The sequence below is a fragment of the Microtus oregoni genome, unplaced genomic scaffold (assembly GCF_018167655.1).
Source record: "Microtus oregoni isolate MIOR12 unplaced genomic scaffold, Mior012 000013F_ref0000133, whole genome shotgun sequence".
NCBI lineage: Eukaryota > Metazoa > Chordata > Mammalia > Rodentia > Cricetidae > Microtus > Microtus oregoni.
In genome coordinates this window covers 17,205,222-17,347,720 of record NW_024543072.1, presented here as the reverse complement: position 1 = coordinate 17,347,720, position 142,499 = coordinate 17,205,222, and the positions used below count along the sequence as shown (strand labels likewise).

At 46.5% G+C, this 142,499-nt stretch overlaps 2 protein-coding genes and 1 long non-coding RNA gene across 5 annotated transcripts; 2 read left to right on the top strand and 1 right to left on the bottom strand.

Moving 5' to 3' along the window:
- The first annotated feature begins 7,718 nt into the window (after positions 1-7,718).
- Tspan14 (tetraspanin 14) lies at positions 7,719-64,279 on the top strand. Its single transcript, XM_041663041.1, has 9 exons — positions 7,719-7,909; positions 34,828-34,925; positions 51,934-51,984; positions 53,697-53,843; positions 55,105-55,275; positions 56,966-57,091; positions 58,651-58,695; positions 60,813-60,932; positions 62,227-64,279. The coding sequence occupies exons 2-9, from the start codon at positions 34,845-34,847 to the stop codon at positions 62,296-62,298; spliced, it is 813 nt and encodes a 270-aa protein (XP_041518975.1). The 5' UTR covers positions 7,719-7,909; positions 34,828-34,844; the 3' UTR covers positions 62,299-64,279.
- Positions 64,280-75,677: 11,398 nt separating this feature from the next.
- LOC121454883 lies at positions 75,678-77,963 on the bottom strand. Its single transcript, XR_005975371.1, has 3 exons — positions 77,831-77,963; positions 77,299-77,413; positions 75,678-76,524 (listed from the first exon to the last, which is right to left on the bottom strand). It is a non-coding gene; the product is annotated as an uncharacterized LOC121454883 (long non-coding RNA).
- A 1,053-nt stretch (positions 77,964-79,016) lies between these two features.
- Positions 79,017-140,244, top strand: Sh2d4b (SH2 domain containing 4B). 3 transcript variants are annotated; one of them, XM_041663028.1, is made up of 8 exons: positions 79,017-79,200; positions 98,182-98,341; positions 99,703-99,850; positions 109,178-109,325; positions 120,231-120,447; positions 122,472-122,596; positions 135,117-135,337; positions 140,152-140,244. In XM_041663028.1, the coding sequence occupies exons 1-8, from the start codon at positions 79,017-79,019 to the stop codon at positions 140,242-140,244; spliced, it is 1,296 nt and encodes a 431-aa protein (XP_041518962.1). The 3 variants fall into 3 exon arrangements, with proteins under 3 accessions (XP_041518962.1, XP_041518961.1, XP_041518963.1); XM_041663027.1 differs by having other exon boundaries at positions 79,017-79,214; positions 98,178-98,341; XM_041663029.1 differs by lacking the exon at positions 135,117-135,337 and having other exon boundaries at positions 79,017-79,214; positions 98,178-98,341; positions 120,231-120,435; positions 122,460-122,596; positions 140,152-140,213.
- Positions 140,245-142,499: the final 2,255 nt, after the last annotated feature.

The following is a 142,499-nucleotide window of genomic DNA, read 5'->3' as shown; positions in this document are numbered from 1 at the left end:
AAATCACCCAAATACCTGATTTCACAGAGAGAGCCTTTATTAAGGGGAGGAGAGAAATGTTAAAGCGGCTGCTCTCTGACTCAGGCAAATAAACAGCAGCAAATGACCCTGCAGGTGTCATCTTAAGAAGAGAAAAAGGTGAGATCTGTTGACCGAGGTTTCTGTCCTGCCCAGTTTTGCAGCTGTTAAGTCCCAAACAATCACACAGAGGTCTACATCAGTTATACACTGTTTGGCCCATTAGCTCAGGCTATTTATTAACTTTTATAACTTATATTAGCCCATCATTCTTGTCCATGTTAGCCACATGGCTTGGTACTGTTTTTGGTGAGTCATTCACATCTTGCCTCCTCTGAGGCTGGGTCACAGCTGCAGACTGCAGAATCCTCTTCCCAGAATTCTTCTGTTCTCATTGTCCCGCCTCTACTTCTTGTATGGTCGCCCCGCCTATACTTTCTGCCTGGCTACTGGTCAATCAGCATTTATTTAAAATATAAGTGACAGGGTACAGACCATTGTCCCATAGCAGAGGTCTGTGTTATAATAGGCTAGGGTGCAGTGGTAAAGGAGATAGGGGACAAGGGAAAGGGGCAGAGATATTTGTCCCAGAGAGATAAAGGACTATCTTTGGATAGAGAGGAGACAGATGTGGCACCCAGGCAAATGGTGGTTTATAAAGGTAAAGGGGTAAACCCCGTGATAGGATGAGGTGTTTGATTATAAGTGGGCATGATAATTAGGTGAACCAAAGGGGGCTTCTGATTGCTGGACCTTGGTAGTCAACCTCAGGAGGAAGAAGTGGTCAAATAAGAGAATAGACCTTGATGGATAGCTTTAGGAATAGAGTGTAACAAGTGCTTTTTTTTTTGTTTTTTTTTTTTGTTTGTTTGTTTGTTTTGTTTTTTTGGCAAGGCAGAGGGATTGGGGTGAAGGGCAGGGCCTGCCAATGCCACATGTTCAAATGGGCTAGTGTCCCTTCATTTTTCAAGACATATTTTCCCTTCATCATTTTCCAGCTAATGTCTCATGTATTGCCCACTGTCAACTGGCTTTGGATCACTGACTCCATTGAAACAGATCTCTCACCCACCATGCCCTTTTCAGCCTGTCTTACTGGTTCCTCTGGACTCAATCTCACCTCCCCCAAACCTCATTTCCTCTTGCCTTTCATACAGACCATTTTCCTGGCTCTTTTCCTACCTCATTAGCCACTCTTCCTTTTTCTTTGGGCTGATCTTATTTCTCTGTGTCATCTAGATTTTGTCATTGAGCCTTCTTCCTTTTTCATGGCCGTCTGTTGTGTTTTGAGACAGGCTCTTGCCACATAAGCAGTCTTGGTCAGTGACCCACAAGTCTGTAGGGCTTTCTGTGGGAAGTACTGCTTTCCTGAGACAGAGTGGAGCAGCCCTCTCTTTTCTCTTCCTCTTGTTAGTTGAGGAACTGGAGCCAGCATAACCAGTTTATCATCACAAGTCAACTATGAGGATGAAGTCTGCCTATCGTCCAGGACCAGAATAGAGCAGCCCAGCTGATCTGTAACCAGAGTAACATTGCAGAGATGTCAAACAGCTCCGTTCTGTTTACCTTTAGATGTCTCCCTGTGTCATGAAAGAGTCACTTTTAACAACTGCAGTGACCACCAGCAACAAAAACCATTTAATTAGTTGCTGAGTCATTGTTACAAAAAGGAAGCATAATTCTGGGGCTCGGGAGAGGGCTCAGTCTGGAAGTCTGAGTCCCCCCCCCCCCCCCGCCCCCCGAATCCATGATTTAAAAATAAAAAAGCTAGACACGGTGGCATGAGTTTATAATCCCACTGCGAGGGAGACAGAGACAAGTTAATATCTGGGGCTTGCCTAATCAGAGAGCCAAAGTCAATGAAAGAAATCCCTGTCAAAAAAAAAGGTGGAGGACATCTGAATAAAAACAATACACAGTGTTGTCTTCTGGCATCAACATAACACATGGACATACATGTGTGTACCTGCACACATGCATATAAACACATGGTGTGGTGATTTGAAAGAAAATGGCCCCTAAAGAGAGTGGAAGGTATTAGGAAATGTGGCCTTGTTGGAAGAAGTGTGTCACTGTGGGGGCAGGTTTTGAGGTCTCTTTTGTTCAAGCTTCTTTCAGTGTGACAGTCAGTTGACTTCTTGTCATCTCTGAGTCAAGATGTAAGGACTGTGAGCTCCAGCACCATGTCTGCTTGCATGCCTCCATGCTCCCTGCCATGATGATAATGGACTGAACCTCTGAAACTGTAAGCAAGCCATCCCGAGTAAACGTTTTCTCTAAAAGCGTTGCCATGGTCATGGTGTCTCTTCACAGCAATGAAAACCCTAAGATACAACTACACAAAAAAGGGAGCATAATTCCCCAACTGATACAAAATTCTCAAAGTTAGAGATTCTGTTGAGGTATCAATTCTAAACTCTATAGCGCGACAGACTACTCCTCTGTTCAAGGAGCACTTCAAACGGAAAAGGTCTAAGTTACCGCTTCTCATCTTGCACACGCGCGCACACATACACACACAGAGAGGGGAGGCATACACAGCCACTTAGTGACTAATGCCACTGTCATGAAGCAGAATATGGTATCTCCTTATTCCTCATTTTGCTATCCAAATGGTCCCGACCAGTTCTGTCTCCTAAATGTATTCTGTGTCTGCCCACTTTTTTCCACTTCCTCCCCATCTTCTTCCTAAACCACTGCAGTAGTTTCCTTCAGAACCAACAGCATGTAGTTTTGCTTGTGAGCCACTCTTCCTACTTCAGCCATAGAGAGCTTCTGAAAACACAAATGTGTCACTCTGCCATCTAAAACTTTTCAGCCAGTGCCCAGGACCTCAGGACATCTGGTAGACCAGACTCTATCAGGAATTACGATGTGAGTCCTGTATACACTATTCCTTCTCATGGCATAGCCCTGTGCCAGGAACCATTGGCTTGGACACAGGACAAGGACATATGAAAATACGGCAGCCTATCCTTCACAGTGATTGGTTCGAGAGTGGGCATGTGACCAGAGCTGGACCAATTATAATCCTCCCTTGGATTTATTCACACCAGCCCCAAATCTGGCTTCAAGCTTTCAGCGCTGTCAGTGATCTGAATGTAGCATCTTCCATCTGTATTTGTCTAAAGCAGTTTAAGTGGGGTCCCTGTGTTTGCCACCAAAATGTCCTCAGTATTGTGAAGAGAGCTGGGAGTTTGGTCCTAAGAAGACATAATTTATAGTCAAAGGATTTCTTTATAGCTTTTCCAATGTTTTTCAAAGCTTTGTAAACTTCATTTGTGGTAGTTAGTGCTGGGGATTGAACTCAAGGCTTCATGCATGGTAGACAAGTATTCTACCATTGAACTATTCCTTCAGCTGTGGTCACTTTGTATTATGAGATTATAAGATAGACATGTCTATGGTCTTGATCTTATCAGAAAGAACGCTAGTGCTCAGAGATGTGACACAGTTTGCTTAAGGTTAAGAAGTAATGGCCCGGTAGTGCTGGTGCACGCCTTTAATCCCAGCACTCAGGAGGCAGAGGCAGGTGGATCTCTGTGAGTTCGAGGCCAGCCTGGTCTGCAAGAGCTAGTTCCAGGACAAGCTCCAAAGCTACAGAGAAACCCAATGTCAAAAACCAAAACAAAACAAAAAGTTATGAATGAGGAGAGCTAGTCACCAAATGTCTCTTCAACCCAAGGCACCACCAGCCCATCCCTGCTTGTGCACACAGAGATTCTGTAAAGTAAGCCCAGGATGGCCACAGCAACCTCAGGACAGGCCACTGCAGACGAGAACAGAGAAAGACAAAGACTGAGTTCTACCCAAAGCTTTATTTATAGCAAAGACAAGAGAGGAAACCTCTCAGCTTGCTTTCTTCTTTCCACTCCTATTTCCTGTTCCTGTAATCCATGTCAAGCTTGTAGGCTACACTATAATTCAGCCATATTCTAGGCAATTACAGATTGGAGGGCTAGCTTGCGAAGTAAATCACTATATAACTCTTTTACCAGACGCATAGTCAACCACTGATTATTGTACAACCCTTTTACAACATAGGGTTAGGGCCGCCTTCATTATAATTCCTTTTATTTTTTTAATAAGTGAAAACAAAATAGATATATACCCCTGTGCTCTGGGAAGCTATGCTATGCTGCTGTAAGAATCTCATGAGGTACCCGAGGCTAGCAGGTACGTGTTAGTTACCCCTGTCCATTGAGGCCTACGGAGGGTGGGCTGAGCCATGTTGGCTTTGTGAACAGCCCACCTTCTTTACATCTAGCAGCACTGTGGCTCACTGGCCTAGAGAGAAATGTCCCCAGAGGCTGCTCAGTCTGCAGGACCTAACTTTACCGGTCCTTGGTTCACAGTGCTGGTTTTACTTTCTTCCCATCTTGTCCTACATTCACAACCTTGTTTACTACCAGGAAATCAATAGGTGAGAATATCTCCCCTCCCTGGAAACATCTTTGTGGCCTCCCACCCTCTCCTTCCAGTGGTGGAGATAACTTCATTCCTCCAACAGAGGGGCCGCTAGCCCACCTCTGATCATCCGCTGCTTGGAATCTTCACTCAGCCCTCCTCTCCATCATTCCCATCATTGTACAAACCTGTGGCTTTTCCCATAGTCTAACCTGTCCCCCATAGGCTAACACAAAGGAAAGTTAGAAAGAGTGGGCTGCATGTGTCTTTAACCCTAGCACTGGGTGAGCCAAGACAGGCAAATCTCTGTTGAGTTTGAGGCCAGTCTGATCTACATATCAAGTTTAAGGTCTGCCAGGGCTACAGAGATGCTGCGTCTAAATTAATTAATTAAAATGGATATAGTTACAAGCAGTAGAAAGTTGAAAGTAAGTGGAAACAATATAATTTTCTTCCTTTCATGTTCCTAGTAAACAGGTAGATGGCTTAGAATGGGTGACTCCCCAGACCTTTTGTTTCATCAACATTCTGCACACAGGACTTCCTACAGACACACATGGCTACTGCAGCCATAGCCTTCACCAGCACATTCCTGAAAAGAATGCTGGCCAAGGAAAAGCACATTGCTTCCCTATAAAGCCAGTTTAGAATTGCACACTTTCACTTCTTACCGGCTGGGACTGAGTCACATGATCGTATGTAGTAGGCCACCGAAGCCTCCAGTGTGTCACATCCTTAGTGCGGTCGGTCACTCGTGGTTCTCTGTTCCCTATTGGGTTACTTGTGTGCAATAGGTCTAATGCCATCTGTCTTCCAGCGCACTGTCCCAGGAACATGTTTAGCATGTTTAGCAACTGTTTCATGCTGCTAAATGCAAGGGACACTTCTCTGTCCTTATCTTACCTGAGCCCCAAGCAGCATCTAACACAGCTAACAGGTTTCTCAGTCTTGGGCACAGGTATGTAGACGCCTTTGTTCTCCTCTGGACTCCAGCCTGTCTCTCAATGTTCTTTCCTGCCTGCTATCCGGTCTCATTCCCTGGGTTCCCACTGAACCTTCTCTTCTGCATCTGCCTATCTTCCCTTTAGGTGTTCTCAGCACCTATGGTCTTTCCCACTGGAGTGCACCCCAGAATGCACCTTCACCCCAGCGCCTTCTCCTGTGCGCTTAGTGATTGAGCAACCCTGGGTATCTAACAAGCATCTTCAAGTCAGTATGGCTAAAACAAGATTGTTGGTGGTCCTCGTGGAAGTGGTTGTTTTCCTCCAGGCCACCCCACCCCATAAATGAGGCACTGTTTCCCACTCACTGGAAGAAACTTGAGACCTACCCCTTCATTTCTACATTTCATCCTCTTACATCCATCTTCCTGGCCTTAAATCCAAAACAGTTTCTCTCAAGTACGCATCTTAACACATCTACTATGTTAGTTCAAACGCTCCACATACTTGGCTCAGATTAGGGCAAAGTTTAATTGGGTCCCTGCTTTTCATTTTTGCCTGACAACTGCTACATCTACTCTTCCCACGGCAGCAAATCAGAATGTTAGTGTTTTCCAAAAACCCATCAATGGAACAAAGCAGAAAGGCTCTTTCTCTTTGGCTCTTCCTCCTGGTCTCTACTTCATCCCCAAACTTTTACAAACCAGGCTTCAAATGATAGCTATCTAATTCTCCTTCAGTTCCTTAACAGCTTCAGAGTGTGCCCCTTCCAAGGCCTTGGCACCCTCTGCCCTCAGCCTGCACTTTCTGTATTACCCGCCACTTTCCCAGAAGGCTAACTCTTCGTTCTTTTGCTTTCTGTTTCAACATCAGCTTCTCAGGTCTCCTGACCACGCCCACTTTTATTCTCTATCCCAGGCCCCTTGTCATTGTCTCAGCATTGATTTCAACTTGAAGTTTGTCTTTTCTACTAAAAGTCACTTCGTGAGCCGGGAGGTGGTGGTGCACACCTTTAATCCCAGCACTCGGGAGACAGAGGCAGGCGGATCTCTGTGAGTTCAAAGCCAGCCTGGTCTACAAGAGCTAGTTCCAGGACAGGCACCAAAGCTACAGAGAAACCTTGCCTCAAAAAAAAAAAAAAAAAAAAAAAAGGGCCACTGTGTGGAGGGAGAGGTCATAAACACAAGGCCTAGTGCTCACAAATTGGACACCCAATCATGCATTTTGGCCAAATAGAGGTGACAATGTGGACAGGTTTCCTTGCCAGGGACAGGTCCTTGTGCTGTCTGGGGTATTTTAGAGACAGGCAGCCTCCCCCTTGCTAATAACCACAACAAGCAATGCAAATACACTCCATTTCTAGATTTTTCTCTTTACAATGAACTTAACCTGCTGGCTGCGTGTGTAAAAGCATCGTTCCAGTCTCATGCCACTTTTGTGTTGCCCAGGAGGAGCAGACCTGGCCCTCAGCTCTCCCAAAGCCACTTGATTTTACCAAGAAGGAACAAGGTTGTGCTTTGCTCTATAGGCACGCAGGCAGAAGCTGGGACCAGGTCGCCTTTTTCATCACAGCGGTGTGGATACCATTGTACATCTACCTGCCTGTCCTTGTGGCCTTCCACTTGCAAGAATTATCCCAGCCAACTCCTCAGCATAAAGGAGATGTACAAATCTCAGCAGGCTAGCCAAAGGAAGCTTGGTATTTTTAGCCCGGAGTCTGGAAGGGGAGAGTCTCTAAGACTCGCCACCTCTTTCTAGAGGACTACCCCCACCTCTGGCTCCCAAGGCTAAGCAGGAACGTCTTCCATCTTAAAACCAGCCATTTTCCCCCCAATCTTTTTCCATCTCCAAGTCACCCCGAGCCATCCCTTGAGACAAGGAATCTCACAACTCGCTTTTTTCCCCGGCTCAGCTCCCGCCGGGTCAGGGACTAAGGCCGGAGGGGCATTTGCATAGCTTAACTCGGCCAAGCGCTCAACTGGCCACCACAAGTGACTGGCCGGAATCCAAGCTCCGCCAGCTTCGTGGAGCCTCCGAGAGGGAGGATCCGGGTAAATCCCGTTTGGGGCACCGCCCAGAGCCGGACAAAGGGGCGGGCCAGCGATCCGCTCCACTACCCAAGGCAGGCAGCTTTCAGGGCGGGGTGAGCAGTGGGGGCGGGGCACGGGCGGGGCGTGGAGATCAAGGTGGGAGGGGTAGCCGGGGGTGGGTGTGCAGATTGATGGCCGAGGGGGCGGGTCGAGCGGCGGGAGCCCCGCCCTATTGCGGGGGAGGAGCGAGCGATGGGGTGTTGCCTTGTGTGGGCGGAGCAAGCGTCAGGGGCGGGGCCCGGGTGGGCCAGACGCGTGGGGCGGCAGAGCGGCGCAGGGAAGCGGTGCCTCTTTCTCCGCCGCGGCCCCGCCCCTCCGCGCCCCGCCCCCGCCGCTCGGACGGCCCGAGTCGCGCCCTCCCGCTCTGCGCCGCCGAACTTGGTCTAACTTCCTCGGCCGACCGGGCCGTGCTGCCGCCGCCGCCGCCGCCACCGCTGCCGCTGCCGCGCCCGGGTAAGTAGACCGCGCGGCCCCGCTGCAGCGTCGGGCCTGTCCTCATTGTCTCGGGCTGGTCCTGGTGAGCGTCCCCTCGGGACAGCGGCGGCTGCTCCCTGCGTCCCCGCTCGGCCCCGGGACTCCGTTGCCTGGCGGGGGGCGGCTCCGCGGGCGGCGCGGGCTTTGTCTGCTGAGACCGCCGGCGAGCTCTGGAGGCCGCCGCCGGGACCCCGCTGAGCCCAACTCGGGCGCTGTGTGGAGTGAGAGGCTCGGCGGGCGCCCCGGAAGGTGTGGCTGCACCCTGCTGCCGCCTGGGCTCTGCCGCTCCTCACCTGTGAGCCCAGCGGAGGGCGCCTTCTTCAGCTCCGGTCCCGGGTGAGGGGGACGGTCGCCCAGCCCCCACCCACCCTGAGTTTGCTTCCAGCCTCCGGGTCCCACGCTGTCCTGCCGGAGTTTGAGGAGGTGGCGACGCCGGCATTTCGGTGCTGGTCGCTAGAGGCTGTGTTTGGAAGTAGAGCCCGATCCCTGACCTAACCCGAGCTTTGGACAAGTTTTGGTTCTAGCTTTACCTTTGCTCGGCCCAGGTTGCAGCCCCCATTCCTTCCCTGTTAGGCGTGCAGTGCAGAGGGTGGGGAAAGTGTGCGAATGGGGACTTCGGTCCTGAACCTCAGAAACTGCTGTCTGGAGGAGTGAAACTCGTTCTCCGGTGAGAGGCGGTCAGTATTCCCAAAACTCAGTGTCTTAAGCCAGTGCTTGCCTGGAGCTGGTTGCAGAGCCATAGTGAACACTTAATGGCTGTATAAGGACGGTGGTGTTTGGGGACATCGAGATGTGTTGGGCAGCGTGTGCAGGACGCTGGCTTGGAGTCTGTAGCAGGTGTGTTCCCAGCTCTCTAGGAGGTTGTCCCTAGGATTGGTGATTGTGGGTCAGTTGTCTGCCAAATACTGGACAGTTTCTACACAGACCCTTGACTTCTAAGTAGAAGTTGGTGCCTGCTGAGTGCTTCCTTCTTTATGGGGAAATCTGGGGCCCCACGTTCTAACAGCTCAGAAGTTGCAAGGAGACACCCTTCCTTTCAAAACTCCTGGGCTCTGGAACCCTTAAAAAGAAGTGCAGATTTCTGCTGTCCCGAAGCCTTGTAGCCTATTCTGAGAATGTTTTTCTTTTTGGAGTCAGGGTCTTGTGTAAGCCAGGGTTGCCTTGAATTCATAATTCTTCTGCCCTACTTTCTACATTTGTACATTCTGCAACCTCTCTACATTTTTGGACCCTCTTTGAACCACCTAATGTGTTTCAGAGACTGTGGTGCCCTGTGCTGTAGCGGGACACTCCTGGGCTTTTACCTCCTGACCAGTAGGTGGTCAGTGGTGTTTATTGATATGAGCTTGACCTAGGCCTAGTTGCTCCATTCAGTCAAACCATCTGAGCCACTGATCCTCCAAAGGTTTTGGTTATTTCCAAGAAGAAAAGGCACCAAAGAGGAAGGGTTGTCTGCCCTGGGAAGACACCCCCCTCCCACCCTCTTCTTTAGTGCAACTGGCAACTGTGTGTTCTCTGAGAACAGGTGAGGGCTTCTCCCTTGCTGTGTTTCTGATGGAGGATGAAACTCATGCCTTGTGTGGGTGGGGAGGAGCCTGCCCTGCAGGTTATAGAAATGAGGCGAAATTACAAAGAGGCCAGGGTGCAGGGAAGCCCTGGGTTCTTTAACCACTTCCGGGGCCTTACCCTGGGCCACCATGTGCCTAGGGATTTGACCTTGTTTAACTTTAGCAGAGAAGTTAAACAGAATTATTTTTTACAACACCTAAAAATGCCAGTCCTGAGAACTCTTTGCTTGTTTAAAATCTAATGAACTTATGATCAAATGTACAGCTTTTACATGGCATAATAGTGAGTTTGTTAAGGCTTAGTAGTTATGGAGACTTATATTAAGCCACTGTCTCAGCCTTCCTTTAATTGTTTAATCCCTGAAACAACTCAATGTGGTAGACATTAACAACCTGATTTTACAAATGAGCAAACTATGGCCCAGAAAGGTCAAAGTGATTTCCTTGTGGTCTCTGCCTGAGAGTTGGAGCCTCTCATTAAGAGATGCCTTCCTCCTGGAGTTGCTTAAACATAGTGCGAAAGCCTGGCCCAAGGCGGAACTAGTGAGTCCTTCAGTACAGGTTCCCTTAAGGCCCAGCTTCCACGTGTCTCAACTGTCTACCAAGATTAGTTAGGACATACCACCCCTAAATCCCTGACGGTTTGCCCTGACTGTAATGTCTGCCCTACAAGGCCAGAGCATTGCAAGCATGGCTGGAGAGGCCACACCTTCTGTAGAGATCAGGGTTTGATTGGTTAATACCAAAGTCTTTTTTTTTTCCATCTCCACATTTACATCACATCACTTATCTGCTTTATGATGCCATTATAGTAGACCAGTTCCTAGTTCATATCCCCAGTCACTTAGACATAGCCCGATGAGTCTTGACTCGTATCGTTTCTGCCCATTTGTGGCTGCCCATTTGTGGCAGATGTGGCTACACCAAGTAACACGTCTGTAGTCACCTTCAGGGTCAGGGTGGGGTTGGGGGTTGAAGTCAGAAACAATGAATGGCAGGAAGCCTATACTTGGCTGTCACTTGTTTCTCCTCAAGCTCTGGGTCCTAGTTTCGTTCTTTGTCTCTGTGCCATTAAGAACGCTTTTGTAAACTAATCAAAGAAATGCTTTTTAAAGATGGGCTTGCCCCATTTGAAAGGTAGATGCTTAATAAACATGACTGAACCCTAGGGATGGAGAGGTGGTCTTTAAAGACCTTGGTACTTCTTTCCTCTGACCCTTCAGAAGTGACTGGAGCTCCTGCAGTACCCTTTTCCTCATCACCTAATTCCCATGCTTATTCTAAAGCAGGAAGTCCCAGCCTAGAGGCTGCTAATGGAGGTGACAATCCCTGTTTCCTGCTGCTGGCTGTTTGTGTCTGCAGAGAGATAATCCTGCCTGTGGCCTGTGGGCAGGAAAGCAGGCTTGGCCGCCCTTCTCTTGTGGCCAGTGACTGTTGAGCACGTTGCACTTCCCGTCCTTGCCTGGATGTGAAGTTACTTTTCCTAGAAGCCGAGCAGGTAGAGGTGCCCTTCATTTCCATGCTCTAAGAATTGCTCATGTGACTGGGGCCAAGCGTCGGGACAGTGCGCGTGGAGCAGAGCGCCTATTTGCTAGGGTGACTGGAGAGAAGGACAGGATAGAAACCTGTTGGATGCTTTTCTCTAGCCACACTGGGTTTTGCTTTGTGTTCTGTCTGCATATCAGCCAGGGGCCATGAGTAGAGGTGGGGAGACCTGGGGTTATTCTTTGTGAAGGTTGGTTTGCCATTGGTTCTTAGGCATGGGTACTGCTTTTTCAGGGCCCCTGTTTCCCCTCTGTGCAATGGCAGGAGACGTAAAGGCCTGTTGCAGCTCCTGGCTGGTCACTCGAGACCAGAATAGGCTGTGCTTGGTTGTTTTCAGAGTCTTTGGCCTGGTGAATGGGCAGCGTTTCGATTTGCCTTTTCCTGCAGTGTAGCGGTGCCGCCTCCAGTTTATAAATTACTTCGGGTTTCGTGGTCTCCTGGCCACTCTCTTCCATCCCTCTGCTTTGATTCAGACAGAGCAAGAACTTGCCTTGGTTCAGGACAGGACCTGGCCTGTGTGCGACAGTTGATGCACCTGTCCGCTCAGCATGAAGATGCCCAACAGTCCAGCTTGCAGACGGGCAGTCAGGAGGCCAGCCTTTGGCTGATGTCTCATTGCTAGCTGTGCAACCTAGACTGGAGTTACATCTTTTCTCCTCTTTGAAGGGAGCTAAATCAGACCTGCCCTGCCTGTCTTGGCTGCTGAGAATCCAGTACACACTTTAGGTTTGAGGAACCACAGTCTCAGGCTTCTGGGTTGGGCCTGACCCTGATGCTGTTTGGGGACAGCTGCTATCTTTCGGGCAGTTCCCAGCAAGTGCTTACCAACAGCTGATTCTGGGAACTCTGCTTCCTCCACCCTTGAGGGTTGGGTGGGGCTGGGCGGGGCTGTGGGTTTTCTCTTTGGAAGTAGTAGGTCTGGTAATCAGTGTAAGTGGGCTTGGGCAGACTGCAATTGACTTGTTCACCTCTTAGGATCTGTTCTGCCTCCCTCTGCCTCCCTTTTTAAGCAGCCAGAGCCCACATCTATCAGTCAGACTCCTTGGGCTCTCTTGGTCTGTATACTGTGTCTAAGGACCAGAATAGATGTCTAAAGTGGCTGTTGGCATACTGGTAGGAGGTAAGCTAATGGTGTCCTCTAGACTCTTGAGTTCTCAGTCATCTTGCAGAGCTGAGGTGGTGGGGAAGATTTGGGGAAGAGCCAGGTCAAGGCTGGTAAACCTTCTCTCTGGGTTTTTTCTGGCTGTGTGCCCCAGCCATTGGGTCTGTGATCTTGTATGTTACAGAGCCCAACAAACACTCAAAAACAGGGACTTTGAGGATGTTGTAGCTCTGACATCCAACCAGTGTCCTTACAGCAACTAGAAGGGAATGAGTGTCCCCTGAGATAAATCTCTTTTGTTAGTTTTTGTTGGTTGGTGTGGTGGGGGAACGGGTTCAGCATGATCAGGGAGTCCTCAGCAGGGTCTCCTTCAAAGTTTCAGAGGATAAGGAAAATACCTACCTCAGCTTTAGTGCCCCAGATCCGCTGCACAGTTCATGCTCTGGTGGGACTCCCAGCACTGGCACTGTATAGTCTCAGTGTTGATGATGTCCAGCTTTGCTTCTTTGCTTCCCACGCTGGCCCTAAATGCCCCTCTCCATGGCTTCTCTGTTTCTTGACCAGCCTGTACTCCTGGTCCTCGTGAAACCAGTCTTCTGAGGCTTGTAGGAGGTGACCAACTCCATACCCAAGTGTTAGTGATACTCTAGGTGAGGGGGAAGGGCCTTGAGTCCTGGAACCCTGAGGAACTCCATGTTTAAAGGAGAAAATGATGTTAACGTGGTACGGTGAACTATTCAAAATGGCTGCAACAAGGTTTTTAAGTAGGGGAGAGAGACTGGGCTCAATTCCAGAACCCTAGGAAAGTCAGAACTTACAGCCAGGGAGCAGTATGCCAGGATCCTAGAGAATTTTTGAGGGTAGGAGACACTTTCAGCTGAATAGACCTCATAGGGTTCTTCCTCAAGGCAAGCCAAGTGGCCAGATATTATGTGGGGGATAAAGAAGGATGAGGAATTTGGTAATAAATTGGGGGATAAATTGACTTAGCAGGATTCATGTGAGAACAGGCCTCCACAAATCTGAGATTGGACAGAGCTGATTGAACAGAGGGTTTAGAGCACTTGGCTAAAGTTTGGTGAAGGCCTGGATCCTTTCAGTATCCTTTGTTCCATTTTGTGAGTTTTTACACTGGCTAGGCTCATGATCACCCACATTTGTTTCTCAGGAGTGACATTTTCTCCTGTGGGGGTTTCCCAACCAGTAGTACCATTCCTTCTGACACTGTCAGTAAGGCTCCAGAACTGAAGGTGTTCACCATTGAAACCTTAGTCTTTTTGTTGCAGCGCGTACCCCTCTGCAACAGGACCTCGTGTCTCTGCAGCCCCCATCTCCAAACTTTGGGCTTCTGGGTCTATTGGCTATCCGATCACGGGCATTCTCTTTTCTGAAATCCTCTACAGCTGCAGAGGGGCTTCTGTCTTGTGCTTCTCCAGTTCTACACAAACCAGTGGGACCACTCTGCAGCCCCTACCAGCCTAGGACTTTCTTCTTTTCTCTGCTCTAGGTCATGGAGGAGCCATGGGGGTGGTCCATTCCATTCCCTGGGTCCACACAGTAGAGAGACCATATTTGGTCCCTCCCATTCCCTGGGTCTGCACAATGGAGGGACCATAGGTGGGCCCTCCCATTCCCTGGGTCTGCACAAAAGAGGAGCCATAGGTTCCCCCTTCCATTCCCTGGGTCTACCCAGTTGTCTTTCTGATTTGCATGCTCTTCCCTTCTCCAAGAGGGAGACTTCTCTGGTTTTCTATCTGTCCCCTCTTTCATTGGTCATCCATCCCTGTGTCCCTGGTGCAGGTGACCTACTGATCTGTCTGCCTGAAGCTCTTCTCATCTCAGTCTTCTAGGAGCAAGGCTCCCTTCTGCTCTGAGGAAAACCTGCTGGCTGCAGGTAGGGCTTACTCACTTCTCCAAAGGGAAGGCCCCCATGACCAGTAGCTGTTCCTGCAGAGGCAGACTGGAGATCATGCCTGTTCTCTGCAGTCACCCTGCCTCTCCACGGGCATTGTCTCTTGCTGTCCTAGTTGCTTCCTGTGGAATACAAGCCGTGGTGTAAACAGGATAAGTTGGGAGGGGGGGGTGCTACCAAGAAAAGAGTCTGTGGTAGTGGAGAGTGTTTGTGTCCCTGAATGGCCACAAGCATAGGAAAAGGATGGACCTAGGTACCACAGTGATGGCAGGTTCTGCACAGAACCCCCTCTGAGTTCTGAAGTTTTCCCCTGAGAAGACCAGTATGGTGAAACAGGATATGCCCTGGAGACTCAGAGCCTCCCTGAGGTGGGGGAACCTTGAAGAAATAATAAAAGGTGGGGTTCCTGGTAGAACGTGCCTTGACCTTGCACTGGGCCCTGTCAAGGGAGCAGGAGGTGCTTCCAGCTTTTAGGTTTGTTGCTAGGGTGGTCCTAGTAGCTTTGAGATCCCGTTTGTGCTTGTTTTGGGGGGAGTCATTTGTTGAACACTTTACAGTCAGGAAAGCTTACTTGTCCCCTCCCTGGCCTCTGTTCTCTGAGCCCTGGGCAGTTGTGAGCTTGAAGCCATTATGAAACAGCCAGCTGTATTGTTCCTGGGGTTGAAGTTGTGTGCAGCCAGGGTTGTGCTCATGGACCACTCCCTGTTGTTCAGGTCTCTCCCTATACCGTGGCCCCCACTTGCTCTAATGGCCATTGTGTCATCCCCTAGGCAGCAAGAAAGGCTGGGATGGGTTTTGTATTATTCCTTAGGGGCAAAATCATGTGAAGGAAGTACATCCGTGCTTTTTAGTGCAGAGTACTTATTGACACACCCATTAAAGGGGGGCTTTTAGACCATGTGTGTAACCGTTTAGCAAGACTAGGCACAGGAATGCCTATGGTTCCGTTTCTTGAAAGGTACATGCGGCTTCATGGCTAAGGGTTGGGGTTTTAAGCTGAGATTTTGGAGAAACTGTTTTTTAGCTTGTCCTTGGAGTGGGGCCAGGCCTAGAAATCTGTTGAAATAGCTTTCTTTAGCTGCTAAAATGGGGATGGGCTCATAACGCTAAGACTTGGAGCCTTGCTGGCTGCTGGGGAGGCCCCTGGAGAAGCATCTGCAGGATGCTTTGGTTTCAGCCTCCCTGGGACAGACAGACAGACGCTGTTAGACAGACAAACACCTTTGATCTTGGAATCCTATAGGTGGCCGTTGGTGTGTGGTAGCTTAGTTTCCTTCCTGCCAAAATCTGCTTTTCTTCGATAGGAAAACTTTCTGCTTGTGGGCTTAGGGTGAATGAAGTAAGCAGGGAGTGGAGTGGGCTCCCAGGCCTGTACTCCCTCCCTGGCCAACTTAGTGTCTTCTCCCTCCCCTCCCCCACAGCATCTTGTCTTAGGGAGATGCCAGATGCTGCCTAAAGAGAGCTATTCATGAAATATTTTCCCTCCCCCTCTCCTCGCTCCTCTCTCTCTTTGTTTCTTTCTTTTTCTTAGACAAAATCTTCCTACATAGCCTAGGCTGACTCTTAAATTGTTCTCCTGCCTCAGTACTCTGAGTACTAGGATTATAGGTATATGCAAGTACACCTGGTTATGGTACCTCTAGCCAAAACCTTAGGTAAACACATTGAATTGAGTTTCACCTTTTTTAATCATAAAACAACCCAGAAGAAATAACAGAAATGCATACTTCTGACTTCTTCAGCTGCATCACCCCCCAAGCCCAAAGCCTCCACCATCAGATGTTCAGAGCCAAGTCAATTGTGACAACCCCCATGCACACACCCCTCTCTCTATCTCTCTTGCTTATTCCCACAGTGGCATGCAGCTTACATTGCTCTGTCCATACTGAGGCTCCCTGAGGTTTATCCTGGGATTGTCCCGTTTTAGCACACATACATGAAAAGACTGTACTCCATTCTTGTTAGCAGCAGCAGGTCATCTTGCTGCAGAGTGAGCCTTGACTGACTCACTCTTCCAGCCCCCTTGATGAACATTGAGGCCCGGTTGTCAGGTGCCTTGAACACACAGGTGGGTCTGAGGTGCCTGCTGTGGAGTTGAAGCATTGAGGGGATTGTTAGAAACATGGCTGCTTTGATTCCAAGAGGAAGGGAAGTTTCTGAGGCGTGAAGCTGAGGGGGATCTTCTATTTTTGCCGTCAGGGGCAGAGTTGGCAGGAGGCTGCGTGTGCTGCTTTCCTTCCTTTTCTCCTTGCTGCTCAGCTCAGACCATGCTCTTTCCATGAGCACATGTAGAACTCTTGGCTGTGCTGTAACCACTAGGCCTGTGCATGCACAAGTGTGCCCTGGTGTCTGAGGAGGAGGCTGGTGAGGTGAGCTGTGCAGGGAGGTCACTTCTCACAGAGTGCACTTAGTTGGAGCTGCCTACGCTCTGGGTAGTGTGAAAGCAAGCTGGAACTGGTCTGTCTCAGACAAGCTAGAAGGGCTGATGCTAGGATCAGGCCTCCCTCCGCTGCTGTGGGAGCCCTGGTATCCTGCCTGCTTTGCAGCTGGCTCTGACTGGCTTGGTGTAAAACTCCCTATGAAGACCTCCGGGTAAATGGTAGATGGGTTTTCTGCTTTGAGTAGGTCCTTCCTGAGTAGAGAGAGGAGGGGTTGGGGTGTGAGAGAGGATTGTAGGAGAGGGCACAGGCTTCCTAAAGTTTTCTGACAGTTTCCTTGTTTCCTGTAGCCTGTGTCCCCCTGAAATAGCCAACCATAGCTGTCTCCCCATGTAGCTGTGGCTGCCCCATACAAGGTCAGTGCAAGACAAGAAGCAGGGAGATCTTAGGGGGACTCCATTTTATGCCCCGACCTAGTGGTTTTATGAACTGTACCCCTACCAATCTCCCATACAGAGGACTCCTAACCACTGCAGTCACATACAGTTCCCATGAGGAGCCCAGAACTATCAATGCTGGAGGCTCTGTTGTTGGAAGCTTTGGCCCTTTGTAGCACAGAGGTTTCTATTGTGGCCTGGTGACAGCTAGGCCTGACCTGTGAGGCTAAGGAGGCGGGCCTAGTGATGACAGTGGAGCCATTCATGGTCTCTGCCCTGGTTTCCTGATGCCTTCCATCATGGATTTGTGTGTGGGAGGGGATATGTGGGGGGGTGGAGAGGGAGGGGCCAGGGCTGCTATTGTTAATGACGCTGGAGGCCATTGTGCTTAGTGGAGGTCTGCTGACAGCCCTGAGTCACTGGGCCTACAGTTCTCAGATTCCAGCCCTGCCTTCTCTCTCCCTGTGACTTTTGTGGGCACCTGTGTGAAGATCCCTTTCTTCTTTCTTGTCATGTGATCTGCTTGGTGCTCCTTGGGTTGTAATCAAAACAGCTGGGAAGGAGCAGGATGCCCAGGCTGACTCGTCAGCTGCCTGCCCACCACCTTGGGAAGCATGTCCACAGAGCTCTCGATGCCCAGCTGCACCCTTGGGTGGGGGCCAGACACGTGCCTCAGCTGCTGTTAGTCTTGTGGGCGCCCCCGTCTGCCTTTGTGCTCACCCTGTATCGCGTCCCTCATCCCTCCTTGAGCTCCCAGCTACAGAAAAGCCTGCTTTCCAGCAACCCAGCCAGCAACCACCCCCGCTGCCGCTGCCGAGCACAGCTCTTCTCCTTTGTTTAGCCATCTCTGAGCTCTTGAAGGCCGGCACAGAACCAGTGGAAACTTTCATGGTGCAAGTCTGCCTACTGGGCCAAAGGCTTGGTGGCTCCCTAGATGTACCTCTATCTCCCAGGGAGGCCAAGCATTCCCTTTGTTCTGTCTTCCTCTTACCAGGTCATATAGGGAATCTTAGAGCCAAGGCAGGGGTGCTCACTAGGTTTCGGCCATTGCTGTGTGTGTGTGCACATGCATGCTCATGAGAAAGGGTGGGAACTGGTCACTTGGTCCTAAGCAGAAGCACCTCCTGACAGTATGGTAAGCTTGCCTTTGAAGGCCTGTCAGAACAGCTCCTACTTATCAGTGCCTGGGTGCCAGAGAAATGGAGGAATTGTTTATTTTGGTTTTATGGTGGTGATGATTTTTCTCCGACCGAAGGGAAGCAGTCCCTGCTCTGTCACTCTCAATGTCTCCCTTTTCCCCCATTCCCAGTTTTATTGGTCATAAGGAGCATTCTCTTTGGAGGATGACTCTCACTGCAGGGTCAGGGATTTCTCCCTGGAGCTGGATCTGCCCAGCCATTTCTGACTCCTGTCTAAGCCACACCAGGAGCTGTCAGAGCTGTTACCCTTTGAAATGTAGGGTAGGTTTTTTTTGTCCAGAAAAAAACAAAACTGATTCTTTCAGAAGTCACTATCTTCAGATTGAGCCTGTCTTTCAAATTAGGGGCCACCCCCCTCTCCGCGCACAAAAAACCCTGCATGTTAGACTGTCTTCATGTCAGCAAATGTAGCATACTCAGATCAGAATGGGCTGGAGTTCACTGTTACACGTGTAAAATATGGACCCCATTTTGGAGGTATCCAAGTGATCTCTGGAAGACAGGGTCACAGTGCAGGTTGCACCGTTGTCCTGACTAGTGTTTTATCAACTTAACACGTTAGGGCATGTGGTAGAAGGAACCACAGCTGAGAAAAATGCCTCTATCAAAGTGGTCTGTAGGCAAGTCAGTCTGTCTGTGGGGCATTTTCTCGATTAGTGATTGACATGGAAGGGTCCAGCCCCCTGTGGGTGGTGCTGTCCCTGGGCTGGTGGTTCTAGGCTGTATTGGAAAGCAACCTGAGCAAACTGTGAGGGTAAGCTGGTAAGAAAGAGTAAGCCTCTGCTTCAGTTCCTGCCCCAGCTTTCCTGTGTGGTGGACAAATGCATGGAAGTGTGAGATGGAACAAACCCTTTTCTCCCCAAGTTGCTTAGGATTAAAGCACAGGAATTGGAGGCAGGGGCTTGAGTCCTGGAGGTACACTTGCTGGCCATTGGCATTTCTCTTCCTCGAATGTAGGCCTTTGACTGGATAATGGAGGGAGGGGTTGCTCAGACAAACCTGGGCAAGGTTCTAGCTGTGACCTTTTTAGTTTTGTGAGTCTTAACTCCTAAAGAGTGGGTCACTATCTTGAAGGCCCCTTGTTCTTTTAGGATCTCGTAGAAGAAAATGGCTTTAGATAGGTATGTTGAATAAAGGGTTTTTCTCTCCAGGCCATTTCTTCCCCTCTGTTCCAGGCTGATGGCCCTAAAGAGTGTCTGTGATTCTCCATTAGAGCTGCACTGCCACCCTGCCTGGTCGTGGGGACTCTTGAGAGCACAGGGCCAGTGACTCCCTGGAGAGGTCCTGAGTGGACATGGATGTGGTTCCTCCTCTCTACTGGTCTAGTCCTTCTCTTGTTGGATCCAGGGAGAAGTAATAAAGCTTTCTTTGTTTTACCTCTCCCCAAAGTGAGGTCATACCAGGAAAGTTAAATCCGAAAATGTAGGGATACACCTCATATAACCTCCCCTCCCCCCACAACTTCTTAGCTTCTTACTCTGTGTGTGTGTGTGTTTAAATTTTGTGTCTATTTTATTAAGAAGAGGCAAAATGTTCTTTCCTTGGGATCTTTTCAGGGTGGGATTGTGGCCCTTTATCTGCCTTTGACCACCCGGCCTCACTGCTTGATCCTTGTGTCCAATCAACCCTGGCTGCTCCCTGTCCCATCTGCTGTCCTGCTGTCTCCTTCCTTGAGCACAGGACAGGTACAGATTGTCACTGGACCTTCTCGTGTATCTCCCCAAATAACGGCTCCCCCACCCTGGAAGAAGTTTAAAGGCCTCACAGGAGGCAGGCTTTGCTCATTTGCTTAGAGTAGCTCTCACAGCTGTGAGAGGGCTGGGGTGCGGCTCAGTGGAAGAGGGCTTACCACTGCTCTGGAGTCTGTCCAGCTTCTCTCAGTCCACAAAAACAAAGAAAAATCCCATGATCATCAGGTGGGCTACACTAAAATACCAATTAATTCCACAATGGAAGCGTGGGGCAGATCCCTGCAAGTTCATACGCAGTGAGGCAGTGAGGACGCTGTCACCTGATGGTGACTTGCCCTCCAGGCACCTCTGTTTGACCTGCCTTTTCTGGCTGCTCAGCCTCCCTTTTGAGCAGCATCAGCATCATCTGGGAGCCTTTGAGATGCAGAGCCTTGTAGGAGAAGGTTGACCTCAGATCAGCCAATCAGAGCTGTCTTTTCAGAGATTCCCAGGCGCTGTGTGCACTTTCAAGTCTGAGAGGCGCTGACCCTGACGCCTGCCCTGTTATTTTCACACCTCGCCAGTGTTTTGTGGTTTTGCTGTCTACCCTCTGGTCTCCTGTAAAGTTGTGTACTTTTAATCTGCCAGAAACTCCGGTTTTGTGTCCTCCCCTTCTCAGGTGTGCAGTGTGTTGCAGGTGTGCTGGTTGTCTGGGGGTGCAGCTGAGATCCAGTGAGCCCCTTTAGTCTGCTGGTGAGGTCATCTGTGGGGCAGGGAGCTGAGTGGGTAATTGGAGCCTCCGTGGACCATCTGGTACCATTTACCCCACCCCATCTGTCTTCCTCAGCTTTTACCAGCTGGAGGACAGAGTCAGAATCAGGCTGTAAGTGTGGTTTGCATTTTGGGGGAAACACAAAACATTCTGGACGAAGATCCTTTGGTATATATTGGTGTTCAAGTAAATAGCTCAGGTGAGCGACTACAAATCGATATTTTCTGTTTATTTTTTAAAGGGATAGTAATAAAATAAACAAAAACTAACACATCAGAATTGGACAAAACTGATATAGATAGTCAAAGAGAAGACACAAGAAACTGAGACCCACTCCATTTGCACACTCAGGAATCCCATAGAAACACTAAACTGGAAGCCATAAAATACATGCAAAGGACTTGTAGGGTAAAGAGACAAATAAAAGAATAATAATATTTTTTTTTTAAAGGAAAAGCCCTAATACGACATTGTGAGACAAGGAACCTCCAAAAATGCCATTGAGTTTGTTTTCTGTTAGCATCTACTGCCGGGCGTGCAGCCTACCTTTAAGAGTAGGGTTTCTCCAGGGAGACTCCCTTTGGAAGAAATAAATTTTCATTTGCAAGTGGTTATACATTGGAGATCGCTTCTGGATTAGGGAGCTAGCTAGGCACATGGCCACATCTTGCTTTACCTCCATTGATGCAGACCTGCGCAGGCCCTGGGAACGCTGTCTCAGTCTCTGAGGGGTCACGTGTGGACTAGTCACATGATTTAGAGGGCTTTCTTTCCTTGGTGTCCTCCATCCCCTCTGGCTTTTACACTCTTTCTGTCTCTTCTTCTTTGGGGTTTCTTGAGGCGAGGGATTTGATGGAGACCTCCTGTTTAATACTGAGTGTTTCAAGGTCCTTTTACTCTCTGCATAAATATGTGACTGTGGGTGTCTGTGTTTGTCCACATCTGCTGCAGGAGAGTGGCTGAGCAGGGCACTGACCTGCTTCCTTGGCTGAAGTTGTTTTCCAAGCTCTGGACCACTTGCTAGCTTCTGGTTCTGGTCTCGGACTTTGGGGAAAGATTTCATATTTATCCCACCTGCCCCCCTGCTGCCTGCCGCCTCCCACCCCTTCTGCTAACCCTGCTCACAGTTTCCCACCCGTGAGTCCCAGTTTTTCAAGGAGCTCTTCTTTATTCCTCTTTTCATTTGATAGTCTAGAGTACTTATCTTTATTTAGTTTTCCCCAGCAAGATTCACTTCTCCGAGCTTCTGCAAGGCTTTGTTACTTGTTTTGTCAGTAGTCTTGTTCGTTGCTTCCCTAAGTAGCTTTGCTTTGCTTGAGGAAGGCCCAGAGTGACTCAACTCAACTCTCTCAGAAAGCAGGGAAAGGTTGGAGGAGTTCTCTAGAATACTGTATTGGAGAGAGGATAGTGGGGTTATGTCTCAAAACATAGTATACTGTACATACCATGCGGTTTTGGATGCACCAAGGTTTAAGCATCTCAGAACCATAATCGTTCAGCCTTTTAGGCAAGAAGAAAATGGAGACAAGGAGTAAATATATGTCATTCAGAATTCTCTCATGTAGTTTCCTTGTGTTAGAGAAGCAGGGTGGGGTTGGGGGGTGGGAGCAGCCCAGACAAAAGAGAACATTTCATATCCCCATTAGGCATGCAGGTCGAGTTCTGGCAGCTCTACAGAGCTCTGGACTGACCTACAGAGCTCTGGACTGACCGGCAGAGACCTCGTTATTGGAGCAAAGTCCTCTTTGCCAGAGTTGGCTCTTTCTTCATCGGGAGTAACTGTAGAGTTCAGGAGTGGCTCTCACCCTAGTGTTGGTCTTTCCAAGGTGGTCGTGTGGCTCTGTCTTGGTACTGTCCACAGTGCCCAGCCTATAGCTGGGGGTTCACAGGGAGCTCTGCTGATAAAATGCATTGGAGGGTGCGTCTGGATCGATGGTTTGCTACTAGCTTAGTTGCTGCATGTCCACATGTATGTATGAGTCAGTACTGTTGCTCTCATGCCTGTGTGCCTGTAGAACTTGTGTCCTCACCCACCTGACACCTAAACCAGCTACTCTGGGGAACACTTTCTGGTCCGCGTTCTGCCTTCCTGTGCTGGCTTGCTGTCTTCAGGAGCTGGAATCTGAGTCCCCGTGTCATGCCCAGCTCTGCATTGGAGTTATTTGCACTGTGCCCTGATGAGGCAGAAGCAAGCCATGAAGTGTCCTCTCCCACAACAAAGGGGTCACTTGCTGAGCTAGCCTGTGCAACAGGGAGATACCAAGCAGGCTGTCTTCAGCCCTGCTGGTCTGGAAACCATTGGTGGTATGGCCCACTGGAGAATATCTGAATTGGCACAGGGCCTAGTCTATGTCTCCAGAGTTCTGGGGATACAACTAGCCTTCTAAGTTGTTATTGGCTGCCCCCAAGTGCTGTGAGTTGGCCCAGATTCTCCACATTGTGTGTAACTGACCAGAGTAGATATTCTGTCAGGCCTTAACATTTTTAGATTATGAGGTGTACAGCACTGTGACAGTGTCAACCCCGCGTCATGTGGGTGGATGGTTTTGCCTTTGATGGCAGAGGGGAAAATGCTATGGGAAATGAACTACAGGATTGCTCTGTATATAGCTCTGGCTGGCCTGGAACTTGCTCTGTAAACCAGGCTGGCCTCAGACTCCCAGAGGTCCACCAGCCTCTGCCTCTCAAGTGCTGGGATGAAAGGGGTGGCCACTATTGACCGGCTGGGAAGTGAACCTGTAACCCAGGGAGGTAGACCATGGCTGTTGTGGGCGTCTGGGCCTGCCGCACCTGGGCCTGCAGATGCTGCACCAAAGCTTTGATTGCAGTTGTATGAGCTGTGGCATGAATCATTCTGAAAACCTCTGCTTGGCCTGCAGACTCGTTGCCTTAATGTTTTGTCTGCTGCTGCTTCCCCTCCCCCCTCCCCACCTCCCTCTTCCTCCTTTTTTAAGAGAAAAAGATACAGACTGTGTTTTGACTTGAGGCCCCTTATTTTTCGGAACCACTTGTAATTTGTGTTCGGTTGATGTTTCTGCACAATTAGAGTCAGGTCATGCACCTTCCTCAGGAACACTTCCTACAGAAGCAGTGTGGCCCGGGCGCCTCTGCTGGGGACCCACACGAGGTGCCAGGTGCGTTTGACTCAGTTTGACTCATTGCTGGTGCTGTGAGCAGCAGTGTGCTGTCAGCTGGTTTCTCCACATCTAAGTTACTAGGCTGCCCTATGTAATTAGTCAGTGCCCTTGGGGAGGTGCTTGGAGACCTACATTTGAAAATGTAGGAATCCTGACAGGATGGGTTATTCCAGTCACGGTTCCTGAATGGCGATAATCTAACTTCACAATGCCCTCCATTTTTCCTTTGGCATTTTCCTGTAAGGAGCTCTTTTCTCTTTTGTTTATCTTTTTTTTTCTTTTTTTAATAAGTGGCTTTCCAGATCTATCCTAGTCTTTATTGAAGGAACCTCTGGAAACATCTGGACTAATCTGCATGTTGTGTGTGTGGATTCAGCTGAACCAAGCTCAACATTTTCTTTCCAGTGGGCACCCCATGGAGCCAGCTAACTGCAGAGAAAAGTGACCCACTCTGCTTGCCACCATGCAGGGTTTCTGGGTCAGAGCTTTTTTGAACAAAGGCTCCTGTAGCTTTAAAAAAATCATAAAAAGAATAAATCTAAAAATCACTCAATTAGGTGACCTCCATTTCACACCCCGTAGTGCCCCTTCCCTGACGCATACACACCCTCCTTTAGCACCTCTCCCTATGCAGCAACCGCTGGCACCAAAGCAGACAAAAGCTGACTCTCTGAGTTAACCAGGAGGCCTGTTGATGTTCCAGACACTCAGCCGGTTTGGGGTTGTGAGTTGTTGGTAGAAACTCTGTGTTTAATTTGTTATTTTCAGTGGTTTAACAGGAAGCCAGGCACACAGAACACTATGCCCACTGGAAAGCCTGGCGGGGTTCAGAACTGGCTGGCTAGATTTTCAGGCTATGGTGGCGAGGTCCCACAGACTTGGGACCTTTATCTCCTCCTGCACAACCATCCTTTAGGGTAGTTCTTATAATAAAGGAAGCGGCTTCCTCTAAAGCTTTATAGTATCTTCCCAGGGTATCCTGCTTTTTGATCCTAGTTAGTGGCTGTAGGCCGTGGGTATGGGGTGTTAGATAGCTAGGGACTGGGTCACCAGAGGCCATAGACATGTCTGACTCTCGGGTCTGACTCGTGAGTCAGAGAACTAAGCCCCTTCTTTTGCTTATAGGGTGGCAGTGCCTTGGGCTAAGGCCTAAAATGGTTGCTTTGTGAGATTCCTGTGGGCAGTGAGCAGCTCTTTGGGCATGTTATCACATGCTTCTCTTCTAGAACTCTTGCCCCTTCTGTACCCACTCGCATTTACCTCTCCCTAGCCTGCTCTCCGGGTCCTCCCTGTGAGTTTGTGAATGAATGTTCCTACCACCCTGTTAGCTCTAAAGCCTCTTAGTGGGAACATCCAGGGCCCGAGAGTGCTGGGCCTCCTTTGGGAAGGGCCTGGCATCAGTGCGTAGGAGCCTTGGAAGCCTTGTGAAAAGGTAGATTCTTGGTTAATGACGTGCTCTGGAGAATGAGAGGGAGGAGAGATGTCAGGGATCACTAACTGTGTGTGAAGGGGGTGGGCAGTTGCAGTCTGTGAGTGGGTAGTGAAGGCACTGAGATAGGTTGGGGGTTCAGAACAAACAGGGCGAGTGGGAGAGGAGCGGATGCCCACGGCTGCTGGCTGCTGCAGGAGACCTTCAGGACTTAGTGTGGAGGAGGAAGAGCTAAACTGCAGTCCCCTGGAGGAAAGGAGAGGAACAGGAACAGCTATCTCAGAGCCTGGGTGTGTACTGACTTAGGGACCGAAGTGAGGTGGACCTTGGCCTACTTTTTTGCCTGAGGCTTAGGAATCAGGCTTGAAGGACAAGACAGGAATAGAGAGAGGCCCTGAAGTTTGGAGCTACCTTACAGGAGGGTGGTGAACACACAGCACAGCTTGCCCTAAACTGGCGAGGCAGCTGCTGCTCTATGGTTAGTCAGGTTCTGCAAGGTAGGGCAAGAACACTTGTAGCCACGCCTTCCCAACACTGTTTCCCTTTGTTTACTGTCCTCTGGCTTCCTTTTCTCTTGGCCACATCTTCCTGCCTGTCTGTCTCTCTTACTCTCCTCTGTCGTGATTTGTCACGTGCAGCAGAGAGAGCTGTTGCTATCAGGGCCTCTCATCTTTAGTCTTACTAAAGTACTGATTGAGTTGAGGGGGACTGAGATCTGCATTTCTGGCAAAGTTGAGTTCCTGGTGCTGTTATCTGATCCATGGTGTCAGTGCCTGGTGTTAAACTGCACACGGTCCAAAGGTGGCAAGTAAGAATGAGGAGAGAGTTGACAGCTGCTGAGAATGGAGGCCCTAGGAATGCCTGAAGGAGGCTGACCTCCCTTGTCTGTTGGGTGAGCGAGGACTTGACTCCTTTGGGTGTGGCACCACCAAACACCAAACCGCGTGCTTTAGACAGCTAACTCTGAGTCCCAGAGGTTAAGAACTGCCAGCAGATCTGGAATGAGAGGAGGAGACAGTGAACTTTACCCCAGATTTTTGCTTTAACGATCTGTAGCAAAATCTTCTCCTTGCTGCTTTGGGACAGAGATCCCTGTCTCCTTGTTGACTGTCAGCTGGGGCTGTGCACATGCGTAACTCCTACCTTCTCTGGTCACACGTGCCTCCCTCAACCAGCAAGAGTAAAACAGAACCGTTTATGCTTGGTGCCTGTGCATTCTGCTTTTGCCTTCGGCCGGGAAAGAGCTTTGCTTTTTAGGGCTTATGTAATTACAGACCGTCCTGCATACCCACAGGTTCTGAATCTATGGATTCAACCAACCGCAGAATAAAAATACTCAAGGAAAAGGGTATATCTGTCTGCACAGATATCTTGCCTGAACATCATTCCTTCAACAATATAGCAAGCAACAATTTACTTAGTATTTATAGTGCATTAGATGATTTAAATTTTGAGAAGATATACATAAGCTGCACGGTGAAGAATACCTCTTTAAAACCACATACTTCCTGTGCACGTTTGTATATGTGTATGTATGTCTGTCTATTTATATCTGTCTGTCTGTGACTGTTTGAGGCAGTTCTCTCCTTCCACCGTGGGGATTCCAGAGATAGAACTCTGTCATCAGGCTTGGCGGCAGGTGCCTTTACCTGCTGAGCCATCTGGCTGGCCCTACATTCTTTTGAAGGGACCTGCCTGGGTTTTGGCTTCCATACCATCCCTACAGGTGTCCAGAGACAACTGTGTGTTGTACCCTCACATTCTTTCCGTGTTAAGACCAGTTGATTAGTAATTGTAGTTACAGAGTTTCTGTTGCTCTTCATAGTAGAGTATGATTCCTGATTTTTTTTTTTTACCTCACTAGATAAAAAGCGGCACCCAAAACTCCTTCCTCAGAGTGTAATGGGTGAACATGTGAATCGAGCAGACACATCTAACTTTACTTTCTCGTAAAATATCGTGTAAATTAAGGGGAATTTAATAAAGGAATCAGTGTGCCAGTTTGGGCATCAGTGAGTGGTAATAGGAAGAAAAATGTAAATTATGAGTAAGTAATTGAGTGATCTGGCGTAAGAATTGATGACACCGGGTTATTCTGGCAGGAGAAAGAGAAGGGCACTTGTATAGAATCCTCAGATAGTGCTTTATTTAAGAGGGAAGAGGAGGGTGGGGTGAGTCAGTAAACATGAGCACGGTGGATGTTTTATCCTAGACTCCTGTCCTCCATGATACTGCTCTGTCTCCCCCTCCCATAATAGTAGAATTTTGGAAATTATTTTACAGTAGGCAGACCTGAGCCTAGGAGACTCAGGGATTCTTGGGGGTTCATGTTGAGACCACACTGTTTCAACTCTCCAGCCGAGTTGTTCTCTAGAACACTGGTGGCTTGGTTGGGGAAACCTCACTAAATAAAAGCAAAAAGCAAACAGACCAACATTTCTAAACCCAAAAATGTTTGCAACATGGATTTAGCAAATGGCTCAGCCAGATCATCCTAGATAGAAATCTTCCTGCTAAAGGACACATTGTATTTGTTCTTAATTAAATATTACTGGACATATGGAAAGTACCTACCATGAGTGACAGCAATAAAAAAATCTTGAGAGAAACAGCTTATTTAGAAAGAACTATTTTTGAGGAAGGCTGTTCAGATGTTTCGTTTGGAGGAAGAGAAATGCAATAGTGTGAAATAAGAACAAGATTATAGCTTTAAAGGCACATTTAAAATGCAAAAAGTAATTGAAAAACAAGAGCTGAGCAAAAATATCATAGAACTATTAAGAAGCAGTAGGAGGTAACATTAAAGTGGTCTTCGGGAGCTAGAGCTCAGAGGTGGGTGGTGGGTAATAGGGCGGAAAATGTAAGGTGTCTGAAGTGTTAGCCCAGGTTCCCATGTCCACTAAAAAGAGCTGCAGAGGGCGGTGGCCTCGTGGAAGGAGACACTTTGTGGAAAAGAAATTGTCTTCGTGTTGGAAGCTCCTTTTCACGTGGAATCGCCTGCATGAGGTAGACCAGTGTCAAAGTCTCAGTATATGTGTAGACAACCCCATAAGTTTACAGAAAGAACTTGAAGAACAAAGATTTGGGATCAAATAGATTTAGGCTTAGAATATAGACAATGGAGAAAGGGCAACTTCACTTTCTGTATGAAACTGACTCCCAGCCTAGACTTCCTACTTAAAGGTAACCCTGTACCCTATCTAGAATCTCAGGATTTCTCACAACACTAAGTATAGGCAGGACCTCCTGGGGGCAGTACCCAAAGGGAATTGTGTGTTCATCTGTCCAGTACCTTGGAAAACTCTGCTCTGAGGATAGGAATAGAACATCCGATGCATAAGAACTTACTGAGAGCAGATTTCAGCAGCTCTCATTTGAATTTGAGGTTGTTGATAAATTCATAAGATGCCAAGTCAACAAAAATAATCATTCTAGAGGGAGAAAAAAAAATACCCGAAAAGGAAAACAGTCCCGGTTTGTGTGGCTCATTCTGCTAGCTCACATGCTCATCATAATACCAACTCTGAAAATGATCGCAGTCAGCTCTACAGTGTCACTATAATTAGATGGAGATAGAACAAGCGTGAGGGAGTGGCTTAGGGAAAGATGGGGTTGGTAGGGAATAGAGTTAAATCATCATCTTCCAGAGTGGGGCCTGAACAAGTAATGCTCTAAAGTAAGAGCCAGGTAGCACTAATGGAAGCATATAGAGTCATTCCAAGAGGTACTCAGATGTAAAAGATGAGAGTCAATTGTCTTAGGGTCTCTGTTGCTACCACGAAACACCACGACCCAAAAAGTAAGTTGGGGAGGAGAGGGCGTATTTGACTTACACTTCAATAGCAGTGTTCATCATTGAAGAAAGCCAGGACAGGAGCCTGGAGGCAGGAGCTGATGCAGAGGCCATGGAGGAGTGCTTCTTACTAGCTTGCTCCTGCATTTCTTCCTCAGCCTGCTCCATATAGCACCCAGGACCACCAGCTGAGTGATGAAACCACATATAGTGGGCTTGGCCCTCCCCCATCAATACTAATTAAGAAGACACTTTACAGCCGGGTCTCACTGATGCATTTTGTCAATTAAGGTTCCTCCTTTCAGATAACTCTAGTTTGGGGGCTGGAGAGATGGCTCAGCGGTTAAGAGCATTGCCTGTTCTTTCAAAGGTCCTGAGTTCAGTTCCCAGCAACCACATGGTGGCTCACAACCATCTGTAATGAGGTCTGGTGCTCTCTTCTGGCCTTCAGGCATACACACAGAAAAAATATTGTATACATAATAAATAAATAAATAAAAATTTAAATAAAACAAAAAAAACCCCAGATAACTCTAGTTTGTATGTCAAGTTGACGTAAGATTAGCTGACATAGTCAGCTAGAAGTTAATGCAATCTAAGTGGGAAAGGCCGGAACCCAGGGGCAAGGCTGGGGTCCACCATTTTTCTCAACAGGATTGTTGGGTTCTCATATTTTGTGACAGTTGATTCTTACATTGTATATAAATAAGATTAAACATTCAAAACGACAGGGAATAAGGAATGCATACCATGTGATAAGGAGCAAAATTTCAAGAAATTGTACATGCAAGTACGCACACTGCATCCATCCATCCATCCATCCATCATAGCAGTACTGGAGATTGAGCCTAGGGTCATGTATGCTAGGGACATGCTGCCCCTACATCTCTAGTCCCTGAAATGCCATCACAGTGGACCATAATCAAAGAATTGGTACATTTGTTCTCATGTCAGTGACCAAAATACCTAAGCAATTTAATTAATTTTCTGGGTTTATTTTGACTCACAGTTCAGGGAGGTGCAGTCAATCATAGCAAGGAAGGTATTATGAAACTTTCTGGTAGTAGGAGCATATACAGACAAGGAAGCTAGGTGGGATTGTAATCTTCAAATACCAATCCGTAATGACCTACTCTTACCAGCCAGGCCTGCCTCCTAAGGCCCACAACCTTCTCGACTGCTGCTGTCCTCCAGGGGCCTGCAGGAGACATTCCAGGTCAAATCATGCCAGTTGAAAAGCTATGGTCTACTGGTCTGTCAGTTCACTTTCATTCTTCTGAATTGGAAATATTTTATAGTTGAACAGGTTCTAATTTTTTAAATTAAGGGAAGTCAGTGGGGAAGATTGCTGCAGCATTAATATGATAGTCAGATCAAGGAGCCCTGCTAATGATGACTATGGGCTCCCCACTCCACTCCCCCACAGTGGCCTCCGTCAGTGTTTATAATGCCAAGATGAAAATGGCAAGTGTGATGGTGGAAACGTTGTGGAAAATCATTCATAGACCCACGCCATGCAACCCCCTCGCGTGCTCTGCTTTTCCATTTGGCCTTTCCCCACAGGCCTACAAGTTGTTCCGTAATTACAAACCACGATGTTCATGTTTCATACTTAGTGCATTTTCATACTTAGTTCATTTTCTTCTGCTGGCTTATTTCATGAGGCAATTCTTAGTCATGAGTTTATTGGATTAGGATGTGACCAGATCTAATTTCTATGACTGTTTGTTGACTTTTCTGAGGGTAACATCCATCTGCTGCCTGCAGTACGCAGACATTCTTACCTCTAGAAGTGGTGGCATTCTCTTAAATTTGAAAGTAGGAGCTAGTGCCCCTGGATAGTCTGTAGATTTTATTTTCAGTGGTAGGGATGTTCGTGTCTATAAAGTACGCTGCCCTTTTCATTCTGCACACCATCCATAGCCACTGTTGACTGTGAGCTGGAGTCATGTCACAAACATTTACCTGCTATCAGTGCTGCACCTCCAGAGAGCTTTCGTGACTTATGTTTCTTTTATTATTTTAATGGGATTTAATCATGTGGAAATTTGCCACAGACTCACACTTTCCTACACCCCACCTTCTGGATGCCTCACAAGAAAAGATGATTAAGGGGGAGATGGATCTGAACATCCTGCTCTCCAGAGTGTGTGTGCGCGCACGCTTGCAGGTGTAGTGTGTCCTTTAACTATTTAGATTGATTTTGCCTATTTAATCCCCCTCAGATTTTTAACCAGCTTGCTCACCACTGTAAGGTAATTCCACCTTTCCTGTTACCAAGAAGATGCTTTATTTTATATCTGTGAGTTCTTGGAGTTCATGGTCGAGGTCTGATCATTGTTTTGGATGCATATAGAGTAGCTTTTAAATTCTTCTCTGCTAGGTCTGCTAGTATCTGAATAATTTATTGCCTTTTAGGAAGCCAGAATTAGCCAGTCTCTGTCTGTCCATTTGTCCATCTGTGTATGTGTGTGTGTGTGTGCATGCGTGTTAAGGTAAAGAGTATTGGTGTCAACTGTACAGGGTTAGTACTTGATGTGGTATGCCCCTCTGTATGTGTGAATATGTTTTATTGCCATTGGTTAATAAAGAAGCTGATTTAGCCAATAGCCAGGCAGAATGGAGCCAGATGGGAAATCCAAGTAGAGAGACAGGGAGAAAGAAGGGGGAGTCAGGGAAATGCCAACACCCACTGGAGAAACAAGATGTGAGGTAACAAGCCACAAGCCTTGGGGCAGAATATAGAATAATAGAAATGGTTTAATTTAAGTTGTAAGAGTTAGTCAATAATAAACCTGAGCTAATAGGCCAAACAGTTTGTAATTAATAATAAGCCTCAGAGTAGTTATTTTCAAAGTGGCTATGGGACCAGGTGGGACGAGAAACCTCCAGTTACAGAGACTTGGCTAAGGTCTGCCTTCACTCTGTGTTCTGCCCATGAGGTGAGATGTCAGGGACCCTGGACACTTTGGAGTCATTTGGGGTCAGGTCTAGTTTCTAATGTCCTCACAGCCGTGAGTGTGGGAAGAGTATGGGCACCTGGCTCATGAGTGCTCGGTCCTTTTTCTGCCCCTGAAGTTTTGAGTTGCTGATTCTTTGCTTTGCTGAAGACCATTGTGCCCTGTTGTAGAGGACAAGTTTAGACCAGGCTGAAAAAGAAGTGTTCCTGTCGTTCTACATTGTAAGCTGTAAAATACATCTTTGGGTTTCTGGCCAGCAGGAGACAACAGGACCCCAAAGGAGAGCCCAAGGCCACCACCATTTTTCCCTTCCTGAGACTCATGGCAGAAAGCTGGAAAGTAGGGTTTTTTATTGCCGTTGAAATGGTTTCCCTTTCTGTGAGTTGGGGATGGGGAAATCAGTACCATCAGGAGGCCACTCCACCCCAGGGTCTGAGTTGTCATTTCAAAGGAAGTGAAATGATGCTCATGCATGTTCTTGGTTTGTAAGTAGCAGGCGGGGCATGCTGTATGGGTGTGATACCTTGTGCCCTGGACAGTTAGGGAGTGTGTGGCCCCTGCAGGCCAGACTTGCTCCTAGTGAGGTGCCAAGTGTTGGGAAGTCACTGCACTTGGCGGTGGGGGGGGGGGGGGGTTAATTAGGTCTTGACTTGCAGTTCTTTGATGAGGGTTTGGACCCCAGCTTCTGGTTTGTGCAGACAGAGTTGCTTCCTGTTTGGTCGTGGGGCTTGTGGGGTGAAGACATCACCCTGTATAGGGAGAACGTACTGCACTCAGAATACTATTTCCCCATGGGGTGGTTTTCTGTGTGGGTCTGTGTTATCCATGATGAACTGGCTAGAACTGAAAGAGACCTGGGATTTGTATTATGATGGTCATCATGGGATAATCATGGAGACCTGGAGCTGGGACACACGGTGGTCAATATTGCCAGGCCAAGCAGACAGTGTTTCTGGTGAGAAGATGGAGGGGGCTTAGCGTTCTTATCCTCACTGGGCCATGGTGGCCAAGGAGTGCCATCTAGGAGTTGTGAACATCTGGATGCTTGTGTGGCCTGTTTCCCCCGGCTTCTCCATGAGCCCTGGAAGAAGGGGTGCCTTTGGTGCGCTGAGGACAGGACAGTCTTGTCTCTAAGGGATGGAGTTCCTAGCACTTGGGACATTTTGCTGTCTGAACAGCACATTTCAGTAGCTAAGTGGGTTAGAGTTAATGAACTCTAGGCTGAATTTTTAACTCCTACAGAGGACCATCCAGTTGTCTCTAATGATCTTTCCTTCCGTACAAATGTCCTCAAGTGAAACAGACAACGCTTGTGTTGAAGAACGTCCTCTCTGGTTAGGGGTCTGCAGCACCTGTTACAGCCAGCCAAGCTGCTGCACCCACACAGCCGGGCTCTTCTGTCTTCCCAGGCTCCCACAGAGACTCCCTCTGGTGTGTAATAGCTGCTCCACCAGGCGTGCATCTGGCCTCATGGCCTAGTCACCCAAAAAGCTTAATACACATTCAGAGCCCAACCAAATCTACACAGATGGTGAGGGGGCTGGAGCCTGTAAAATGTGAGGTGGACTCCGATGATGTCAGGTGAAGCCCTCCCTCATGGTAGCACCAGGGACTGGTCATATATTACCTGTTTCAGTTGAGGTCCCCGAGGCCTCCATGAGGCAGGAACTTGATTGGTCAGGCCATGCTGTGACGATTGGTGCCTGTGCCTTTTTCTGAACTCTTTCTTTTCTGAAGGAGTTTGAGCTTCCCCGTGTTGTTGCTTGTGTGGTTCTGTGGCGCGTGTGTCTGCAGCACTCGGCAGAGTGTGTCCCCACTCATCCTTAGCGGGCGGTGTCACAGAAGTGTCCTGGTAGCGGGGTGATGATGGGGTAGATGTCAGGCTGCTGTGTGCCTGTCTGCATGTACATGTGGGGTGGTGTTGTGTGTGCGGAGATGGTGGTACCCCCTTACAGTCTGGTGCCTCAGATCCTGCCCCCCGCTTTCAACTTTCCTGTCCCACCGTTCATCCATGCTTTCTTCTGGAGGTGGTGGATAAATGGAAGTAACACTGGCGGCCTGGCTTTGTGAGTGTTTTGAGCAGACAGATAAGAATCAACATACATTGTTCACAGCTCCAAGAGTGCTCCTACAGGGACAGTATAGTCCGGATTGTTTGCCTTTGGCCAGGAGGGCAAAGCTATGGTCATGGAGGATAGCGTAGGCGGTAGGAAGGAGGATGGAGTGATGGTGAATGCTGGCTTCTGTGGGCCTCAGTGGCCTCTACCCAGACTGGGCCTTCTCACTTCTCCACACACTGAGAATGGGAACTTGTCTCAGACAGCAGACAAATGAACATGGTTGGATCCTGCACAAGCCTGCCCATCTTTCAGCTTTCTTCCCACTGTGCCTCCTGTGATCCAAGTCTTCATTTCCTCCTTGGCTATGGTGGATAAAATAATATGGACAGTGTAAGCTGCTTTCTGTGGTACAGATTCCGGGCTCCGTCCTTACCCTCCTATCTATGGATTTATTTTTATAGGTGAGGTCACACTGTGTAGCCTAAGTTGGCCTGATACTCACAGCAGCCCTCATGTCTCAGTCTCCCAAAGGCTGGGAGTACAGTGCGAGCCACTGTGTTTATCCCCTTGTCTTGGGATGGTCACATGACCTTTCTGAACTCCACTGTCCTTGGTGTGGAGTGGAATAATCAATGCATGGCTGAGAAGATGATGCAGTAAATGGTTGAGAAGTTTCCAGAGTTTCTGATACTTTGAAGACACTTCAAAGTTCTCATCCTTTTTTTTTCTTCAGATTTTTCCATTTGTTTTTGTTTTTAAATGGAATCTGACTTAACCTGGTTGTTGTCTAGCCTCTAATTGGCATTTGTGTTTAGATGACCAAGTGGACATGAGAGAGCAGTGGAGGTTTCTGGAAGTTGAATGGGAGCTGTGGCCTTTGCGCTTGGGGAGCAGGTGTAAAGCTGATTGTGCCTCATCAGTCGCTGTCCCCGCAGGTCCCGCCTCTCAGAAGATGCACTATTATAGATACTCGAATGCCGAGGTCAGCTGCTGGTACAAGTACCTGCTCTTCAGCTACAACATCGTCTTCTGGGTAAGTCCTGGGGCACCGCCATGGTCTCTTGGTTGGAACCTTCATCACCGAGTCCTGATTCTCCCTGTACTTCTGATGACCAGACTCCAGGGAGGCCTTGGGAAGATGTGGGCAGGTTCCATGGTCCCTGTCTTCTTAGAACCAGCCAGGAGTAATGTCATGGGTGCACCAAGGTGACTAAAAGTCAGACTAAGGGCTCCAACCACCACCACCACCACCCACCCTACCCCCTGCCCTGGGTCTGGAGGATTCAGGAAGCCTTTGGACACAGTCTTGGAGTGACGATGCTATCTTCCTAACCCAACAATGCCTTGGCAAGACACGAACAGCCAAGTACTTTGTGGGCCAGGCTCTCTGTTGTATCCTGGGAGGGGATAGTTGAGGAGGGACAAAAAGTGATTTCCTAAGAGTGGTATAAGAGCATCGGAGGGTAGGCAGGACAGCTCCTTGCTGTTGTGTATGTGTTTGGCAGAGTACGCTGAGCCAAGGGTGCAGAAAGTAACCTCAGGGACCGAGACCCGAGTATTAATGAAGAGGCAGCCCAGTCGGTTTGAAGAGGAAAGACCCAGTCAGAATAGTAGTTGCAAAGGCTGTCTGGCTGCCTGTGTGGAGGAAGAGGTGAGCTGAGCAAAAGACAGCAGGTAGCCGTGAGGCTGGAGTAAGGTGACACAGGCCAGGACAGGCCATAGGAAGCTCAGGCTGCATTGGTCTCAAGGGTGTTGAGTTGTTATTTACCTCTTTCTTCTTTTGCAGTGCTGGGATTTGAGCCCAGGGCCAAGTGCACGTTAAGCAAGCACTCTACCACTAAGCTACACCCCAGCCCCCTTTAGTTTTTATTTTCAGATAATCTTAATTGTTGTCCTGGCTAATTTAATGTTTGATACAAGCTTGAATCATTTGGGAAGAGCAACTGTCAGTTGAGCAAAGTGCCTCCATCAGATTTGCCTGTAGGTGGCAAATCTGTCGTGGTTTGGCCCAGTCCATTATAGGTGGTGCCACCTTTGGCTGGTGGTCCTGGGTGCTGTAAGAAAGTAAGCGGGAAAAGCCACGAGAAGCGAGGCTCCAGTAGGCAGCATTTCTCTATAGCTCTCGCTTCAGTTCCGTCTCCAGGTTCCCGACTGTTTGAGTTTCTGCCCAGACTTCCCTCAGTGACAGACTGCAATCTTCAAGGTAAAAGAAATCTTTTTCTCCCCAAGTCACATTTGATCATGGTGTTTCATTACAGCAATAGAGACCCTGTTTAAGACAGTTGCCAAGGGTGACTTTGAACTTATGATCCCCTTGCCTCAGCGTTCTGATTAGCTAGGATTATGATCATATGCTACCATCCCTGGCTTTCTGTTTCTTTAACTCTTAGAAGGTTTTGTTTGTGTTGGGTGGTGTGACCCGGCTTCAGAGTGGCTACAGAGGGAGGGAGAAGGCCATTTGAGCCATGTTCTGAGGTGGAACTTCGGCGAGGTATGTGTGGAGAGCTTGAGGTGTTCCCTGACTGGCCAGTGACGTTCTGGAGATGCACCCTCTAATTCCTGCCTTTTCAACTTCGACCTTATGATGTCATGTCCTGGCGATTTATCTGTGTACTTAGGATTTTTTGTCCCAGAGAAATAGTGTGGACTGCAGTAGTATGGCCGTCCAACTCAGACTTTCCTGTGCTCAGACAGTCTTCCACCAACAACTTCAGCTTGGTTCCCGATGTAGGGCGGTACTGGATATCAGTGTGTGTGCTTGCTTCCTTCCGCTCTGACAAAATACCAGGTGTGGCGAACTTAAAAAGAGACACGTTGATTTGGGGCACACATTTTAAGAGGTTCCATGATCGCCTGGACTGATGATTTTAGTCTCTGGTTGTGGTGTCAGATGGCAGTGATGTAGAGTGTGTGGCACCAAATTGCTCTCCTCATGGCCAGGAAGCAAAAGAGGCGAGGAGTTGACGAGCTAGACAGTTACGCGCGCTACAGTTACTAGGCACAGAGGCCTGCACTCCATTCTTCCCGGGTATTGCAGGGTTTCTTAGACTGCATTTCGCTCTCTGTATGGAGGGCCTGTGCTCCCTCTTTTCCCAAACAAGTGCCCTGGCCTTGCCTGCTTGGCTTTTGACTTGACCTTTGACTCATCCCAATTGCTGCAGGTGGCACAATACCCTCATTGTCAAGGCCCAGTCCCTGGTCGCCTCTGTCCTTCAGATCTTTGTAACAGATCCAGGGAACACTGCACCAGCAGCAGCAGACACCAACAGTGGAGTTCAGTGAGTCCAGAACTGTGGCAAGCCTGCTGGGTTGAAGTATGTAGTAGTATTTTAAGGATTTGTGCAGACTTGGCAGTTAGTGTCTGTGGTCGAGAGTTAATCATTTTTGTTAGCGTGCACTGGGGCAGAAGAGTAGGGAACAAACAGGAATAGTGAGAAAATGTCCTCATGGATGGGAGTGGAAGCGGGAGGCTGGGCCCCTTGGTGTTGGCCACCGTCCCCTGTGTTCCTGGCAGGGATTCACTTACCCTGGGCAGGATGCAGCAACATAGAGGGAGGCCCAAGTACTGAAACTCACAGAGACCTGGGAAGCTCCCAGTTCAGTGAGGAAATTAAGCCAGCCTACTGTGGACACCTGGACACAGTCTGGCCTCCCTCCTAAACCTAGTGACCTTGAAAAGCCTGGTGTTATCATTGAGAGTTGATCTCAGCTGCCTGTTGTGTCTCCCTTACGAGGTTTCAGAAAAAGTAGAAAATGGCATGCTAAGTCCACATGGCTTCTGAGTTTTCTTTTTTAGATGGAGAAAGTAGAGAAATGTAACAAGCTTGGTGCTTCCATCATCCAGCTTCAGAAATGAACTTCTTACAGCTGGTTTTGTTTCGTCTTCATCCCCACCCTCTCTTGGATTTCTTTGAATCAAAACCTGGATCATTTTCCACATGGAGCATTTATTTGTGTTCGCTTTGTTGTGGTGGGGAAGATTGCTCAGTAGGCCAGCTTGAGTGTGCAGATGGCAGGCTGATGTTTCTATGACCAGGTTGAGGTATGGGACAGAGTAGCTGTACTGAGCCATCGGGATAGATGGCAGGCTGATGTTTCTGTGACCAGGTTGAGGTCATAGGACAGAGTAGCTGTACTGAGCCGTCGGGATAGATGGCAGGCTGATGTTTCTGTGACCAGTTTGAGGTCATAGGACAGAGTAGCTGTACTGAGCCGTCGGGATAGATGGCAGGCTGATGTTTCTGTGACCAGGTTGAGGTCATAGGACAGAGTAGCTGTACTGAGCCGTCGGGATAGATCTTTGTAGCACTCCAGTGATTTTTGTCAGTTTGCTTTTTTCTGACTGGGGTTCCCAGAGCCCATCCTCCACTTGGTAAGAAGTGGATGCTGCTCTCTGCAAGCAGAGAATTGGGCTTCATGAAGTTCTTTACACAGGGTGATGCAGAAAGTAGCTTTTAGCCAGCCTACGACTTTGGTTGAGAACGCTAGTACTGTTTTATCCCTTCCCCCGCTCCCCACACACAAACTTTTCTACTTGTGCTAGGCCTGTTTCTAGTTTAGAGTCTCAGTTCAACCCAGGGAAACACAAATCAAAACCACAGTATGATACTACCTCACACTCACTAAGGTGTGATGTGTTTCCTTTTCTTTTCCTTCCTTTTCTTTTTTTTTTTTAAGCAGAAAATAAATGTTGATGTGGATGTGCAGAAATCTGTGACCTTGTACATTGTTGTCATGGAAACACGTTATGATCCATGATTGCAGTCTGATGTTACTTCAGGTTAACAATGAAATCACCATGTGCTCCAGCAACCCCACTTCTGGATATATACTCAGGAGAACTGAAATCAGAATGTCAGATGTCTGTTCTCCAGTGTGCACAACCTTAATCACCGTAGCCAAAAGGTAGAAACAACCTGTGATCATCCATGGATAAGGATATGTGCCATATACATGTCAGGAGAGCCTTGGTCACTCTAGGACACATGCTGCAGTGTGGATGAACCTTTCGAACATTATATTAAGTAAAATAACCCAGATACAAAAATAACAGTCGGATTCCACTTCAGGGTAGATACTGACTGGATGGCCCCACTCAGTAACTAGAGTAGTCAACAGGCAGACACAAAGAGTGGAATTTGGTTGCCAGGTGATGAGCAAATGGGAGGGTCGTAGTCCATCTGTGCCGCTCGTTCAGATCACCTCCAGCTGGGTCACCTCTAACCAGTAGAAGTTGATTTGGCACATGGTTCTAGAGCAACAGCTCTCAACTTACATGGGTTGTGATCTCTGGGGGCTCAACAGCCCTTTGACAGGGGTTGCCAAAGACCTTTGGAGAACACGATTTATAACAGTAGAAAATTACAGGTATCAACAAATAGCAGTGAAAATAAGTTTATAGTTGGGGATCACCATTACGTGAGGAGTTGTATTAAAGGGTAGCAGTGTTTTTAGGAGGGTTGAGAACTACTGTTCTGGAGGCAGAGAAGGGCAAGATTGGGGAAGCCATAGCCTGGTAGAAGTGTCACATGGGTGGAAGAATGAAAGAGCGCAAAGGGAGGCCAAATGCAGCCACCCCCTCACTCCCCTGCAGTGCTGGGCATGCGCTTTGCTACTGTGCTCTATCTGCATCCTTCAAACTCAGTTTTATACTAGGCCCACTCCAGCAGTAATGAATTAATCCATTCATCCTCACGACCTACTGCCCTCTGGAAAGCCCCACTTCTCAACACCCACTTCTCAACACCGTTGCAATGGGGACAAAGTCTCTCGCACATGAATCGGAGAACGCAATCAACCCATAGCAAGGAATTATTGTTTAAGGGGTGCGGTTTCACCTTTCTAATATAAAAAGAGCTCCCTGGATGGGTGGTGATAATGACTGGCCCTGTTGTGATGTACTTTATCTCACTGAGCTGTACACTTGAACATGGTTAAAATAAATTTTATGTCATGTGTGTTTCATAGAAATATAAGAAGAAATGTTTCATTTTAGCAGACAGAGGAAGAGAAACTGGGGAAGCAAGGCAGGAGGAGCTGTGGACTGCCCTGTCTATGTTCATACACAGCTCAGTTTTGTAAAGAAGGCACCCTGTCCTGAATTTGCTTCTTGAATGTTCTCGAGGAGTATGATCCACAAGTCAAGGTAGCTTGCTCCCATAAGCATTGACTGTAATCTCCCCAAATTCAGATAAAGCACTTGCCTGATATGTTTCAGAGGCAGATTAAAAATGGAGAGCCTATCCCTTCTGAGTGCAGGCATCAGGCCTGTGCTACACCACTAGGAGAACCTTCTGCATGTTTTTACTTTCAAAAAAAGCTGGAAAAAAGCCAACACCCTGCCATTGACAACCTCAGTGAGTTTAAGTCCTAGCTTTCTAGCTTGTCAATTTTGTGAGTTTGTATCTGGTTGTAAATGGGCAACCTTGCTTCTGAGTGAGACAGTGGGGCAGGAACCTCGAACATCTCAGCCCACTCCTTCCCAGTAACTGATACCTCCTATGGGTAGGGTGAACATAATGTATAATCTGAGTCAAGAGTCTCAACAAGGGAGAAGTTACTGAGAGTTTTACCAGATGAGCCCCAGTCTACTCTGGCACACCAGGACTGGCAGCTGCCCTACTCCAGAGAGTGAGCAAGAAGACTGGGGGAGCAGTCCCAACCCACCCCCCAATTCATGGAGAATTGGCTTTTCCCAGTGAGCTCTGACTGTGTTGTATGAGACCCTGACCTGACTGCAGTTTGTTTCCCAGCTTCCGTCACCTGTGTTCTCTGCCCCCCCCCCCACCTCCCGGCACAGACTGCTGTCTTGCCTGTTTTATGTAGTGCTGGGGTTTAAACCTAGGCCTTCATATGCATGCAAGGCAAGCGTTCTACCAGCTGAACTGCATTCTCAGCTCCTTTGCTTCCATTTTTTAAATGATGCATTTGAAAAATCTGTTTTAAGAATGAAACAATGTAGTTTTCACTGCTGAGATATGCTATCTCTTCTTTCAATAATTATTGAGGGGCTGGAAAGATAGCTCAGCTGTTAAGGACACTGGCTGCTTTTCCAGAGGACGTGAGTTCAATTCCCAGCACCCACATGAGCATTCACACCTGACTGTAACTTCAGTTCCAGGGGATTTGTCACCCTCACAGACTTATATGCAGGCTGAACACCAGTGTATGGGAAGAAGGGAGGAAGGAGGGGGAGTGGGATAAAATATTTAGCTCAATAAAAACAATAAAAACCCCAATGTACATAAAACAAAAATAAACAAATAAAAGTATTATTGAATGCACCTTTGCAATGGCCTGAATTCCAGAAAACTCAACAAAGCATCCCTGAATAACATACACCCCTCTCCATGCTGCAGCCGCCTCTCTGTAAATGTGCGTAGTTTAATGTCCTCATGGGCAGTGTCTTCAAAACCTGGCTGGGGGCTGCATATCATACCAACACACAGGTGGAGGACGTTTTGGTTGCCACACTATCTTTCTGGTTGTATTTTTTGTAGGAATTTCTATGTGAGACATTTAGGTTGCTTCAGCTTTTCCCTGTTCTAGATAAGACTGTAGAGACTGGTACAGATTTATGCAGTACGGGTTCTTCCCTGTAGGAAAGGAAGGGAGCTATTGCTCTGGTAGATTCCCAGGAGTGAGATTAGTGGGTCAGAAGGTGTGTGCATTGATTTGACCTGGCTGACACACTTACCCACTTACAGTCACAGGAAGTGAGGCTCCTTATCTCTTGGCATAAGTAGGAGTGCATGTGTTCTCAGAGTCAGCCTTGCCAAGGCAGAGGGCAAGAACTGCCATGTCAGGGACTCCCCTCCAACTAAGGTGTGGCTAGGAGTATTCACCTCGGGATGCCTCAGCCCTGTGCCAAGCGAAGACCACTAAGGAAGATAAGGCAAAAGGCTGTCCATTGTGCATGGTGGCTAGTGCCTGGCGTATGGTTGTTACATATCCACAGGATGCTTGCCAATACAAGGTGTGTGTGTGTGTGTGTGTGTGTGTGTGTGTGTGTGTGCCAGTAGATCACTGGCATGGCAGCTCTATCAGAGAGGGCTGCCTGCCCTGTGGGAGTGCCTCAGTTCCATCTTGTTTGTACTGCTTTGTTTTTTGTCTTCTTTCTTGAGAAATTACTTTTCAAATTTCTGTTGAACAGCGGGGGCAAGGGTTCAGTGGATAAATTGCTTCCTTGCCAAAGTGAGGACTGGAATTCAGATCTCCAGAGTCCACATAAAACCTGGGCGGGCACTCAGAAGACAGATTCCCGGGTCAAGGTGGCTGGCAGGGCTAGTTGACTCTGAGCTCTGGGTTCAACCAGAGACCCTGACTCAGTAACTAAGGTGGAGAACAAAGAAAGTAACCATGATAACTTGTGGCCTCCACACTGGTACTCTTCACAGCGGCGGTTTCCTACAGTCTTCGTGTTGGTTTAGCCCTTGCCCTCACTCCCTTCCTTCCCGTCCCTGCCTTATCCTTCCACTCCCAGTATTCCACTTCCCCTTCATATCATCACCCCACACCCCTTCCTTGAAGCCTTTTACTCCGTCTCACCGGCCCTCTAGTTTCCTGGCTGCCATCCACACATGAGATTGTTTGTGAAACCTCCACAATGATTTTCATCATGCCTGAGTAGATTATACTCCACCAGCATTGTGTAAGGGCCCCTATTTCCCCAAACCCTTATCAGTCAGCGCTTGCCTTCTTCACATTCTTTCCGGGGTGACATGAAATCTCAAAGTAGTTTTAATTTTAATTTGCATTTCCCTGATGTTGAGCACTCAAAAAAAAAAAAAAAACCAAGCAAAAAATCCACAAATATTTCCTGGGGGCAGAGGCAAGGCACATGTGTTGGTGTACCTTTAATTCCAGCACTGAGGAGCCAGAGGCATCTTGAGTTTGAGGACAGTGTGATCTACATGGTTAATTCTAGGCCAGCCAGAGCTACATGGTGAGACTCTGTATTCGGTTCATGGTCCTATTGACTGATTGGCACTTTGAATACTTCTTTTTCTTCTTCTCCTTCTCTTCCTTCTCCTCTTCCTCCTCCTCCTCCTCCTCCTCCTCCTCCTCCTCCTCCTCCTTTTTGATTTATTTTTTTTAGTGCTCAATTTTTGGAACTCTACATATTAACCTAAACCCCTTAGTCTAATGTAGTTGGCAAAGATTTCTCTTCCATTCTGTAGGGTGTCTGTTCCTTTAAACTGCTGCTTCCTCAGTGTGTGTAGTTTCTTTTTCTTGGGCCTGTTTTTTGTGCTCTTAGGGTTCTATTGAGAAAATTCTCGCCTTATTTGTGTTTCAAAGGGCACTCCCATGTTTCCTGTCCTCCATGTGAACTGTGTTTTGTGCAGAGCGAAACACGGGATTTCGTTATGGCCTTAGACTCTGGAGATCTGTCTGCCTCTGCCTCCTGAGTTCTGGGATTAGGGTGCCTGCACCATGATCCCCACCCACAGGAGTCTTTTCGTATGTGTCTTTTGCTCCTTTCTGCATTGCCACCTATGTTTTCCTCGGCGTGTATGTATCTGTCTTCAAGTCCTTGTTAATTTGCTGTCATTCCTTTGTCCCTTATTTTTTGATTTCTGTCACCTTCTTACAGGGCCTCTTTTTTTTTTTTTAAAGGAATTTTAACCTGGGTACCAGGTAGTTTTTGATGAGAATGTTTTTCCATAACAGTATGGTGTTGTGGAACACTTGATTATAGGTATGTGTCGATGGGTTCTATACAGTTGTAAGCTGTTCACATCTGCTAAAATAATACAAAAACATACCAGAGTTAGAGATACCCAGAGTTTACGTGGCTGAATTAAAGGAAATCCTGTCTTCACCCATTAAGTCCAGACAGTTTTAATGTGATAGTTTAGTGCTGGGCTTGGCCGCTGGCCGGCAGGTCAGACCTGGTTCTGCTTGTTCTGCACGTCATTTTCACTGGACCGCCGCCACATCTATCCATTTCTCTAGCAGTTCTGGCTTCTCCCAGTGTCCACAGCTGGTGGGACAGTTGCAGCAGAGCTCAGGGAACACACAGAACTCAGAATGTTGACTGTTTTCACCCTGGTATAGTAACCTAGATGTTTCCCTATGTAATCTGGGACAGTGAAGGCAGAGACAGTCTGCTGGGGTGCTGCCCAGAGCCTCCCTGTAAGAACTTGGTTCCTCCATTGTCTTTCCTTAACCTTTGCTGGCTGGGGCTTAGGTTGTCAGTGTCACCCGAAGCTGCCCCTCTGCTTCTCAGTCACAGCTGCCACCCATCCGGAGGGAGGAAAAGCTGGCCTGTGATAGCTCTGTGACTCCGGGCATGGTGCCTCCTGCCTCTTCCCGTGTAATGAGGAAGCTGAGGAAGCAGGCCCAGCCTCCCCATGGCTCTTCGACCTTTCAAACTTCCGTTGAGAGGTGGTTCTTTTCAGACTTTTAGAATGGGTGTTTATTTTATTTTATTTTATTTATTAGAGTTGCATGTGTGTGTGCGAGCGCGTTCCATGGTGTGCACATGGAGATCAGAGGGCAAATTTAGGGAGTCTGCTTTCTCGTTCTACTGTGGGATCTGGGGATCAAATCATGTCATCAGTTTTCCATGCCTTTTCTCTTTGAGCCGTTTGGCCAGCCCTCAGCTAAGACTTTCGATATGGGATTGTTTGGAAAGAGATTGGCTGCCCTGTTTTGAGCTCCCAGGGTCTTCATTCATAGTAGACAGAGCTACATAACCCCAATGACTGTACTGTGACCCAGGTAGGGCTCAGCCCACTGGAGTAGACTTTCAAGGCCAGGTTGGGTTAAGGACAGCACTTCTCAACCTGGGGGGGGGGGTCAAATGACTTTCTCATAAGGGTAGTCTAAAACCATCGGAAAACACAGTTGTTTACATTACAGTTCTTAACTAGCAAAATTAGTTAATGGTATAGCAATGAAAATAATTATGTGGTTGAGAGTCAGTGCAACCTGAGGAACTATTAAAGGGTCGAAGCATTACGAAGGTTGAGAACTGCTGTTTTAGGGTCTGTGCCTCTTGGAGGCCAATATGACCTCAGATTTAGTTGAATCATAGGCAGTTGAAGGAGTCGCAAGTATCTCTAATAGTCTGTGAACTCACCCTGGGATTTCTTGTTCTGGGATAGTCCATGACCATGATTTTGCATCCTGCTGGCAGGACTTAGGTGTCAAAGCATAGCCATGAGGTGCTTGATTGTCAGATGGAGCCCCAGAGATGGGTGACTGCTCAGAGCCTTGGGATGTGTGAAGAACAAACTTGATAGTATAATTTCTTCAGGCTCTTGTTCTCTACCCTGCTGTCTGTCTGCATCCTTCCTGCTTTGTTTTCCTGAACCCTGTATCTCTTGTTTTCTCCAGAAGGGGAAGCTGAGACTCTGGAAACGGGGACCTTTTTTTTAGGACACTAGTCCTTTTGGGAACTGCCTGGAGTAAGACTGTAATAGCTACTTTCTCCATGCTGGGACAAGACACCTGATGAAAGCCACTGAAGAAGAAGAAGAAGAAGAAGGGAGTTTTATTTCGGCTCATGGTTTGAGAGTACAGTTCATCGTGGTGGCGGGAGCATTAGATGGCTGCTCACCATCAGGATGCGGAGAGATGAAAGCTGAGGCTTGTCCCTGTTCTGTGGAATTTTGGTCTTACCCCTCAGTTAAACCTCTTTAGAAACATCCAGAGATATGTCCTTCAATTGGTTCTAAATTAGAGACGCTGGAGATGGCGGTTAACCACCACTAGGGGCATGCAACAGGTAGAGGTGTATGAGGGTCACCTGGTTGCCCTTCAGGCCTCAGCTCTGCCTGAACCCAGGAGAGCAGGGCTCCTTGCTGTAAGCAGATTCCATTAGAGTCTTTCCCCAGTCCTCTCAACCTAACTGAGTAGGGCCATCTGTGTTGAGAAAGTCCCAGACTTGCAGGAGATCAACCCTGGACCCTGGACCCTGGACTGCATGGATTTTTGGTGCGTTCCCTTCTGCTTACCTCAATTATCTATAACAAGGCCCAGGGAACTGGTTCTGATCACCTGAGTCAGTGTAAATAGATTTACCATGAACCAGAGGTCAGCAGTGCTGATTCTAGAAATGTGGCCTTGCTAAGATGTGTGGAGCCTGCAAGAATTGCCGAAGCATTACACGTGTATTTAGAGCAATCAGGCAAGGGGCCAAGGCCATTGAGTCCTGGGTGGATGCTCTTAATTTGCCATCTAGCAGGGTTTCGATGTTCACACTTTTATTGCCACTTGATCTACTTGGGTAAAGTATAGCAAATTACCCTTATGGTGAGGGGATTTTTTTTAATTAAAAAAAATTATTCATACTTTTATCATATTCTTTACTATATCCCGACTCTTCCCAGATCCTCCACTCCATGCCCACCCAAGTTCATGTTCTTTCTCTCTTAAAAAAAGGTCTGGGGGTGGTAGCTCATATCTTTGATCCCAGCACTTGGGGGCAGAGGCAGATGGATCTCTGTTGTGAGTTTGAGGCCAATCTGATCTACAGAGCGAGTTCCAGGAAAACCAGGGCTACACAGAGAAACCCTGTCTTGAAAGAAACCCAAGCAAGCAAGCAAGCAAGCAAACAAACAAACAAACAAGAAAAAGAAAAGAGAAAGGCAGTAAATACATAGAGCTGCTTCCCTCTTTGGTTTGGGATTTCCCTCTGGCTTGAACTTGTGCAGGTCTTCGTTCATGCTGTCACAGTCTCCATGAATCTAGACAATATTGTTTCCTTACAATTGTTCACCACCTCTGGCTCTTACAATCTTTCTGCCCTGGGTTAGGCATTTTTTTAATTTAAATAACATTTTTCTTTTTATTTATTTTACATATCAACCAGCACCCCCTCCTATCCTTCTGGCCCTTCCCCTTTCCTATCTACCCACCTCCCCATCTACTCCTCCTCCATCTCCATTGAGAAAGGGACAGACCTCCCATGGGCTTGCGCATACCCTGGTACTTCAAGTTGAGGCAGGACCAAGCTCTTCTCTTTAGGTTGAGGTGGGGCCTGGTAATCCAGCATGGGTTAGCAAAAGCCAGCTAAACTCCAGGGAGAGGTCCTGCTCCAGCTGTTAGAAGCCTTACTAAGAGACCAGGCTACGCAATTGTTACACACATGCAGATCCGTCTGATGCAGGGGTAATTGTCGGTCCAGTGTACATGAACTCTCAAGAGTTCAGATCTGCCGTCTCTGTGGGTTCTCTCATCATGACCCCCCTGGCTTATACAATCCCTCCTCCCTTTCTTCTGCAAAACTCTCAGAGCTCAGTGCAGTGCTTGTTTGAGGACTGGGGAGGGCATTCTTGCAGCTTCCAGAATAAGGGAAACCCGTGCCAAATTAGGATGCTCCAGTAGGGCATCTTGTTCTTGTTTTTGGAGGGTATGATGGCTGTTCTTCGTATCAACTTGACTACATCCGGAACTAAAACCTAAGTGTCTGGGCACACTTGTTGGGATTATTTTCTTAATTAAATAATTTGAGATGGGAAGACACACTTTTAATCCAGATCTTTTGATGTGGGAACATCTACCTTTAATCTGGGCCACACCTTGTGTTGGCGGCCTATATAAATTACAAGGAAGAAGGAAGCTTTCACTCTTTGCCCGTTTGTTCTTGCTGGTAAGTCCATTCCTTCCCTGGCACTAGAGCCTGCCTCTTTGGGATTCTAGTGTATACTGAAGGCCAGCTGAAACATTCAGCCTTGTGGACTGAGCAACTACTGGATTCTTGAACCTTCTGTTGGTAGACAGTCATTGTTGGACCAGCTGGGCCACAGCCTGTATGACGTTCTAATAAATTTCCTTTTTATGTATCTACTTGTTCATTCTACCAGTTCTGTTCCCCTCCAGAAGAACCCTGACTAATGCAGAGGGGGTTGTTTGTTGTTGTGTGTGGTATAAGGGGTGTGATGTGGGAGAGTGTGGGGTGTGGAGGGGACTTGTATGTGGGTGTATATGGGGGTGGGGGGTATGGGTGTGTGGATGTGTGTGTGGTGGGTGCGTGCATGTGTGCATGCATGTGTATATGTGGGGGGGCTTTCTGATCAATTACTGTAGGGAAGGTTGCCCAGAGATTTTCATTTAATAACCTTGGTCCTGGGATTCTTGAATTGTATGCTGTGAGCTTCTTTAACCCATTGTTCAATGGACCCTCTTGTTCCTGTAATTGCTCCTGAATCTTTACAGAGACTCTCAGAGATTCTTCTGCTCTGACTGGGATATAGACTTGTAGAATGTTCCTTCTTAACACAGTCATGTTGTTTGAGGGTTGTGCAGCCTAAGAACTCCTCTGTGGAGCCTTGTCTCATTTGGTCAGTCCTCTGTAGGTGCTCTGTAGGGCCCATGACTCAGAGTGCTGCCCACTCTTCTGTCCCTGTGGGTAGTGAGATAATATGCTGTCAGGGATTGAGATACCCAGATGGGGTTCTTAAGTCTGTCACCAGCTTGCAGATCCGTCTGATGCAGGCTCCCTAACTGTTGGCCCAGTGTAACCTCGGACATGGTTCCACATTCGTTCTCTATCTGTGGGAGTTCTGGGGAGGAAATGACAGGACTGCCATTCACTCCTGGAGCTGGTATGTGGTCCAGGCGCCGATCACTTCCCTTGTCTGGTCCTCTCACAGGTTCTTGACCATAATTGGTCTCCAAAGTTCCTGCCTTGGGCAATATTCATTGAACCCTTGAGCAGACATGTGGCTGTTAAGTTCCTGTCTTTTGGGTCTGAGTTAACCTCAGTTCTTTTTATTAGATGACAGGAGAAGGAGTCCTTCTTAGTCATTGTAAGAGAAAACGTTGTATGACTGTAACAGATCCAGCAGCAGTCTCCTGCAGGTCTTGAAGGAGGGTATGTGCCCGTGTGTGACATGAGTTGGAGCCTGCCTACATATGCACAACTTTGTACACTTGCTTTGGCAGAGCCAACATCATTCTTTCTGTTTAGTTACTCCAGGGGAAAATTAAAGTAGCACCTCAAGGCCGGATGTGGTGGTACACGCTTGTAATCCCAGCACTTTGGAGGCAGAGGCAAGAGAAGCTCTATCACTTCAAGGCTAACGTGCTCTACATAGCAAGTTCCAGGACAACCAGGCCTATGTAGAGAGACCATGTCTTAAACGAACCAAACACCTCAGCGTGGGCTCAGTAACATCTAAGTGTATGTGGAGTTGAGGCTGATTTAATGTGGGGGGAGAAAAAATGAGGTACTGTGGGGAGGGAAGGGGAGTCTGAGAGCCACTGATTGAGTGTTTCAAGATAACCTTCTTTCTCACCTGTCCCTAGATCCCCGGAAGTGGGCGGACTGCTCTGAGTGGTCAGGCAGGCCTAGTTTTGAATGGGAACACTGGATGGCAGCAGTGTCAAGATACCTTCCAATCTTACTGCACTAATTCTGTGTATGTAGTTTGATTGGTCATGAGCCTGGCAAGCCAGGCTAAGGTAGGCTCTTGCCTGGCCCTCGGGAGTACTTGAGACCCAGAAGTAAACCCAGAAGCATGCATAGAGGAAGTGTGAAGAACCCCAGACTTGGGGCCTTCTGGTCTTGAAGCCTTGGTGGGGTTCTCACATGGGCCCAGTCTGCACCATCTTTCTCCACATGAGGGAGTTACAGCCTGAGCAGACAGATGAGAATGTGGCTGAAGGTAGGCATGGTCCACTTGGGTTAGGATCAGGGCTGCACCAAGAACCAAGCCAGTAGGGACTAAGTTCATATAGGGTGGCAAAGGTAGACATCTTGGGAGAAGACCTAGATGATGGGAAGGAGGCAGCGAGGAACTGAGGCCAGTCGGTGGCAGACTGTGGTAGAACCTTAATTTCACCCTAGGTGTGAGGGGAAGTGACTGCAGCATTTTGAAGTGTGGAGTGACCTGGTCATAGTCATATTCCGCAAGTGATAGTTCTGCATCTCAATTCACCATGATGGAAGATGCTATAAAACTGCACAGAAGACTGTTTCTCACTGTTCCCTAAACAATGTAGTATAACAGCTATGTGCACAGTGCTTGCTTTTCCATTCGGTGTACTAAATAGTCTACCTGAGGGAGGATGTGTGGCTTACTCCAGGGACTTTGAGGACCTAAGAATTCTGGTATGTACTGGGGGCATTAAGACCAGTCCTTTGGATACCAAATGATAGAGGAGTTTTAAATGATGGTTCCAGTTTATTGCAGGCCTGGAAGGAGGTAGATTATGGACAGAGGGGAGCTGAGAATCAGGAAGAAAACTGGCCACACACACTCTTAAGGTTTGAAGGTAAAATGAGCAGAGGGTCCCAGTTGGTGAGTATGAGGCCTCTTTCCATCTTGTGAGTTTTCTCCAAAATGACTAGTGAACAGATGCAGTGGTGTTTAATAAGGAAAGGAGCTGGGGAAGAAGGTCCCTGGAGGCCACGAGGAGATGGTAGATGTGAGCTCTGAGGTTGATGGTCATGGATGTGGTAGTATTTAAAGCTATGTGAATGCTGGATCATCATGCCCCCGCCCCCAGTGTTCCAAGGGTCTTTGACTGAGCCATTAGATTTACCATCATTTAGTGGGATCTGTAAGGGAAGGATGAGCGGCAGCAAGGGAGGAAGACAGCCCCAAGCTATGTATGTTTGGTGTCTCTGAACCTGATTGAAGGAGGAGGAGCAATGACCAAAAGTGACCTTACTTCTGATGAGGTCAGATGAGAAAAAGGCCTCCACTCTGCTGAAAGACAAGTCAGTCACTGGTTGACTTAAGGAGTGGTAGGGTGGCCTTTTGCTTTACTTCCCAAGCCATTGTGAAACTGATGGAGAGAGGGGATATAGAGTCCAGGAAAACAAAGACCTTACTGCTAAGAACCCAGTGTGGTGTAGGATGGCTCAGGGAACTAGTCTTCTAGCTTCAGAATGCTCACCCAGTTTCTGCTTCTAAGAAGAAACAGTGAACAGATGAACCAAGGCTTCCCTCTGCCATGTCTCTTGATCTTAGCTTTCTCTGGGTGCCAGTGTTATGCTTTGTAAAATGGAAATGTTGAGGTCCTGGCCTGACGTCATCTGTGAATGCCAGATGAACCAACCGTGGTAAGCTGTGAGCCCTCAGAGAGCCACAACCAGACATTAGGGCTGTGTGCATTTGGTGACAGTGACCTGTGATCCAGTGAGCACCGAAACCTCCCAGGGTTTTCATCACAGGGCTTTTCCTTCCTGTTCCAGCTACATGGGTCTGGTATTGAATAAAATAGGCAGAAGCCACTTAAAGTTGGAGAATACCACTTGCAAAGTTGAGTCACAGAGAAGCCCAGCGCTTACTTACTGTGAGGTCCCAGCATAGTGTAAAGTAGAGAATAGTGAAAAAACCAACAACAGAACAGGCAGCTCCATTTGCAGAGCACGGGCTATCGACCTTTATATGGTAAAAAGCCGCTCTGCTTTAGGAGTGTGTGGTGTATTTGGGTCAGTGAGCGACGGTAGCAGGGAGGTTGAGGTTACAGTGCCTCTCTTCTGCTTAATGTGGCTTACCTTAATTTATCAGCTAAGATAAATTTCCTGAGCACATGTGTATCTGTCTCATGCTATGTGCAGTTGTGATGAGGAGACTCCGCTCTGACCAGTGAACACGTTGAGTACCTGCTTGTCTGTGTTTGGAGTCTGAATCCTGGGCTGTGGGACTGAGATGGGCAACAGGCGGTCTTGGGTTGTGCTTTTCCCCTGTAGCTTTGCCTTGCAGCTTGCCTAAGCCGTGCAGATCTCAGCTGGGTCAGAGGCCTCCGATAACCCTGGCAGTCGCCCAGAGTACAGGGTCTTGCACACTGAAGTGAGTTGAGGGTGAAGGTGGACAGGAAGAAGAAACAGTCTCTTGTCAGCATGACGCTGTCTGTCTCTCTAGGACTGATCTCAGCATCCTTACCTTGCCTCTTTGGTCTTGCAGCCATCTCAGGTAGAAACAGCCACTGGCCGTTCTGTCTGCAGTCTCCATGGCTCCTTCATCTGCAAGATTCAGATGACACACTGGACAGGAGACAGCTCACTCGACTAGAATGTAGACTTTGTTCCTAGTGCTGGTTTCTGATCTTTCTCTTCTCTTTCCCTCCCTCTACCCCTGCAGCTGGCTGGCGTTGTCTTCCTTGGAGTCGGGCTGTGGGCATGGAGCGAAAAGGTAGGTGGAACCTCGGTTACCAGGCAGCCAGGCCTAGAGCCATTGGACTTGCATTGTTCCCTCCTCTAGCCTGCTCAGTAGGCACTAACTGTGCAGTGAAAGGTTTGTAGCATTTTAACCCCCAGAAAGAACTTGCCTCTAAAAGTTGGCTCTGCTCCTGGAGGTCATGGACAGTTAGGTCAGTACTGGAAGAGTACCCGCTGGGCTTGGCAGCTGTGCCCAAGGCAGGCCTGGGGCTGCCCGCTAACCCTTTCTGTTATTTCTGGGAACAAGTGAACAGGTCCCTGTGCACAGTCATGTTTACTCCTTAAGTGCTTGTCCTGGCCTACAGAACAAAGGGAACAGATAAAGCCTGGTTCTATGCCTCTGGCTTTCTAGGGAGGAGGTCAAGAAAGTGTGTGCCGCTTGCTGGTCTGTGAGGAAGGAGAAACCAAGCTCTCGTTTTGCAGCTAGACAAGGGGGCACTTGGTACTCTAGGGGGTCAGAGCTCTAGGGGAAAGGTGGAGTCCTGGTGCTGACCTTACCCTTTGAAAGGTTAGTGCTTGTAGCTTATAGGTGGGAAAGCTAGAATTCTTTCAGGAATGGGGAGCAAGCAGGACCCAAAACTGAAGCACCCCTGTTTCTGTGGTGGAACCTGTTGTTGCTTCCAGAAAAAGGAAGCAGAGCACTTTGGTCTATGAGCTTTCATGTGATGGTCTTAGGAGCAGAATTGGATATTTCCAAATTTCAAGGAGGCTTGTGAACCGCTGATGGCAAAAGCTGCTGTACAATACAAGGTCTCTGTCCTAGTGACCCGCAGGCAGTAACCCATGCCTAACAGTGCCACCATGTGGCCATGTTTGGGATTGCAATGGACTTGACCTGTATGAGCCATGATCTTGGAGCTCCATATGTAGCTATAGCTATCTGTTTTGGCAGCTTCCCCAACTCCCCATGCTTTGAATATCACAGAATCTGCCCATTGTGGTTGCCACTAGTTATATATAATTATTTTTAAATATTTCATAAATACATATATCTTTTTAAAGATTTTACTGCTCTTTCTTTTGTGTGTGTGTGATTTATATGCATGAGTAGAGGTCAAAAAAACAACCTACAGGAGTAGGTTCGGTGCTCTTTCTTCTACCATGTGGGTCCTAGAGATTGAACTCATGTTGCCAGGCAAGGTAGCAAGTGCCTTTACCTGTTGAACCACCTCAGTAGTCCCCGACTATATGTATTTGAATAAAAATGATAAACCAATTCTTATTTGTCCTTAGCCCCTGCAAGACCAACAGTGGTTCTCTTTGAACCGTGCTGATAGAAAGCTCTCCAGGCAGCACTAGTCCTTCATCTCTCCTTGCTGGGTGTGTTTCCTCAAAAATGTTCATTTTGAGGCTGCTTTTAGCCAGTTTGACCATAGGCCACTGGACTCCACTTCTCTGAGGCCTGGCCAAGGTACCCTGCGGGCCATGGAGGAATCTGGGTCTGGGCTCACAGGAGCCCCCAACTTCAATGTGGACCAGGAACTTCATGGGAAAAGTGTCTGGAGGCTGAGGTGGACAAGGATGCTAACTAGACTTGGGGCCTTTTGGAAGTGTTTAGAGCACACTCTGGCCTGGCTCTTGATCTCTTGAGAAGCAGGCCCCTGCCATAGCTGTTTACAGAGTTTGCCCCAGGGCCTTGACTCCATTCCTAGGGCATTGCTACCTTGTATTCTCTGCCTCTTCCAGGGTGTGCTGTCCGACCTTACCAAGGTGACCCGGTTGCATGGAATCGACCCTGTGGTGCTGGTCTTGATGGTGGGCGTGGTGATGTTCACACTGGGCTTCGCAGGCTGTGTGGGGGCTCTCCGGGAGAACATCTGCCTGCTCAAGTTTGTGAGTGGTCCTGGAGTTGATGGTGGGAGGCGGGAGATGTGCTGGGCTAGGGGTCTGGGCTTACATCTTTTCTGACCCAGGCAGTAGAAGCAGGGAGGAGGCCTTTGAACCTCTGTCTCACTGGAGGGAAGATGTGGGGAGAAAAGCCCAGATGATGGTTCCTCACCCTAGGAGAATGGGGTTTGCTGTCCCCTCCCATAGGAGCCAGCTGATACAGGGGTTCTACCTGCCTCCTTTGCCTTATGGCTCCCCTAAAGGGAGTTCTAAAGGGATTGTTTGTTTGTTGCTCACCTTTGCCCTTCCTGGCTAAGATCAAACAATGTCACCAGTCGCATTAAGAAACCATTTCCTTCCTCCTGGGTGTGAATCTGTTGGATGTAATGTAGAGTTCTTAATTTTCTGGCAGAATTATGAATTGCTAAGAGTTTAGTTTTATATTTAGATACGACTTCATTTTTAAATGTATTTAGTTAAAATTAAATAGCACCTGGTGAGGCAAACACTTATTTTCTTTATGATTTATTATTTGTTGAGTTTATTAGGTCAGGCTTTTTTCATCTGAGAAGCAAAGCACACGTTTTTCTAGATCGCCTCCCCCTTCCAAACACTGTGTTTTGCACCTCATGTCCATGGGAACAGACTGTGTGCACGTGCTGGTGCACGCTTGCGATTCCTCTCCAGTTTTCCTGGGCAGGCTCCTTCCCGTTTCCTAGATGTGACAAAGCTTCTTAGCATCAGATAGTTTCATCTGTGCCCCAATGGCTGCATGGGTCCCAATAGAATGTCACTACTGCCTGCCTGCACAGCCATGCTTCTAGAGAGGCCTGCATGCGGCTGGCGATCCTGCTTGGCTCATGATCATACTCTACCTCTAGAGTGGTAGGGAACTCAGATGCCCTCTGTGTTTTAGTCTCAGTTTTTTCCATTCCTAAAGGGGAGTGGAGGGTTAGGATGGTAGTGTGTGGAGGGATGGGAGCAGATAAAGCCTGGGTGGAGGCTCCCAGTGGAAGCAACTGACAAGGCTTCTTTCCCCAGGGTGGGGGAGGGGAGTGAGGGCTGCCTCCCAGGAAATGGTGGTTTGGACTTTCCCTCCCTCTCTGCTCATTGCAATTTTCAGCCGTGGTAACTGAGGCATGAATAGTGGTGAACCCTGTTTATGGAGATGAAGTTCTGTGCAGCGGGCGGTGGCTCTGGGTCTAGTGGGGTGCATGGGTTTGCCAGGCTGATGACGGCTGACTCCCCCTCTCTTGTGCCCATGCAGTTCTGCGGGGCCATTGTGCTCATTTTCTTCCTGGAACTGGCCGTGGCTGTGCTGGCCTTTCTGTTCCAGGACTGGGTGAGGGACCGGTTCCGGGAATTCTTCGAGAGCAACATACGATCCTATCGGGACGACATTGACCTACAGAACCTCATCGACTCCCTTCAGAAAGCTGTAAGCTCTGCTCCCCACAGGCCTCCTGCTATAGAATGCCCTTTGCCACCTCTGGTCACCCTGGGGTGCCCTACAGCTGAGATGGGAATGAGGCATTCCCTGCTCAGTGGCTTTTCTGCCACAGCATGGCAGGGTGGTATGGAGCATCCCCTCTACCTCTGGTCAGCTCAGTCACAATTCTCCCCAGGACCTTTGGTCTCATGGATGGAGAGGGGATGGAAAGGATAGAGCTCCTCCTCCAGGCTTGTGACTCACCACAGGAGCTATTCCTGTCCCCTTCCTCTCTGGGACCTTTTCTCCTTCCTGTTCAAGAAGGGCAAACTGCCTGGAGGAAGCCTTCTCAGAAGGAGGGCTGTGACCTCTCAGAAACATTCCCCAGGGGGTTGAATAAGCAGAGCTGTGTCCCTCAGCCTTCCTGCCCCTTCCCCTTGTCTGCAGCTGCACCTGGAAGCTTGGATCACTGGCTGCTGTAACCCCTGGGATGAACCCATTGCCTGCCACAGTGGCCTGTTAGATCTGCCTCTCCCAGAAGCTTGGCTTCCAAAATGTCTTTACTGTAGAACACTTGGTTCTGAAGAGAAACCAGAAAGCACTAAAAATAACTGACCCACTGTTATTAACCAAAACTTGTTTACCCTGTTGCATGCGGCCTGGGTGCCAGCAAAACCCGTTTGTGCAAACAGAGAGGCTCCCCTGCCTTTTCTGACTTGGGAGGATCCTGCGTTTTAGCCCCCTGCAGATGGCCTTGCTGCCCTCTCTCTTCCATTTCTTTCTTTTGTGCTCATATGGCATGGCCTGCTAGTTTCTAGCACTTTCCCTGCTCTTTCCTAAGCGATGTTGTCTTCCTGTCGCCTGTCTGTCTTTTTTGAGACAGCGGGCACAGGATCTTGCTGTGTAGCCCAGGCTACTCTCAAGCTTACCCTCTGATTATTGAAATTAGAGGAATGTTTGTGCTTTGCCAGGCCCATCTCTTCTAGAAATAAAGAAGGATCCAGTAAGTTTTAGGCCTTGGGATGACTTAGATGGTCACTAAGTCATTAAAGCTTCTTGCATCTTGGAGGAGCGTGGGTGGGGAAGATGGGATTTTCACTAGAAAAGTAGGATGTGGAGGAGGGAGAGATTGCTCTTGGCCTCTAGGCCAGCCTCAAAGGTGAGTGTAGGAAGGGACCTGCTGAGGCTGGGCCACTCCCTCAGGGTCTGTTCATATTGTGCAGGGGCTGCACCTCTGTAGGCTGATGAGGACTATTGTCAGCTGCACAGTGTACTGGGGAGTGGAAGGCAGCGGCCCCAGGTCAAGGCAGGAGTTTAATGAGTAACTGTTGATGCTCACCCTAGTCCTCCATATTCAGCAGCTGTGACCGTTTACCAGGGAGTAAGGCTTGTCTCGCAGTGCTCTCTAGATTAGGAGAGGGGTACATCAGCGAGCCTTTAAAGGGGAGGGAGTGTAGCTTGGGTGGGTTCTGGCAAGTGGCACAACTGGACGTTAGCAAGCTGTGAGCCGCACAGAGGAGATGGCATGCCCGCTGCTCCTTCCTAGCGGGTTGCCATTTGTTGGTGTTATTCGGCGTCTCTGTGGGCCGCCTTGGTGTCTCTCTGGTAAATGGGAACATGCTCTGCCATCCAGAGACACCTTAGGTTGGCTAAGTGACCCTGGCCTTCCTCATGTGGTTCTTGGCTTTTGCAATTTCAGAATCAGTGCTGTGGGGCCTATGGCCCTGAAGACTGGGACCTCAATGTCTACTTCAACTGCAGTGGTGCCAGCTACAGCCGAGAGAAATGTGGAGTGCCCTTCTCCTGCTGTGTGCCAGATCCTGCGGTGAGCATATGTCCCTTCCCTAGCCCAGCAGCTCCTGCCACTGCCAGAGTACACCAGGCTGCTGGTTCCCGAAACACTGATGGAGTGTGGTGCGTTCCTTCCGCTCCCTCCATCCACCTCCGGTCCTTGCAACTCTGAAATACTGTGCATGCATTCGGGGAAACCTCATAGTGGTGCACCTTGGCTCTGTGTGGGGGAAAGGAGGAAGAAAGCTCATCTTTTTCAAGGGGTGCTCCCGGCCCTTGCTGTGAACGTGGTGTGCTCTGGTCTGCCCCCTTCTGTACTTTCTCTGCAGAGTGTACTCAGTGCCCAGAAGCCCACAGATTGTAAAGTTATGCATACCTCCCATATGGAGGACAGCCACTCCATGGTTAATTATTGTCTAGCCTCTTCTTTACCTGCTTTCATTCCTAGTCTAAGGCTTAAGTGCTCAGGGTTCTGGAAATTGAGCACTTTGGGTAATGTATGAAGACGGACTATGTTTTGCTGGAATAGAGATCAGCCCTGCACAAGCTTCTGCACAGCCCTGTGATGCCTAGTCGTAGCCCCTGAGAAGCACGCCTTCACCCTGTTATTACCTGGGCAGGATCCTGGAGTGGAAGAGGCCTGCTTGCTGAGGTTGCACAGTAGCGTCAGAGGTGTCCAGGAATGTTTGAAATCCAGCAGCGCAGCAAATGCTGGTGCAGTGAGTGTAGCAAGTGTAATAATCACCTCCTTCCTGGCCCAAAGGTGGCCATCTGTGGCCCAAGGTGAAATTTGCCTGATTGCTTTGTATGACCTGTGCCAAGGATGCATTGCTTTCAGTGGTTGTTGTAGTCAGTTTTCCATCACTATAACCAGCCATCTGAGGAAAGGTTTGTGGGACTCAGTGGTAGGGAGTATACTTATTATGCGAGAGGCCCTAAATTTAATCCCTAGAATTTAAGGAGAAAGAGTTACGCTGGCTGACAGTGTTGGAGGTGGTCCTGATGCTTTCAGAATTTGGTACCTGGTGAAGATGGCAAGGAGCACATAGCTACCCACTACATAGCTAAAGAACAGAACAGAATCCCCTGTCCCCTTACAGGACACAGTCCTAGAGACCTAAGGGCTTCCTTCCAGGCTCCATCTCCTAAGGACTCTATACCTCCCAATAGCAGCACCCTGAGGACTAAGCCTTTGGGGGATATTATGCATCTAACCTCAAACATGGGTGAAGAAAAAAAATATTTTGTATAAGAAATTGTATGAAATTCCAAGCCCAGTGGCCTTTGTTTCCTGAAAGTATAGTCAAGCCGGATTGTTTGTGTGCTGTCCAGATTTTATACTCCTGCTGATGAGGCAGATTAAGTCCGGTTCTGTACCCTGAGTCTACAAAATTCACTGCTGAACCACCACAGAAGCAACTCACTGACCCCTCTTCTTAGCATGGAAGGGGAGCTGGCAGTTGGCTGCAGGGTGTGAGCGGTGATGGAATCTCTGTAGGTGTTTCCTGGTGTTAGGCTGTGATTTCCTAGTGCCTCCTACCACCAGGTTTTTGACAGGACAAAAGTGACTTAAGTTTTCTGCTTTTCTTACAGCAAAAAGTTGTGAACACGCAGTGTGGCTATGACGTCAGGATTCAGGTAAGATTATCAACACAGAGCTTCAAAGGGCTTTGGGGGACTGTTCCTTAGGTTTCAGTCTGTGGTCTAACCTCCTGCTTCAGGAAAAGTGCAAACTGGAGTGGGGAAACAGGAAGACTCACTTGGGTCCTATCTAAACCTGCAGTGAGCTGAGTCTGACCGCGCCAGCGCGCGCGCACACACACACACACACACACACACACACACACACACACACAGAGACTTAAAGCCCTGTGACTAAAAAACCCTTGTTTTACTAACCCTCTCACTGCATTAGAAGTAGTATAAAATTGGGAACAGAAGCTATGCAAGAGTTATCTACGTACAGGAATTGAGGAGAAGGTTGGCTTGTGGGGTGTGTGACTTGCTCCAGCTTCTGCATGGAGGCAAGAGCAAGAGGGAGATGCCTGGATTAGGGCAGACTAAAACCCAGTGCTTCTTACAGACCACATGGAGTGAGGGCTTTGGATGCGTTAAGATAGCCACAAAGGCATACCCTCCTTACTGCGGTCTGTTCTCTGGCAGGTTTTGGTGATGTGGTTGGCTGCTGTTGTGAAAGAGGAGGTGTCTCGGAACGTAGAGATCCATCTTCTTGGACACTAGGGCAGTTGATCTGTATTTTGGGAGTCTGTTAACCTTAGTTTCATAGGAACAAGCTGTTTGGTGGGTGTTTTATCTCCCAGAATTCACAAGCTGAAGCCTAGTCCCCAGCGAAGAGATTTCTGATCTTACTAAAAGACCTTGTAAGGCCTGGAGAGACATAAGGAGCACTGTCGTTCCTGCAGAGGGTTTGGTTCCTAGCACACATGTAGTGGCTCACAACCGTCTGTAACTGCAGTTCCAGAGGATGGATGCTGCCTTCTGTGCTCTGTAGTCACTGTATACACAGGGTGTGAAGACATAAATGCAGCCAGATGCTTACACACATAAATAAATCTGAAAAAAAATCCCAAGAGCCTGTCACCTCTTCTGGCACGTGAGAATTCAGCGAGAAGACACTGTTTAACTGGAACTCAGCCCCAGACTCCGAGTCTGCTGGTGCCTTGGTGTTAGGCTGCAGCCTCTGCAGTGCAGAGGAAGGAACTTCTGTTGCCTTAGGTCACTGTGCTGTTTTGTTTTGGCATCCCGAATGGGCAAAGCCAGAGAGAGGCATCTGTATGGAGCCTGGCTTTCGTGTTAAAGATCTCATCTCTATTTGAAGACGGGGAGCTCAGTGACAGACAGACATTTATTGTGTCACGATTCTGGAGCCTAGAAGGCCAAGATGAAGCTGTCAGCTGGGTCAACTTTTGGGGCTGCGTAAGAAGGAGCTGTTCCAGGCCTATCTTCTGGGTTTTCACATCCTTACTCCTCTTCACATGGTCTGCCTCTGTACACGTCTCAAATACGGACAGAATCAGACCTCATCATGATGGCCTAGGCTACCTGCAAAGACCCGTTTTCATATACAGTCACAATCTGAGGTGGGGGGGGGGGGAAGTATGGCACAGCGTATCCCATAGTGCCCCTGGCATGAGTTGATGTTTCATCCATGTTGACAGGGAGGAAACTGTGGCTGATTGCCACTTATGAGGTAGTACGAGCTGGCTGTGTGCTGTTATAGGATCTCCACACATTGCTTTTCCAGGAGGATTGGTAGATGGGGGCCTGGCTGACTCTGTCTCCCAGAGCCAAGCTTCCCAGTGGGAGACACAATTTAAAGAACCCCTGATCTTTCTTCTGCCAACTTCTTTAACTGAGAAAGCTTGGCATCCCCTTCCTCATCAGTACCTTATATTTCCTAAGTAAATGTCAGGACACAGTAGCTCAAATTCAAGGGTAACCCAGGACTTGAGCCCAGGTCCGTCCTTCTGGCTGTCGTGCCCTTGTTGTCTCCAGCCTGGGGATGTAGACTGAGTTCCCAGAGGAGAATAGATGGAATAGCAGCAGGCCCTGAGAGAGGTCTAGACTGAAGCTGGAGTGTGTTTCTCGTGCAGGATTTTTCTTGTGTCTTCTCAACCCCCCAAGACCATCATCCACTTGCTGTGCCTGCCCTGCCCCATCCAGAGCCAGGCTCTCTGGGGGCAGGCAGGGATTGTGTGTGCTCAGGCTGAGGCCACTGTGCTGTTTCTCTGCAGTTGAAGAGCAAGTGGGATGAGTTCATCTTTACAAAAGGATGCATCCAAGCTCTGGAAGGCTGGCTCCCCAGGAACATCTACATTGTGGCTGGTGTCTTTATTGCCATCTCACTACTGCAGGTATGGCCCAGGAAAGAGTGTCCAAGGCTAGTTGCATGTGCATGTATATGTATAGCATGGTGGCAGCTGTACATGTGTGTTGGAGGGTGGACCCAGGATGGGCTGTGGCTCCTCTGTCCCCACAGTGCGACCTGAAGGGAGACCTTCTTTAATTAGGGCAGACAGACAAGACAACTGTGACCCTCTCTGGAGGGCCCAGTAAGCTTTGTATGGATTGCCTTTGTGATGGTCAGGGTACTTGAGTGCATGGCCAGTAACTGTTGCCTCTTTAGGATCCTTCCCTTCTGCTTGATTGAAATAGCAGTATTTAAGGAGGTGTCAGTGGCTCTAGCGAGGGAGGTAACTCTTCCTTCTAGCTGGGGCAGTCATCCCAGAACTATTTTGTGTAACACCTGGCTGGGCTTCCTGGAGTCTTCCTCTCACCACAGAGGCCCCTATGTCCCACTGCCTTTTGTGGCTTAAAGCTCTGCCTGATCACAAATACCTCATGTGAACAGACATGGGTAGCCCAGTGGTGAATGGGGTGGCTGGTGCCCATGAGAAAATCTAGAAAAAGTCAAGAACCCAGTTCTTTCCGGGAAACTCAGTTTTACTAGGCCCGTGAGTAAGAGGCACTGGCAGCCTTCAAGCAATTCTGTTTATGTGTCAGGTGGTTCAGCCTTGAAGAGGTGACTGGAGTAGACCTGGCTGCAGCCACACAACACTTCTTTATTCTTCCCTGTGTCGTTGAGGGACTACAGAGGAAGACTAGAGAGACACTTGTGGAAAAGGAAAGAAAAAGGTTGTGAAGTGGGCAGAAAAATAACTTAAGAGACTGTCTTCAGTTATGAAGCGTAGAACTTAGAAGGGGGAGAAAGCAAGCACATCTCCCTAGTGTGTTTGTTTAGGTAGAAGAACCTCCCCCTCTTCCTCTCCTCCCTACATTTCTGCCTGCAGACATCAGGGCTGTGAGACTATTCTCTTGGGAATGAGGCCTACTGGGTAGCTGGTTCTGAACAGTTGATGTTATTTTTCAGTTTGACCTAGCACTCAAATATGTGGGTCCCGCCTATGGTGTGTGGCGTGTTCACTCCCTGGAGACAGTCTGAGCATCTGTTCTGGTCTGTGGCTCCTGCTCTGACTTCTTCCATGCTTGAAGGATGCAGTAGCCTACCCTGGGCTACTTCAAGCTCTCTTCTCACTTTGCCCTTTGACCTGGTAGGGTAGGTGAGGGAGTCCATGCCAGCAGTCCCCACTAGCTCCTCTGCTCCCTGCCCTTGTTTTACACCGCTGACACCTTTGGCTTTGGTTTCAGATTTTCGGCATCTTCCTGGCGAGGACCCTGATCTCAGACATCGAGGCAGTGAAGGCAGGCCATCACTTCTGAGAAGCAGAGGCAGCAAGTGGAGCTGAGCCACATGTGGAGGTGAAGCCACCCACAGTCAGACCCCTGTCTTCGGCAACAGTGTGATGTGACCTCTCTGTTTCTTCTTGCTGGTGCTGAAGACGATGGCCCCTTCTCTGCCCACGCTTGACATGGCATCTCTGAAGGGGTTTGCCCAGAGACAGAGAAGTGGGCTTCATTTGGAGTAGTAACTCTGAGGACTGATGACTCCCATGGCTGCAAGGGGGGCTTGATGGCCCGCTTGGAGCCCAGGAGCATCTGCAGGCCCTACCCACTCAGTAATGCTCTACTATTACCTGCTGTGGGTGGGGCATTTGTGTTGGGCCAGCAGGTTGAGGACAACTTCTGGCTCCATCGGATCAAGAATCATGGAGGGGAGGATAAGTGGTCCAGTGGGTTCCCGAGTGCCAACAGGGTTCATGGTGGTGTAAACATGCCATGGATTTGCAGGATCCTCAGCCATGTCCAAGTGAAGTAAGCCTGAGCCAGCCAAAGCCAGTCCCAGGGAAGCACCTTGCCACTGCCTTCCAAGCCTACACTGCTCTCCCAGGGTAGAACAGCCTCGTGTCTCCATAGCATTAAGCCCTGCTGAGAGCCAGCTCTCCTGTTCTTAAAGCATGTAAATAGTTATTTATAGGGGTAAGAGTGTTCCGCCACCATGTCTTCATTGCCTCTTCTCTCCAGCATTCTTTTCTCAGCAGCCTTACCCAGTGTCTGTTGCCAAGCTGTTCTTCTCCTTTCCCTAAGTGTCTCAAGAACCAGCTGTGACATGCCCACCTCCCCAGTCCACACTCCCTCCATGCACCCTTGCTTGGCTTCACTGTCTTCTGGTCTCGGTGCTACTGAAACTGCCACCAGGACTTGAATCGTGATTGACCTTTCTCCCCGTTGCCCTCCAGGGATCCCACGTTCCTAATTGTTAGCTGGAAACCAGGTTCCTCTCACGACCATATACAGCTAGCGGCCCAAAGTGTGCTGTCCCTGGAGGGCAATACTCTGCAGCCAGGCCCTTGTGAACCGCAGACACCAGGTGCTGTACAGAAGCTCAGCGCGTCTTATTTCTAACTCCCGTGATGACTCCTCCACCCAGATGCCATTCTTCTGCCATTGTGTTCACTGTCAGTGCTGTTCTGGGCTGCTCTTGAAAATGATGTGTGTCTTAAGTACTGGGTACTCCTGAGGCACGCCGGGTGTCCGTCCCCCTTGGGCTGGGCTCCTCTTTAATGCTTCTCTGTAGCTCACTGTCCTCACCGTTCAGGGGTTGAGTGCCTACCTTCAGTTACTTGCCGAGGTGTACATTCTAGTGTGGTGTATACTGGTGGGTGTGTGTTCATGATGATGATGACGTTATAGTTTTTTAAATAATTCTCTATAGACTAGAGGAAGAAGAATGCTTGTGTTTTTAGAAGTGTGATGCTTCTCTTTGACCTGCCAAACTCTTTTATGGAATATATCTTTATATTAATGCTGTTGTTTGGGTCATTTTTTGTTTGGAATCACTATTAAAAAAAAACCCACTTCAAGCATTTTGGTGATAAATTGAGCCACTGAGCTGACCTGAGGCATCGGGCGTGACAGTAGTTATGGTACATCCTAACAGAGTGCCCGTATCCTTCACGTGCACCTGGCAGTTGAAGCTGCGTGGCTGATGCTTTGCCACCCTCAGCTATAAGCATGAACTGTAAAAACTTTCTTTCCAGAACTCGAAGAGACGTTATTCGCAGTTAATCTCGAATCTAACCCTAGTAATATGGTCCATCTGGACAAGAGTGCGCAGACACCATGGTTCCAGAAAGGACACTACTGAGTGAGCTTTTGGATGGTTTTCTGTTCTACACAGTGCAGAATCAGATGCTTTCTTTTCCAAAGAGAGACACTTTGGAGGGTCCCGAGGCAGCACGTGGGCTGCTGCCCTTGGAAGGCTCCTCAGCAGAGGGAGGAATGCGCAGCCTCGGCATGGGGAGCTGCTTGGTAGCTTCCTGGCCCATAGCTTCAGAGGTGAAAGAACTGTTTGGAATTCCTCCACTGACAAGTGAGGGGTAGAGAACTTGTATGTCCATGCCTTTGTCCCAACTGCAGCACAAATATTAAAAACCCAGAGACAGAAATTGGGGTCCGACCTGAAAACCAGAAAAGCAAAGCAGCCAAGCCACTAGAGAAGTCTTCCTCTACCAAGGCTGGGTGACTGCAAACCAAACAGACTAAGCCTCTCCCTCCTCTCATTTTAGATTCCCTTTCGTGCTGGGATTAAAGGTGGGAGCACCACCACATGGGTTTGTTTCTGCATTGATCTTGTGTAGCCAAGGGTTGCCTTGAACTCACAGAGATCCATCTGTTTCTGTCTCCTTAATGCTGCTGGGATTAAAGGTGTGTGTCACCATTGCCTGACCTCTAGTGCCTTTAGCTTTGCCTCTGGTCTTCAGGAAACATTAAAATACAAATAATAGACCACTATACCCAGCATTACATTCCTCTGTGTCCTTGAGGATCATGGGTACCACATTGTCAGCCTTGAACTGTGGGGTACCCTACCTCCCATCATGATCTTAGTTGAGATGCTTGTGTTAAGTCAGAAGGATGCTGTCCAGCCTTCTGAGCTGAGCTTATTTAGTGTGTAGGAGCTGCCCTTCATCCTCGTAAAAGGACTGTCTTTTTAGTCAGTCACTTTTGGTGTCTCCAGGGATCCTCTGGAAAATGTGAAACGAGCATTATAAAAGTGGCGCTAGGGACAGGAAAGATGATGTAGCAATTAAGAGCATTTGTTGCTCTTCCAGAGGACCCAGGTTAGATTCCCAGTACCCACATGGTAGCTGACAACCACCTGTGACGCCAGTTCCAAGGGATCCTGCACCCTCTTCTGCTCTCTGTGAACACCAGGTACACATGTGATGCACATACGTACAAGCAGACAAGCTGCTCATATATATAAAATAAATCTTTAAAAAGCGACAAAAAGCCCTGGGGCTAAGGTGTGACTGGGGGGAGAAAGTTAAAGAATGCCCTTAAGTGGATGCTGTCTGAGTTTTGGGGACCCTTACCAGCAGTGGGGGTGCTTTCTTTGGAGTTGCAGGATACAAGCACTTCCTGCAGAGCTCGGAGACAAAAACTCCTTCACTTGGCTTTCTTCTGTATTCTGTACCTCACATCCCAGCAGGGGCTTCAGAAACATAGCTTAATGACTACCAAACTAAATTATCACCTTAGACCATCATTTTTGTCACCTCAGACTTTTAAATTCCATTTTTTAAAATCATAAGTAAAAGCTGTCTAAATAGAGTGTGAAGTGAGAGGCATGTTTTCTATTGCCTGAAGACACCCACTCCTAAGGATCCTTCCAGAAAATGTTCTGGATCATCATCCAAACGGGGATTTTTTTTTTTTTTTTTTTTTTTTTTTTTGCAGCTTTCTATGGTTCCTTTTACTTAGGGTATTGATCTGTGGTGCATTCACTCGGCCAAGCTATCCACTGTACCATATGCCACAAGCCAGTGGACGTTGGTCTTCAGGGGATTATGTTTGCAGTCCCAGGTAACAGGAAACCCTGCTAAAGCAACCTGAACAATGAGCGGAGGGTTTTGGCTCCTGAAACTGGAAAGTCCAGAGGTGGAGTGAGTTCCAGGGTTGGCGTGATCCAAGGGACTCAGTGATGTCAGCGGGATCTGGTTTCCTTTTCTCTGTCTGCCACAGGGTCTCCATTGTTGGAGGCTGAGGCAGGGCCTGCTTCCCTCAAGACAGCCTCTAGTCTCCATGATGGGGCTTCATGGTTGTGGAGTCAAGGAGGGACTGTCCTCCTCTCCCCGTGGCTGCTCACGGGGCTTCAACCACATATTAAGAAATAACTGTCAGTTGGGGCGTGAGCAGTGGGAATGCCACTCACTTCCCCTCATCCTTCTGTGGGTATATTTTGCTCTTAAAAGTATTCATTAAAACAAAAAAATTGCAGAATGGCTGGGGAGATGCTACTGTGAGCAGAGGGGCTTTTTTTGTAAGGCTGGAGAACCTGCGTTTGCACAAATGTCTGTAACCCCACAGCCCCTGCCAGGACATATGTGGTACAGACAGGCAAATTCACAGGAAGCTGTGAGTCAGCTCGTCTGGCCTAATCAGTAGAACAACAGAGAACCCCTGTCTGAAGAGGGGAGTCAAGGACCAACATCAGGGCTTGTCCTCTGACCTCCATATATGGGATGTGCCTTACCTGCCCACATCTATAATCACGCATAGGTGTGTGTCGTGTACCTAGATACTCACACATCATTCACCAAGGCGGGGGACTACAGTACTTGTTATTCAAATAGCTTAATAGGATTTAGAAAATATTTTTAAGGGACTTCAGATGTGCACGTGTTAGAAAGTTCTAGGGGCTGACTGCCCAGTCAGGTCACTACTTACTGCCAGTTTGTGGGTGAATGTCTCCAGCTGCCATGCCGCATTCCTTCTGTTGTAACATAGGAATGGTAGCTCCTTCCCTTGTGGTACTTAAAGGGTTAAATGAGATGAGGTAGGTGAAGGCTTTAACATTTAACCTTAGGCTGTTTGTCTGGAGCTACATTTCCACCAGCTGAGCCATGAGGAGTGTCCTACAGCTTGAGTTCTGTGGTAAGCTGAAAGGAAGCAGTCACATGTCAGTCACCCTAGGAATGAGTCTTTGAGGTTTGCTGGGAACTTCAGCAGGGCTCTGGAGCTCAAGGTCCCTTTGCTTTCTGTGCTGTAAGGATAGTGGGGCGGGGGAAGGCGCACTGGTTCCTACAGGAGTATGGATCCTGCCAGAAAGCCACCCAAGTAAAGGAGTTGCCCCTGGGTCCCTAGAACCTTTTTAGCAGTGCTTTGGGACCCAGGGTGAGAAGGTGGCAAGGACATTCCCTCTGGAGGTCAGGAGCTTGGGGTCTCCTCTTGGGAACCCCAGCACTCCCACTCTCCAGGGGCTTAGGGTGCGCAGTGGAAAGAGCTGGAATGTAGGTGTAGTTGTGGAGCCTAGTGCTAGCTGATGTGTTTTGAACGCCAGGTCATCATGCAAGCTTGGGAAACCGCATCTGATCCCCGTCCTGGTAGGGAGGACAGGCCCTGGGAATTGCTGGGTTCTGAGGGAGAGACGGCACGCTCCTCAACTCCAGTGGGAAAGCATGTTCATCCCTTCATGAATAACCAGGCTCTCACTGTCAAACCAGGGAGTGGGTTGCTGTGCACTTTCCTGGGTGCCAAGAAAAACTGGTGTGAATGTATAGGGGAAAACTTCCAGATAGCCAGGAAAAGTCAGGTCAAATGTGCCACTTGTGATTGTGTTTGTCTAGAAGCAGTGGGAATGTGAAGTCTTACCACGTGTCACTCCTCTGCAGCCACATTGCTGGGGCCTGCATCCTCATCCTCCATGCCCATCCCCTTCAGCCTTTTGCTCTTATAAAAAAGTCTGAATTATATGTTTATAGATTCCCTTTGTCCTAAACAGTTGTCACCTCTCAGCAAGATGAATCAATGTGATGTTATCCCCATTTAGATTGTGTTTGTTAGGTAAAGTTAGCACAGCCAAGAGCCATATGGAACGCGTTGCAGTGGCCTCTTTGAGGGACTGAGTACCCCGTCCCTGAAGATGTAGAAAGAGGCATGGACACCCATCTAAGCATGGGATTGACAGCTGGTAGGGTTTTATATTTCATGGACTCAGATGAGTCTTTTCACTTCCAAGAGTCAGTGGTCCTCATGCCAAGGACAGTATTTTTAAAGGATTCATACGTGTAGATAAGCACATGTGAAGATTGGTTTAAGTTTCAGTTCATTAACTGAGGGAAGGGGAAAGCTTAACAACCCATTCAAAGGAGGACCACAATGAAACATCAGTCATTATGGAGTAGAGCAATACCGAAATGGTTCTTCAGTAGAAAAGGTATCTACCGGATCCCGTCTGGATGTATTATATGCACATCTATCTACAAGAATAAGTCTGCAGTAACTACAGCATAGTTGTAAAATACCTCAAAGATAATGAAACTCTAGAGACTCGGAAAGCTGTTGGATTGTGTCTTAAATGACATAGGCTTTTATTGGTAACAGCCAGGATATTTTTGCTTGTTCCAAATGTCTAACTAATCTTGCAGAGCTGACTTTCAAATAGGACCCAGGCATGTTATCCAAAGGAGCTGTTGATTCATGGTGAATGGTGAACCCTGGGTGATTGGTATCCCTAGCCATCCCAGGTAAAGGCTAATGACCATGGAAGGTGTTCGGGTGCCGGTGGTCCTGTGTATATGGATGGTTCAGGCCATGAGTGACACTCAGTGCCTAGATGTCTGCAGACACCTCGCTTTCTGCATGCCTAACTGCTGAACTCACCTTCCCCAACCCCAAAGCCAACCTTCTGTCTACCAGTGGCCAAATCCAGGAATCAGGTTTATATCATGTTGACTCTGAGAAGTGGTTCTGCTGGAGAACTATGGTGGTCTTGAGAACTAGGGCTCTCCAGCTGCCTACTCTGAAAGTTCCCTCCAGAGATGGGAACGTTTCTCTCTCTCTGATACCCATCAGGACACTCGAACATCCTCTGCCTAGCCCTTCTGCACCTCTTCCTGACAATTCTTCAGGATTCTTTGCACTACCCATGTTGCAATTGATTTTTGAACACAGCTGCATTTTGAGATGTGTTTACCTCATTTCTCTGTAGATGTCAAAAATTCCTGGCCACTGTGGACATGTAAAGACTTTTGTAGAACAGAGTAGAACCTGTAGTGAATGTTCTAAGAATCTGTGATGTGGGGGTTCCCAGGCCCTGGCTGGTGAATCCTCTTCCTTCCCTTCAATGTAATTCTTACAGCCAGCAGACAGATATTTTAAAATATATCTTTATTCTTTGATGATCTCCTACAATGTGTTTTGATCATATCCACTCCACTCTTCCTTCTAACTCCTCTTGGATCTCCCCCCACTTCTTTTAAACATACCAAGTCCAGTTTGTGTTGCTCATAATTCTCACGAATGTGGGGCCACCCCAATGGGGAGTGGTCAACATAGCAGGAATGAACCCCTCCAAGAAAGCTGACCCTGGAGGGAAGAAGCCATTAGCTGTCAGTAGCGCTTCGGTAAGGGGTGGTGCTACGCACCTTTCCCACCAAGCTAGAGTGTTGACAGGCTTGATCTTGTGTAGGTCATGTCCAGATGCTTTGAGTTCATGAGTACAGTGGTCCAGTCATATTCAGAAGGCAGTTTGCCACTCTGATCCTTCCTGACCTTTGGATCTCACAGCCTCTTCTAGGATTGTTCTTGAGTTTTGAGGGAGCAGGTGGAAGAGGATACTGACACGAGACTCTCAATTTTATATAAGAGGAAGCAGGTTTAGATTATGGAACTTGCAGATGTCATGAAGCTGGAAAGTGTCATAAATGGTTTTACAGCCAGCATTTCCTCTCTCCCTATTGGTGACAGTGACTCTCAGGTCACCATCAGTGATCAAAGGGCCTCAGCAGGTATTGGAGGCCCATGTTGACACAGCATAGAGTTAATAAAGGTCAGAAAGTGAGTACCTTGTCCTTGGCAAAGAGGGAGGAAGTGCTGGAATTCCAAGATGGTTCTTTCAGTGTGGTCCCCCATGCCAGTCACTTGAAAATTACAGACTTAGGGGTCCCCCAGGTTTATGGAGTCAGATACTCCGGTGGAGCTCACGTCTCAGGTGACAGAAAGTTTGGCAACTCATATAAGATTTGAGTCAGGCTGGGCGGTGGTGGTGTGCCTTTAATCCTAGCCCTCAGGAGGCAGAGGCAGGCGGATCTCTGGGAGTTGGAGGCCAGCCTGGTCTACATGAGCTAGTTCTGGGACAGGCACCAAAGCTACAGAGAAACCTTGTCTCAAAAAAAAAAAAAAAAAGAAGAAGATTTGAGTCAGAAGATTAGCCACTAAACACTTCCCCAAATCCGAATGGATTTGAAAAAGGTTTGTGTGTATTTCCTGCTGTTTTTACAGGTCCTAGGTGCTTCTCGAGGACAGGCTTGTAAATGCCGTGTTCCACTGGCTCCCAAGGACGCAGGTTCCTCGTTTGTGGCTCCACCTCCTACATCTCCTTGTTGCTGGTTAGAAGCAGTGGGGGTCAGAAAGGACTAGGCTCACGTTCCACCACTTCAGGGGTGGGAGAAATCTGACTGTGAGCAGAAAAGGAAGGGTGAGAGGCAAAAATTGGATGCAGGTGGTCTGTGTTCAACTCCTGTGGTTCAAGGAAATGAAGAAGATTCCCCAAGTCCCTTTGTGAGGAACTGGAGACCCAAGCTGTTGGGGCTTGTCTATCTCATGTAGCCTCTGACCCAGCCTGGAGGCCACAAGTAGCCTCCTCACATACCGGTCTGGGCTATGGGCTCTGTCCAGGTTGGGACAGATGGTTTACTGGCTGCAGATATGACTGAGGGGTACTGAACTCAGCGGCAGCTCTAGGGGTCTGGAAAGACTACACAGCTGAGAAGCAGAGCTGGGAATGGGATGAGGTGGGAGGGCATAGGTGGTGCCAAATCATGACTCCGGGAGACCTAGGGTTTAGTAGTGGATCCACCATTCACTTCTGGGTCCTCAAATATAAACATGAGATGATTTTTAAAAGGAAAAAGAAGGTCAGGTAGGTTGAGGACACTGGTAGCTCATTCCTGGTTGCTGTATCCAACAGGACCTAGATTGTGGCTTCCTAACCTGAGCAGGAAGGTTAGGCTGACTGGAATTCCCAGATACTCCGAGGCAAGGGCAGAGCTTGTCACTTCCGGCCAGGGTGACCTGGGTCTGGTGGGGCCTGAATTGTGCCTGTTACTCTTCTATACAGGAAAGAGCCATAGGAAAAACAGAATACTTCTTGGTCTTCAGTGAGTGCTAGAGACCAGGAAGAGCCCTATGAAAGGCTGTCTCTAGGGCAGCCTGCTGGCTAAACTGCCTCAGCTGGGGGAAGATGGGAGGGACTAGTGATTTCTGATGAGCAGGATTGGGGTTGCAGGAGGGGTTTATGGAGCATGGATGCAGTGGTGGTCATATCTGTCAGGCATCAGATAGAAAGATGACAGCCAACTCAGTAATGCCTCTACATTGAGGACCCAGGGTTTCCTTTTCCATGAGCTGGGTGCAGGCACAGAGATCACCTAGGAGCAGGTGATGTGCCTTCTCTAGAATGAATGATTCTTTCATGGTTTCTCTGGTGTCCCTTGGAAAAGGGCAAACTCCTGGTTAAACAAAAAAAAAATGGTTTATAGGCTTCCAATGTAGGGAAGAATAATGGGGAGTAGTAATCTGGGAAGCCAGTGAGGGTCTTGATGTTGCTAAGGTGATCAGTTGGAATCTCTGTCTCTGCAATGGGCTAGACTCTTTCCCTTGTGAACACAGACCTTTGTCCTGTAAGAAAGGCTGAAGGCCATCAGCCACAGTTAGCAACCAGCAAAACAACAACAACAAAACAAGACAGCCAACTTTCCCTAATGTTTGTAGATGAACCCGGACTGGAATCACAGCTAGCACACAAACTTTGGAGGACTGTGTTGGTCTTGCTTGGCAGAGAGAATTGGTCACCTCAGTCCATGGTGATTTTGGTTCAGCATATCAAAGAGGCAGGGCCTCCATGGAGAATCAGGAAGTGAACTCTCGAAGTCACTGTGTGTGCCTGACTTACCCACACTCTCTGTCACCAGTTAATGAGAACGGAAATGACTTGACTATTTTGGAAACTGAGTCATGAGAGAGGACTCCTGGAACTGTGGGCTATGCAGCTGCATGCAAGTCTGGTTGGCTACAACTCTGAGCTTTGATGCTGGAATCTCTCCCTTTTCCTCTCTAGTGTGTGGGTGGGTGGGTGCACACTACAAAGTGTGTATGGCTTCAAAGGATGACTTTTGGGAGTTGGCTCTCTCCTTCCACCATATGGGCTCTGGGGTTGAACTCAGAAGTAAGGACTGGGGACAAATGGACAACTGCCTTTACCCACTAAGCCATCACCCCCAGTCCCAACACAGACCTTGTTTTTGAGATCTAGTGTTCCACTGGCCTGAAACTTGGCAAGAAAGCTAGACTGGTCAGTAAACCTTAAGGATCTGATGTCTCTGCCTAAAACTGGAATTACAAGTGCATCATACTTCCTTTTTTATTGTTACTTTTAATAATGTGGATTCTGGAGTGTTGAACTCAGGTCCTCATGCTTACAAGGCAAACACCTTATTGACTATTCCATCTCCCCGTGGTATAGGAGTTCCTTCTATTTGTGTTGTTTTCATTGGATAATGAATAAAGAAATTGCCTTGGCCTAGTTGATAGGGCGGAACTTAGGTGAAGAAGACAGAACTGAATTCTGGGAGAAAGAGAGCAGAGCCACCAGATCAGACATGCTGAATCTTTCCCAGTAAGCCATGACCTCGTGGTGATATCCTGATTAATAGAAATGGGTTAAATAAAAATGTGAGTTAACCAATAAGAGGCTGTTCACGGTGACCTTTCAGGAGCCCTTGGACAATAAAACTATATTTGCCTGGAGGTAAGAGGCAATCCACAGGTTCTCATCTTTTGTGAAAACAAAATGAAAACCTCTTTTCCAAAGCACCATATCCTTAGACCCAAATTCTGAAGTCAAGATACCTTTATAATATATATGTTTAGCAGCCCATATAATGAAATATCTTTCTGTACTTAGCTCCTTCACAGTCAAAAAATCAAAAATAAGACAATAATATACATAATCCAGATTCTCTGTGACTTTTCCATCTTTTTAAGTTATAAACTGATTCTCCCACTAGCTCAGGCCCCATATTAACTCTTATAACCATTATTCTTATCTATGTTAGCCGCATGGCTCAGTACTTTTTTCAGTGGGGCAAGTCACATCTTCTTTCTTCAGTGTCTGGGAAAGACTGCGGCGGAGAGAGCTTCCTTCTTCCCAGAATACTCCTGTTCTCATTGCCCCTCCTCTACTTCCTATCTGGTTGTCCCGCCTATACTTCCTGCCTGGCTACTGGCCAATCAGCGTTTTTTTAAAACATAATTGATAGAATACAGAATGCCGCGCACCATCCCCCCCCCTTTTTTTTACAAAGCAAAATATCCATAGTCCATTATATGGGAATGTGGATATAGTATGCCAGGCTACTTCCTGCTGGTTGGGGGCACTGATAATCTTATGAAGACCTAAAGAAAAATTTGAATTATGATCAAGTCCTGACTGGAGTATCCTCTGAGTCTTGATCATCTCAGGCAGCAGTCTTGAAATCTCTTCTGGATGTAGAACTCAGATTTCTGGGTCATCTGTTCCTACCGGAGATTTCTCAGGTGGTCTTCCTTGATCAAATCTGATTTTTCTTCACTCATAATGAACCCACAGCCTCTCATTTCCTGTGGAAACAAAAGCAAAATCTCTTCTCCAAAGTAACATACCTTTTTACTTCAACTTTGAAGATATTTGACTTCAAATATCTTGATGGATTAATTCAGCAGATTTATAAGCAAATATCTTTTAGCAGCTGTTGCTCCTTCCTCAGCAAACAATTCAAAGAGAGCATAATAACATACAGTATCAAGATTCTCTGTGTATTTTCCATCTTTATGTGGCTTTACTTTAACCTGTATTTCTTTTATTTTTATTTTTACCTTTTGAGACAGGTTCTCTGTATATCTTTGGCTGTCCTGGAACTCCCTCTTTAGACCAGGCTGTCCTTGAACTCACAGAGATCCATCTACCTCTGCCTCCCGAGTGCTGAGATTAAAGGTGTGCGCCACCACTGCCAAGCTGTTCCAAGTTGCCATCAAGCAAGCCACATGAAGCACGATGCCCACAACCCCCATCCAAATGCTTGATCTCCCAAAAGAGTCAGAGGTCATGCTAGGAGCATAGCCCAGAAAGCTGGCATTTTTAAACTGTCGCTTTTTTCCTGTTGCAGCTGCTGAATCAGGAAAATCTCTCTTCGGCAGCTGCCAGCAAACAGCAAAAAGCTATGTTAAACTCTATATTTGTGTCTAGAATTCCTTTTCAAGCCCTCTTATGTTTTATGTGGAGTTAGTTGACCACATTGAAGTGCCAAGTGTTGACATAAATCACAAAACAATCCCACACCAGTTTGGAATTATGATCAATAAAAAGGTTATTTATTTAAGGGGAAAACTTACAGATCACTGTCCTAGACAACAGCCCTCTGTGTGACCAGGAACAGAATCTAGTAGCTGGAAGCAAGAAAGAGCGCAGGGCTACCGCTGCTTTATAAAGTGAAAGAGCCCACACCCAACTGGGCTGGTATCTTAAAGGCTATTGGCTGAAGGAGTGGAAGGAGTTTCTGCAGCACCCACGAACCATTATTGGGTCTTACTGAGAGTGAATGTGGCATATTCCCAGGCCACCTTAAAGCATAGATAGGTATCCTCCCATCAAAGAAGTCTACGTTTTGTTGCTTACCCACCCCAAGAAGTTAAATTTGTTCCTAGTGTTTTGTGTTATATGCCTGGTTCCTATGCTGGGCAGGATCTCCTTTTTACATAGGATGTTCTAAGTGTTTACTGCCCATCCATGCAGGGACACTAATGGTTTTCCTACCTCCCCAACCTGCTGGAGACAAGGTCTTTTATGTAACCTAACTTTTGGCTCTCTGCTTCAGCGTCCTGAGTGCTAGGATTATAGTCATGTGCCCTCTTGCCTGCCTATGTTCCTCATTATTTTTAGTGGTAATGAGACAGAAATTGCTGTTGACTTTCACAGGGTTCTTGAACCATACAACTGTGATTCCCAGTGTGCTCAAGCGAGAGTGTGCTGAGGCAGGTGGATGGCATATAAGGAGAGCTTGCCTATAGCTACTCTTTCAATGGTTGCTGTCATTGGCTTGGCTGCGGCTAGAATGACGGAGTCCTCTGACCATCACTGTCTGTTGGGGACCATGTGGTCAGGGATGACTGGGAAGCCTGAGCAAGTAGCTTAGGGCTGTGCCATTCATCCACCTACCGAAGCCCATCTGCCCATGACTGCTGGGTCTAAGTGGCCAGCAGCTGGACTACACAGCATTTATTCCAGCTCTGGTCAGTTCTTGCCTCATTATCTTTTTCCCCCTTGTTTTGAGACAGGGCCTCACGTCGTTCAGTCTGTTATTAAAATTGCTAATAGCTGAGGATGACTCTGAAGTCCTGACCTTTGCTGCTCAAGGTCAGGGATGACAGCTGCACACCACCACTCCTGGTATATATGGTGCTGAGGACCAAACCCAGGGTTTTCTGTGTGTTAAGGAGTTACCGAAGAACCGTCTCATTCTCGTTTCAGTAGATGTTTATCCAGCATCACTTTGCAGGGTTCTTTCTACGTGTGAAGCAGATGAAAGCACCTGCCGTTGGTTGCTTATTACGTCCCAGAGAGGCAGACAAAACACATAGTAATGAATCAGTAAGTAACATAGTCATTTACAAAGTTAAATGCCAAGGAAACACACAAGTTCAGGGGAAGTGACGGAAAGGATCAGGCATTTAGGGAGGGAACAAATGGAGCTGGTCAGAGAAGGTGGCTCCATAGCACAGCCCAGAAAGTGTAAAGCCTTGGGTTTGATTTCTGGGATAGCAAAAAGACGATCTGTAGGAACCAAGACAGGGATTAGGTGAGCAGCCAAGTGGATCCTAGGCAGACTGATAAACCAATGTTGAGGCCCTAGGAGAAGGGATTGGTGTGTTTCTTGAGCCATCAGGCAGTGATTGGCCCAGGCCAGCAGGCTAAAGCCACTGATGCTGAGACTGGTGGGCGGGGCCATTAGTGCAGATCAGGCTATTAAGGGACCTGGGAGGACTTGCATTTAGACCTTTGGGGCTCTTTCTAGTCGCGAGCATCATGGAGGCTGGTGTCCAGGGGTAGTGTTTGTAGAGCACATTTTAGGAATTTTGAAATACATTTGATTTTAGTCATGAGTTATACAAGACTGTCTCACTCATAATAACCCCTACTCTCTAAGAAGAAACCAAGTAGCTGGGCTAAACAATTAGGTGTGAAATCTCCGGTGTGATCCACTTCCCAAGAGTCCAGACACATTTTTAAAATGAACCAGACTGTGGACAGTATCCCACGTTTTTGCCTTTTCACTTTACTTGCCCTGGATGTTTCCCCGCTGCCAGACAGCTGATGTCATCGTTCTTTGTGACAGCGATAATGTTCCCCAGTTGAGTGACATCCAGGTGGTTTCCAGAAACTTGCACAACAGACTTGCTCCACAAGGAACTGTGTCAGTGTGCAACAGGAAATGCACCACTTGGCTCCTGAAAAATAAAACCCAATCGCAACCTGTCAGAAGATGCTCCTGCATCCATACCACAGGATCCAAGCCTGGACTGTGGTCCAGTGTAGCGGACAGGGGACGTGCCAGGTTGGCCCCTACCTGCTGGACAGGTGAATGCTGGTGCAGGTGGCACCCAGTGTGGCAGAACTGACCCCTTTAGTGTTCCAGAAACCTGACCCAGTGGCTGGGTCAGGTCCATAGATTTGGTGTCAGTTGACCTTCTGCCCCACTGACCTAGGATTGCCAGGAAGCACCCCCCCCCCCCCAGAGCCCCTGTAGCACTAGCTGCGGTCATTCCTCCTAGTCTTCGACTCTTAGAGTCCCCAACACTTTCAAAGGACTGGAACCCTAGACTTTCAAGACAGCCGGCCCATTCCGCTTCTCCTAACAGTGTGCTCTGTTGCCCTCTATCCCCCGTTGGTAGGAATCTGGGGACGCAGAAAGAGGCTGGATGCTTTTGTGCCCTTTCTGCCTTCAGTTCACCAGCGTCCTAGTTTGCTTTCGATTGTTGCGATAAAACCCTGACCAAAACCAACTTGAGGGCGGAAAAAGGTTTATTTCGTCTTACACTCTATCGCCAAGAGAAGCCAATGCGGGGACTGAAGCAGAGATCCGCCAGGAAGGCTGCTTGCTGGCTTGCTTCCTCCTGCTCGCTCAATTACCTTTCTTATACAGATCAGGGCCACCTGCCTAGAAATGGCACAGTGCCCCGCCCCCACCCCCGCCACAGCGATCAGCACTCAAGAAAATGTACCTACAGAGGACGTGCGCACCACAGCCTTGTCTGCTGGAGGCAGCTCCTCTCGTGGGGTTTCCTCTTTCCAGGTGACTCTAGCTTGTGTAACGTTGACCAAAAACTAACCAACGCACTCACGGAGAAAGACAAAAAGAACCACATCAGAGGCAGGGGTAGGCTGGGGAAGACAGCTTCCGGCCACGGCTTTGTTGGGCGGGGGTGTTGTGTGTGGAGGGGGAGGGTTTGGGGTGGGCCCAGTGGGGTCAGTCAGGAGAAGCTGTGGTGAGGAACAAGGGTATGTCCTGGCAGGAGTTCCTACACGCAGAGGTTTCAGCTCAGAGTCACACAGCGACTCTGGGACTGACCTGAGAAGAGGGTGCCTTTTGGACCCCGTGGGCTTAGCTGGTAAGAATCTGCTTTGCCCTACTTCCTTCCTTCCCTAGTCCCTCCCATCACTCTCGGTTGCGAGATCTACTACCTTCAAAACTCAAGGAAGGGGAGACACAAAGGCCACCAATCCGACCGGCTCATAGTGACAAATCCTACTTACCTGCCTGTTTTCCGTGACAGGGTTGCAGCTTTGCACTACCAACAAGGTGTCCGGTTTGAACTCTGGTTGGGAAGCTGGTGCAGCCACCGGCTGGATAGCTCTAGCCCGTGCATTACCTCCCCTGACTTTTCCTGTAAAGGGCCCCAGGGAGTAGCTCTGTTTGCAAGTTTAGTGGGGGAGCCTCTGGTCTCTGCAACTCCTACTCCTCTCTGAGCCAATCAGAGGTGGCTCCCTCAAAGCAGACGCCAGGACGCTCCTAGTTAGGCACAAAGGCATTTTGCTTGTAATAAGGACGTGACAACAAAGATCTTAACAACAACAACCCCCCTCCCCAAACGGCCCCCTGGAGAGGCCTGCCTGTAAGTGTAAGCAGAGCTTAAGAGTTTGCTCAAGGGAAAGCGGACACGACGTCAGCTTTATGGTCTTGAACCCTGATAGCAACCCTTCTATTGCCTCCACTGATTCCATTTTGTTCTCTACCTTGGAGCCAAAACAGACAGGAGGGAAGTTTTTTGTTTGTTTCTGTTTCCTTTTTTTTTTTTTTTCCCTCCACGAGGCACTTTAAAAAGTAGTGTCTGAGTCTTCCAGGTACCCTCCTCACAGGAGGAGAAAAGCCATCCACAGTGACGCCGATGCAGTGTGGAGTTGGGCATTGCAGAAGCTTCTGACCGTTCCAGAGGTCTCTGGAACATGGGCTCAAGCATGGAATTAGTAGGCAAAGCCACCTCCCCACCCCCCCCACCCCACCCCCACTTATCTGCAGGGGAGGGATCAGCTCTCAGCTGGCCAGGCCAGTGTCACTGATACAGCTGGTGTCATCGTTACCTTCCACTAACAGATCACTTGACACCTACTGGCCCAGGCAGGGTTGGGTCTGAGTAGAGGTATGGACCCTTATTGTCCCAGAGCCCCAGATGAAGCCACTCTGCAAGGCATGGCAGAAATGCTATGACCAGCAAGCAACCTAGGGCTAGATTGCTTCCTGCCTCCAGTTCGCTTCTCAGCTCCTCAGTTATCACTGCTTAGTTCTATATTGCTGTCCCAGCAAAGATGCTATATAAGGAAAGGACACCTGGAGTGGCCCCAAAGTGAGGACCCAGAACAGAAGTTTGACTCCTGGATTGGGGATCTACCTGGCCTTGCGGTTCTGACGGGCTGTGCTCCCGCGTGCATCCCCTCCAGCATCATGCTGCAGCAGATCCTGCACGACATGTACATCGACCCTGAGCTTCTGGCTGAGCTCAGTGATGTGCAAAAGCACATCCTCTTCTACAAGATGAGAGAGGAGCAGCTTCGGCGCTGGAGGGAGCGGGAGGCCTGGGACACACTGGCCCAGGCCGAAGGCCTCAGGCCGGCAAAGGTGAAGCGAGGTATGTGGCTTGGAGTCACCCGGGAGGTAAAAACCTTTATGAGTCCAGGTTGAGTTCATTCATATAAAAGATGGGGGATTTGAAACTCTTATGCTGGGGGCTCTGATTCCACTGGCTTGGGTTTTCTATCTTCCAACCAGGAGGATAGATGAGGATGTGGCCAGGATTATGCCAGACCCAGATGGGCTGGGGAAATGGGAACTTGCTTTGTCTTGTATACGGCTCACATTCTGAGACAACACCACTGAAACCATGCTCAGATAGTTGGCAATTGCGTGACGGATAATAGACAACAGTCTTTCTATCATTCTTTTTCTGATTCTGGAAATTGGGTCTAAGACCTTCTGCATGCTAGGTAGGCCCTCTGCCATTAAGGTGCATGCCCAAACCAAGGATGTATTCTTCTGCCTTGCTACCAGTTTTAGGCATAGTGCCTTGAAGATATGTATGTCCTTCCTTCCTGCCATGTAGACTCTGGATCTCAGCTCAGGCCTGTACTCTATATCCTGCCTCTCTGTGCATGTTAGAGGATGCTGTGGTTGTATTCGGAGGTTCATTGCACATCTGGCAGAAGGATTCCAGGAGATTTCCTTGGACGATTATTCATCATCTCCAAATGGCATTAGCAACTTCAGGCAAGAAGCAAGGGCCCTGTCTTCTTTATATTCAAAGTTTTTTTTTTTTTGTAAGTCAGTCAGAGCCATGGATTGATGCTAAATGACCTGCTTGTGACCTCTAGCTAGCCTCAGACAGGCTATTGCACCTTGGACAGGATGTAAGAGCCTGTTGTGGAGAGTAGCTTTTGTGTATGTTGCTCTTGCTTTGTGGTCAGTTTGAATGCTTTAATAGTAAATTCTGGGTTACCAATAACTCAGTGTTGGTGTTGCATGCATTAAGGACGGTAGTTTTCCTTGGCGTCATTTGATGAAGAATGAGTGTTGGTGTTGCATGCATTAAGGACGGCAGTTTTCCTTGGCGTCATTTGATGAAGAATGAGCCCAGATTCAGTGTGCTACTTCAGTCTCAGTATAGCTCCCATCGCCTTCTGTCTGTTGGGTGAGTCTGTTTATGTGCCGGATAAGGCTGTCTTGTGGATCTGTCTGTCCCTGTCTCTCCTGCTCTGTCCCTAACCAAGGGTTTTCTCTCTATTTTCTTGAACAGTACAGAAAGCATCCCTTGGTGGGAAGGGATGAAGGGTACTTTACAGAAATCTTGAACACAGTTTTATGAGAGATTAAATCACTGATCCCCACTGACCGCAAGTAACCCAGATAACAAAGAGTACTATAAACATCATTGTTTACCAAGCAATGTTTGTATGCTTCATTCAATATTTATGGTGGATAGTCCTTTTCTAGGGTTGTTTTCATCCAATATTTGCTGGTTTTGGCAAGTGATTATTATGACACATGTACCAAACACATGCATTACTCTTGAGTGAGGGGCATGGGAGCTACCTTGTATGACACTTGCTTGGCTCCTGGATCTTGACTCAACTGTATTCTCTATGCTGATACGTGGGTCAACTGTGTGCCCTATGGTCCTTTTGTTCAAAGTCTCCAAGGCTAAAACTTGGTACAGTCCACGAAAGCCAGGTGGATTAAGATTTTGGGCTATGCATTACTTTAGGCAGGAAAAGTTGATTACCTGGGAACTCAAGGCAATTAATGTTGGTTGTTACGCTGCCTTCTTAAAGGCAGATTAAACAAACAGGCTGAGTTCACAGTAGGATAGCAATCTTAAGTCTTAGTAATATCTCAAGGTGTATTATTGACTGTGAGGTACGGTAAAAGTTCCAGTCTCTAAAAATGTAAAGGCTATTTTATCATAACACATTGCCATAACTCTATACTTGGCAACACAAATACACTTGCTTTCTTTTTTGCTTCCATGACCCTCACTTGGCCTCCATCTATTCATCAAATGAACTGTATAGCTTTGATTTGTTCAAAGTGTTCAGTCCAGGCCAAATCCTGTTCTAGGGCTGGGCATATAGGCCCATAGGTGACCTAGCTTCTGCCTTCCAATCCAGCCTCACTGTTGGTCTGCTCCAGTACATATCAATTGGCACGATGGCACTACCTAATCATGTCCATGATTTTTCTTACTGTTGGCAATGTCCCTTTGTTTTATGAGTGCCTGCCCTGCTCCTGGAGACTTGGAGGATGCCCTTGGTGTAGGAAGGACTTGCTCCTCTGTAGCTTCCTGGCACTAGGACCAACCCCAGCTGTAGCGTTTGTCACCCTGGCATTGTTATTCATCACTCACTTGTCTGGCTCTCCCAGTAGATCCCAAACTGCTAAACCTTGGAGCTTTACTTCAAGTGTTTTCCTCCCTTGGGGCCCAGCATAGAACTGGGACAATGTTGAATACCTGTTTTGAACAAGAACTAGCAGAAACACCCTCCACCTGCCCCCACCCTCCCTGTAGGGTGATTGTACCAGAGCTCTGACATGACAGCTGGGGTATAGGTGCTAAGTCTGGGCTCCATGCTCTGGCAACCGAATCACTAGCTGGAGAAGTCCACAGCCAAAGCTTTCCAGCCCCCCTCTGCCTGAGTCCTAAGGCCTCACACCTATTTGGTAGCTCCTCTGGGAGAACGATAGATGCCTACAAATTTAACTGCAAAAATATTTAGGTGGCGATTTATCACATGCTGACACCTACATTTTCATATATAAATTATACACTATACTCATTTGGGTTTCTGATGCAGAAGATTCTCTTCTGGGTAATTAGATTTGTGATTTATAAAGAATAGCAAAGAAGGGGAGCTTACTGAGTAATATGTGCCTCCTAGGCCAAAATCCCATTCAGTTTTCAGTCTGTGATCTCTTTAGTGCTGCCCCCTTGGGAACTTCTTAGGCCTGACCTGGGGAGAATTCTAAACAAGGGACTGGCTATGCCCCAGGAACCAGAAAACTTTTTGCTGGAGGCTTGAGAGTGCATAGTGCCTGTTTCCTGTCCTGGGATCCTAACAAGGAGTCTTGAAGACCCTACACCCTGTGTGTAAACTTTGTTCAGGCACAATCCCGAAAGGTCCCTATGGCCGTACTTCAGGTGAGAGTGCTGAGCCTCACAGAATAGATGCAGTACAGCCAATGGTACCCAGCTGCTGAGAAATGAAGTCAAATCTGCATCCCATGACTTTGACTTAGAATGGCACGGCCGAACTTTTCCTATACAATTCCTTCTGATCTTGGAAATCCAGTTAAATACATAATCTATCATTTGTTCTCATGTCTAGCCACTCACCTGTACATTCACTTACCCTAAGTGCTGACATCGATGGGGTTGTATAGTTTTAGCCTTTGAAACTTTGACTAGAAAGATCACAGGGTACCCAGTTACACAAGTGCCAGGATCCAGGTGTCATGAAAGGCATCTGTATGGTGGCTCAAGGTAGGAACATCCTTCCATTTTTCTCCCCTGCATGCTTGCCTTCCCTTCTCCTAACTTGTTCGAAAGGACACATCTACTGTGCCCCTGTTGAGTGGTCTGCTGGGTTCTTGGGATTTCTCTACAACATTGCTCAAGCATGCTCATCCTGAAATGGTCTCATGCTCCTCTGGCCATTGTCCCCACCCTGTTTGTTTTTTTGACCCTCTTCTTTTACTGGGAAAAATTTCCAGCTTACAGTAGACCCGAGTTCACCACCTGGGAGCTCAGGTCACACTCTGATAGCACTTAGAGTCAGGCTAGGGCAAAATGTCCTGGCCTATCTCTAGTTATGTCTGATGAGGCTGTGACTAAACCCAGGAATCATGAATCATTCTAGTTCACAAATCTTGCTGACATTCCCAACTCTGGGGCACATATTTGAGATCACAGAAACAAGCTAGAATGATAGCTTAGACCTCTGTTACACGGGGGAAGGACAGGACATTGGAATCTGGGATGAGCACACATTGTTTCTCTCATGATGAGACTCTTCTGCCTCCACCCTGCTCTTTGGTACAGTCTCCTGACGTAGTTGTAGCAAATGGAGACACCCTACTTGAAAATCTGCTTGTCTACCATCACGTTGACTGTTGATACTTCTGACCCTTTGTTGTTCAATGGAAAATCGTTTTGTCACATTGAGATAATGTGGCATAACTATGCACCTGCAAGATTTCATGCAGTTATTCCCACATTCTAAGGTCTGTGCAGATTCTTCTTCCTCTTCATTCCTCATGGTAACATCAAGTTGGGACTCTTGCTCATGTGCACTTTCTTGGGACTGGCATTAAATTCTTTTTTTTTTTTTGTTTTTTTTTTTTTGTTTTTTTCGAGGCAGGGTTTTTATGTGGTTTTGGAGCCTGTCCTGGAACTAGCTCTTATAGACCAGGCTGGTCTTTGTTTGTTTTTTGTTTTTTTTTTTTTTTTTTTTTTTTTTTTTTTTTTGAGACAGGGTTTCTCTGTGGCTTTGGAGCCTGTCCTGGAACTAGCTCTTCTAGACCAGGCTGGTCTCGAACTCACTGAGATCCGCCTGCCTCTGCCTCCCGAGTGCTGGGATTAAAGGCGTGCGCCACCACCGCCCGGCAACCAGGCTGGTCTTGAACTCACAGAGATCCGCCTGCCTCTGCCTCCCAAGTGCTGGGATTAAAGGCGTGTGCCACCACCGCCCGGCTGGCATTAAATTCTTAAAGTGTTCAATGGTAAGGAGTAGCAGCATCTCAGTTCCTCTATTCTTGAGTTGAGTTGGGTTGATGCTGTTTTTTTTAGCGGGGAGGGTTAGAGACAGGGTTTCTCTGTGTAACAGCACTGTCTGTCCTGAAACTTGCTTTGTAGACCAGGCTGTCCTTGAACTCACAGAGACCCACTTGCCTCTGCCTCCCAAATGCTGATTCAAGGCGTGCACCACCACGCTCAGCTGTTGATGCAATTTTAAAAATGTGTATAGCCTGGTGAATGGAAGCAGATCCCTTGGATTTTATCACCTGGTGGTATAACCTTGGAAATTCACCTTACAATAGGAGTAACAAAGTTTTTCTAACAGTAATGGGTGGAATTCAAAAAATGTCTTCGTTTTAGAAACCTTTAACCACTCTGAAGGCACATAGCATAAGAGAGGCAGATCACATTTATCTCCCTCTTTTCCTGGTGTGGTGATTTGGGGGTAGCACATCTCTGCTTGGCCTACTTCAGTTTTTCTAGATTCTGGGTGATGGAGGATAGTGCAGCTTAGAGGGTGGAGCCTTTTTCTGCATCTTTCAAGTCAGCACTGCTGGTTCGATTGGCAAGTTTATTTTCAATGTGTGGAATAAATGGGAGGAAATTCATAATCCCAGAAGACTTCATTTGTTTTGGAGATGTTGATAAACATTCTTATGGGTGAAACGAAGACCTAGTTTTATGATGGGCATGGGAGATAGTCTACTGAAAACTGCTGAGATCTACTGACAATGGGAGACATAGCTTATGGGCTGGAATGAAGCTTAGCTTATGTCTATGCATTTGGCTGATAGTATGTGGTATCAAGAGAAGACCTCATGAACCCACCTATTTTGTGTGATCTAGTGAACCTTCCATGAGTTGATATTCTATCAGGTTCATGGCCTTGAATTTAATAGAGATTCAGTTTGTGGCTCATATTCTATCCTGAAACTAGAGGTAAGTTCCAACTATTTGCCCTTTGGTCAACGTGAAAATAGGCTCACATTTCCATGCCTCCATGCAGAAGCATGCTTGAATATCCTGAGCATTGGTCAGGGTGGAGTGGATCTACCTGTACGTGCCATCTTAATGTCAAAAGGACCAAGTAACCACACCCTAGGTCAGGCTGTGTAGCTCTGATTGCTGTCAACAATTTTGAGCAACATCAAACTCTCTGACCTTCACACAAGATGGAAATAGGCTCATATTTTGGGTCTCCCCACAGCCTGGCCTACATTAACCCTTTTTAACCTCACCCTCTTAGAGACCTGGAAGTTGCACCTGTATGCATTTTGTGAATTAAATCATGACACACTGTTGATTGTAAGACACATTCTGATTGCAGAAATGTTAAAATGTGTGTCTTTGAATTGATGAAGTGGGAATAAGCTCTGTTTTAATTGGGCAGATGAAGTCTCAGGCAGGTTTAGCAGCATATACTGGGAAATAAGGAGGTGAAGTAGGGTCTGAGCTTCAACGTGACTGCTAGGATTCAAGTTTCTATTCTTCCTACCTCAATATACAGCCTTCTCTTACAGTTATTTAATGATTTTTATTTACCTATTTAATATTTTTGAGATGTTACTTGTAATGGATTATTTAAAATTGCTGTGGATCCCCAAGTAGCTTGCTGCAGGATCCCCAGTGGCAGCGGCAGACAGTGGGCAGGAGGTCCTGAGAGCAGCCAGTCCCAGGCAGGGACACCACATGAGACCATGCTGCAGGTCTCCAAAGGTGGCTGGTCTCCAGCAGCGTCACCTGCGGCAAGCCTTGTGGCAGTGGGCGAGAGACAGATGGATAGACACATCATACAGAGTGAGGTTGGATATTTATTTAGTGGTTATGGAAGGAAAGGGAGAAAGGGAGAAGAACAGAGAAGCAGTGGGAGAGAGAGAGAAGATGCTTCTCCGAGAGAGATATGGAAAAAAGAGAGAGACTAAGGCTGCAAGCAGGAAGGAAGACCTGCCTGCCTTAGCGGATGGGGAGGGGGTGGGCGTGGCTTGTCTCTTAAAGAGATAGAACAATCATTACATTACTTATTTTTATTTTATATAAATGAGCATTAGCTTGAATGTATGTCTGCAGTACCATGTTGGTGTAGTGTGCTTGGACATCAGAAGAGTCACAGATGGTTGTGAGCTACCTTGTAGCTGAATCCAGGTCCAGCCAGTGCTCTTAATTGCTGAAGTATCTCTCCAGCCCCTAAGAAGACTTATTAAGAACAATTAAAAGCCAGAATACAAAAGAAGCAAAAGTGTAAAAGGAATTATTAGAGGAATAAAAGATAATGCAAAATAGAGGCATTTAAAACATAGAACAAGGAAAATAAAAATATTATTAGATAAAAAACAATCTTCTTGATAAATACTTTTGTAAATGACAAAGTTCATCAAGATGGTTCAAGATGGGTAAAGGGTCTTGTACAAGTCTGATGACTTGAATTTAACCACTAGGATGCACATTAAAAAGTCAGGTGCAGCAGCTTGCATGTGTAGTATATTACTCATTACTCCACATCCAGATGGGAAACTGAGGTAGGAGATTTGTCTAGAAGTTCTTGGCCAGCTGGCCTGGAGTATGCAACACGGCAGAAGCAAGAGAGACCATACCTCCAAGCACAGTAGGAGAGAATCACCCCCCAGAAGTTGTCCTCTCTCCTCCACGCTCATGCTGTGGCACACACACACACACACCTGCTCTCACATGTAAATCATACATATATGCAAGCACATGCACACACAATAATACATTTTTTAAGAGAATAAAATAGGAGATAAATGGGAGGGAAATATTTACAAGATGTAAAACAAACTGTTAATATTCAGTAAATATAAACAAGTTTTCCAAATCAATTCGGAAAAGACGATTAAAAAAATTGAGGAAATGTCTGTATAAGTGGTTTACAAGAGAGCTACTTTTTTTTTTTACATCCCAGCCACAGTTTCCCCTTCTTCCTCTCTTCCCAGTCCCCCCTCCTCATCCCTGTTGTTGGTTCAGTCTCTATAAGCCCCTGTGAGCTCAAGTTTGTTGATTTTGTGGGTTTTCTTATGGTGTCCTTGACTCCTCTGGCTTTTATAATCCTTTCTCCCAGTCCTCAGAGTGACTCCCTGAGATTTGCCTAATGTTTGCCTAGGGTCTCTGCATCTGTTTCTACAAGCTGCTGGATGAAGCTGTAGGGGCCAGCCATGATAAGCTAAGTATGGGCAGGTCACCCAAAGGAAGTCCTTTACTTCCAACCATTATCACCTGCCAGGGTAGAACTTGGTCATCGATAAATTTATTAAGAGGCCTGAGTCTCAGTAGTTTACCCTGAGGCAATACCTGGTTGCAGAAAGAACCACAAAATGAGATTACCTAGCACCACCCAAAAACAGACCATCCAAAGGAAATGCCTAACATTCTGACTGCTGTAGATAGGACCACCTGAGAGTACACACTCACCAGGACACCCCTATGTAGCAATATGGGCAGCGGGGCTGCATCCCCAGCACCCCGGCTGCCTGGCTAGATTATGCCGGAAATAACAACACACAAACTGTATTCATTTAATCACTGCTTGGCCCATTTCTATCTAGCCTCTTCTAGGCTAATTCTCACATATTAATTTAGCCCATTTCTAATCATCTGTGTAGCGCCCCTAGGTGCGCTTACTGGGAAGATTCTAGCCTATGTCCATCCTGGGTCGGAGCTTCATCGCGTGCGTCTGCCTGGGAGCTGGGAGCATGGCATCTCTCTGAAGCGTCTGCTCCCGAGAGGAGAGCTGTGGAGTCTGAGTTCATTTCCTCTTCCTCCCAGTGTTCTGTTCTGTTTACTCCTCCCACCTATCTTCTAACCAATGAGGGCCAAGCAGTTTCTTTTTATTTAACCAATGACCTTCCTCTATCACCCCTAGACAAATGTCAGCCAATCAGAGGTCCTAAATCTCAAAAACCCCTTATCCCCACCTTTACTACTATAAAAACCCAATTCTAACTGAGCTAGGGGTTCACCGTTTATTCCAATAGATTGGACACTCAGAGACCGAGTTTGCAAACTTGATTAAAATAAAGGTTCTTTGCTTTTACATACGGGACTTGGTTTCCTCATTGGCTTTTGAAGGGACTTTGTGGATTTGGGCATAACAAAGCCTCTCTGATGAGAATTGAAGTACATATCAATCTCTGAGTATAGCAGAATATCATTAGCACTCACTACATTGACATTATCTTTTTTCTCCAGTTGTATTTGGTTCTATCCTAGGTCTCTGAGTCATCCAGCCCCTGGGTCCTGGTGCTCCAGACAGTGTCAGGGATGGGTTTACTCTCCTGCCTGGGTTTTAATCTAGACCAGTCATTTATTGGCCACTCTCTCAATCTTTAGGCCACCCTTTCTCCAGCACATTCCATAGACAAGACAGCTGTAGGCCAAGGTTATGTGATTGGGTTGATGTCCCACTCCCTCTGTAGGAGTCTCTCCTGGTCAAAGGAGATGACCAGGTCAGGCAACATATCCCCAATTGCTAGGAGTCTTAGCTAGGGTCATCCTTGTAGATTCCTGGGAGATTCCCTTACACCAGGTTTTTACCTGACCCTGAAATGCACCCCTTTCCAGTCATCTCTTTTAGTATGCTCTTCTGCTGCCCCCCAATACCTGCTCACTCACGTTCCCATTCCACCTCCCACAGTTCACTCAGGAAATTTTAAATCACAATTAAGATGTAAAGAGGCACTCCAGCTCACTGGTTGTGATGGCTAATTTTGATGTCAGCTTGACAGGATTCCTATTCACTTAAGAGACAAACCTCTGGGTATTTCTGTGAGGCTGATCTCACAGGTTTTTTTTTTTTTTTTTTTTTTTTTTTGAGGTGGGAATACCACCCTGAATGTGGATAGCACCATTCCGTGGTCTGATCCCAGGCTAAAGGAAAAAGAAAGCATGGGTCTGGAGAGATGTCTCAGGTTAGGACACTGTTCTTGCAGAGCGCTAGATGAGGTCACCTGCATGGAGGCAAATGCCTTTCCTGACTGAACAGGGCTCCAGTGGAGGATGCTGGACTGAACTACCCAGATTTAATTTCTGTTTTCTTGTGTCAGAGACTTGTGCATGTCCCCTCCTGCTTCATCCTCCAGCCTGGAGGTCAGCAGGGACATGCTTCATCCTCCAGCCTGGAGGTCAGCAGGGACAGTCCCTGAGAAAGGAACTAGCTATATCGCCTTGTAATGTGATCGCAGGTCTCAGTTCCAGCTCTGCAGAAGTAACAGCTTGCAGATGGCTTCATTGCTTCTCTGTCTCAGAGTTGTGAACACGATTGCTTTCTAGTTTCTTCTCACCTAAGAATTAGCAATGCTTCTCTCTGCACACGGTTTGAACTGAAAAACTCCTCATGCTGTTTGTTTGCAAACAATGTCTCCCTCATGCTACCCAGTATCTCCCCGTTGTTATCTAGGCTCTTCCCCCCCGAGCTATTCAATGTTTCCCCCATGCTATCCAGGGTCTCTGCCATGCTCTCCAATTGTACTAATGTTCTCATTCCCTAACAGCTTGAATGTGGCCAGGTGTGGGATGTTTGGTGGGAGTCAAAAATTCTTTTTTGCATGTGAGTGTTAGTTTCTTGGTATTGTTTGTTGAAAAAAAAAATCCTCTTTCAATTTTATTATCTTGGCACTATTGTTGAAAAACAACTGGCCAAAAAGTCCATATGGCTCTATTTCTGGGTTCTATCTAGTAGTCAACCAATGTATGTATCTACCCTTACATAAATATCACTGTGGTTGTGGCTTTCTATTAAATATTGAAAATGTAGCTTTCTAATAAATTTAAAACTGGAACTATGTATATATTCCATACTTTCTTCATCCATTCTTCCGTTGAAGGGCATCTAGGTTGTTTCCAGGTTCTGGTTATTACAGACAATGCTGCCATGAACATAGTTGAGCATATACTTTTGTTGTATGATAGGGCCTCTCTTGGGAATATTCCCAAGAGTGGTATTGCTGGGTCCAGGGGTAGGTTGATCCCGAATTTCCTGAGAAACCGAAACACTGCTTTCCAGAGTGGTTGCACAAGTTTGCATTCCCACCAGCAATGGATGAGGGTACCCCTTCCTCCACAACCTCTCCAGCAAAGGCTATCATTGGTGTTTTTTATTTTAGCCATACTGACAGGTGTAAGATGGTATCTTAAAGTTGTCTTGATTTGCATTTCCCTGATCGCTAGGGAAGTTGAGCATGACCTTAAGTGTCTTTTGGTCATTTGAAGTTCTTCTGTTGAGAATTCTCTGTTCAGCTCAATGCCCCATTTTATAATTGGGTTGATTAGCCTTTTACGTTCTAGTTTCTTGATTTCTTTATATATTTTTGGGGGAGCCTAGGCAGTTTGGATGCTCACCTTATGAGACCTGGATAGAGGTGGGCAGTCCTTGGGCTTCCCACAGGTCAGGGAACCCTGATTGCTCTTCGAGCAGATGAGGGAGGGGGACTTGATCGGGGGAGGAGGAGGGAAATGGGAAGCGGTTGCGGGGAGGAAGCAGAAATCCTTAATAAATAAATAAATTAAAAAAATAAAATAAAATAAAGTGAAATCCAAGTGAAGTAAAAAAAAAACAAAAAACTGGAACTATGTAGGTTATTCACCTTTTTGAAGATTTATTTTGTTTATTATAGCTCTTTTATTATGGCAAATATTAGAATCTGCTTTCATGTTGGGAATTTAAGGTAGCACTGAATGTTTGGATCAGTCTTTTGATCATATTAAGAACAGTCCTGGGTATGTAGTTCAGGCTGGCATCTAAAGACCCTTCTGCCTCAATGTCTCAGGTACTTTTAGGTACATGCTCCCCATCCCGCACCCCCTACCCCATGGTCATCTTTGTTTACGCAGTCTTTTTGTAGTGAACCTATGGCTTACTTTCTCTTTTTAGGCTATGGCGAGCAATGCTTCTGTGAACATTCATGCACAAGAATTTTTGTTTTTTAACTATTGGTTGGTTGTTGTTCTTTTCTTTTTGAGACAGGGTTTAATATCTAGCATAGGCTGGCCTCAAACTCACAGGGATCCTCCTGCCTCATCCTTCCAGGTGCTGACATTACATGTGTATGGTACTGTGCCTAGTTTCAAATGGACATTTCTGTATGGAAACATGTTTTTCTTTCTCTTGGTTGTAATCACTAGGTTATCTTGTAACCCTACATTCAAAGCAACAGTTACAGGGGGATTTATTTTTCCCATATTTTTGCCAATTCTTGTTATTAACTGTCTTGCTAATTCCTAGTGGCTATGGCAAGTTATGGTATTATTCATTTATGTGTGTGTGTGTGTGTGTGTATACATGCTATCACATGTGTGTGATGGTCAGTTCTCTCATTTTAATCTCCAGGATTAAACTCAGGTTATCAGATTTGGTGGCAAGCACTTTTACCATTGTGCCAGCCCGCATATCATGTCTTTAAAAATAATATTTTAGCCGGGCGGTGGTGGCGCATGCGTTTAATCCCAGCACTCGGGAGGCAGAGGCAGGCAGATCTCTGTGAGTTCGAGACCAGCCTGGACTACAGAGCTAGTTCCAGGACAGGCTCCAAAGCCACAGAGAAACCCTGTCTCGAAAAACCAAAAAAAAAAAAATAATATTTTAAAATTTTTCTCATTAAAATCATTTGAGTCTATAGATATAGTAAAAATAATATAAATTTTCATGGCTTTTAATACCTTTGTCAAAAGTCTATGTTTGTAGACTTTAATAGTTTTTCTTTAAACTATTCTGATGTATTTCAGAGCCATTTTGATGGAATTCTAGTCTATAATCTTATTCTTTGATCCTCACAATATATTCAACTGTTACTCAAATTCAGTGTGTATCACACTTATGTCCATTCCTTATTTTAATATGTGCTTTGGGTCCGTAAACAATATGCCACATAATCTGTATATAAATGGCATGATTCTATCATACAGTAACCTGAGCTGAATTTCGTGGGTCTTCATTTTTTTTAGAGATGCAGTTATGTTGTTTAGCCTCCTTTTCTTGCTGTACACTATAGTATCATAAAATACAGTATCATTTTCCTCTATTATTTATGTAATTTTCAAATTTTCACATTTTGAGCAACACCTCCAGGAATTATCTTGCTCAGGTCTCTCTGAACAGACATGCAAGACAGCTGTCAGGTTGTTTACTGGGAAGCATTACTACTTTCTAATCATAATGGAAACCATTTCAACTTTATATTAAATGTTGCTATTATCTTCAAAATGGTTGTGCCTGTGCCTTCTCCTTTGAGACAATTTTAAGAAGTTTTGGTGTTCTACTGTTACACCTTTCTGTGCTTCCCAGTGTTGTGTGAGCGAAATGATGGTTGGTTGTTGTTTGCATTTCTTTATCTTTAATTGGTGGTGAAGTTAAGTATTTTTGGTATTTATCAGCCATTTACAAGAATTCTTTGTGTGTTCTAGGTATTAATCCTTTCCTCCCGATCAGCATAATATAACAAATTTAAGCTATAGCATTATGGAATGATCCTCAAAGTGTAGTTCCTGGATCCCTAGGACATTTTGAGAACCTTCTGGGATGGTCAGTTTATGAGGTTAAAACTGTGCTCCTTTTAACCGTATTTGTTCTAAGGCTGTAAAATCAATAGTGGGTGTCACAGTTAGTATCTGTAATGTGTCCTAAAGCTCCAGATATTGAAGGCGTGGTCCTCAGTCTGGTGCTATTGGGAGGTGCTAGGACTGTCGGTCTAGGAGAAAGCCTCCTGGTCATTGGGGATATGTTCTCAGAAGGGATTGTGGGATTTCATTCTCTTCCTCTCCTGGTTAGGATGTGACCCATCTGCTCTGGTGTGTGACTCCACTATAGTGCGATATCCTCACTAGATCGGCCAGATCATGTTCTGAAATCTCCAAACTCTAAGCCCTGTAAAAAGGTTTAAAATAACCATTGGTTGACTAGCTCAGATATTTGTCATAGTGATGGAAAGTCAACACATAGAATGAGGAACTCTGGTAGCATACTGGTAGTGGTCGATGTATATTCCATACAAGTGACTGACTCCGCAGTGAAACAGTAGACATTTTATTGTGTGAGAAATGAGAGGGCAACGGCAAGCATTACTACAGCAGGATGCAGGAGTATTTTGAGAAAGACGTTCTGTGCTTGTTTCAGTAATTTGATAAACTAATTTCTTTCGTGGTTCCTTGTTTTTACTTAAGAGATGATTGCCAGGCATAGATTTATATTTTTCATAGGTAAGTATTTAAAAATGTATAAAGAGAATCTGTTACTTCAAGAAAAGTAACTGACAAAATTTACGCCAATGATAAAATTTCTGCTTTCAAGCAAAAAGGCAAGACTTTTTGCAAAATGTCTATCCATCACATGGAGCTTACAGATCGCGGAATGTGTAGCACTTTTTCTAGTAAGATCATGATTGCATTTAAAATGTATCTTTTCTGATACTGTTAAGGTAAAACCTATGGTTAGAAGATCTGTTTGATATCTTGACCCAATGAGCAAAGTAGCAAAGTCATGCATAAGTACAAGGTCTGTTCAAAGTACAATATGAGCCAGTGGAGTTTTATTCTTAAAGAGAGAGTGTGTGTGTGTGTGTGTGTGTGTGTGTGTGTGTGTGTGTCTGTCTGTCTGTCTTGAGACAAGGTCTTGTTCTGTAGCCATACTGGTCTCAAGTGCTAATTCTTCCATTACTGCTTGCTCAGTAGCTGGGATCATGGAGACATACAAAAACATGCTTTCTATTCCAGCAAATGTAGGCAGATCAATGTGAGTTTGAGGCTAGCCTCATCTATACAGTGAGTTCCAGTACAAAAGACTGAGGCTGGAGAGATGGCTCAGTGCTGCTCTTCTTAAGGACCAAGTTTCGGTTCCTAGCACCCACACCAGGCCAGTCCTAACCACCTGTAACTGCAGCTGCAGGAGATCAGTGTCCTTGTTCATCATACACACATGGACACATTGCATGCATTCATGCATGTGCGTGCACACACACACGTGCATGTATTCATGCACGTGTGCACACGCACACACGCACACGAAAACAAATAAAAAATAAAGTCTTACGAAAAAATCTTTAGACTTTTTATTTTGAAGTAATTCAGATTTATTTGAGAAGAATTTCAAGAGTTTGGAGAATACCTACAGCATTCCCACCCAACTTCGCCTAATGTGTAGTACCCTTATGTCATCACAATCAATGACTTTTAATGTCAAAACTCAATGGCTTTATTGGTGTGGTTTAGATTTCTATGTTGTAACTAACCTTTAGCAACCTGCAACTAGCTGGGCATGGTGGTGGCGCATGCCTACAATCAAGCACTGGGGAGACCGAGGTGGGAGAACTATCATACATTCAAGACCACTGGGAAATGAGTTCAGGGCTAGCTTAAGCTACATAGGCAAGATCCTATCTCTAAATAAGTAAGTAAACAAAAAGAGTATCCATAACTTATTGAATCTTACTTCAGTATCTAAGGCTACCTGGGGAAAAGCTGAAATGCCTTCTCTTTCTTCCAAATGCATGTTGACAATTTTTTAATGTGCATCAACCAAAATTATCTATTATAAAGGGTAAAGTCGGAAGACACAAGAACCCTGTTTCCTTTTAATCAGGCTGGATAGTCAATAGATTTGCAAAAGTGTAAAACAATACCCAATTTTTAAATAATAAATCATAGAGAAATATATCTTAAAACAAATCTTGGGTATACATAATGTTTTTACCATTTTTAAGGATAAGATAAAGTTTGTATACTAATGTGATAGATGTTCTTTATATATTTTTATTTTGAAGATTTCATACATTTATGCAATGAAATATTATCTTCTGTCCCCTTTTTCTCCTCCAATTCCTCCTATCGCCCAAACATATCCCTTCCTAACTTCATGTTTGTTTGTTTTTTTAAAAATAACCTATTAAGTCCAGTTAGTGCTGCCCATATATGCAACTAGAGATACATGTGTTTTTTCCACCATCTCTCTAATCCCGTTCCTCATTCTCTGATAACTGTAGTAAGAAGGATTGCTTGCTGGTTCCTGGCACCTGGCTAGCTTAGACCCAAAATAATTACACAGAAACTGTATTAATTAAATCACTGCTTGGCCCATTAGCTCTAGCTTCTTATTGGCTAACTCTTAAATTAATTTAATCCATTTCTATGAATCTGTGTATTGCCAAGTGGCTGTGGCTTTACTGGCTAAAGTTCCTGAGTCTGTCTCTGGTTGGCGGCTACATGGTGTCTGTCTGACTCTGCCCTTCTTCCTTCCAGCATTCAGCCTAGCATTCCCTGCCTTCCTAAGTTCTGCCCTATCAACAAGCCACTGCCTGTTTCTTTATTCATTTACCAATAAAAGCAACACATAGAAAGAAGGACCTCCCACACCAGGTAACCACTGTACATCCACATACGTGTGAGTTCATATGATATTTGCATCTTTGTGCCTGGCTTTTTTCACTTCACACAGTCTTCCCTCCTCCTAGGTTCACTTAGATGGTTGAAAATGATATGAATTCCTACTTTTCCAGGCTCAAATAGTATATTCTACTGTAATATGGTATTAAATTTTCATTATTCATTCCTTAATTTTTAAAATTGTTTTTATGTGTTCATGACTCTTGGTGGACACAGGTTGACCCCATGTCAGTTGTGCACAGGGCCATAATGAATATGCTTATGCAGACATCTTTGTCATAACAACTTAATGTCTATTGGCTACATACATCTATGTGCGCATGTGTGTGTACATGTTGACACCTTTAGTCCTGGTTTTCAGAGAAATTTCTGCACTATTTTTTACAATGGCTGCATTAACTCACATTCTTACAGCAGGATACAAACGTCCCTTTCTCTCTATGCTCTCCCAAGCTTTCATTTAAAAAAAAAAGTTCTGGGCGCTGGTGGCACATGCCTTTAATCTCAGCACTTGGGAAACAGAAGCAGGCAGATCTCAGTGTGTTCAAGGTCAGCCTGGTCTACAGAGCAAGTTTGAGAACAGTCAGAACTACACAGAAAAACCCTGTCTTGAAAAATAAACAACAACAACAAAACCAAATAAATAAAATGCTTTATGTGTGGGGGTGTTTTGCCTGCATGTGTATCTGCGCCCACATGCATTCTGTGTCCACTAGGGCAGAATAGGGTGCTAGATCCCCTGGAACTAGAGTTCCAGATAGTCATGAGCTGCCATCTGGGTGCTGGGAATGGAACTGAGGTCCTCTACAGGAGCAACAAGTAATGGCTGAGCATCTCTCCAGCCAGTGGTTCTCAATCTTCCTAATGCTACGACCCTTTAACACAGTTCCTCATGTTGTAGTGACCCCAACCATGAAATTATTTGTTACTACTTCATAACTGTAAATTTGCTACTGTTATGAATCATAATGTAAATATGGGGCATGTAGGTTATTGATATGCAACCCCTGAGAAAGGGTTGTTTGGCCTCCCCAAAGGGGTCTCGACCCACAGGTTGAGAACACTGCTCTAGCTCCTTCTGCCAAGCATTTTAGCTTTATATATTTGCTGCTCACTCTTCCAACGCATGGAGTGATATCCCACAGTGCTTTGACTTGAGCTTCTCTGATGATTAATGAGGCTGAATGTTTTCTCTCACAGCTGGCCATTTGTACGGAGTCTTTGGAGAGGTGTCTATTCAAGCTCTGTACCCATTTTAAAACAGAATCATTTGTTTTATTGATTTTGTGTTGCTTGAGTTCCGTATGTATTTGGATGCTAGCTCTTAATGAGGTGTATGTTTGCAAGAATCCTTTCTCTCCCCATAGGTTGACTTTTCACTCTGATCATTGTTCTATCAAGTATGCATCCAGAAGAAAGGCAGACAATGGAGCCTGGAGAGCAGTGGCTCAGTGATTGTAGCCCTAATGATAATTCTGCTGTCTTATAAATATTGGGTTTTTTTTTAAAACAATTTTGTACAATTATGCAATGAGTTTGTCACTATTTAAAATAAGTAAATATTTAAAATTTTCTTCCTTGACCTTGAGTAAAGAAAGGAGAGAGGGAGGCTGGGGGCCTTGTTGCAGAGAGCCCTGTAATGCAAGGAAGTTTTGGCCAGGAGTCAGATGCCTCAGTCATGAGCCTGGCCTGTCAGTCAGAGACTGGGGCAGCCTCTGGGAAATAACTGTGAGCAAACACCAGGTCCTGGAGGCTGGCGGTTTCATTTAGTGGCATCTGCTGTAGTGGAGTTAGAGAGCCCATGAGCACAGCCACACTGTGCTTTGTGTCCCGGGGCATCTCATTCCCAGAGACAGCTAACTGAGATTTGTCAGGCAAAACTCTTCAGAATTTAATCTTTTGCATCTCTCTCTCTCTCTTTCCGTGTGTGTGTGTGTGTGTGTGTGTGTGTGTGTGTGTGAGAGAGAGAGAGAGAGAGAGAGAGAGAGAGAGAGAGATTATTTTACCACATTGCCCAGTTACCCTAGAATTCATGATCCTCCTGCCTCAATCTGCAGAGTACGAAGATCACAGACATTCACCACCACGGCCAGTACATCTCTTACAATTTGAAACCCAAATTTCTCTAATCTCTCCATTCTCTTTCACTTCTCCCTGCAAAACACTTTATTCCTTCTTGAATTCTAGGTGTTTTTTTTTTTCTTTAACACCATGTCGAATGCATCCAATACACACTACAATTGCTTCATGCCCCCCCCCCAACTCAGAAAACGGGGTCTGCCTTTTAAGCCCTAATGAGTCTGCGGCATTTTTACCAGCAGTTTGTTCCTGCATGCATGGATCTCCAGCTCTTTGGAGATCCACCACCCGGATGCAGGGTTTCTATTGCTGTGACAACCCTGTCACTGAGGAACCTCACTGATCTCGTCAAGACATCAGTGGAACCTGCCGTTATTGGCAGACTAAGGGCTCTTGGTGGCCGCATCCAGCAAAGGTTCATTTCTTCCTCAAATTACAGCATGATGTATATCACAGAGACATGAGGCTCCAGGCTGCTTCATCTTGCATTGCTGCCATTTCTGATTCCTTCTTTCTAGTCATTGGCTAGGCAAACGAGAGGGCAAAGGAGACTCGCTGACACCTGATTGCCTCAGCCCGGGAGCAGCACAAGTTGTTTCTTACTGAGCATTACACTAGCCTGGATATTTTTGCCGATGTGGACCTCATTAGAGCTCATCTCTGACGCTAGCCTCCGGTGCTGGCTTGGCTCTTATGTTCCTCCTTAGAGGGGATGGTGTAAGAGAATGCCTTGAATCTGCACCAGAATCTGTACTCAAGCCACTGCTGGTCTGTCAAGTTGTGTGATGGCGATGCTCCGGTTCAGCCTGTTCCTTAACTGGAAACTATGTGTTTCTTCTTTTCTCTCTCCCTTCCGCTGTGAGGCAGCAAGCAACAAGCACATCCAGTGGCTGTTGGGAGCAGATGGCGAGGTCTGGGTGTGGGTCATGGGTGAAGGTCCTGGCGACAAGCCCTATGAAGAGATCTCCGAGGAGCTGATTGCAGAGAGAGCACGCCTGCAAGCCCAGAGAGAGGCTGAGGAGCTCTGGTGAGAGGTGCTGGCTGGGAGGGAACTGGGTAGGGCCTGCTCCTAGAGCCCTGGGTAGATCTAAGCTGTGGGTGGAAAACGGAGGTGCTCTCAGTTGTGTTGAGCTCTGTCAAGATCAACTAACCAAGGCACCAGAGATTCCCCTCAGTAAACCTTGTGAGTTCAAGTGTTAGACCCACCAGACAGCTAATCTGGAACCTCAGTTTTCTTTCATTGGTGATATGGCCTAGAAACCTAACACCTCTTCCTCTAGCCTGAAATTACCTGGACGGTATGGACTGCATGTTGTATGTGTGTGGCACTTGCTCATGTGCTCATGTGCCTGTGTTTGTGAGTGCTTGTATGTGTAAAAGCCAGAGATGTGTAAATGTCAGATGTCTCCTTCTGTCTCTCTCCATGCTATTTTTGAGGCAGAGTCTCCCAAGGAAACCATAGCTCACCAATATAGCCAGACTGGGTGGCCGTGAATTTTAGGGATCTTCCTGTTTCTGTCTCCCCAGTGTTGGGATTATATTGCATCCAGATTTATATGAGAGCTCTAGGGACCTGAATTTATTTCTTGTGCTCACATGGTAAGTATTTTACCAACTGAACCATTTCTACAGCCCCAGCCACTGTGGGAACTTCTCACAGGGATGGTCTAGCAATTGTGCTTCATGTGGCTCTCTGTTGTTCCTCTGAATATTATTTATGTGTTCACCATAGGACAGCTGAGCCCTCAGGAAAGTTTGGCGTTAGACTCTTTTCATCAACAGCTTTTAACTTTTTCTCCCTTGCCAAACTTGGAAATTTATGTGATGGTGTCTTTAGCATCTTCCACCATCAAGTCGGAATGATGGTGTTTTAGTTATGAAGTTGTAACAATGTAAACAAGACTAAGACTATACTGAATTAAAGAACACCCACCATCCAAGCTAACCATGAAGAATATTTAAGAGATAAAAAATATTTATTTGTCCGTTGATAGATCCCATCAGTTGAAATCCTGAGGCTGTTGAAGATTCTCATGTGGTAGTCTATTATTACACAGGAATTCAACTTATTTACATTTTTGATAGACATCTGAATTGATTTTTATTTCTTTTCCTGAAACTTCTCTGCTGGCTACTATATAAGCTTTGGCTACTTGAATGATAAATGGGATTTTCATGTCTTGTTTCTTACCTTCCAGAATGGTCCTATTGATTTACCTTCCCGTCCCTATCTCTCCCTTCCTTTGTTATCATGAGTTATGTTAATCTTTGTGTTTGCTGTTCTGTGTACTAAGGCAAGGTTGCTCATTGCTTTGACTTGAAGTTGCATTGTGATATGGTCTTCTAGTTTTTCACTCAAGCTTACCCATGCTGCTGATCTCTTGGAAGGAAACAGAAGGAAGCAGAAATCACCCAGAAGTTCCGGGATGCCTTGGCCAATGAGAAAGCCCGGATCCTGGCAGAGAGGTGGAAAGTGGAGATGGAGGATCGCAAGGCTGCCAAAGTCCTGGAGGAACGTATACATGAGGAATTCAAGGTGGGACAATGCATCGGGCACCTGTGTGGGGCACCTGCTCTAGCCTCCAAGTTTGGTGTGGCCCTGTTCGTTTTGAATCTCTTCTTGGCCATTGATCTTAGGTGTGTTATAAGACAGAAATCTGGCATGCTTGAGAAAGAAGGAAGTTGACACACCTTGGCCCATCTTCTTGTTGTATAGATGAGGGAAATGAGGACCAGACAATGAAATTGTCAAGGCCACACATAATGGTGTTTGTGTACAGATTCAGGAAAAGACTATTGGCCTTCTTCATCCCAGAGTGTTTTATAAAATGAGGCCCCAGGAACTGGGCTTTGGACCAGATCAGCTAGTAGTGTGATGGTTGGACTGTCTGGTCACTTGGTGTTATTAACTAGGTCTAGAGCATTTTGGAACTGGTAAATGGGTTTCCCTGCTCTCTGGTAGTGTGATGATTGGCTTTAATTGTCAGCTTGACACAATGCAGGCTCACCTCAGAAATGAGTCCTTCATGACGAACTGCCTGGATGAGTTGGCTCTCATGGACCTGTCTCTGGAAGATTATCTTGATTACATTAATTGACATTGAAGACTTAGCCTACAAAAGGGAACACTATGCCCTGGGTTTGGACCCTGAAGTAGAAAAGAGAAGGCGAGCTGAGTCTAAGCATAAAGGCATCTACGTTCTCTGCTCACGACAAGCTGCTTGAGTTCCCACTACCATGACTCCTCTCTGCGATGAGCTGTAACCTACAACTGTGAGCTGAAATCACCCCTTTCCCCCTGAGTTGCTGTTGTCACAGTGTTTTATCACAGCGACGACAGGTAGGAAGTTTAAATCACCTGAATGCAATTTTTTCCATTATAGGTGCAATGCATTTATTTAGTTGAAAACACACACACACACACACATACACACAAATAAGCAGAACACAAAACAAAAAAATCATATTCAATTTCTACACTGTGGTGTTTTGTAAGTTGCATTGTTGAATTCAAACACAGTTGGACTTTAGTCAAGGCAAGAAAATAGAGTTTGGGGCTGGGAGTATAGTATGCAGAGAAATATGGGTTTCGTATTCAACATTTGCCAAAAACAAAAACAAAGGACAAAACAAAATTTGTTTTGTGTTTTGTTTTGTTTTTTTTTGGTGACTCTTGACAGTGGGGGAGAGAGCTGCTATTCCTCAGCAGTGGCTGAGGTGATTTGTGGGAATGAGCACTCAGCGACTGGGCAGGGGAGAGCCTGTTTTCAGCAGAGGTAGAGGGGTGAAGAAGCTAAAAGCAGGTCAGCCTCTAATTAGATGCTGTTCCCTGAGCCAAGCAGTTGGTGAAGTGGACCTCTGTCCCCCATCAGAAGCTGGGGGAAGGAGCCCCTCCTTGATTACAGTGCCAAGGAACAGCCCTCTGGGCATCCAGACACATGCTTCTGAGCTGAGAGAGATGTCTGCCCAACATCCTTGTAGGGAGCGCTGTAAGAACAGGCAGCCTCGTTAGGTGCAGGCTAGACCACATTGCACATTTTTCTGCCATTATTGAGCTTTCTGAGGGAGTCAATTTAATGGGCCTGGATTCATCCCAGGGACATGGTCTTATGAGCTAAACTGGAGTTTGGGCCCGTCTCCCTTTGCGCAGCTTTGGAAGGAGTTAGCCTTTGAGTTTCACTTGTCAGCATCTGCCCATTTTAAAACCTCTTCCTTCCTCCCTCGCAGCTGCACAGTGGGGATGTTGAGATATGTTCCAGATGCCTCTGACTGTACTCTCCCTCATATCTACAATAAAAACCTTCTCTTTATTTATACGTTGGAGTGGTCCTGCCCTCATCTTGTACATTAGGTGCCAACCCCTCCCCTCACTTTATACAATATTCGGCCCAAGATTGGAGAGAGGTTTATGCAGTTCAGGTTTTCATATGATTTAGCTTTAAGCTGACTGAGGAAGAAAGTATTTCTTTTTCCGTGTCTCTAACAGTGGTCATGATAGGCTCCATTTGCCTCTTTTTTCCATACCCGGGGTTGAGTCTAGACACTTGGAGTGAGCTGAGGTAGAGCTGGGTCTTGGGCTCACTGCACAGAGAGATCACAGAGGGGTCATGTTTCTGGTAGAGATTCTCTGGTTAATGGTCTCCTTGAAAGCCTCAGTGATGGAAGGGAGACATTGTGGGGTGCTCTGCCAGGGCTCACAGTGGTATCAGTGAGGCCACCTGGCCAGGCCTTCAGGTCACTGAAGGACTCAAAAAGGTATCTGGTGTTATTTCCAAAGAAGGTTCTACTTCTGATGTGTGTGTGTTCGTTTTCAACTTCAACTTGCTAAACATGCCTGTTTGAACTTTAGTAGCAGTAGGCACCTTGATATAGCACGACTTTGCTTTGAGAAGCCTCAGACATGGGAGACTGTAGGAGAGGCGCTGTTTCAGGCAGTGCCCTATCAGGAGCTTCAAAACGGGACTCTTGGTGGCTTGTTCTAGTGGTTAGCCCAAGTCTGTCCTGAGACCGGGTCTGGATTCTTAAAGGGCTGGTTGGCATCCCACCCCTTCACAAGAAGACTCTGGCCTTTAGCCAGGCTGCTATTGTCTCCCTCAGCCACATTTCCTCAGCTGACAATGGGAAGAAGCTTGGAGCATTCTCAAGATTTCCAACACGGTTTGGGGTGCTTGTCTCTCTTCTCGTTCTTGTCCTCCAGCGGTTCATAGCCAGGACACTTGGCACCATGGAACATTTCATATTTACATTCTGGGCTCCTCTGTTGGGCCCAGCTCCTCTTCCTCAGTGATCTCAGGCTGGCCCAACAGTTCTGATGGTTGCCATAACAATGAGAATATTTTAGTGATTTTTGCTGTGAGAGTTGAGCCATTTTAGTGAGTCCTTGAGGCGCAAGATGCAATCCTGTGGATTTGTGGTGGCAAACTGTTTTCTTTTGTTGTCTTGGTCTTTGTGAAGAGGTCTGCCATTGTCACAGTGAGTGGCCAGTCATTTTCCTTTAAGAAGGGAGGTTGCCGTAGACCACTGGCTCCCTGCTACAGTAGCACTCTCAAGAGGCGAGGTAGCTGAACAATGACACTGTTGTTTAATGTTCTGCCTCCTGTCATCCACAGCTGACTTGTGTAGGAATTTCACACTGTAATGCCTAGTCACATTGTAATGTGGGAAAATCAGCACACCAGTCCTGACCCCTTGATCCTTCTCTAGAGGGCAGTCTCCTCAATTGCCCCTACCCCCTTCATCTACACTGAAGTATTGAAACTTTCAGGACTTCAGGACATAATTGTATTTGAAGGCAAGGACCTTATAAAGGTAATTTTAGCTAAAGTGCAATCTTTAGTGTTGGTTAGGCCTGAATACAATATCACTGGTATCCTTCTAAGAAGAATAAATTGGACACAGGGTAAAGCAGCATTGACCACCTGCAGGCTGAGGAGACTCCTCAGGATGAATCAACCCTGCTGATGTGTTAGGACTGGCCACCTGTAGAACTACGAGGAAGCATGTGCTTGTTCAAGCCATATAGGCAGTGATACTTTATAACAGTGATACTTCATACAGTTTGGATCTGAGACTCCTGGCTCTGACAGGAGTCAGCTGTCTGCCTGGAAGGCCCTATGGGTGGGTGAAGTAACTGATGTGCCTGTGGGCAGGTTGCTTTGGCTGGTATCTTGTGGCCTCAGTGACACAGTGACTATTGTCAGAATTCAGGGAGCCCAGAGGGAGGAAAAGGAAATGTGCTAGGTAAAATATGAAGGGTTGTGCCAACATGAGGAGGGATACCCATTCTGCTAAGATTGTGGTGCATAGTAAGCTGTTTTGACTAAAGTTGGAAACATGGCTTCCGGTTTCCTATCAGTCAGGAACTGCCTTGGGATTTCCCATGGCAAAGCCGTCCTTTCCCTGTCTACCTCTGAGGGATCTTAGTCAAAAAGCTAAGGAGCCACTCTGTGTTGTCTACTGTAACCCCACATTTCTCTCATCTTGAATGTTCTGATGGTCATCTTTACTTCCTCCCTGTGGTGCCTAGATAACTGTCCCTCTGTTCCATGAGGGCTGCTCTTGTCACATTCTCCAGGCACTTCCAATTATCATGCCCAACTGGCTTTAGCTTTCTTCCCTTTGTAATGTCTCAATAGGCTTCCTCTCAGCTCACTACTCTTTTTGCCTTACATGCTCCCTTTTTCTGGTTGTTCACAGGCATCCTTCCTTCTAGCTTATTATCCTAACCTTGGCTTTCTTTATTAGTCTTGTTTTCTGATTCCAACTCTTTCTTTTGAGTTGTAAGTGATAGTGTGCAATGATCTGTCCTGTCCCTTTAAGAGACAAGCCATTCCTCCTCCCCCCCCAAGGCAGGCTGATCTTCAGCTTCCAGCCTGAGTATCTTCCTTTTCCATCTCCCTCTCAAAGAGACAGCTTCTGTCTTTCCCTACTTCTCCCCTTCCCTCTCTCTGTCTTTCTGTCTGTCTGTCTCTCTCTCTGCTCTTCTCCCCTTTCCCCTCCTTAACCCACTAAATAAATATCCAACCTCACTCTGCATGGCATGCCTATCCATGTCTCTGTCTCTCGTCTACCATGTGGCTCCCTGCCTAGGACCAGCCACCTTTGGAGACCTATGGCATGGTCTTGTGGCATGCCCATCTGCCTGTTCTGCATGTAACTTGGGAATCAGACCACATGCCATCCCCTATGACAGTTCTCCTGGTCACATAGCTATGGTAGTCTCCCAAACATGCTCATATACACTAGTCATTCTTTTGTGAAATTAATTGAACTTTAACTTACTTGTTTGATTTTCTCACCACCAGAAGGTAAACTCTGAGTGAGTGGGGACCCTGTTTCTCATACTGCATCCACAGGAGGCCTGTGAGTCTCACAGATGCTCAGTAATTTTAATAAAATCAGTTAGCTTCTTTAGCTTCTGTTTCTAATTCTTAAGGAATGGATCTCTTGATGATTTTAGAAGTACAAACTGATCATTGGGAGAAAAGTCCTCAATCAAAACCATTTCAGAAGCAACAGAAAACATCAGTAATTTTTTGTTTTATTTTGTTTTGCTGTTTTGTTTTTCAAGACAGGATGGCTCTGTTTAGCCCTGGCTATGCTGAAACTTGTGCTGTACATCAGGCTGGCCTCAGAACTCAGAACCCAGAGATCCACCTGTCTCTGTTTAGCAAGGCATGGGTCACCACTACCCATTGTCATTTTATGTATATGAATATTTTATCTGCATGTGTATTTGTGTACTATGTGCCTGTAGTGCCCATGAAATACAGAAGAGGGCATTGGGTTCCTCAGAGTTAGAGTTAAAGACTATTGTGAGCTTTTATGGAAGTGCTAGGAGTTGAACCCTAGTCCTCTGGAAGAACAGCCAGTTCTCTTAGCTCTTAAGTCATTTCTCCAGCTCCCCAAAATGCTATTTTTTAAAATAAAGGATTAAGAATTATAGTTATATTACCTTTTTCTTCTTTAAATCATTAATACAGTTCATAAACCTAGAAAAAATTTGCATAACATATGAACAGAAAAAAATGAGAGAGGAGAGGAAATATGAGAAAATCTCAAGACAGAGGCAAGACATTCAAGAATTCAGTGGAGGTGTAGGAAGGGTAAGGCAGTGAGCTGGCTCAGTCTGGAACCCCAGAGGTCCAGGATTTGGAGGCACCAAATACTGCAGGAATGGTGCTAAAGATGTGAGTTTACCTGCAGGTTCTTCTTGTGGAGCAGGTGAACCTGTCTACCATCATTTCATTTGCTTTGTTCTTATGATATTGAATCTATTCCTCTTTTTGACCAGAAGGAAGTGGGAAGTAAAAAAGGAAAGGCCTGAGCTGCCAGACAGAATGGAGAGAGATGTGTGGGAAGGAAAGATATTAAGTCAAGGTCTGAACCTGGAGCAGTGGGAAGATAGCTAGGGCTGCCTCCTGGGTGTACAGGGAAGGTGAACAATCGTTTTTATCTCTATTAATAATTATAGCCACCTAAAACCACCCTTTTAGCTCTGTCTCAGCAACTAAATCTCTTGTGAACTAGTGAAAAAAACACTATATTGGCCAGTAGTGTGTGTCTGTTATCAGACTACTACCTTCTTGGAACCAGAGCTAAGCCACTGGGTTGTAGGCTAATCTGACTCCGTGGAAATGAGTTCTGGAGTTACTGGGACATCTGCTTAACCCCCTTGTCACTAATGGGCTGTGTAAGAAGCATAGTGAACTTGTTTGTATCCTTCCACAGAACCATAATTTATTGACTAACAGTTAATTCAAAAGCTACATCAATTTTGTTCACTTTAATTCACCAACTACTACTATTACCAGAATTCTTAAGATCAGAGCCTGGGGTCTGACAGCTCTGCCGAGTTGGACTTGGCCACTCATCCTCTATAGGCTAAATAAACAGACAACTAATAATAAATAGAGACAGGAGATCTGTCTGATGTAGCCACACTGGGAAGAGGAACAAAGAGAAGAAGGGGAACTAGGGAGAAAGAGAGGGACATGCTTGGGGCCAGAAGCCAGCCAGCTAGCCAAACAGGAGAAGCAGGAAAGTAGGACATATAGAAAGAAGCAAAAACATAGATAAAGAGAAACATATTAAAATAAGAGCTAAGCTAAGGCTGAGCATTTATAACATATAGTAAGTCTCCATGTCATGATGTAGGAGTTGGTTGGTGGTCCAAAAGAAAAAGTCTGGTGCACTTCCCTCAGTGTGACAGTCAGTTGACTTTCTGTTGCTTGCAAGATGGAGCACTCTCAGCTCCCAGCACCACCTCTGCTGGCATGCAACCATGCTCCCCGCCATGCTGATGAAGGACTGGACCTCTGAACTATAAGCTGCCACTCCAAGTGTTTTCTCTATAATATAGAGTTGCCGTGGTCATGGTGTCTCTTCCAGCTATAGCAACTCTAACTAAGACAGTGATCTTATCCCACCACCTAGACTTGGGCTATAGTAACTCAGGTCAAAACTGCTTTTTTTTGGGGGGGGGTGGAGGAGGAATGGTGAGAGGGCTTAGCAGATGTGCCTACTTAGTCTGAGGAACTGAATCTCATCCCTGGGATCCACCTTGTGGAAGAAGAGAATCAGCTCCCACCAATAGTTTTCTGATCTCTACCTAAGTGCCATGCCATGCATGTGCCTCCCATACAAGCATGCATACAAATTAAACGTAAAAGATATAATAAAAAACTCATGTGTGGAATATTATTTTAAGATGTTACATTTGTTTATGCTGTGGAACATGTATTTAATGATGCAAATGTGTTGTACTCTTTTATCTTGTATTTGTTGAACTCCGTGAAGCTATGTTACTTTGCCTATCTACTAAAACACCTCATAGGTCTAATAAAGAGCTGAACAGCCAATAGACAGGCAGGAGAAAGGGTAGGTAGGGATGGCAGGTGGAGAGAATAAATAGGAGAGATCTGGGAAGAGAAGACCAAGGGAGCAAGAAAAAGAGACGAGGAGGACATTAGAGGCCAGCTACACAGCCAGCTACAGAGTAAGAAGTAAAGAAGAGTATATAGAATAAATATATACCTTTATGTAGTATATAGAAAGATTAAAGCCCAGAGGCAAAAGGTAGACAAGATATTTTAAAAAATGCTGGCTAGAAACAAGCCAAGCTAAGGTCAGGCATTCATAAGTAAGAATAAGCCTCAGTGTGATTTATTTGTGATCTGGGTGGTGGGCCCCCAAAAGAGTAAAAAGAACAAAAAACAAAGATTAAAGAAACAACCACCAATGCCCTTGCTTCAGAAAATGCAGTATTTCAAGGCTAGCACAGCCCAAAAGCTGCTGTTCTACACAGTCGAGGACACAGCCTGTGTCCACACTCATATAACACAGAGAGAAACAGAGAACATGAGAAACAAATTAAAAGGGACCAGAGCTCATGCAGGGCCTTGTCTGGCCTTGGAAGAAAGGGCTGCCCCTCTCCTTTCTGCTGGGAAGGGAACTGGAGGATGAAATTGACAAATAAAGCACTTCAGACCATGACTTCGCATAAAGCATGAGGCTCAGGTCGGGGGATTTAAGGACAATTCTGCCTGCAGCATGCTCACTGTTGACTCCTGGTCAGATACCACTCAGGAAGAATAGAAGATTCTAGATAATCTTACAGAAAGGAGCCCCAGAACCTTCCACCTGATTGTTCTTCAAAGCAATGGCTGGTTCCTTATGTAATAGCTACAGAGTAAAGCTCGTCTCTTAGTGAGGTTGGCTATATACTCAACTTCCCATTCAAGTCTGACTTTCTTCTTCACTGTGAACAGACAGGGAAAGACTATCTGAAGAAAGCCTTCCTTTTCTAGAAGTGGCAGGCACCAAGTCAAATAAATGCAACAGAACACAAAAGAAATAGAACTCAGCCAGAGCAGGGAGAAAGACAAAGGCCTCAATCTTCAGAGAGCTAGGCTCTCACACTTCTGAAACAAATACAGGATGCAGCCACATGAAGGAGGCGGTTAGCAAATAAGAATGAGGGCTTCAAAAAGTCACACGTGCCACAACAGAAAGGAAACAGCTCACACCTGGTGGAGCAGTTGGAAGAGTCAGTCAATGACTTGAACAAGGAGGCAGACCAAGAAAAGACAAGATGTAGAAACTAAGAGAGAAAAGATGGAGTTTTTAGGAGGCTGACTCAGGCGGACTGACTAGACAACAGGAGTCTCATAGCAAGAGAAGTGCCAGCAATGCTGGAAGACAAGGTAGCAATGTTTTTTAATTACTCAGGTTCTGTGCTCAGTTAAATTAGTAGCGGAGTGAGAGGCTGGCATAGCAGTATTTTCAGGCAAACGCTCAGAAAGTGGTTCAGTGTATCCTGAGATAAGTGACTGCAGAAGGAAAGCAGCTACCCGTGAAACAGGGCTGTGTCTCAGAGAAGGTTCAGAGGCAGGTCCTGGAGCATGGGCGGAGAGGTATCTAGGAAGCAGCCCGCACTGCCCATAGGAGAAAGAAAAAAATGACCTCCAGGTGAAGGGTGTCCCTCTGAAAAAGAAGTAATACCGTGTTTATAAGAACTCATATGTGGGTTAATCTAGAGAAAGCTTACTGTACTTGACAGGCATTTGAGAAATTTCAATATTCTTCTTTAAGATAAAGAAATTTTTAAGCCAGGAAAAAAAATGAGGCTCTAGGTTCAATCCCAAGTATTGCAAAACAGCAAATAAAATTTATAAAATAAAATCTTGCCAATCCATTTGGTTCTTACCAAGTGTGACAATCACATTTCAGTTGTGTAAGAACCAGCAGTAGAATGGTGCCTGCCGGCCATTCTCCTCCCGACAGCTCAGCTTGACTAGCTTCAGAATCCCCCAGGCAGTTAGTTCCCCGATTCGAATACCATTCCGTCTCAATAATTTTGCAGAGGAAAGAGGAAGAAGAGAGGAGGCGAGGAGAAGAACAGATTCGCCTCCAGGAGGAGCAGCGAGCCAAAGAACTCTACTGGACCCTGAAGCAGGCCCAGCTGCACTGCCAAGCCAGTGAGAAGGAGGAGCGCGAGTGGGAAGAGCAGTGTGAGTTGAGCCAAGCCGTGTCCTGGCCTAGGCCTGCCCCAATTTCCCCACCCAGCTCTCCCCCTGTGCTCGTGCCTCACCATCCCCAGCTCCCTTTCCCACCACCCAAGTCCCACCACCCAAGGCTTTACCCATGTGCATGGTCCCACTGGGCTCAGGGCTGCACACTCAAGGAGTTCACGCACAGGCCCTGGAGATGTCTCCCATTAAAGAATAAAATGTTATATTTACTCAATTGGCAATAATTTCCTGACTCTATGCTGTTGTTTGACTTACCCTCCTATTGCTATGAAAAAGCACCAGGACCAAGGCAACTCCCATAAAAGAAAGCATTTGATTGAGGACTTGCTTACAGTTTCAGAGGATTAGTCCATGACCATCATGACAGGAAGCAAACAGATACGGTGCTAGAGTAGTAGCTGAGAGCTTTAAATCCTTACCGGTAGGAAGCAGGAAGAAGTGGGGGCAGGGCAGAGACAGACAAAGACATAGACATAGGCAGATATAGAGACAGATAAACAGATACACAAAGAAAAATGAGCCAGAGAGACAGAAGGAGGCAGAGAGAGACACAGACAGATGGAAAGACAGACACAGTCAGAGGAGAAAGAGAGACAGACACACACACATGCACACACACATAGACACACATGTGCACACACACACACACACACAGAGACAGAGAGAGACAGAGAGAGAAAGAGAGACAGAGAGGGAGAGAGAGAAAGAGAGACAGAGAGGGAGAGAGAGAAAGAGAGAAAGGGAGACAGAGAGGGAGAAAGGGAGAGAGGGATAGAGAGAGAGAGAGAGAGAGAGAGAGAGAGAGAGAGAGAAACCCTTAGAAATCAGACTTATCATATGATCCTGCTATACCTCTCCTGGTGTGTGTCTTTCCGTCATGGACTTTTGAAATCTCAAAACACACTCCCAGTAACACACCTTCTCCAACAAGACCATACCTCCTGTGGTGGTTTGAAAGAAATTGGCCCCCATAGGCCCATAGGGAATGGCACTATTAGGCCTTGTTGGAGTAGGTGTGGCTTAGTTAGAGGAGGTCACTTTGAGGTCTCAAATGTTCAAGCCATTGTCTCTTCCTATGGTTGCTACCATGATGATAACTGACCAAACCTCTGAACTGTAAGCAAGCCCCAGTGAAATGTTTTCTTTTATAAGAGCTGTCATGGTCATGGTGTCTTTTCACTGTAGCTCTAACCAATAAAACTCTAAGACATGCCCCAATCCTTCCTAAGCAGTTCCACTCACTATGGACCAATCACTCAAACATATGAGCCCATGGAGGCATTCTCATTCAAACCTCCACAGCTGTGCTCTGGGGACTTCAGATATTGATACTTACAGGCCTTATGTTAGAGGTGCTTCCAGTCAGCACAGAGAGATACATGAACTTGAGGGAGAAATGTGGCAGGTACTGTTGGAGCACGGGATTGACTGTCCTGGTGGGCTCCGAGGGAGTGTATGAAGTGAACCCTGGTGGTGCCTTAGGAATAATTGTAGCAAAAAGCACTCTGAGGATTTTTATTTTTATGTGTATGCATGCGTGTATATGTATCTGTGTTTATATATGTGCATGTGGGTACCTATGGAGGTCAAAAAGGATGTCAGATCCCCTGAAGATGGCATTATTGGTGGCTGTGAATGTCCTGACATGGGTGCTGGGAACCAAGCTATGATCCCATTCAAGAGCAACAAGCATTCTTAACCATAGAGTTGTCTCTCCATCTCCAAAGAGAGCCCTTTAGATGGAGGCCAGCATGTGTGAAGGCACAGTGTCAATGGGGCACTGCAAGCTAAGACACACCGTGTGTGGAAACTCTGGGGAGTGTCTGATGCAAGAAGTCGAGCGGGAAAAACAAAGAAGAGCCAGGTTTGAAGGGTAACATTTTAACAGTGCCCAGGAGTTGCTGAGCCCAGGTATACTGCCACGTGGGCACAATACGACTCTTAAGATGTCTTTCCTTACAGAGCCTAGACACCAAGAAGTAACACACAAGGCGTGGTCACATCGGGGTCAATGAGGTGTTGGAGTGAGGGTAAGGCTCAGGCAGGAATATTTATTTGTTGATGTGAACAGTTCCAATGAGTTGTTGAATGTGGGCACTGACTCCATGTTGTCTGGCCTCTAAGGTAACTAGGACAGGTGGATGCTGGTCCAGGTGTCATGACCTGGTGTAAAAGCTTCTCCCTAGAGGAAGTGGCTTCTGTTTGGATGGTTTGCTTATGAAAGGTAAACCCTTTACTACCGCTAGTAGCTGGCTGGCCTTGGGAGGGAGGGACAGCCCTCCAGCATCAACAAGTGCTTACAGGTCAAAGCATCAGTAAAAACAAAGTAGTATGCATGCTTGACCAGTGCCGATGAGTAGGACCCTTGCAGACTTGCTTGTGAATCTGTTAGGTCAGGGAGAGGATGAACAGGGGCGGCATGGGGTGTGAGTGTTTTCAGTCTGCATTTCATGTTGTACTACAATGAAAGCCCACAGTAGGATGGAGAGGTGGGAGCCCTCTGGCTAGGCAGCCCTCTGCTTCTCAGTATTCCTTGACCATATGAATATATGCCAGTTTCATTAAATGGGAAATTAATTTGCATATCACAAAATTCATCATTTTAGAATTTACAATGTCTGATGGTGGGTGTTCTTCTCTATTCTTCTTGCTTCTCTTTTGAGACAGGGTCTCCATGAACCTGGAGCTCACTGATTGGCTAGTCTGACTGGCCAGTGAACTCTTTGATCTTGTTGGTCTGTACCCCCCAGGCCATGTGCTGGGATGACAGGTGCATGCCACTATGCCTAGATTTTACATAGACACCAGGAATCCAAGCTGGTGTCCTCATGTTTCCACAGCAGGCATTTGCCATCTCAGTCAACACCACAGTCCTGGTGTGAAGAAACTTTGTTGAGGGTTTTTGTATCGATATTCATGACGGATGTTATTCTGTGCTTTTCTTATGGTGTTGGCAGTCTAGTTTGGGTTTTGGGGTAGTCTGAATGTCAGTGAATGAGAGCGTTTACTTTCACCGTCGTTTGGGAGGAACTTGTGAAAAATTGGAATTCCTACTTAAACATTCAGTAGAATTTACTAGGGAACCCATTTGGTCCTGGGGGATCTTTGTGGAAATTTAGTATCTTCACTTGGGTTGAACCCTTGTTTTTTGAATAAATGCTTCCTGGAGTCTTTTCAAGATTTTGATTAACTTTCAATAATATCGTGAGACAGTCCATTCTGAACATTTGGCAGTGTTCTTGTTGCCTGTAGAAGAGAGGATGGTCAGAGGTTCTTTTCAAAATATTTTTTTTTTCATTATGTGTGTATGTCTGCAGAAGTTGTTGGATCCCCTTCGTCTGAAGTTATAGGGGGCTGTTTGTCACCTGATGTGTGCTGGGAACCAGACTCCAGTCTTCTACAAGAACAGTACATGCTATTAACCTCTGAGCCATCCCTTCAGCTCCATCTTTAGAGGTTCTTAATTCACCTTTATTCTTGACACCCTTCATATTTATCCTCTCCCTGTCTCTGTCTTTCTTTTTCTTTCTTGCATTTTGTTTCTGGGATGTATCTATAGTTGACAAAGTATGCACAAGTCACCATGTAGCCACATCCTGGCGTTCATAATGGGCCACATTGGAAAACAAACCTGGAAAGATGAGTTAAAGAGGAAGCTAAAGGGGAAAGCTAAAGAGGATGCCATTCATCTAAATTCAGAACAGAGGAAGAGGCAAGTGAAAAAAGGAGAAAAAGGCAACATTTACATTAAAAAAACCATAGTGAGATGTACAAGGTGAAGCTGCTATGTCATTGTGGTGAGCATTGGCTGGATAACTTGACCTCCGAACAGTGACTTCAAGCACATTCTGTGAGGCTGGTTATTCCTGCCGTATGAAGAGAGCGGACCCAGGCCGCAGCGCTTCTTCAGAGCACTTGGGGTGGAGGCTGGAACCCTTGTTGTAGTAATAAGAGCGGCGGGGCTGCATCCCCAGCACCCTGGCTGCCTGGCTAGCTTATGCCCCGAAATAATTACACGGACACTGTATTCTTTTAAATACTGCTTGGCCCATTTCTATTCAGCCTCTTCTAGGCTAATTCTCGCACCTGGACTAGCCCATTTCTAGTGTAGCCCACGAGGTGGCTTACCAGGGAGATTCTAGCCTACGTCCATCCTGGGTCGGAGCTTCATCGCGTGTGCCTCAGAGAGCAGAGCTCTCGCGTCTGCCCTGGAGATGGGAGCATGGTGTCTCTGAGGCGTCTGCTCCCGAGAGGAGAGCTGTCGAGTCTGAGCTCACTTCCTCTTCCTCCCAGCATTCTGTTCTGTTTACTCCTCCCACCTATGTTTTAACCTATGAGGGCCAGCCAAGCAGTTTCTTTATTTTTTTAACCAATGACCTTCCTCCATCACCTTGTCCTCTGAGAACTGTCTGATTGTAGCTCAGTGTGCTGTGTGGCAACTGAAACACCTCCGGAAAACTGGAAACATGTGACAATTCAGGCTCTCTGGTTGCAGGCTCTCATTTCATATTTTCTTAAAGAACTGAATGTAGAGCATGCCATTCAAATCTAGCAATCCATTCCGCACTCAATTAACTTAATCTGAAAGATATAGTGGGCCATTAATCTCTCAGGAGCAGCAGTTTTGATAAAACAGTCAAATTAAATTCTCCAACTGAGAAAAAAGGGAAGGGTGGCTCTCGGTATCACTTGAGCGGAGCGTTAGTTACTCAGCTCATATCTTAGAGGTCTGGCTTCTGAAACCCTCTGGATAGGTCAGCCAGGGCAGCGTGTATAATGATTTTCAACTGTGAGCTTGTAGGGGTGTGGAGTTGGAGACTATTTAGTTGGTCAGAGACTTTGAGAGGATCCAACAAATGAAATTATTCATAGAACACAGACATTTAATATTGCTTCTGTGAGGTTAAAATGTAATGAGGTTTGGCCATCTTGAGTAGGAGTTGTGGTCACTCTGGGGCCTCTGACTGTGTGCTTTGGGTTACGGCCCCAAATCAACCTCCTACATACCATTGCCTCACTCCTTGCCTGGTTGCCGTAGAGGCTGAGAAAGACCCTTTCATTAGACCCACTGAACTGTGGGTGCATCTGTCTCACTTGCTTTCCCAGACTTGGATGCTTGCCTTTCAGTCTTCAAAATATTTATTGCTAAAGGCACAGATTTAGGCAAGTGTCATGACTCCAGCAGTCTGAGTCACAGGACATCTTTGAAAATGGATACCCTTGGCCGGGCGGTGGTGGTGCACGCCTTTAATCCCAGCACTGGGGGGGGGGGGCAGAGGCAGGCGGATCTCTGTGAGTATGAGGCCAGCCTGGTCTATAAAGGCTATTCCAGGACAGGCTCCAAAGCTATAGAGAAACCCTGTCTTGAAAAACAATCAATCAATCAATCAATCAAACAAACAAACAAAAAAAGGGAATCCTTGATATAGCCTCTCCAGAGGCAAAACAGCTTACTCTTTCCACAGGTTCATTTTTAGTTTCCTGCTGGGAACTCCTAATTCTACCAAGAAGTCACCATCCTCTCCAGTAATCAGCCCTCTTCCTTCCCCAAGAAACGGACTATTTCCAAATGGTGTGCTCAGTCTCCAGAGTACATAGTCTATTCAGTAGGCATTCTGGACACATTTAACGCATAGCTCTCTGCCAGACTCTGAGCAAACCCCTTCCATTTGCTCCCTCATTGTGATCTCAAGGCAACCACATGAAGCCCTCATTTTCTAGGCAGGAAAAAAATAATAGACAGTTACTTCTATACTTAAAACCGCAGAGAGATGCTGGGTGTGGTGGCACACACCATTAATCCCAGCACTTGGGGGCAGAGGCAGGCGGATGTCTATGAGTTTGAGGTCACCCTGGTCTACATGACCAGTACCAGGTTGTCCAGGTCAAACTAGAAAGACCCTATCTCAAAGAGACCAAAATACATATATACACACTTCCATGCACACACATCATACATATGGATATACACACAAAAATAAGTCACTCACTCACTCAATCAATAACGTAATTTTAAAAAGGACTGGAACCTGGCCATCAGATCTCTTCGTTCTTCCCACTTTCAGCATGAAAACTGACCTAGGGAGCTTGTGATGGACTCAGTGGGTACAGGCAATTGCTGTCAAGGCCAAAGATCTGAGTTCAAGTCCTGGGATCCATAAGGAAAAAACGAGAGAACTTAACACTCACAAGTCCTCTGACTTCTACACGCACACACATAATTTACCATAAATAAAGCAATGGTAATATTACTACTACTAATCCAACATAATTGTACAGATTCTGCCTTTTTATTTCTCTAAATTTATATGCTGTTGCTTGTCAGCTCCATTCTCTTTGCTCAGTGCCTTCCTGTTTTTCTGCATCTTCTAAAGCAATCTCTTTAGCGTGCAGACAGAACTCTGCCCTCTAGTGGCTTCCAGTTGTCTCTCAAGACATTATTAGAGCACATAAGCCAGGAGTTACTGGCCTTCAAGTGGTCTTTTCTGGTACTTCTGCCTTGCAGGGATGCTGCACGTCTGCTCTCTCTGGCCTCTGAGCCCACTCTGTTAAAATTGTTCTTCCATTGGCCACTGTTGGTTGAATCCCTTGAATCCACCAGGCATCAGCTTAGACCTCTCCCTGCTTCCAGAGACTATCCATGTCTGGGGTCACTGGTGGCCAATGCACACCCCACCACAGCTCTACTGTTTAGTGCTACATTGTGCCCACTCTGCTGTAAGTTCTCTGAGAGCCAAACATTACAGCTGGGTCTCCTGAAGTTGCACGGTGTGTGACTTGCATAGTATTAAGCGCTAGCCCTGTGCAACACTTAGAACTGGCACAAGTAGATAACTAAATACACTTGTCTGACTATGCCATTCATTCATTCATTCATTCATTCATTCATTCAGGGTTTTGAAGCAGAGTCTCGCTATATAGCTAGCCTGTCCTGAAGCTTGCAATCCTCTGGGCTCAGCCTCCAGGGTCCTAGAAGTATAGGAGGGTATCGCCACACCTGGCCAGCACGTTATTTGAAGTGGTGAAATCCCTTTAGTTCTTGCCTCTTTGCACTTCTGGAGCTGTGTGACCAAGAGGGAAAAGAGACACTCCTGTGTTTCTTCAGTGTTAGAAAACTGAGTGGGAGCCCTGAAGGTCATTGGGGATATGATTCTAGAATAGCCTGGCGGGGTGGCAGTCCACAGACTAAGGGGGGCACTGACTATTGTTCAGGGAAAAAGAACTAAAGGATAATAGTGTTGCATACGAGACAGGGCTTCAGAAGCAAAAGTTATGTATGCCTGCCTGCCTGTCTGTCTGTCTTTCTCTAGTGCCTACTCTAAGGGACTGTACACTCTGAAGTTACTTGTCTGTGTATTAATGACCCTGAAGTCAGTTCTGGGCTTCCTGACCCTGTCTCATCCTCTGCTCACAGTGAAAGCAGAATTCACAGAATTCTTGCTCCCTGAGGCCTACAGATGAGTCTCTGGGTCACTGAAACCCACAGTTGTTTCCTGGAATGAACTCCCCTCTCCGTTTCTCTAGAAAGGGTTTGATCTCTCCATACCGTCTTGTTCATTTTCTCTCACTGGAATTCACAAGACGTGGCAGTTCACAAAGGAACCAGATTTATTCTCTGCCTGAGAGCAAGAGGAAACAGAGAGGGAACAAAGCAGGGTGATCTGATTTAGCCATTTGTTTCCCCAAAACTCATCCATTGATGAGAAAATTAATCAAGACTTCCAAAGGTGACTGCAGTTTCTATTAAAGGTCCTACATCTCAGCTTGAGTCTTGGTGGGAACAGACCCCCTCCACAGCACAGTTCCAGTGGAAACAGATCTCTCCACAGCACAGTTCTGGTGGGAACAGACCCCTCCACAGCACAATTCCGGTGGAAACAGATCCCTCCACAGCACAGTTCTGGTGGGAACAGACCCCTCCACAGCACAGTTGCAGGCTTATTCACCTTTGACAGCCCTGGTTCCTGTACATTATGGACTCTGTGGACCCGGAACTCTCACAGTAATTTATTATTGCTGCTGCTGCTGCTCCTTTCTTCTTCTCCTCCTCCTCTTTCTTCTTCCCCCTTCTTTTCTTCTTCTAAGGACACTCGTGACCTTTTTCATTAATATTGGTGATATTTATCTGGCCTTTCTCCAGCTTGGTCACAGTGATAAAAGGAAGGTCTGCTTCCATGTCTTCTCTTTATCCAGCCCAGAGTCAAATGCAGAGCCAAATGCTTTTTAAAGTCATTAAATATTCTGTATGTGTATGTGACGGCATACATGACTGTGTGTGTGCACATGTGTGTGCGCGCGCGCTGAGGCCAGAGGTTTACTTTGAATGCCTTCCATTATCCACTTTGTTTTTAAAGACAGGCCTTCTCCTTGAACCTGGGGCCTACAGATTCAGTTAGTCTGGCTGGCCAGTGAACTTCAGGGATCTTCTCTCTCTGCATCCCCAGAGCTGGATTTCTGGCACATGCCACCATACCAACATTTTACAGGATGTTGAGGATGAACCTCACAGCTTCATGTGCGGATGGCAAGCACTTTACACAGGAGCAATCTACCCAGCATACTGGAATCCCTAATCACTTGGAAAGTATCCTGTCTGCCAACTCTGTTCTGGAGTTTGGCAATGAGCGGGGTCAAAGAACCTGACCCTGTGGAGCTCAAAATGCAGGAGATCTTCTGTGCATGGCACTGCTCTTTAAATGTTTCTGTAGGTATAGGCAATGTGCTTGGACCTGAAGATGCCACGTTCTCCAAAAAGGCTCCTGATCACCTGTGGAGGCAAAACCGTCTTTGAGGAGTAGAGCAACTTACCTGTGCCCTCCAAATACTGACAAAGTGCAGTTTCTAGAACGCTGTAGGAGCTGGATATGCATGGATGAAGTAAGATTTTAATTCCTGGAGAGGGAGGTGGTCTGCCAGGGCCAGTGTAACCATTACTCTTTCACAATTTGAACTCCAGGACCAGTTTCCAGAGCTGTCTAGTGAGAATGCTTGGATTTTAGAGGCAGGTAGAGGTCTGACAAGAAGAAGTCAGACTCCAGGATGACCAATTTTGGCAGAAGCCCTTGACTTCAGTTGGCTTTGTTCAGTCTTGTTTTGTCTTGCCTTTTTTCTTTTCTTTTCTTTTCCTTTCCTTTCTTTTCTTTTCTTATGTTTGTGGGTACAATAAATTTTATTGATGGTATTCAAGAGAATAGGGCTCCTTAAGCCCCCCCCCCCCCTGTTATTCTGGGGGTCTGTGATGGAAACTGTAAGGGGGCTGAGTTAGGACAGGGGCTGCTCAGCAGGTGAGAGCCTCTCTCTTGCTCTCATGTCCTTTCTGGGGTGGGTTGTCCAGGGATTCTTCCTCCTTGAAGCCCATGTAGGCCATGAGGTCCACCACCCTGTTGCTGTAGCTGAATTTGTTGTCATACCACGAAATGAGCTTTAAAGGTTGTCACTGAGAGTAATGCCATCCCCAGCATCAACGTGGAAAAGTGGGCATCACTGTTAAAGTCACAGGAGACAACCTTGTCCTCATTGTAGCCCAGGATACCCTTTTGTGAGTCTTGCAGAGATGATGTCTTGGGTAGCCCCCAAAAGGGACAGCATCCCATAAAGGTCATCTAGTCTTCTGGTTGGCAGTGATGGCATAGACTGTTTGTCCACAACGACAAAAATGTCATGGATGGCCTTGGCCAAGGTGGCTAAGCAGTTGGTGGCAGGAAGCATTGCTGACAATCTTGAGAAAATTGTCATGCTTCTCATGGTTCACACATCACAATCATGGGGGCATCAGCAGAAGGGGAGGAGATGATGACTGTTTTGGCTCCATCCTTCAATTGGTCCCTATCCTTCTCCATGGTGGTGAAGATTCCAGTAAACTTTACAAACTACTTAGCACCAGCAGCACCACATTTGATGTTGGCGGGATTCCACTCTTGGAAGAAGGTGATGGATGGACTTCCCGTTGATGTCAAATTTCCCATTCTTCGCCTTGCATGTGCCATTGAACTTGCCATGGGTAGAGTCATTTTAGAATATGTTGACCATGTAGTTAAGGTCAATGAAGGGGTCATTGATGGCAAAATTATCCATTTTTCCAGACATAAAGGCAGCCTTGGTAACCAGGATCCCAGTAAGGCCATATCTGTTCACTCTGAACTTCACCATCCTATCTCGGGAGCAAGGCTGGCACTGCACAGTAAGATGAGGCTGTCTCGGAAACAGAGAGGAGCAGAGAGTCACACTTCATTTTATTAACCCTAGATGTAATTATGAGTTTTAGGAGACACACACACACACACTTTCACACATACACACACAGACATGAATGCACACATACACAGACACACACATACAGATGGACATGAACATACACACAAACACACACAATAAACACACAAATACATGCATACATACATATATACACAGATGTGCACAGACACAAACAGAGAGACATGAAAACACACATATACAGATACATACACACACAAACATACAAATACACACATGCAAAGATACACAGAAACACACAGTCATACACACACATATATACATAGACACACGTACACACAGGCACTGTAGCTTTCTCAAGCCTACTTGGCTATGTTAAAGCCCCATTGAGGGATGTGGAAAGCAGAATGCTGGAGAGAGAATAGTGCCTTGGAGTTTTATAGCCCATGGAGTGTCAGTTATAAAAAGACCCTTGTACCCCCACAATCTTGGGGCTGAGCATGCTTTGCCATTCCTACAGAAGCGAAGCCTCCTGTAGTCTATGGTGTTGTGAGTGGTCAGCTCCCAGGAAATGGTGAAATTCCAAGTAAGTTGTGTACTGCGCTGTCTGTGTCTTCCCAGTGTACAGCTTGGGCTGTGGATCAAGGCCAGCCATACTGTTCTCTTTTCCAGTGCGCAGATCCAAGGCAGCTGATGAAGAGAGGAGTCGTCGTGCCCAGCGAGCCCGGGATGAGTACCGGCGCCACTCACTCCGAGCCATCCAGAAGGGCACAGTCGCGGGCCTAAGCACCATGTTCCAAGAACTTGGCCAGAACCATGAGCAGGAGGCAAGACTTTGCCATCAACTTCCATGCACCAGTCAATCAACACCCCTTACAGGAGCTGACAGGTGTGTTAAGATGGGCCATGGACCCATGATGCAAGCTCCATGCATTCTGGTCCAGGCTCTGTTTCTTACTTGTTGATCATTTGCCCTCCCTGGGCCTTAGCGTTCCAATCTATGTAATGGGGCGGAACACAGAAATAGGGTAGGACCTTTCTAACAACTTTGCTGTTCTGGGGTTAGCCTTTCAGTGGTTAAGGAATCTTATAATCTTTGATAATCTGAAGAAAAGTATACATCCTATTCCCCTCATAATCTGTATATGCAAGTACCTCAACTGTTTTCATAGTTTTAGATTCCTTGGTCTTGGTCAAAACCTTGCACCAAAAGGTCTAAGATGGGATAAATGTAGCCCAGTAGCTGGAAAGCAGGGCTACAGCCTTTTCTAATTCTGAATGGAGCTGGTTTGCTCCTTGTTTGAACAGCAGGTTTGCAGATTACTGCAGGCGCACTGAGAGGCCCTTGTGCACATTTGTGTCCGTAGACGGGTTGTTTGACAAGGACACTTAAGCGACAACCTATGATTGGCAAGTCAAAGACACAAGGTTACCTGAAGCCTCTGCATGTTCATGTTCTGGCTGTCAGTCTGGACTGACCCTGAGACTGGCTCTTATCTCAAGACCCCTCAGCAATCCTTGCAGCACGGTTTTCTTCCCTGGGGAGGGGAGCTATGGGATTGAGCACCTGTGGCTCCCTCATCTCCGGGGATTGTTCAAGAGTCAGTTTACCCCCAGGTAGTGTGGTTTATCCATTGTTGTACTGATTTGAGTCTGGGGTTGTTCATGACCCCCTACTCCTCTTCCCTAGAGTCTAGCAAGAGCTGCCTCTGGCTTCACAACTCCCCTTCCCCTTCCTCCCTTCCCCCTTATTTCCTCATGATGTACTAGAAGGCCTGAGAAGGGATAGTGTTCATAGAGAACTCTGATTCCTTCCTGGTGTACCATTTCCTCACAGCACCTTCGTAGACATTTATTGTTGTTCGCTTCTTACCTTACCCTACCCTAAGCCCTGGGCTTCTTTGAGTTCTTGCCAACATTAGAAAACAAAACAAAAAGCAAACAAACATACACCACCTTATTTCTCCTTTTTTTCTTTTCTTTTCTTTCTTTCTTTCTTTTTTTTTTAAAGAAAAGCTGCCTGTGTTCTGCTGTGTGGATTTGCTATTGGTTAACAGAGACTCTGTCAGTGGGCATTGCTATTTCAAATCTTCTGCAGTCACCAGCCAGACCCTGCGTGTATAATCTTGTGGAAGTTAATTTTATATTGGGAAACTATAATCTGCCAAGATATCCTCCCAAGTAGGGTCATTGTTCAAAGACTGTGTACTTTTGAAATTCACTGGCCCTGCACAGGGCTGTGACCCATGTTTGAATCTTTCACATCCTTTAGCCGGGCCCACGGTGTCGCCAACCTTGTTTCGTGGAAGGAAATATGTCTTGGAGTAAGTTTAAATACTCACACATGACTATGGGCCAGACTGAGCATTTCACATATGTTGAAGGGCCACGGTATTTCCTTCTCTTCTGTTGTCCAGTACACCCTTTTGCTGTGTGATCTGTGCCTCCTTTACCCGTCTCTAGAAGCTCCCCAATTTAGGGAAAAATTATGGCAAAATCTTTTTCTCAGTTTGTCCCTTATCATTTGAGTTTTGGAGGTGGAATTTTCTAGGGTGCTGAAATGCTTAATATTTATGAGATAAAGCTCCTATGTGTTTTCCAAAGTTGGGGGAATAGTCAGAACTGCCTCCCCTTCTTTGCTCTTAAAACTTATTTATTTACTGTGCATCCGTACATGTATACATAAACATAATAGATCATGCATGTGAAGGTCAGAGAACAACCTGTGAGAGTTAATTCTCTGCACGTGGGTCCCTGGGATCAAACTCACGGTGTGACTTCGTAGCAAGTGTCCCCACCTGCCAAGCCATCTCTTCCCACTCAACTCCTTCCCTTTCTTTTCCCTCTCCCTGTTCTTTATTCTCTTCCACTCCTCTGATTCGTCCCCTCCCTTACTCTCTTTCTTCCCATCAGGACCTGGGAGCGTCCTCTGCGTCCACTCTCCAGAGAAGTCATCGTGCGTTGGTTCAAGGAGGAACAGCTGCCTCGCAGAGCTGGCTTTGAGAGGAACACCAAGTCCATCGCTCCCTGGTTTCATGGTATTACACTTTCTAGGCACCATGGAGGGTAATGTTCGCATGTCCAACTCTTTCTCAGATGGAAGGAGTCTTGGATGGCTGTAATGAGTGATGTGGAAGACTTTGGGGTCCATGCTGCCTCAATTCTGCCCCAACACTTTTGACAAAAGTTCTAGAGCCCAGGATCACTGGGATTCTAGAAATGCATCCCCACTGCCTTCTGGGAAGTTGTGAACTTGAGTCCCATCCACTGCTGGCATCACTTAGTCTCCTTGGCTGTCAAGTCACCCACAAGGTTCTGTCCTTGTACTCATAAGACAGTGAGCTGCTGGGGTCCCAGACTACTGGTGAGCAGGGTCAACATCTTGGTTGTACTTGATTCTGCAACTCTGTTCTTAGCCATAGCCACAGCAGGCTGCTGGCTCTGAAAAGAATCCTTTTTGGTTAGATTATAGATTGATGAATGAAGAGTTCAGCATCATTCAGATGCATTAGACCAGGAGGCTCTTTAGAAATCTTCCAGTTCCTTCATTACAGAGGAGGAACGGAGGCTTAAAGACAGGAGGGAGTTTGCAAAAGATACTAGGTGATGTGTGCAGTTAGCTCCAAAAATGAATCTCAAGGACCATAGCTTCACTCTAGTGATCTGAATACACAATGGCTTCAAGTGGCGCAACACACAGAACCGTGGCTTCAACCAGAGACTTGCTAAAGAGAAGCTGGGGTTTGGTGTCTGTGCTGGTTGTTCAGAGGAGCTCTTGGCAGCCAGTGGAGAAGATAAGTTGAAGTGATCAAATTCATCTCTTTTTGGAAAGGTTTTAGTGCTTTTCAATTTTTATTTTTATGTACAAAGACTGACATGGTCTCTTTCACTGGGTAGACTCTCTTGAATAATCCTTTCAAGAAAGGTCAGTTTGTTCAACCTAATGAAGCCCATGCCGTTTGCATATTGATGGAGACGCTGCGGTACATGCTCCGCAGTGACTCCCATAGAGCTACTGGCCACCCATGTTGCCGTCAGACTTCTAGCTGGGGAAAAGGGAATTTAGTTTTACTTTCTATTTCAACGGAGAAAAGAGTAAGCTCTATGTTGTCACAGAACAAATAGAACCTAGATTTGTGTAATTGACTTCATGTTCTGCTGACAGTTTCCACCATAAAGCATGTAGAGACATTGTTAACACACAGAACAGAACTATTTAGTGACCAAGTTTTCATTCTGTGATAGAATGAAAGAAATGGCTTATATATGGAGCCTGGCCAACTGCCTTAGAAGGGCTATAGTTATATTCTAGCATTATGTTCCTTTTCACTTTTAGTGTTAAAATGCCCCATCTTTTTTTTTTTTTATTGAGGAAAGGAGAAAGAAAAAAAAATAAACAAAAAACAAGTTTCCACCTCCTCCCAGCCTCCCATTTCCCTCCCCCTTCTCCCACCCTAAGCCCCCTCCTCCCACCCTTCTCCCCCTCCCCCCACTCCTTTCCCCCTCCCTCTCCAGTCCAAAGAGCAGTCAGGGTTTTCTGCCCTATGGTAAGACCTAGGACCTCCCCCCTCCGTCCATATCTAGGAAGGTGAACATCCAAACTGGCTAGGCTCCCACAAAGCCACCACATTACGTAGGATCAAACCCCCGTGCCATTGTCCTTTGCGTCTCATCAGCCCTCATTGTTCGCCATGTTCAGAGGGTCCAGTTTTAAAATGCCCCATCTTTTATGAATGGATGGTGATAGCAAACAGTGGTTACTTCAATATATTGCATTTTTGGGGAAAACCAGAGCATCAGCAGCCCAATTTTGGCTCCTAAGACACGTGTGTGTGTGTGTGTGTGTGTGTGTGTGTGTGTGTGTGTGTAACTTTGTTCGTCCCTAAAATGTTGAAGTCTAGAATAACTGGAAGGTCCCAACTTCCTTCCCAACATAGAGATTTTCTGAAAGGCAAGTGGGATTTCTGTACCATTTTCTAAAGAGAGAAAGGGAGGGAGGGAGGGGGGAAGGAGGGAGGGAGGGAGAAAGAGAGGGAGGGAGGGAGGGAGGGAGAGAGAGAGAGAGAGAGAGAGAGAGAGAGAGAGAGAGAGAATCAATCCCCTGCTAGCCTGTACCAATCTGTTAACCCCCCTGGCAGGGACTCTGCTCAAGCCTTTGGTGGCTGGGTATCTTAGTGGGGGAATTCCTACTTCATGTAGGTCTCCTCTTCGGGGAGCACTGGGTCTACTTAGATAAGCTCTTGTCATTGATGATGAGCTCTTGTCATAGGTGGAAGAGAATGATGAGCTGCATCCGTTTCCTAGAGTCTAGGCTTAGGACCAGTTATGCTGTTGGTTCTGCTTCATACTCCCAGCCACACTTTGTCACCATCTTCTTCTTCCTCTTCTTCCTCCTCTTCTTCTTTTCCTCCTTCTTTCTTGTAGAAGACTTCAACATCATATATCAAATGATATAGACTTAGTGAGTTAGGAAGAATTTGAGGCAACAGTGAAATATATTACAACCGAGGCATAATTATTCTCTTTCCCTGAGCGAGGCATTTCAGCAGGATTTTGATGCAGGTTGAGAATGATGATTTTGATTTATAGTTCACCCGTTTTCTCAGACATTTAGATGTATTGTAGTGAAATCCAAACAGCAGGACACACAGGGCTCTCAAGATATGGGGCCCTTCTCTGATCTTGGCTGTGTCATTAAACTCTGGGAAATTGACATTATAAATGTGCTTCATGGGGTACCTCTGCAAAGCAAACCAACAAAGATGCCTAGTCCCCCCAAAGGAGCCACATGTGAGTGCCAGTACTAGTGTGTCTTGGAGTATTGGATCAACTATAAGAAGGGATTCCACCTCTCCAAGGAAATGCAGTGTAGAGAAATGAGCCCAGAGCACAGATGGGAGGACAAGTGGAATGGAGATTGTCATTCCCCCTGGGACCAACCAGGGAGGTTAATCCATCCTCTGTGAAAAAGAGTAGCAGAAAAGCAATCCCCTTTCCTTTGCTCATTGCCGCATCCTAAGAATTATGAGAGGCTTGAAGTTTTTTTCCTGAGAAGTGCCAGCACATAAGCTTGGCTCTGGGAAAAAGCTATTTTTGGACTTCAGTGTGCGCCTGACATTATTGAGCGTTCTCTGTCTGAACATCGGCTCATTCAGAACACATTCCTCTTCCTTAGCTTTACTTCTAGAAAAGGCTTAAAATATGTTCCATGGTTTGTTGTCTTGGCAATGATGCATAGCAGCCTTGCTACAGCCCCTGTGGCTTGGCACAACAAAGGGCAATGTGGCTGATGATGAGTTGAGCGTGGCATTGGTAAGTGAGTCCTGTTGAGTTCTGCTCAGATGCTGGGCGTGTGTCCCAAGTGTGGACTCACCCTAATTTTAGCAGGGATAATTTTGCTCAGGTGATATGTTACTGTCATGGAGCTTATTCTTACAAGCACAAAGTAGGGAGCTGGCATTCCCCATCTTTGTAGACAGTGCAGTCTCCAGGGAGCCTAGAAGTTAGGATGGCTTTCCTTTGCCCACTCTTCTGATGCTCCACTTCCGTGTAGTCCCTCCTGTTTTACTTACACTGTGTAGTTTGATATATACCATGTCACACCACTGTCAATGGTTTCTGAACTGGTCATGGACGTCCCTTTACAGGTGACCACCAAGAGACCCAGAAAGCTGGAGAAACTGACCCAACCATTCTTCAACAGTAAACCCAAGATTTTATGTATTCTTTTCTGAATATTTTGTTCCTCCTTGAATTCTCTGCTACCTAGGTATGGGTATTGGGATTAAAGAAATCGTCCTCTTTGGATTTATAAACCCTTGTTGAGATTTGCTTTTGGTACAACCTGCCTTTCACTCTACCTGATCTATGACCTTGCAGAGCAGAGTTGATGTGGATCCCTTAGCAGAGTTTGATCAGCTCTGTAGGAATGCCCAGTTTGTGCTGAGACCAGACGGAGAGAGTAAGCCCTTGAGGTGCTTGCCTTTAGTTTCCAAGATTGGTGGGAAAGAAGAACCTGGAGTGAGGCTTTGGGGGTTATTTCTGCTCCCGGATAGAGCCAGGAAGGCTTGCTAAGGTCTATGAGCTCTGAATGAGAAGAAATAAAAAGGAGAGGAACCATGATTGGTCCCGGGTTTTGGCACTGGACTAATCAAAAGAGGAATTAAAAAAGGAAGGGCATGGTTGCTCTTAGGTCTGGTGCAGATGAAAGTTTACTGTAGATATGTGGTGGAGGATAGCCAGAGTCAAAGTTTATTACAGACATATGGGAAGGTCCAGCATGGACGTGACCAGACTGAGCTGGACCATGTGGGAGAAATGGGGGGCAGGGAGAGAGGAGGAGGGGAACTAGGTGCAGTAGCCTGGAGGCCCAGAAAAGTAGTTGAAATGATGGGATTATTCAGAGAAGGACAGCCCTTAGGCTGAAGAAGTTTAGGGTTGGGGGTGGGGCATGCCAGCCAGGAGGATCCCTGTAACAGGAAGGGACTGAGGGATGCTGGGAAAACCTGGAAGCCAGGTCAGCTTTGATATGTTAAATAGGCACCTCAACCTTCTGTCCAGGGTTTGAAATTTAATAAACTGAAACACTTAAAAGTTATGTGAAGCTGCAACGGGAGCTGGGGACAATGACAACATCTGGCCTTGTTCTAGGGCTACAAGTATTAGGGTTCAATGCTACTGCTTGTAGATAATAAACATGGTGGTCTAGGGAGGTGAGTGCTGGGACTTGAAATGCCAGGGGCTTCAGACCTCCCGGGCACACTGAAAACCAGTCTCATCACTCAGATAAGAAGTAAATGATGACGTCACCAAAGGCAGATGGTACTAATTTAGACTTCCCTCTCAAAAACAAACAAAACAAACAAAAAACCCACCACAAATCATCATTTTGAAGTCATTTCTGAAAACCATTGGTGTAACACAGGTCATTTAAAGAGCTGGCATGCCTGTCAAAGAGCTTCCCTCTCTTGAGCAGAATTTGAAAAAGAAAAATCTTCTGCCAATTCTTACCCCAAATGCAAAACTTTCAAGGTGGAAAAAGTGGGTCGCGTGACCCGTTTTCTTTGTTTTCGTAGTTCTGAAGATTGAATCTGAGGCCTTGCACAGGCTAGGCAAACATTCTGCCACTGATCTGTGCTCTCAGCTCCTTCTAACATTTTTGTTTGAGGTGTTCCCACTAAGAAAGAAAGGACTTGTTTTCATTCTTTCCCTGAAAGTCTGCATCAGTTACATAGCCCCCAAAGGGATTACGAAGAACAATATTATTTCTGCTTAAGCAAAGCAGATTAGACTGGCCGTCCCTAAGGCTTTGACTTTCCTTCTAGCTGTCTATAATTCTAGTGCCGGCTCTGCTCCCAAGCCCTGCATAGGATATGGGACCCGAAAGGCAAAGAGGCATTATTTAGCTCAGTGACTTCCAAGGTCGGTGGACATGTGACCCCTTGTTCTCAAGCATGCCCTGGACTGTATCTGCGGGACTGTGTCTGGGCGCATGCGTGGGAGTGTGATGACTTTTATGTTTCAATAACTTTCTGAGTATTTGCTTTGTTTGGGCACTGTATCAAATATACAGTGGCTATTCAATCCTTCATTTATTCCTCATATGGATGTAGGGAATAGGTAATAATACTAACCATTTGGTACCTGGAGCTCACAGTATGCCATTCTTTAGGCTCCACACATTCATTTAGTCCATGTTTGTAACATCACCATGCGCTGGCCATGCTATTGTATAGACGAAGAAAAGGAAGCCCAAAGAATTGAAGTCACTGGCCTCAAGCTACTCTGATAGTAAATGGGCCTGGAGGGGTTCCTGCTCGGGGGAACTGGTTTCAGTCTCTAAGGAACTTTTTACCATGTTGCTGTCCATCCAGCCATGTCACCATCTCATCAGTGAGGAAACAGACTCTGAAGTCTCCTCAAGAAACACAATGATAAGGACCAGCTCCTTATAGGTTCTGCACATCTTGAGGTAGAAGAGATACGTTGCTGGTTGTTATTTTTACTCATTTTTGCTCTTTTGTTCTTTGGGGGTCTGCCACCCAGCTCCCAAATAATTACACATAGAAACTTATTACTTATGAGTGCCTGGCCTTAGCTTGGCTTATTTCTAGCCAGCTTTCCCGAACTTAAATTATTCCATCTACCTTTTGCCTCTGGGCTTTTATTTTTCTTTGGTCTATATATCTTTCTTTCTTGCTCCATGGCTGGTTATGTAGCTGGCCCCTTGCATCCTCATCTCCTCCTTTGCTCATTCCTCCATCTTCTCCTCTCAGATTTCTCTTCCTGTTTATTCTCTCTGCCTGCCAAGCCCACCTATCCTTTCTTCTGCGTTGCTATTGGCTGTTCAGGTGTTTTAGACAGGCAGTGTAACACAGCTTCACCGAGCTAAACAAATGAGACATAAAAGAATTCAGCATATCTTTGCATCATTAAATGGTATCTTCCACAGCATAAACAATGTAATGCTAATGTAACTGGTACTCCACAGCTGAGATGGTTGTGTCTTTATGGGGCCATCAGTTGTACTGGGCTGGGGGGCTGCCTTGGTTGTCATGCTTCCTTTCTGCTTGGGGCAGGTGGGTTCTTTAGAGGTTCCCCTCTCCCTCAGAGAACTTCTGAAGTGTGTTGAGTTTTATGCCGTCAGCAAAGTTCTTAGGTAATAATCCCAGTAAAACTTGTAAAACACAGTAAAACTGGTGCTTAGGGTTGTTGAGGTGCATGGACAGGGCCATTGGGAAGTAGGCTCCCTGTGTTAAGGCATTTACAGAAACAAAAACAAGACAAAAAAAAAAAAACCATGAAGTTGGGCGGGAAAAGTGGTGGGAATAGGGGAAGAACTGGAAAAGGGAGCTGGGGAGCGATTTGATCAACCCACATCATCAGACAATAAATTAAGTTATAGCAGGCTTAAAACAGCAAGCAGTTATAAAGGTCAAAGACACAGGGCTCTGGCCAGGTTTTAAGAAGTGTGGCAGAGGCTGCACAGTATGGAGCTGGGGTCCTGGCCTCGACTGTGTCAGTGTTCATCAGGGAAAGAGCCCGGAAAGGAGGAGGTTTGGTGCACAGCCCTCAGGAGGGAGCTGTGTAGAACTCAGAGAACTAGCGAGGCTGGCTCCCACCCCAGGCGTCCTGCCTTGCCTTGTGATCTCATGTGCAGGTACAAATTTGACTTCTCTTCTTCTACCACATTGTTTCCCAGCAAAGGACATTCACTAGAAGTGCAGATGATAAAACTAGTCTTTTAGTCTCTTAAACTTTGTGTCAAATTAATCTTTCTGAAAGCAAATAAATAAGCAACTACTTGGTTACTAATGTTACCCCTAGGTAGTAAGCAAAAGGGCTCACCCTCCCCCGAATCCTCATGAGACTTATGTTCAGTTGCAGGTGATACACAGCAACATAACCCGCCCCCCCTCCAAAAAAAAAATCAGCTCGCATGACTGCGAAGCCCACACACAGCTGGGTCCAGTTTCAGCCTGAACGTGATCTAAGGGATATGTATGCTTCAACCACTAGCCCCGCCACTGAGCCCCGTTGCTCACCGTTGCTTTCATTCCGAAGCAGCCATTGTTTAAGGCGCCAGGCCTATGTTCTCTGAAGTTTAAAGGCAGCAGCAGAGAGGGCGGGCTTTCATTCAGCATCCCCAGGATTGTTCCCAGATAGTTACGTTATATGATCACACCTACACCAATCACTGTGGCCTGGTAAACGGACTGCCTGATGGACTGTTTTAGGACTGGCCAGGGCAGGTGTAGACATAATCTACATTGTTGAAATTGCATAGAGAGAAAGCAAAGGAAGGTCCCAGTTCCTTTGCCAGCAGACGGCAGGCAGGACCGAGCAGGTGAGGCTGGTCTCTGCAGAGAAAAACTGCCTGCTCTCTGCTGTTTAGGTGCCTTAGGTGGGTTACAAGGCTAACAGGACACACATAATCACGCCTTTCACGGGTCTATCCAGTTGACATAAGTGCTACAAAGAATATTTCCCCAGAAATCATTTGGCTAAGTGGTGGCTGTCACTCTTTGTCATGTTCAAAAATTTAGATGCGCATTGTCTCCAAGATCCGTGTGATAAAGGCCGTTAACTGGGTCACCACCCGGTGCGTAGGAGGTGGATGAACCCAAAGCGGGTATTGGGAGTATGACGTTAAACGGGATGATGGGTGGGGGCCCGTCACTCGTCTTTGGATTCCTCCCCGGGAGATGAGCATGTTCCTCCACCCCTATGCCATTTTTTTTTATTGCCGATTATCCTACTACTCTCTACTAGATAAATCAAAATACTGTTTTGAATATTCACATGAGGTATTTACTGTTTCTTATGTTCTCTTGTATTAACCATTTTAACATCACCATTATTAAATTGTGTTGACAAACCATCACACATTCAGAGTACATGTCTACCTTTGGAATTGCACTCAAGAGGCTGACATGAGGATTTTTGAGTTCAGATGTATGTATGTATGTATGCCTGAACAATTGCTCATGCACAAGCCAGGCTGAAGAACAAACAACAAAATCTCAAGGGAATTTGTGAAAATACGAAGGAATGAAATCAGGAACAACTTTAAAGTTCATGAGGAAAACGCCCTATAAATTTAAATGATGATGCAACCCTGTGCCATTCTTAAGGCTGTGCCCCCTAGCTCCTCCTCCAGAGGCCTAAAGTTGGTCTGCTCGACCATAAGCAAACCTTGTCCTTTTCTGTGTTGACCATCTAAGGTGCTTTTTGGAGAGACAGAACACTAACCTGCACAGTGGCCTCGGTGATTAGAACCTGGCACATCGGCTGTGAGCAGTCACAGACGATATTCCCTCTTGAGCATAAATATAACTAAAGCCAGAAAGGCTGTCTGCTGAAACCCTTGTCTCAGCAGTTAGCCATGGTTCAGTTTCACTGGGAGGTTAAGAAAAAAAGAAAATGAAGGCATTTGAACACATTCATCACAATCTCTGTGGCTTTCAGATGCTTTGAGGAAACCGTTGAGAATGAAGAGCTTAATAACTCCAGCCTCCTTAATGATATTGTCTGCAAAGTGTGGCAATAAGGAAGGGAAGTCACAAAAATGAATGAGAAATAGCTAAGCAGTAATAGGGGAGTTGTCAGCCGGTGAGGCGAAGCCGCGGTGAAAGCTTTAAGAAATATGCACGTCAGATAAATGGAGACTCATAAAAGGGGAACCAGGGTAGTCGGCCGGCCTGCCTGTGCATCTTTCTTTCTCAGAGTGAAGCACTGACAGAAATAAAAAGAGCTCATTTGGTTACTTGGGTGGCTTCAGTTCCCAGCTAATGATTTCCTAGGATGGAATTGGGGTTGAGGAAGAGGTGGAGACCTGAGTTGGTTTGAGGCTGTGTTACCTGGCAGATTTATGGGTATATCCAAGCATGGCAAGTTTTGGGACTAAGACGTGCTCTCCTTTTGTTGAGAAAATATTTTGATAGTGGAGAATTTACACATGGTGTTTGAGAGCATCCAGGTGGGATTTGGGGCAAGAGTTAGTGGAGTCAGGATGTGTTCACTTAAGGTCTGTACTGAGATGCAGCAATGGGGGAAGCTGGATGCTGCTGGCCCCCTTCACTGGCTTGCTAACTGCAAATACCAGCCTTGGAACAGTAAGGCATTGCTGGTGGGAAGGCGGAGTTAGCTTGGCTTGTTTTCTAACTCAGAACACACCCCTGCTCTTGCAGCAATCAGTAACCCTGGGCAGAGAGGCGACTCCAAGGAAGGGCTTGTCACCTGATAGTGTCCCTATCATTTTCCAGTGATGGCCAATAAATGACTCTGTAACTATTGGGCTCTACATACCTGCAGGGAGAGTCAGGTGAACCCCTTCTCTGTCATTCCCATTAAGGGTCCATGGAAGAACAGAGGCTGCTTGCTTTAGTTTATTACTGTAGCCATTGTTATGGTTTTCGGCTCTTTAAGAGGCAAGCTACGCCCACTTCCACTGACCCCTGCCCTCCATCTTGACTCTCACCTTTCCTCCTGGCCAGCGCATGCTTCCTTCTCTCCACTTCCCCCCTTCTCTGTCTCTTTCTCCTCTTCTCTCTCTGCCCCTCCTTCTCCCTTTCCCCTCCATAACCCCCTGAATAAATATTCAACCTCACTCTACATGCTGTGTCTATCCATGTCTCTGTCTCCTTCCTGCCTGCCATGTGTCTCCCTGCCTGGGACCAGCCACCGCTTGGGAACCTGCAGCCATCTCTGTCTGGGACTGGCTGTTCCCAGAGCCCGCTGCCTGCTGCCACATGGCCCTCCAGGATCTTACAGGGACCCGCAGCTGTCTCTGCCTGGGACTGGCTGCTCCCAGAGCCCACTGCCTGCCTACTGCTGCTGGGGACCTCCCAGCATTTTTAAAAAATCATAAAAGCCATGACATTCAAAGTGTGTAAAGGAAAACAGGATCAGCTGGGTATGTGTCACACTTTGTGGCAATAGCACTCCACTTCCCGCTGTGGTCACAACCTTCACGAGCCCCTGCTATTTTTTCACTTAATATGTCCTGTATGGCCTCCATGTCTGTGGGTTCTGTATCCATGGATTCAACCAACTGAGGATGGAAATGTAGTTATTCTACAAAGGTTTCATTTATATAAAACATGTACAGACTTATTGTTGCCTAATATGTCATTGTATCAGACAGTGTGAGCTGCCTAGAGATGACTTAAAGCACCCATTGCAGAGGGATTTCAGGTTATGTGTACATACCGAGCCATGTTATATAAAGGATGTAGATCCTGCAATCCTCTTCCTGGAATACACAGGTGTTACTGAACCTAATCATGTCCCCTACCTCAGGCACAGGGGACCTAAAGGGTGTGACCCTTGTCAAGTAGGCAAAAAGGTGTTGCACAGGGGATGTGTTACATACAATTCATTGTTATTCTCAAAAAGCAGGAGACCCATCAAACACACAACTATTGCCAGGATCAGAAAACAACCAATCTATCAAAAAACATTTAAAACTTTTTATTGGATTTGGAAGCCATAATGTACCTGTGGAATAGATCTGTGTTATAATCATGTAAATATCAAAGAGTGATGTGGAATTACCCTTTGTATGCTATGAATACCATCAGTTAATAAAGAAACTGTCTTGGACCTGTGCAGGAAAGAATAAAGGTAATTGAGGAAAACTAAATTGAATGCAGAGTCAGGGAGAAACCATGGAGCCACCACCAGAGACAGATGTGCTGAAATTTTGCTGGTAGGCCACAACCTCGTGGTGATGCACAGATTAATGGAGATGGGTTAAATTAAGACGTAGGAGTTAGCAAATAAGAAGGTAGAGCTAATGGGCCAAGCAGTGATTTAAATAATATAGTTTCTGTGTGATTATTTAGGGAGTCTGAATGGCCGGGAAATGAACAAGTGGCCTCATACAATAAAAGAGCATTGGAGAAGTTAAGGGTTTGTCAGAAGATCCTTTGGAGTATGGGGTGGTGCTGAAGAACAAATCCTTCTGGTTCCTTCTCCTCTTCCTATCTCCCTGAATGCCAGAGTTTGACCCACCAAATACTTGGTCTTTCCTTCCTTCCTTCCTTCCTTCCCTCCCTCCCTCCCTCTCTCTTTTTCTTTCTTTTTCTCTTTTCTTTTTTATTTTTTTGAGACAGGGTTTCTGTGTGTAGCTTTGGAGTATGTCCTGGTGTCCTGGTGCTCGCTCTGCAGACTAGGCTGGCCTTGAACTCCCAGAGATCCACTTGCCTCTGCCTCCCAAGTGCTGGGATTAAAGGCGTGCACCACCACCACCCGGCTTTTATAGAAGCATTTTTATGATGACAATGCATAAGTAATTCCAAGTAACTTCATAGAGTGGCAGTATCACATGGCATAGGTTGAAGCCCCTTAGGAAGTTCTGGTCCTGATGTGAAGTGGCATTTTATTACTTGTCCCACTAAGGAACCTTGCACTCAGTGTGCACAGGCATCCAGTGGATGCTTCTTTCATGCACAGAGGCTGCACATGCCCCAGGACAGCTGTGGAGAAATTTGTAAGCATAGTCAAAGCATAATGCTTGTGTATTGTTTTAGGGTGAGCTTTTTTGAGGACAATGTTGTGTTCCAATATCACAAGGTTGGACCCTCGTGCCTTATGGGAAAACACTATTTAGGTTTCATCTACTGTACCAGGTCATTGTGACATGGTCCTCCATCATTCTGGCTAGTCATTAACTCTGATCTTTAAGGCTCTCTAGTATTTGTAATCAATAGATGCTATAATTTCAGTTCATTAGTAATTCCTTGCTTACCTAATTAATCCAAATTAGTGTGCTTTAATTTGAGGAAAGCATGCTCCAGTCTGGTTCCTGCCGGAATGCTGTTTTCAGGTTTGTGGCTGAGTGTTCTGGGTCTGTATACTTCTGCTACAGCAGGCAGAGACCAGTCAACCCTTAAGGCCCTTCTCTTCCTTTTCCATACCCCAGACAGCATGGTTGGCTTGTGAACTGAGCTAGAGAGAATGGGATGGAAGATGACTTGGCAGTGGACTAGGAAGTACAGAACCTACAAAGGCCATTTTAACCTTTTTCCTTTCCTTTCCTTTTTTTTTTTAAATTAGGAATTATTAGCCGAGAGAATGCGGAAGACCTTTTGGAGAATATGACCGAGGGAGCATTTCTGGTCCGGGTCAGTGAGAAGATCTGGGGTTACACCCTATCCTACCGCCTACAGAGAGGCTTCAAGCACTTTCTTGTGGATGCCTCTGGGGACTTCTACAGCTTTCTGGGAGTGGACCCTAATCGCCATGCCACCCTCACGGACCTCATTGATTTCCACAAGGTATCCCTCTTGGAAGCATTGGTAGAGCATGGGATTGGCAGAGATTTGGGCTGACGAGAGCCTGGTACAAGCGCAGCAGGTGCAGGCTCTAAGCCTAAGGCTGCGGGATCTCAGAACTATGGGACATTCAGGTGGAAGAGACCAGAGGTTGTCCGGGGCAGGCTCTGGGGTCCATGGTCTCTCCTCAACCTCATATTTCATGCTTTCTCCCCTGTGCATCTGTAACCTCACTCCCAGGCCTCTCTCCGTTGAGTACCTGTTGTCAGCATGGGGGCTGAAGCTGGCTCTTTGTCCAAGCCCTTGTCTTAGTCTCGCCTCTCTGAAGTTTTGAAGCTAGCATCCGTGTGGCTATAACAACTTATCTCTACCATAGAATCACCACTTTTCTTGACTGAACTTGCTTTTCCATTTGGGACACATGTGACCTTAACCAGGTCACTTACTGTTACCGAGCTTCCATGTCGTTTGCTTTCCTTGCCATTACAACAGAGAAAAACATATTGAGAAATTTGTAAGGAAAAGATACTCATCTTTTCAGTTTGTGACTCTGAGAAGACCAAGACAGAGGGACTGTCCCTCAAGCAGGGCTTTCTTGCTACATCATCTCCTGGCAGAATATGAAAAAGCAAAGGAGGGAGAGAGAACAAGAGAATGGGCCAGGGCAAGGGGCCAAATATGAGAGATGGCTCCGTGGGTAGAGAGCTTGCTGTGTGACCATGAGACCTGACCTCAGATCCCCAACACCCACGCGAAAGCCAGTCATGGCGGCATACACCTGTGCTCCTGTGCTAGGTTCAGAGTGAGATGGTAGAGACCAGCAGATCCAGCCATTGTAGCATAAATGACAAGTTCCAGGCTCGCAGACAGGCTCTGTCTCAAAAATTAAGTTGGAGAGTGACCTCTGGCTTCCACACTTGCCTGTGTGTACAGGCAAGACCACTCTCATATACACATACAGACAGACACATGCATCTCCTCTCTCTCTTTCTCCCCCCCCCCATGCACATCCCTGTGCACAGGGCCATACTCACCTTATAACATGGAACCCATTCCTGAGATAGTGGCTTTGATCTTGTTGTGGACAGAGCCTTTTGACCTGATTGCCTCTTCTAGCTTCTCTCCCTTAACTCCATTCCATTGCAATTACGTCTGGAACCCATGCTTTTGGGGAGCACATTCAAAGCATAAGATCAACCAGTACTTATTTGAGATCTTGTGGATTTTGATAAGATTGTATCCATAACTGCATCCTGTGACTATTCATTGAGTATTGAGATCCTGTGTCCAGGACTCTGCCATTTGTCCCATCATTGATCCACATCAGGGAAGATGCTGTCTTGCAAATGTCTCACAGATAGTGAGAAGCAGCCTTTGTGTTAATGCAGATGTTGGCAGCTGTCATCACTGTGAGAACATTCATACCTCATCAATTAGAAGGTTTGAGACATTCTGGGATAAGGTTATGAGAACTCCAGGTCAAACACCTAATTGAGTTTCACAGGTGTAGAAGATGTCACAGAGATTGCTTGCACTGAAATTTTTCTGTAATAGCATCTTTTGGATTGTGTATTGCTTTTAGATTCCCCCCCCCCCCATCCACAGATGATCCCAGGCCTTGAGAGATACCACCTCACCTGGCCTTATGAATAAAACAAATAGAAAATCACCTGTTTAGCTGGGCATGTTGAGAAACACCTGCAATGCTAGCACTGTGGATGCTGAGGCAGGAGAATCACCAGTTTAAAGGAAGCTTGGGTTACATAGCTAGAAACAGCAAGGATAAAATCCTCAAACAACAGCAGGAGCAGTAACAACAGTACACCAAAAACAGAGAGATAGAGAGAGAGAGAGAGAGAGAGAGAGAGAGAGAGAGAGAGAGAGAGAGAAAGAGACAGAAAGAGGAACACAAGAGAGATAGAAGTTTCATTCATCGACACCTGGGCTCAGAGCACTACTGTGGAACTAGACTTGGTCAGAGTGGATCTCTACTTGTGTTTGGAAAGGGCCACCTAACAGTCAGCATAAGGAGAAGGAAGGGAGTGTGTGGATTCTAGTAACACTGTTCTGAGTCAAGCATGCATGCCCTCTTAATCACTGTGACCCCCATGTTAATGAGTGCCTTAGTCCTTTTCATAGACCAGGAAATCAAGATCTGGGAGGCCAAGGCACTTGGCTAAGTTCTCATGGCTGGTACCAGCTGCAATCAAGAGTTAAACCTTGGGCTGCCTTCCTCTTCGGCTTGCACTTCCCTCTGAGCCCCAGTGTTTGTTTGTTTGTTTTCCTCTTCAAACTAAGCTACTTCATCAGCTCTGGCTCCTCGTCTCCATCAGTGTTTCAATCAAAGTGTGAGTGCCCACCTCTCCGGGCAGATTCTACACAGGAAGGCCAGACCAGATGTCTCACAAGGGCTTTATTTATTTCAAATTTAAATTCTGGAGATCAACAATTTTACTTCTAGCTCTATACAGAGATATTATCTAGGCCCATATGGAGATCTGGTGGCCAGTTTTGATAAATTAAATTATTTTGTTTTGTTTTGCTTTTTTTTTTTAATTTGTTTTTCTCCGTAGCTTTGGAGCCTGTCCTGGAGCTCTCTTTTGTAGACCAGGCTGGCATTGAACTCACAGAGATCCACCTGCCTCTGCCTCCTGAGTCCTGGGATTAAAAGCTTGTGCCACCACCACCCAGCGATATATTAAATTTTAATTACACCTCTAGTTCATGGTTACATTAATATGTCAGCCGCATTCATTTCAAGCCCCCAATTCCATGCTTTGCCTTGAAATACTAGTGTGCCATGTGCTATTTGATGGGCAGTGATAATAAAATTTATTCACATAAGAAAATACATAGCTTTATGATTTTTTTTCAAGATAGGGTTTCTCTGTATAACTAACTGGCTGTCCTAGAACTCGCTTTGTAGACCAAGTTGGCCTCAAACCCAAAGAGATCCATCTGCTTCCACCTCCCGAGTGCTGGGATTAAAGGCATGTGCCACCATGCTTGACTAGTAGTTTTGTAACTACTAGCATGTAACCCAGCAATTTACCCTCCAACCCCATATTTAAGAAACTGCCTTTGGTAGGTTTTAAAGGCATGGTCCCCGGAGCCAGAATGTCGAGTTTAAATCCTAATGTCATTGTTATGCATGGCTTTGGGTTACTACTCAGACTTTTGTGACTCAGTTTCCTCTTTAGTAGGGTGGATTCCATGACATCCCTGTTAGATGTCAGTGAGCTATCATTATGTAGAGTGACAAAAAAATATTATAACATCATCAGTAGGTGCTATCCGTTATTAAAATGTAGCTAGAGGGGTTGGCAGTGAAGGTCAGTTATTAAAGCACTTTTCTAGCATAAAGTCCTGGGTTTGATCCCCAGCACTGCATAAATTGGGTGTGTAGGTGTGTAAGTGAGTCTGCGATCTCAGCACTCAAGAGGGAGAGAAAGGAGGATAAAATATTCAAGGTCATCATTACCTACGTAGTGAGTTTAAGGCCAGCCTGGGACTCCTGAGAACCCGTCTCAAAATTATGTCTAGCAGATCTTTCTACGTTAGTCTATGTACCAGGACTTGTCAATGCTCCAGGGATTCCTGGTATGGGTGTAGAGTGCAGCTTAATTGCCTATTCTCCTCTTGTGCCCATCTCTCCACCTTCCAGTTTCATGGTCACGAGCAGTGTTTCGGAGACGTTTGTACCACGTACATGCCACTTTGTCACTATGGATACATACGCGGGATTTTCCAGGATCAGTTCCTTGAACTGAAATTGCTGGAAAGAAAAGCATGCACGTTTTAATTACAGAAGACCTGCCAGATTGCCATATAAAAACATGACACCGATTCGTGTTCTGCAAGAGCTATAGAAGACTGTTTTTCTCATCACATGGACAGACACTAGAGCTCAGTTTTGCCCAGCTTGCCTTTCTCTCGTGGCCACTGACGCTGGGGTGTCTTTTCATATACTTCAAGGCTACTTCCAGTTAGTTACTTGTAAATTATCTTTTCTTACTCACAGTCCATTTTCTATTTTGAGCATCTTTCTCTTGGTGTTATAATTCCCGTGTCTACCAAATTGCTCTTTAGTTACATCGATTCTGCTGAGAATATTTTTAATTTAAACAGCCATGGTTTTCAATTGCATGCTCTTTTTTTTTTTTCTTACAACAGCCCACTCTTGTTTCCTGGATGACTTATTCTGTTGCAAAAGATATTGTAGATCTTTTAAAGCATCTCTATGTTTCCTTTATAAACTTGTTTCCTTTATAAACTTTCTTAGAAGTTTGTTGAGTTTAGCATTTTTTCTGCTATGCTTGAGGTGGTCCTCAAATGCTTCAAGAATAATAAGACAGTCTTCCAATGTTCAGTCTTAAGTTTATCAGTGAGTAGACAATTTCTGTTTCCCAAATCTAGTGTCTTCTGGTATAGGCTTGGGACCAACAATGAATAGCCCTTTCAAGGGTATGGAAATGTCTGTATTTTGAGTCTCTCTAGTTTCACCAAGAATGGGGGCAAACATTAATTGGGGGCTGTGTCACCAATCTGTTCACAGCTTGCATTTCTTCTCAGACAATCTGGTTTTCAACAATGATTTCAGAATTTTACTTGTTTGTGCTCTTTCTTATTTTCTCATATAGCACTGATGCATTTCTTCTTAAAAGATTTTTCCTTTTATTTCTGGGAAGTTGAGTGAGGGGAGCTAGATGCATGGCTGGCCTTAGTCTTTCTGTCTCCAGTTCACTAGCTGATTCCCCATGAGTATTTATATCTCTTCTTGATCCTAATTGGATTCCCTTTCTTCTTTTTCCCTTTAGGAGGAAATCATCACTGTCTCAGGGGGAGAGTTGCTGCAGGAGCCCTGCGGACAGAGGGATAGCCCACCAGATTATCACCTGCTGTTTGAATGATGGTTTTCCTCCTCTTTGGACTCCTTTGAGTATCCCGATTTTGAACTGAGCTTAAGAATATCCCAACTCAAAGCCTCATGGTCCTCTAGAAGATCCATCATTCTTCAGATGAACAATGGTAACAGGGAGTCTCCAGAATGTGACCTACAAAACGTGACTGCATTTGTGAGACTGGCCCCATTTCAAAGCTCAAGACAGAAACCCTAAATAATGGATGCTCCCTGAGGCCTGTCTGTCATGGCTGCTCTAAGCCGAACTCCTAGACCAAATGGATCATGTTTCATAACCCAAAGCAATCCAGTGCCGAACCTTACAATTCATATAGAGTCAACACCCAATAAGTATTTGCTGAGTGAATGCCATTCTGAAAAAACTCCCAACACCAGTGTGCAATGGTTTCTAGCAAATTATTTCCTCTACCACTTCATAAAGTCACCGAGATCACAAGCAGGCTTGTGACTAACTTACATGGGAGACATGGATGTTGCATCTTTCCTAGTGTTCATGAGCTTGTTGATACTATCACGAGAATTACCTAAAGTTTCTAAGCTCGGCATTCAGAATAGGAGACTGACTCTGTGCTGTCTTCCTTGTTTAACTGCTTCTACCTTTTCTCATATCTCAGCGCCTGTTTTGCAATATCATGGTAATGATTTCATGTGACTATGCACACGATCTGGGATAGATTATAAATCCAAGGATGGATTTCAGGTACTTGATGAGGCCTTTGCTGTCTAGGATGCTCTCTCTCACATAAAGACTTAGCTCTGTTTTTACTTTAATTCTTCTGTCTTTTTAACCTGAAAATGTTCTTCATATCAATCGAGAGTACGCTCCCAATAACTCAATAACTCTCACGGATGGTATCTAATTTGGGCATAATCATGTTGTTCCCTTACAGCCACAGGCAAGGAGATAGCAGATGCGACAGCAGAACTGTAGGCTCAGAAATCTGCAAGGCTTGGGTCCTAATGCGGCACCCTGCAAGATTTACTGATACCATAATGCATGGAGCACAGGGTTTGTGTTGCAGCTAAAGGATAGATGGACTCTGGAAATACCGAGGAACTGTTTCTCCTGCTTTGAGAGCTGTGCCAGGCATCTCTCATTCTCCACCGTTCTCTCCCCAATCTCTTGGTTCTTCCATTTTGCTCCTCTTTGGCCACTCTTGCCATCACCCACCTCCGTGGCTATCGTTGCAGTCAGTTTCAATGACTGATTCTGCGTTTGCTCATTCGCTGTGTTCTTCAGCCTCGTGTGTTCATCTGTTAATGCCACACTTGGTTTTTAGGGGACCTTTATTTATTTGTCTTTTAAACAGTTTTTCTTTATTCTTGAGAATCTCATACATCTATGCAATGAAAAAATGATAACATTGACTGTTCCCTGTCCCCATCCTCCCCACCGTATCACCCCAGTATACTCCTGATATTGTGTATTTATGAAATATAACTCACTAAGTGCAATTAGTGCTGCCCATATGTGCATGGGTATGGCCTTTCATTGCATTGTGGAAATCTTACTAGGACCATGTCTTCAAAGAGGAGTGACTGTCTTCCCCTGAAACTGTCAACTACCAATATTTCTTCAGTAAGGTCTAGGACCAGAAAGCATCCTTTATAGTTTCGTCTATTAGAATCTGGACAAGACTTACATGTAGCATCTGGTATTCTCTTATGTCTCAGATAACACCCCTCGTCCTTTACTCGACCCCTGATTTGTTGTATACATTGGGCAGTTCTGCAAAATAACCTGTGTTCTGGCCAGGTGGTGGTGGCGCACACCTTTAATCCTGGCACTTGGGAGGCAGAGGCAGGAGGATCTCTGTGAGTTCGAGACCAGCCTGGTCTACAAGAGCTAGTGCCAGGACAGGCTCCAAAGCTACACTGAGAAACCCTGTCTCAAAACACAAACAAACAAACAGAACGGTGTTCTGGACTTGTCTTATTGTGTCCTGCTGTTATTTTTGTATTGACTATTTCATATTTCTTGACTTGATTGAGTTTGAGATTGCATTTTTTAAGCAAGAAAGCCCAATTCCTCAGTGAATTTAGAACATCTCAATCTAATTACTCCAGTTGTTCTTCACCACCCTTGTGTTTGTTTTTATTTTTGGGGGGATAGGATCTCATGGGATGGATGCATCATGACCTAAACTCACTATGTTGAACTCCTGATTTTCCTGTCTTCACCTCCTATGTTCTGGGATTATAAGTGTGTACTGCTATGCTTGGGTCCCTTTTTAGCCCCTTCCC

Bases quoted from the DNA above. Each gene is read 5' to 3' on its own strand.
- Tspan14 (XM_041663041.1), top strand. From the start codon at position 34,845: ATGCACTATTATAGATACTCGAATGCCGAGGTCAGCTGCTGGTACAAG. The intron at 53,844-55,104 runs GTGAGTGGTCCT...GTGCCCATGCAG, and splicing joins ACATCTGCCTGCTCAAGTTT to TTCTGCGGGGCCATTGTGCT. The intron at 57,092-58,650 runs GTGAGCATATGT...CTTTTCTTACAG, and splicing joins GCTGTGTGCCAGATCCTGCG to CAAAAAGTTGTGAACACGCA.
- Sh2d4b (XM_041663027.1), top strand. From the start codon at position 79,017: ATGCTGCAGCAGATCCTGCACGACATGTACATCGACCCTGAGCTTCTG. The intron at 98,342-99,702 runs GTGAGAGGTGCT...ATCTCTTGGAAG, and splicing joins AGAGAGGCTGAGGAGCTCTG to GAAACAGAAGGAAGCAGAAA. The intron at 120,448-122,471 runs GTGTGTTAAGAT...TCTTCCCATCAG, and splicing joins CCCCTTACAGGAGCTGACAG to GACCTGGGAGCGTCCTCTGC.